Genomic DNA, 144,179 nt, shown 5'->3' with positions numbered 1-144,179 from the left:
AGATGCCAAACAATGCTTAGAATGCGACCATTAGCAGGTGATTAAATCTTTACAGATCCAGTAAAGATTTAATCACCTGCTAATGGTCGCATTCCAAGCATTGTTTGGCATCTTTGAATTTGTCTATATATGTGTTTCTGGAACATACCTCTTCATTCACCTGAGGAAGGAGCAGCGCTCCGAAAGCTACTGACATCGAAACAAACCTGTTGGACTTTAACCTGGTGTTATAAGACTTCTTACTGTTCCCAAATAATATGAAGCCTCCTTGTTTTTTTTTACCAAAACGTTATGCCACCTGCTTGTCTATATTGAAATGCATTTTGCCACTTACATATCCAAGTTCGAGTTTATTAATGTTGCATGATCACATTTCTCAAGAGGCTGAATGGTGTACTCCTGTTCCTATGTTCCTAGCTATTGATTGACCCACTCAATTTGATGTCATCTTCAAATTTGAAAATTGTTGAGCAGGGTTCTCCTGTGGCTGATGTAAAAATCGCGAAACACGATTCGGCTGAGAATCGGTCCCGGCGCCAAAATCACGGCGGGCGCTGATTTGACGCCAAATCGAAATTCTCCGTCACCTCGACAGTGGCGTCAATGCGTTGCGGAACACATGTACAGTAGACACCATTTTCATGTCATTAGCGGGCCTTGGCCCCTGGTTCTGCAAGTGACATTGGCCATATGGTGCCCCCACCCTCGTACCCCACACTCCGCCATAACCCCTCCCAAACTTGGTGCCGCCACCCACTGGTGGGGCATCAGGCGGCCCACCCAGGATAATGCCCACTGTAGCCCCGATGGGGGTACCGGATGGGGGCCACGGAGCGCATCACTGGCATGAGAAGTGCCAGCTGACAGTACCCCTGGCAGCAGGGATGGGCGCCAGGGCCAGAGGCCCTCATGATGCCAGGCACTGATGGGGCCAGTGGTGCGGGGATGGTGGGGGGGAACAAGCGGGGGCGGAGGCCGCAGTGCCAACCGGGACCATCGTGTAGCCCGTTGGATCTGGTTGGGCATGGGGATATGCACCACGCTAACATGTTGGCCTTTCACCCCCTGCAGACAATGGATATTGGAATTAACCAGCAATGGTGGCGTTCCTGCTAGTCGGCGCATCCCTGGGGGATGTCCTGTGGCTGCACGATCTGGTGCTGCCCGAGGAGTAGAGGAGGAGGAGGAAGCTGCAGCTGCAGAATGTGCAGCAATGAGTGTGCTGCAGAGGACAGGAGGCAGCTGCCCAGGATGGAGAACAGGCTGCCCAACAGGCCGAGGATGAGGAAGTGCCAAGGAGGCGCCGCATGAGACCTCGTGTGTACCGGCAGTGCCTGTCAGTCGAGGACCTGTCAGACCAGGTATGGCGTGGAAGACTCTGGCTGATCAGCTAGACAGTGTGACATATCTGCCAGATCATGGCACGGCTGGCGCCGCGTGGTTATGGGGAAGGACACCTGCTCCCGTTGGCCGTAAAGCTGACGGTCGGCTTGAACCTATACGTCAGGGGGTCCTTCCAGGCGCCAAGCGGTAACCTGTCTACAGGATCTCACAGACCTCGGCGCACAGGCGCATCCACGCCATCACGGAGGCTCTATGTGCTCAGGCGGGTCAATATATCCATTTCAATGTGGATCAAGCCCACCAGGATGCCCGGGTAGCGGGGTTCACCACCATTGACGGGATGAGGTCCAGGGGGTGATCAACGGGATGCATGGCCTCCTACGAGCAACTGCAGATGACAGGCTGCTCTTCACCAACCGAAAGGGCTTCCACTCGATGAACATGTAGCTGATATGTGACCAGCAGCTGCAAGTCATGCAGGTCTGCTCCCGATACCCGGGAAGTGCGCACAACGCCTTCATCCTGGCACAATCAACAAGTTCAAGAAGCCCCCACAACTGGGGGGTCAGACTGCGGGCGACAGGGATTAAGCACTGTGGTCGTGGCTGATGTCACCTATCCGGAGGTCACAGACCCACTACAATGGTTTAGCACAGGGCTAAATCGCTGGCTTTGAAAGCAGACCAAGGCAGGCCAGCAGCACGGTTCAATTCCCGTAACAACCTCCCCGAACAGACACCGAACTGTGGCGACTAGGAGCTTTTCACAGGAACTTCATTTGAAGCCTACTTGTGACAATAAGCGATTTTCATTTCATTTCATTTTTTTTTTCAATGACGCCCATGCAGCGGCCAGGAGCATGATCGCGCGGTGCTTCAGCCTCCTGAAGATGCGGTTCAGGTCCCTGGACCGCTCTGAGGTGCCCTCCAGTATGATCCTGAGAGGGTCACCTGGATTGTGGCGGCCTGCTGCGTCCTCCACAACATCGCGCAGCAGAGGGGCGATGTGCTGGATGAGGAGGAGGAATGCCAGGTCTCCTCTAATGAGGAGGATGTGGGGGAAGGTGAGGATGGGCAGGACACGGAGCCCTCACCTGCAAACCCCTCCATGATACATACCTGCTGCACTACGGGATGGGGGTCCTGGGTTTGCAGGAACACTGGGTCTGGTCTATGGGATGGAAAATTATGGCAACTTGCTCTGCGAATAGCTCTGGTGCTCCACATCGTTTGACAACATCTCACTCCTGCCCACGGTAGCACTTTCCACTGGCTCCGCTGTTTTGCACTGGCTCCGCTGTTTTTATGCCTACCTCGCTGCCTCCTCCTCGCCCTCCGTCACCGAGGAACAGAAATGGAGCCTCCTCCACGCCCGGGTGAGCCACAGAATCTCCACGCAGATCGAGGAAGCGACCACGTACGCAGATGCGGTTGCGATCCTGAAAAGGTAATACGTGAGGCCGGTGAACGAAGTGTTTGCACGGCATCTCCTCACCACTCGCCGCCAACGCCCCTGGAATCGCTGGAGGAGCACCTACGCGACCTGAAAGTACTCGCGCGAAGCTGCAACTACAAGGCCATCACGGCCTCACAGCACATGGAACTCACCATCCGGGAAACCTATGTGGCTGGAGTCTGGTCCAACTACGTCAGACAGCGCCTGCTCGAGAAGGGCACCCTCAACCTAGCAGAGACGGTAAAACTATCCACCTCCCTAGAAGTAGCGTTCCAGAGCCTCAATGCTTTCCCTCCGACCACGTGACCCCCTCGTGGACACCCGATCAGAGGGTGTCCCAGGCCTGTGCCACGCGGCTGCCCGCCCAACCCAGGGGGCTGCCCTGCTATTTCTGCGGCCAGCACCAGCACCCCAGGCAGTGTTGCCCGGCTCGGAATGCGACCTGTAGCGACTGCGGCAAGTAAGGACATTTTGCCAAAGTTTGCCTGGCCAGATCCAAAACCTCTAAATCACAGGCCCGACCTTCAGACACACAGGCCCGCAGACCCCGCAGCGTGGCTGTGTGCCTGCCGGCTCCACCGCCTCCGGACACGTCATCTGCCTCGTGTTGTCCGTGGGGCTACCATCTTTGACTCAACCTAAGACATGCAACTCACGGGGGCCGCCTTCTTGGCCGCCGTCTCCCACATGGCCCTCCATGTGGGACTCATGGGGGCCGCCATCTAGGCTGCCATCTTCATCGCCGCCCGATATGTGCGACCGACGGGGGCCGCCATCTTGGTCGCCATCTTCATCGCTGCCCGACACGTGTGACCGACGGGGGCAGCCATCTTGGGACCACCTCCGACCACCTGGTCACTCTTGACCAGTCATGCCCCAAGTACCTCCGGAACTCGATGATGACCGTCCGGGTCAATGGGCACAAAATGCCCTGTCTGTTTGACTCCGGGAGCACGGAGAGCGGCGTACACCCAGAAACGGTAAGGCGCTGTTGTCTCCGAAGTTCACCCACATTCCAAACAATCTGCATTCAGTGCAGATCCGGGGGTACTGTGTCGCGAACCTCACGATACAGGACGCCAAGTGCGCCAATTTTAAACTATATATTCTCCCCGATTTCTGCGCTCCACTCCTGTTGGGACTGGACTTCCAGTGCAACCTTAGGAGCCTGACTCTGAAGTTCGGCGAGCCCCTACCCCCCTCACCATATGTAGCCTCGCGACCCTAAAGGTCGACCATCCCTCGCTCTTCGCAAATCTCACCGCCGACTGTAGACTCGTCGCCACCCGGAGCAGGTGGTACAGTATTCAGGACAGGACTTTTATCAAGTCCGAGGTCCAGCGGCTCTTGAGGGAAGGGATCATCGAGGCCAGTAATAGCCCCTGGATAGCCCAGGTGGTGGTCGTCAGGACTGGGGAGAAGAACCGGATGGTTGTAGACTACAGCCAAACCATAAACCGGTACACGCATCTCGATGCGTACCCCTTCCCCGGATAGCGGACATGGTGAATCAGATTGCACACTACCCGGTGTTCTCCACGGTAGGTCTGAAGTCCGCATACCGTCAGCTCCCAATCCACCTGGAGGATCGCCACTACACTGCCTTTGAGGCAGACGGCCGCCTCTTCCACTTCCTCGGGGTCCCCTTCGGCGTCTTCCAAAGAACCGAATGGTGGACCAGTACGGGCTGCGGGCCACATTTCCGTACTTGGACAACATCACCATCTGCGGCCATGACCAGCAGGACCATGACGCCAACCTCCAGAAGTTTCTCCAAACCGCCCAAGCCCTCAACCTCACTTATAACAAGGAGAAATGCATTTTCCGTACAACCAGACTAGCCACCCTCGGCTACGTCGTGGAAAATGGAGTCCCAGGACCCGACCCCGACTGCATGCGCCCCCTCCTGCAACTCCCCCTCCCCCACTGCCCGCAAGCCCTGAAATGATGCCTCGGGTTCTTTTCCTATTATGCCCGGTGGGTCTCCAACTATGCGGACAAAGCCCGCCGACTGATCAAAGCCACAATCTTCCCACTGACGGCTGAGGCCCGCCAGGCCTTCAGCCGCTTCAAGGCAGATATTGCCAAAACCACGATGCATGCGGTGGACGAGTCTACCCCCTTCCAGGTGGAGAGCAACGCGTCAGAGGTCGCCCTCGCCGCTACCCTTAACCAGGCGGGCAGGCCTTTTTCTCCTGTACCCTCAACGCCTCCGAGATTCGACACTACTCAGTCGAAAAAGAAGCCCAAGCCATCGTGGAATTTGTACGGCATTGGAGGCACTAGCTCGCTGGTAGGAGGTTTACCCTCGTCACCAACCAACGGTCGGTAGCCTTCATGTTCGACAACTCACAGTGGGCAAGATCAAGTACGATAAAAACTTGAGGTGGAGGATCAAAATCTCCGCCTATAATTATGATATCGTGTATCGTCCTGGGAAGCTCAATGAGCCCCCAGATGCTCTGTCCCACGGAACGTGCGCCAGCGTGCAAGATGACCGACTCCGAGCCATCCACAACGACCTCTGCAACCCGGGGGTCACCCGGCTTCTCCACTACATCAAGGCCCGCAACCTGCCCTACTCCACCGAGAAGATCAGGGCCATGACCAGGGACTGCCAAATCTGTGCGGCGTGTAAGCCGCACTTCTATCGACCGGATAAGGCCCACCTGGTAAAGGCATCCCGGCCCTTCGAGCGCCTCAGCATCGACTTCAAAGGGCCCCTCCCCTCTACCAACCGCAATGCACATTTTCTCAATGTCGTTGACGAGTACTCCCGCTTCCCCTTTGCAATCCCTTGCCCTAATATGACCGCAGCCACTGTCATTAAGGCCCTGCATAGTATCTTCACCCTGTTCGGTTTCCCCACTTACGCCCACAGTGACAGGGGCTCCACGTTTATGAGCGCCGAACTGCGTCAGTACCTGCTCGGTAAGGGCATTGCCTCGAGCAGGACTACCAGTTACAACCCCCGGGGAAACGGACAAATGGAGAGTATATGGAAGGCCGTTCTCCTGGTCCTTTAAATCAACTGCGTACCATCCAGAATCGCGTACCATCCAGAGTACGGTATAGGAGTCACCCAGTTTTCCGCTGGCAGGAGGTCCTCCCCGACGCACTCCACTCCATTAGGTCACTCCTTTGCACAGCCACGAACGAGACCCCTCATAACCGTCTATTTGTTTTCCCTCGGAGATCCACCTCCGGTGTCTCACTTCCGACCTGGCTAACGACACCGGGGCCTTTACTCCTCCGAAAACACGTGAGGAGCCATAAGTCTGACCCCCTGGTCGAGAGGGTCCAGCTCCTTCACGCCAACCACCAGTATGCCTACGTGGCGCACCCCGACGGCCAACTAGATACAGTCTCCCTCTGGGACCTGGCACCCGCAGGATCCCCTACAACCATCATCTACCCCCTCAACCTCCACCGAACAGCCCCTGCATGGCCTGCCCCCCCCCCCCCCCTCCTACACCCCTTCTCCCCATTGCCGACCTGCAGGGATGAAGCTCCAGAAGACACGCTCCCGGAGTCAACACCCGTGCCCGCATCAACGAGTTCAACACCCATGCCCGCAGCATCGAGTTCAACACCCGTGCCCGCAGCAAAACCAGAGCTCAGGCGATCACAGCACACGATCAAGGCGTCGGACAGACTCAACCTGTGAGCCACTTCACCCCCGCTGGACTTCAATTTTGTAACAGGGGGTGAGTGTGGTGAATATTTTACAGCAACCATTCACCACTGTATTGCATTATACTATGTTGCTGCCCTTGTGGGCTCCACCTACGGACCATTGTATCACATCACACCACACTGTATCATGTTGGTGCTCTTGTGGGTTCCGCCACTGGCTCCGCACCCTTGGGTGAGGTATATAGATCTGCTGCCCTACAGGTGGCTCTCAGTGCAGAGCAGTAACAGGCATGCACAGTTCTAGCTGATTAAAACCACTGTTCACTTCAATTCTCCGTCTCGTGTGAATCGTCGCATGTTCTATGTTTAGACCAGTGTTTTTCAAACTTTTTTTCCAGTCGATCCATTTTTACAAAATGGCCACCTCTCGCAACCTTCGCCACGTTCACAATAGAATCTCCATAGTTACTTTGTCAAACATCACATTAATTGTTCTGTATTATCATTTCTGTATTATGTTATGGGAGAGGTGTTTTCAGAACCCCAAAATGTATCATGGAGTTCACCCAACTCCCATCTTTAATGGATTGTTGCTTTTGAAGCACACGGCTTGTTCCCCAGGTCTAGTATTACAATTATGGACATGTGGTTTTTAAAGCAAAACAATGTTTATTCCATTAATTCAAAGTAACCTTTTCAATAAACATTGGATCTCATAACACCCCTTACTTCAAAGATAACCCCAAAAATAATACAGCACTACCCAATCCAGCAAACTGTTCCTTTACAAATCTGAAAGACTTAACAAATCCTTCAAACAGAAGCACATTAGATTTATATTCAATACTGAGACCTTTTTACAATTCCGATTTCACCAAAGGATTAAGAGATAGTCCTTCATGGCAGAGATCACCAGCAATGCAGCTCACAGCCACACCCAAGCTTTCTTCAAACTGGCTTTCTCCTTTCAAGCAGCTCACAGCAAAACAGCCAGGCACTTTTCAGCTGCTCTCTCTCAAAACTGAAACTAAAACTTCAAAAAGCAGAAGTGAGCTCAGCTCCCCCCCTGTGACATCACTTCAGTAATATGATCAACTTCATTTCTTAAAGGTACATTTCTTAAACATCCAATTCTTAAAGGCACTCTCACGTGACAATTATTAAATGTAAAAAACGGTAAATGAAAATGTATTTTCTATTTTTTGTTGTTATTTGGAGATCTAAATAACTTGTCATAAAAATCTCTGCACAGATCAGTGTGCGAGTCTTTTGATCGCAGACTCCTGAGGTGTTTGAAGGGGAAATGATAACATTCTTGGAAACACACCTGGATTTGGGGCTGATGGGGAAGGAAGGAGACTCACCATTGATCGTGAACATAGAACATAGAAAATACAGCACAGAACAGGCCCTTCGGCCCACGATGTTGTACCGAACCTTTGTCCTAGATTAATCATAGATTATCATTGAACTTACAGTGCAGAAGGAGGCCATTCGGCCCTTTGAGTCTGCACCGGCTCTTGGAAAGAGCACCATACCCAAACTCAACACCTCCACCCAACACCAAGGGCAATTTGGACATTAAGGGCAATTTATCATTGGCCAATTCACCTAACCCGCACATCTTTGGACTGTGGGAGGAAACCGGAGCACCCGGAGGAAACCCACGCAGACACGGGGAGGACGTGCAGACTCCGCACAGACAATGACCCAAGCCGGAATCGAACCTGGGACCATGGAGCTGTGAAGCAATTGCGCTATCCACAATGCTACCGTGCTGCCCTTAAGAACAAATAAATCTACACTATATCATTTTACCGTCATCCATGTACCTATCCAATAGCTGCTTGAAGGTCCCTAATGTTTCCGACTCAACTACTTACACAGGCAGTGCATTCCATGCCCCCACTACTCTCTGGGTAAAGAACCTACCTCTGATATCCCTCCTATATCTTCCACCTTTCACCTTAAATTTATGTCCCCTTGTAATGGTGTGTTCCACCCGGGGAAAAAGTCTCTGACTGTCTACTCTATCTATTCCCCTGATCATCTTATAAACCTCTATCAAGTCGCCCCTCATCCTTCTCCGCTCTAATGAGAAAAGGCCTAGCACCCTCAACCTTTCCTCGTAAGACCTACTCTCCATTCCAGGCAACATCCTGGTAAATCTTCTTTGCACCTTTTCCAGAGCTTCCACATCCTTCCTAAAATGAGGCGACCAGAACTGTACACAGTACTCCAAATGTGGCCTTACCAAAGTTTTGTACAGCTGCATCATCACCTCACAGCTCTTAAATTCAATCCCTCTGAAGTAAATCTCACTGAGAGAGCGGCTGATCTCAGGAAGCGAGCGGGGAGCAGCTCCCCATTTTAAATAGACATTAAACAGCTTAGATTAAACATACAACATAACTTTAAACATAGATCTGATTGACAAGGTCACTTTAAACATAGATCTGATTGACAAGGTTAAGGGTAACTGGCCCTCAACAGACATCAACACTGGCGCAGAAATTGAACCAACATTAACAATGTTAATGATAACAGAAATTCAAGATTAATTGACAATGGTAACAGCGGCAGGCATTAAACATGCATCCGATTCAGAACTTTAACCCTGAGGTCGGTCTCTTTGTGTGATCCCTGACTCTGTGCTTCCTATGAGCTGTATTTGAACAGATGCATTTCCCCCCTGACGGATGAATGGAGTTCCCAAACCCACACCCGTCGCCCCAGAGCCGAGTTCAGAATGGGGCAAACACAAATCAGCTTTGTGAAAATTGAAAGGTGGGGAGAACCCCATAGGAGACACAGGAACTATCTGCTAGAGCCAGATCCTGTATAAGGGAGCACGCCGGCTACAAGCTTCTGACTGGGGTACTTGTGGAAAGATTGTCTAGTCAGCAGTCACTTTGTTTTGGGTGGGAGATACAGGCCTGGAAAAAAAGAGCGCAAAGCACTGCTGGAAACAAATTTTGTGCAGAAGGAGTATCTGCAGGAAATAAAATCAAAGATAATTGATTTTTTTTCTTTTAAACTCTTCAGTTGTAGGTGCAGGTATGACTACCCTGGCTGATCAACTGCTGCAGAAAAGGGAGTGACTGCTGGAGGCTGTGTCGGTGGCGGTGACTATAATAGGGAGGCAGAAAATCCGTGGCACCGGCCTCTACATCAGCGTCATGTGGTCATACACTGTACTGCAGCCAGAATTCACCCAGGGAGAAAATGGTCAAAATGGTCAGGGATCATTTTTGGAGACCTTTTGGCGGCTCATTTCACATTATCCCGCGACCTACCCGCTGGTCGCGATCCACACTTTGAAAAAGACTGCGTAAGACTGAGGCAGGTCTATCAAGTTGAGAAATTTCCTGACTCCAGCTACCTGCGTGGATACTGAAAACCCAGCCTGACATTTAGGTCAATGACCCTTCAGCAGGACAGGAAAAGTTTAGAGATGTGATATGTTTTGAGCACGGTGTGGCTTGAGGCCAATTGCAAGGTCTGTGAAAGTTTGAATAGCAGAAATTTTACGGGGTGGAAGGAACAAGTGAAGGTGCTGCAGTCGGAAAGCTGAAGCATGCAAAGAAAAGGAAACAAAATGAAGTCAACATTTTAGATGTTTCCCATTTCTTTCCTCCAACATCATAATTTGTCAATTTGTTGCTCATTTTACCAAGTTCTATTCTTAGTTACCACTACCAGCATCACCCCGCCCCCTCCACACTGACCAAAATCAACTTTTTTCCAGTCTAATGCTGCGCTGCCAGCTAAAGATTAATCAGGCTGTCCTGAAGATCACTGATGTGATGCCACTATTGAGTTCCCCTTGTATTGTAGCATGTTTAACTTTCACCTCAAGGCAAATTTAAGTGTTGGACAAGGGGTGACTTGCAGTAATGGGAGAAGACTGCCTACTGAATGCATCTAGTACAGCAACTAGTACTGCAAAGCAAAACATCTGGGCATACATCATCCTTTTTATCATTTGTGTATCGTTGGTGCTAATTAAACAACTTTTAATGGAAGGATTAGTTTGGTAGGATAACAATTCCGTGGGATAAATGTTAAAGTATCAATAACAAAGTAAGAGTTATACTAGTTGAGAAAGCTGGTTAAGTCAGGAAAATTTAAGCAAATGATAGAATCATAGAATTTACAGAAGGAGGCCATTCGGTCCATCGAGTCTGCACCGGCTCTTGGAAAGAGCACTCTACCCAAGCCCACACCTCCACCCTGTCCCCTTAACCCAGTAACCCCACCCAACACTAAGGGCAATTTTGGACACTGACGGGCAATTTATCATGACAAATCCACCTAACCTGCATATCTTGAACTGTGGGAGGAAACCGGAGCACCCGGAGGAAACCCACGCACACATGGGGAGAACGCGCAGACTCCGCACAGCCAGGGACCTAAGCCGAGAATCGAACCTGGGACCCTGCAGCTATGAAGCAATTGTGCTAACCACTATGCTATCGTGCTGCCCTTGTAACTAGGTCAAGTTATTTCTCCTTGTACAGTGTTGTATTTTCGTTTTGCTATCAAGCAGCCCATACGCGGCAATAATCTACTCACGGATGCTTGGTTTCAGTTCTGTCAGATCAACTCAGCTCACCGTATTACAGCCTTGATCCAAACATGGACTAAACAACTCAATTCTTGAAGTGAGGTGAGAGTGTCTGCCCTTGGCGTCAAGGCAGCATTTGGCTTGACTGTGGTATCAAGCACCAGTCGCAAAATTGAAATCAATGGGCATCAAAGCTCTCCACCAGTTGGAGTCATATTGAGGAAAGGAAGATGGTTTGATTGTCTCAGCCCCAAGACATCACTGAAGGAGCACCTCAGGGTAGAACTCGCATGCAATAATCCTTAGCTACTTCATCAATGACCTTTCCTCCAGTTCCATTTCTTCAGATATTGAAGCAGTCCAAGCTTCCATGTAACAAAACCAAGATGACATTCAGGCTCTGACATAAGTGGCCTGGGAACATTTGTACCACATAAGTGCTTGGTTATAAATACTTTCAAAGAGAGAGAACTTAACCATTTCCCCTTGACATTTAATGAGGTAATCATTGCTGAGTATTGCGCCAGTAACATTCTAGGGAGCCCCACAGATCAAAAGCCTAACTAGACGAGCCAAATAAATACTGTAGCCAAAAGAACAAATCAGAGGTGCAGTAAACCACTCTCCTCCTGACTCCTCAAAGACTTTCTACTGTGACATTATGTGAAATGTTCAGAATACAAAGGGTTAATGTCACATCATAATTAACCATGAGATGGAGCTCGATGCAGAACTATATAAAGCACTGACTTACAGGCTTCTGCGAGAAGGCTGGAGAAGGCTAGAGAGCAGCAGTGAGAGAGTGTAGAGTACACTTATAGATAGAGTGCAGAGACTGGTCTTAGTAGAATATAGATTACTAGATTGTTGTTTACAATAGGAGTAAGTGGTCAAGTAACAAGTAGTGTAAATAAACGTTAGCTACGTCAATGAACTTAGCTTCTGTGGTTTTTGTGAACACTATTTAAAAAGTAAAAATGGTTAAACTAATTAAACATAATTAATTACTTAATCATAATTTAGAGGGGTATCTAAACCAGAGATCGGAGAGTACTGTATTTAGCATTTATATTTATAATAGAAGTCTAGTGCTAGGAAACAAATAGTTAACAGTAACTTTTTAAAATTTATTTTTTAATTTAATTTACTAATTAATTAACACAATGTCAATTAGAGGGGTGCAGTGCTCTGACTGTGAGATGCGGCAGGTCCGGGAGGCTTCCAGCATCCGGGATGGCTACATCTGCAGAAAGTGCACTCAACTGGAGCTCCTCACAGACCGCATGGTTCGGTTGGAGCAGCAGTTGGATGCACTTAGGAGCATGTAGGTAGCGAAAAGCGTCATAGATAGCAGTTATATAAATGTGGTCACGCCCAAGGTGCAGGCAGAGAAATGGGTGACCACCAGAAGGGGCAGGCAGTCAGTGCAGGAATCCCCTGTGGTTGTCCCCCTCTCGAACAGGTACACCGCTTTGGATACTGTTGGGGGGAATAGCCTATCAGGGGAAAACAGCAGCAGCCACAGCAGTGGCACCACGGCTGGCTCTGAGGTTCAGCAGGGAGGGTCAAAGTGTAGAAGAGCAATAGTCTTAGGGGACTCTATAGTCAGGGGCACAGATAGGGCTTCTGTGGACGTGAAACAAATTCCAGAATGATATGTTGCCTCCCTGGTGCCAGGGTCCAGGATGTCTCTGAATGGGTAGTGGGCATCCTGAAGGGGGAGGGCAAACAGGCCGAGGTTGTGGTACATATTGGTACTAACGACATAGGCAGGAAGGGGCATGAGGTCCTGCAGCAGGAGTTCAGGGAGCTAGGCAGAAAGTTAAAAGACAGGACCTCAAGGGTTGTAATCTCAGGATTACTCCCTATGCCACGTGCCAGTGAGGCAAGAAATAAGCAGATAGAGCAGCTAAACACGTGGCTAAACAGCTGGTGTAGGAGGGAGGGTTTCAGTTATCAGGATCACTGGGAGCTCTTCTGGGGCAGGTGTGACCTGTATAAGAAGGACGGGTTGCATCTAAACTGCAGAGGCATAAATATCCTGGCCGCGAGGTTTGCTAGTGTGACACAGGAGGGTTTAAACTAGTATGGCAGGGGGGTGGGTACCAGAGCAATAGGTTAGAAGGTGAAAAAATTGAGGAAGAACTCGGAAATAGGGCCACTATGACTCTGAGGATGAGCAGACAGGGAGATGTTGCTGAAAATAGCGGGACTGGTGGCCTGAAGTACATATGTTTTAATGCAAGAAGTTAAACAGGTAAGGCAGGTAAACTTGGAGCTTGGATTAGTACTTGGAACTATGATGTTGTTGCCATTACAGAGACCTGGTTGAGGGAAGGGCAGGATGGGTAGCTAAACATTCCAGGATTTAGATGTTTCAGGCGGAATAGAGGGGGATGTAAAAGGGGTGGAGGAGTTTCACTACTCGTTAGGGAGAATATCACAGCTGTTCTGCGGGAGGACACCTCAGAGGGCAGCGAGGCTATATGGGTAGAGATCAGGAATATGAAGGGGTGCAGTCACAATGTTGGGGGTTTCCTACAGGCCTCTCAACAGTCAGTGGGAGATAGAGGAGCAGATACGTAGACAGATTTTGGAAAGGAGTAAAAGCAACAGGGTTGGGAGACTTTGAGTGGGATTCTTCGGAAACCAGCGGGGTGGGCAGCCCTGGCATGAGTGAGTGGCGTGAACCACTCCGGCGTCGGGCCGCCCCGAAGGTGCAGAATCCTCCACGCCTTCAGGGGCTAGGGCGGCGCCAGAGTGGTTTGCGCTGCGCCGGTGCGGAAGGGGCTTGGTGCCATGGCAATCGCCGCTGAAGGGCCTCCACCGGCCAGCGTGAGTTGGTGCATGCGCGGGAGTGCCAGTGTGTGCTGGCGACATCCCAGCGCATGCGCAGGGGGGGTTTATCTCCGCGCCGGCCATCGCAGACCGCTACACCGGCTGGCATGGAGGAATAGAGTGCACCCACGGCACAGGCCCGCCCGTGGATCGGTGGGCTCCGATCGCGGGCCAGGCCACCAAGGGAGCACCCCCTGAGGACCCCGGAGGCCTCCCGTGGAGCCAGGTCCTGCCGGTAAGTACCTGTCATTACATACGCCGGCAGGACCCACCGGAAATGGGCGCCCACTCGGCCTATCGCAGGCCGGAGAATCGCCGGCAGGGCTGCTGCTAGCAGCTGTCGACCAGCGTGGCACGATTCCCGCCCCTATCAAATCCCCGGCGCCAGAGAATTCGGCAGCTGGCAGGGGCGGGATTCACGCCCCCCGCCCCCCCCGCCGATTCTCCAACCCGGCGGGGTTCGGAGAATCCCGCCCTTTAACTTCCACAATATTGACTGGGACACACTTAGAGTTCCGCACTTGGACGGGGCAGTTTGTAACGAGCAACCAGGAGAGCTTCTTAAAGTAATATAGTAGATAGTCCAACTAGGGAAGGGGCTGTACTGGACCTGGTATTGGGGAATGAGCCCGACCAGGTGGTAGAAGCTTCAGTCGGGGAACATTTCGCGAACAGTGACTTCAATTTAGTAAGTTTTAAAGAGCTGTTGGACAAGGATAAGAGTGGTCCGAGGGTAAATGTGTTAAATTGGGGGAAGGCGGGCACTGAAGAACATAGATTGGGGGCGGATGTTTGAGAGTAAATCAACATCTGACATGTGGGAGGCTTTCAAATGATAGTTGAAAGGAATTCAGGACCGGCATGTTCCTGTGAGGAAGAAGGATAAATATGGCAAATTTCGTGATCCTTGAATAACGAGGGATATTGTAGTCCTCGTCAAAAAGAAAAGGGAGGCATTTGTCAGAGCTAGAAGGCTGGAAACAGACGAAGCCTGTGTGGAATATAAGGAAAGTAGAAAGGAACTCAAGCAAGGAGTCAGGACGGCTAAAAGGAGCCACGAAAAGTCATTGGCAAATAGGGTTAAGGAAAATCCCAAGGCTTTTTACACGTACATAAAATGCAAAAGGGTAGCCAAGGAAAGGGTTGGCCCACTGAAGGACAGGGGAGGGATCTATGTGTGGAGCTAGAGGAAATGGACGAGGTACTAAATGAATACTTTGCATCAGTATTCACCAAAGAGAAGGAATTGGTGGATTTTGAGTCTGGAGAAGGGTGTGTAGATCACCTGGGTCATATTGAGATCCAAAAAGACGAGGTGTTGGGCATCCTGAAAAATATTAAGGTGGGGGCCTGATGGGATCTATTCCAGAATACTGAAGGAGGCAAGAGAGAAAATTGCTGAGACCTTGACAGAACTCTTTGGATCCTCACTGTCTTCAGGTGATGTCCCGGAGGACTGGAAAATAGCCAATGTTGTTCCTTTGTTTCAAAAGGGTAGCAAGGATAATCCAGGGAACTACAGGCCGGTAAGCCTTACGTCAGTGATAGGGAAATTACTGGAGAGAATTCTTCGAGACAGGATCTACTCCCATTTGGAAGCAAGGGGTTGTATTAGCGAGGGGCAGCACGGTTTTGTGAAGGGGAGGTTGTGTCTCACTATCTTGATAGAGTTTTTCGAGCAGGTCACAAAGATGATTGATGCAGGTAGGGCAGTGGATATTGTCTATGTGGACTTCAGTAAGGCCTTTGACAAGGTCCCTCATGGCAGACTGGTACAAAAGGTGAAGTCACATGGGATCAGAGGTGAGCTGGCAAGATGGATACAGAACTGGCTAGGTCATAGAAGGCAGAGAGTAGCAATGGAAGGGTGCTTTTCTGATTGGAGGGCTGAGACTAGTGGTGTTCCGCAGGGATCAGTGCTGGGACCTTTGCTGTTCATAGTATATATAAATGATTTGGAGGAAAATGTAACTGGTCTGATTAGTAAGTTTGTGGATGACACAAAGGTTGGTGGAATACAGCAGGATTTCGGTCATTTGGAGACTTGGGCGGTGAGATGGCAGATGGAGTTTAATCCGGACAAATGTGAGGGAATGCATTTTGGAAGGTCTTGTACAGGTAGGAATATACAGTGAATGGTAGAACCCTCAAGAGTATTGTCAGTCAGAGAGATCTTGGTGTACAGGTCAATGAAAGGGGCAACACAGGTGGAGAAGGTAGTCAAGAAGGCATGCGGCATGCTTGCCTTCATTGGTCGGGGCATTGAGTATACAAATTGGCAAGTCATGTTGCAGCTATATAGAAACTTAGTTAGGCCACACTTGGAGTATAGTGTTCAATTCTGGTCGCCACACTACCAGAAGGATGTGGAGGCTTTAGAGAGGGTGCAGAAGAGATTTACCAGGATGTTGCCTGGTATGGAGGGCAGTAGCTATGAGGAGAGTTTGAATAAACTTGGTTTGTACTCACTGGAATGAAGGAGGTTGAGGGGCGACCTGATAGAGGTTTACAAAATTATGAGGGGCATAGACAGAGTGAATAGTCAGAGACCTTTTCCCAGGGTAGAGGGGTCACTTACTAGGGGGCATAGGTTTAAGGTGCGAGGGGCAAGGTTTAGAGGAGATGTATGAGGCACGTTTTTTACACAGAGGGTAGTGGGTGCCTGGAATCCGCTGCCGGAGGAGGCAGTGGAAGCAGGGATGATAGTGATGTTTAAGGGGCATCTTGACAAATACATGAATAGGATGGGAATAGAGGGATACGGACCCCGGAGATGCAGAAGATTTTAGTTTAGACGGGCAGCATGGTCGGCGTAGGCTTGGAGGGCCGAAGGGCCTGTTCCTGTGCTGTACTTTTCTTTGTTCTTTGTTCCACAACATCCAACCTGATAACAGAATCACAAAGAACACCACATCTACTACCTACAATGCACATGCAAAGACTATCTTCAGGACACCATGGCTGGGATTCTCCGACCCCCCCTCTCCCCCGCCAGGTTGGAGAATCCCCGGGGGGAGGCGCGAATCCCGCCCCGCCGCCCTGAGGCCGGCTGCCGTATTCTCCGGCGACGTTTTTCGGGGGGCGGTGGGATTCCCCGATGGGCCGAGCGGCCGTCCATTTTTGGCCAGTCCCACCAGTGTGAATTACTCACCTCACGCACGGCGGAACCTGGCAGGTGAGTATGCGTGGGCGGTCCTCGGGGGCGTGCGGGGGGATCCGACCCCAGGGGGGCCCTCACGGTCGTCTGATCTGCAATCGGGGCCCACCAATCTGCAGGAGGGCTTGTTCCGTGGGGGCATTTCTTTCTTCCACCCCGGGCCCCTGTAGGGCTCCGCCATATTGTCCGGGGGCTGACGCGGAGAAGAGTAACACCGCGCACGTGCAAACATATGCTGGCCAGTCTGCGCATGGGGGGAATCACGCTGGCCGTTCCACGCATGCGCGAACTCGCGCTGGTCCTTCGGTGCCAGCTGGAGTGGCACCAATCCCTCCGGCATCCACCTAGCCCCCTGGAAAGGTGAGAATTCCTCATTTTGGGAGGTCGTTGACGCCGGAGTCGTTGGCGCCGGTTTTCCCGCCGGCATGGGGACTTAGTCACCAGAAGGGAGAATCCCGGCCCATGTTTCAACTTGCCAGGATGAATGCGGCTCCAACAACAGTAAAGAAGGTTGACACCATCCAGAACAAAGCACCCTGCTGGATTGACACCCAATGTAACTTTAGCCGTTTACTTCTTCCACCATTGGTGTACTGTGGTGCAGTGTCTAACACAAGTCGTATCAAATTGACAAGGCTTCTTTGACAACAGCCTAAATTGCACCACTCACAAGAACTAGGGCAGCAGACCAATGGGAGCACCACTATCTGCAAATTCCCCTCAAGTCACACATCACTCTGACTTGGGAATATACTGCCTGCTGTTCCTTCATTAACACGGGATCAAAGATCTGGAAAACCTGAAACGGTGAGGGTTTCACACCGATTTTCCGGTCGTAAAAGACCCCACATGCTCCGCTGCCACCGGCACTTAGCCGCTGAAACGGAGAATCCAGCCCAAGGTCTCCGTGGCCCTGTACGTTTACGCCTCAGGTTCAGTCCAGGGATTGAGTGGGGACTTATCCTAGCCGGCAGTCCACAAGTGGATCCGTGAAATCATGGCTGCCCCGTTTGCCTGGGAAACTGACTATACAAACTTTGATGCGGCGATGCCGGCATTGGACTGGGGTGAGCACAGTAAGACGTCTTACAACACCAGGTTAAAGTCCAACAGGTTTGTTTCAAATCACTAGCTTTCGGAGCACTGCTCCTTCCTCAGGTGAATTCATCTGAGGAAGGAGCAGTGCTCTGAAAGCTAGTGATTTGAAACAAACCTGTTGGACTTTAACCTGGTCTGGCAAGACTTCTTACTATACAAACTTTGACTTGGACCAAGCCCGTCAAGATGCTCGGACAGCAGGATTCTCTGCATCGCCAGGATGCCCCAGGTCCAGGGGGTAATAGATGGCTCACATGTTGCCTTGCATGCAGCGGACAGTCTGGGAGTGCCCTTCATTAACAAGAAGGTGTGCCGCTCCCGGAACGTACAACTCGTGTGCGACCACCAGCGCTGGATCATGCATGTGAGTACTTCCCCGGGAGTGTGCATGACACTCAGAGATCCCCGGCAGCTTTGAGGGACACCCCAGGATGGTCAGTTGGCTCTGAGGGGATAAGGGGTACCTGCTGAGGCCCTCGCTAATGACGCCAGTACCGAGGCCAGTGACCGATGCGGAGCCCCGATATAACGAGACCCATGTAGCCACCTGAGCTGTCATTGGGTGGTGCATTGGATTGCTCAAAATGCAGTTCTGATACCTCGACCGCTCTGGTGGTGCCCTGCGGTACACCCCCCGGAGGGTGGCCCGCTTTGTCATGTCTGCTGTGCCCTCCACAACCTAGCAGAGCAGCGGGGCGACGTTCTGGAGGTGAAGGAGGAGGAACATGCGGCCTTATCAGGGGAGGAGGACGAGGAGGATCCAGACCAGGAGGGGCGGGAGGATGAGCCCGGGGAGGACCCGCAGGAATAGTCGGAGGATGGAGGGCAGTTGCCGGCTGTGAGGGTCCGGCATTCAGGAGAGCCAGGGAGACCCTCATTATCACCTCCTTCTCATAGGATATGGCTTTGTCCATCATCTCACCCCCTTCTACACCCCACCTGGCCCCCTGCCCCTCTCCTGGTCGGCCTCTTCCACCTCCGCCACCTCCCCTCACCATTCCCCGCCCCTCAATTTCCCTGATCCTCTCTCCGAGGGTCTGTGTTACATCACTCCAGGGTGATGGGCCTGCGTAGGCGCTGTCAGGGGTCAATATATAAAGCAGGAGGGTGATGATATCCCACTTTGAGATGAGCTCTTGTGCTCCTCAACCTATGCCATAGCCTGACTTCTGTCTTTCTGCTGACAGCACGCACACACCCATCACCTGCACCTGCTATGCCTTGGGCAGGGGGGGCCAGATCTGGGACCACCGTGCCTGGGTGGTTAGGCCATGGGGAGGGCAACCAGGGGAGGGGGGTGCAGGCTAGCCGCAGTGCGGAATAACTTTGTATTTCTCAGGTGTAACGTGTTTTAGTGGTGTATAATCGTGGCCCTAATGGTCCTTTGCTACTGATGGTGCTGCACCCTCTCCCCACTGCCCCCTTAGTGATCCTCAATCTTCTTAGCTTTCCGTGCTCTGCCACTGCATCTAGTTGTGTCCCCGGGATGCATTTCAGAGGTGGAGGCAGCCTGCTGCATACCACGCCCTGTGACCTTTGATGCCCGTGTGGTCGTCCTCTGGAGTGTCTGGGGCCAGAGGGCCCCGGCTAACTTGCCAGTGGCACATGTCTCACCATGCCGCCCTGTTCCACCCGCTGACCCCAAGATTCACTGTTGTCAGGAGGGGTGGACTCGGGCGAGCTGGGATCCCTGTCGTCTCCATGTAGGACGGCTCCAGGTCGGCCTCCAGCGCTTCCTCCTCCCGTTCGGTGGGATGGAGGGGCAGCTGGATTGAGCTTCAGAGGCCCCTGTGTCATCCGGCTCTGCCAGCCCTGGTGGCTTCCCATTGTCTACACCATGGTGTCGATGCCCTCAGTGATGCCCCTCTGTGACTGGGCCGCGCCAATGTCCACCTGTGTCTGAGATGCGGTCTTCAGTGACTGGGACAAGTCTGGAGCACCTCGGTAATGCCCATATGAAACTGGGACATATTCCGCTGTGCCCCGGCAAGATCCACCTGAGACTGGGGCGTGCTGTGCAGCTCCTGGACTGCTGTTCTCCTGGGTGTTCTTGCTTCCACCTGATGTGCATCAGCAACTGTGTGGTGCTCACCAGATTGTGCCCCATAAGCCTGTCCACTACTTTCGCCCACCAAAGAGTGTGTCCCTGAGCTTGTGGAGGGTGGGGTTGACAGCTGTGATGTCTCGATGTTGGCATCCTCTGAGCTCTCCTCTGAGGTGTTCATTTGGATGGCACCACCCCACCCCGGATGTGCTGGCACCATCGGCAGAGGATCCTGTGGGAGAATGGACAGGTGTTCAGTGGGAGGGAAGGATCATTACTTCTGGCATGAACAACACACCTGTGGGGCCAGTGGACACTCAGTTCTGCCGCGCAGGCCAAGCCCGACGTTGGTGAGCGATCTGTCCTTGGCTACCGCCATGAACTCCGGGGCTCGTTTCACATAGCGAGTGAGGACTCTGCTCTCCGGCAGCCCGCCACCCATCTGGGCCCTTTACCATCTATTAAGGGCCAACTTCTCCTGCGGGGACAAAGCAAGGGCATTGTGAGCCGCACGCATTATGCAATGTGGGCAGTGGCTCTGGCGGAAGTCAGGCGTGGGCCCCGCCACTGGGCATGGGTGGGGTGCACAAGGGTGTGATGGGACACAGGCGCAGTAATGTGTTGGGGGGGTGATTCAATGGCAACTGCAGGGCCATTGGGATGGGGCAGATGTCGGGGGATGGCCGGGGGGTAAAGCGGGACTGGTGCAAGGGGGCCAATGCCAACTCACCTTTGCGGCCCGGTGGAAGTCGCTTAGCCTCTTCTGGCACTGGGTGGCTGTCCTCCTGGTTACACTCCCTGCGCTGACAGCCGCTGCCACTGCCTCCCTGGCTGCCCTGTGGCTGACACTCCGACCGCCTCACTGGAACAGGGTATCCCACCTGGACTCCATCCCGTCCAACAGTCGGGTCAGGTCGGCATCTCCGAATCGAGGGACTGGTCTGTGTGGTGGCATGGCTGCGAGCTGTCTGGGTTTTACTGTGTGGGATCGGTTTAAGAGCTTCTCCCCCTTGTTAGCGGGGAGCTGCCGGTCGCGGTCCCGGCAAATTAGCTGGCGGGACAGTCAGTTTTGACATGAAGCCTGTGGGGATTAACGTTGGATACCGGTGACGGCCTCGCGAGTCGGCCGTCGGGAAACACCTGGCAGTTCCCGCTCACAGCCACACTTAGAAACCTTTTGTTAGATCGAGCTTGTAAAATGAAGTTGTTGCACTGAACAGTACAGACTTACATTGAGGTATATGAAAAAGATTGTTGATGGACAATACAATTTTAAAATTCAGTATGAGTTATATGGCTTTGGTTAATTAAATTCTTTCCCTCACACCTCCAACTGCCAGATAATAGGCTTAATTGGTGTTTAAAACGTTTACTGCTGTGCTAACATACTTGTAAACTGGCATCACGACAACGAAGCAGCAATTTAGCTGTGATTGCTTCTTGCTGCACAGCATAAAAATTCGCAACAGTCTGATAATAACTCCTGGAGATACTTCTACCCATTCACAGCTTCTGCCTCAAACCTCCATTAATGTCAGTAAAATTAAAATTAATTCAGATACAGCACTACTTCGAAAAACTGGTTCTGGGGAATGAAACATATCAAAAGCAAACAAAAGATAACCTTTACAGGGTTCACCATGTAGCTGTACTTATGGCAGTGTTTCATGTGGTAAATATTACTTTTTCCATAAAATTAAAATATCTGAACATCTGACATAGTTAGAAATACATAACTTTGCTTTTGTGGAGACTAACAAACTCATTCCTAAAGCACTCTGAGGTGAAGAATTTTGAAGTGTTGTCAACAACACTATGGGCGGCGTTCTCCCCCCAAAATTACTAAGGACATGATTCTTCGGAAAGATTTCTAAGTGTTGTAGTGAGCGGGAACTGCCGTGAGCTTCCCGCCGCTCGGCCCAGCGAGGTCGGCAAGGCTATTCAACATTATTTGATCCACTGAATAAGACCCCACCTATGCTCACCAAACCCCCCACCCCCCCACTCCCCCTCCCCCCACCATGCTAAAAAGGTCGAGTAGCACTTACGCAGCACTTGCTCAGCCAACCCATCAGCTCGCATCAATGGCGATGAGGAGACTGTCCCCAAGATTCGGCGATGTGGACCTGAGGAGCCTCCCAGGCCCAGTGGAGGCGAGGGGGGTGTCCATGTTCCCTGAGGGCCTCGGAGGGTGAGCCACAGGGCAGCCAGTGCTGTCTGGGATGAGGTGATGGTGGCTGTAAGCTCCAGGAGTGTGACCAGGAGGACCAGCATGCGTGAGTTAACACCAACGCAACCGGTCCCCGAGACCTTTCAATCCCACTCGAGCATCCGCCCCCACATCCACCCGCTGCAACTCTCCATGCGGCCCCCTTTTTCCTTCAACCCTCCCCACCTATTCCTTCACACATCCCTCCCACCACTTGTGAACCACGTGTGTGGCTAATGATGCCCTCTCTGTGTCGCCTCAGGAAAAACTCTCCCACAATCGCTGGGAGAGGGCCCAGACTGGCCAAGGGATGCCGCATTCAAGAATCCTCACCTTTTTCAAGTAGCGGGCCATGGAGGTGACTGGGGTGGCCAGGGACAGGGTGGTCACCCACGTGGAGGTTGCTGGAAGCCGCAGAGGTGAGGATCCACTGAGCTCCACACGGAGGACCTGTCAAATATGAGTTGTTATGGCCATATTGATTGAATCATCCCACCCACTGACCACATGTCCATTCTTCTGCAGGTCCTCCATTATGCCGGATGCTGGCCCATCCCGGGGATGGAACCCTCAACATCGGGAGAGTGGGGAAACTGTAAAACACATTAAACACCCTTGACCACAAACATTATGACGCCTCTGTCACTTTCTTCCGCAATACGAGCCGACCTCTGAATGCTTGAACCATCTCTTCAGGCATTCCCTCTCCCCTCCCCGGGCACACAGCGTGCAGGAGATGGGTGTGAGCGAGCACTCAGCAGACAGGCAGGGTCAGACCCTGTCACAGATTAAGGAGCACCAGTGCTCAGCTCCCTGTGGGTTACCATCACCCTCCTGCCCTCCACAGTGACCCGCTGATGTTGCCTACACAGTCTCAGCATCCTGGAGTGATGTTACACAGACTCTGGGAGGGTGGGAGTTGGGGTTGGGGGTTGGGTAAGGTAGCAATGATGGACGAGGCCACGTCCTATGTGAATCGGGCAAGTATGAAGGCCTCACTGGCCCTCCAGGCTTCCTGTACCCTCACCACTGCCACCTTTCCTGTAGCCTCTGGCTGGTCCTCCGGTTTCTTCCTGGGCTCGTCCACCAGCCCTGCTGCCTCATCATCTTCGACCTCGTCCTCCTCTTCAGAGGTGGCCACATGTTCCTCATCACCAACCGCCATCTCATCGCCCCGCTGCTGTGAGAGTTTGTGGCTGGCACAGCAGACCACCACAAAGCGGGTGACCCTCCGGACAGTGTACTGGAGTGCACCACCAGAGCAGTCGAGGCATCAGAACTGCATCTTGAGGAGTCCGAGGCACCGCTCAAACACAGCCTGAGTGGCCACATGGGCCTCGTTGTACCGGGTCTCCGCTTCGGGCTCCGACTTCCATACTGGCGTCATCAGCCAGGTCCTCAGCGGGTACCCCTTATCCCCAAGAGACAACTGACCATCCTGGGCTGGTCCTCGATGAGGCAGTCGCACTTGAGCTGTATGTGCTGGGAGTGAAACCCGTTTCTATTAACATAGGGCACTCACTGATGGCCCGGCGAGCACAGGGCAATATGCGTGCCATCCACTACCCCCTGGACCTGAGGCACCCCAGTGATGGCAGAGAAACCTGCTGCCCAGGTATCGAGTTGGGCTTGGTCCATGTAAAAGATGATATAGTTCTCCACCCGGGAAAACAAGGCATCCGTGACCTGTTGGATTCACCTCAGGGCTGTGGCTTGCGAGATGCAGGAAAGGGTACACATGATCCAGAGGTTGGCATGGTGGTGCTGAGAGTGGTTGCCCCCTGGTTGCCCCCCAGGACAGCCCCCAACCTTCCATGGCATCCAATCCCTGCAGAGGGTCTCCCACCTCTAGCCGATGGTCCATCACCTCCCACCGAGCACTGGGGCGGTAAAGATGAATACTCACCTCATCGGCTCCCCACAGAAGCCCTTCCGCCAGGTTCACATCATTAAAACGGAGTACTAATTGATGCCAGCTGGGGAGGCCACTGAATGACGGGAGGCTGTTGGATATGGGGTGGCACTCATTAATTGTATGGAAATGGGGCTTAAGTGGTTTCTCGCCAATTCCGATTTCGCCTACGGCAGCGAGCCGGTTGCATCGCAAACTGTTGACAACATGGGATCCCAGAGGCATCGCAACAGATCCCACTCTCACCGACATTGACTGGCATTTAAGGGAGGCATTGTCAAACTCGGGGGCGCGACCCGTGGGTGGGTCGCAGGCGGGTGTCGGGAGGGTCGTGGCGCCATCCGTCGCAGCGCTCCAGATGGCGCAAATCTGCGTGCAACAGCCGCAGCAGCCGGCTGTTAATAACGGCGGCTGCAAGCGGCCTTCAAAATGGCTGGGAACGTTTTAAAAAATGCGGCCGCACTGCGCATGCGTGCCAGATCATCGGCACGCAGGCACATGCACGCCGATGGTCGGGCACGCATGCGCAGTGCGGCCGCTTTCCTTTTAAATGGTTGCAGCTTTTTGTTTTACAATTTCGGGGGGGTTTTATTCATTTATTTTATTCATTTAATTCCGGTCGGTGGAGGGGAGGGCCCTTTGAAATCCACGCTGAGGCGTTCAAAGGGGCGGGAAGCCTTCACCAGGCGCGCACGGTCCGGCCGGTAGAAGTGCGGTTTGCACTCCGCACAGACCTGGCAGTCCCTGGTGACTGTCCTTACTTCCTCGACGGAGTAGGGCAGATTGCGAGCTTTGAGCAGACGGTACAATCGAGTGACCCCCAGGTGACAAAGGCTGTCGTGTAGGGCCCGGAGTTGGTCCACTTGTGCGCTGGCACATGTACCTCGGGAGAGGGCGTCTGGGGGCTCGTTGAGTTTACCGGGGCGATACAAGGTCTCGTAATTGTAGGTGGAGAGCTCGATTCTCCACCGCAAGACTTTATCATTTTTGATCTTGCCCCGCGGTGTGTTATCGAACATGAAGGCTACCGACCGTTGGTCCGTAAGGAGAGTGAATCTCTTACCGGCCAGGTAATGCCTCCAATGCCGCACAGCTTCAACGATACCTTTGGCCTCCTTTTCGACGGATGAGTGTCGAAGTTCTGAGGCATGAAGGGTGCGGGAAAAGAATGCCACGGGTCTGCCTGCCTGGTTTAGAGTGGCGGCAAGGGCGACGTCTGAAGCATCGCTTTCTCTTGGAAAGGCAGTGTCTCATCCACTGCGCGCATCCCGGCCTTGGCGATGTCTGCTCTGATGCGGGCGAAAGCATGTTGTGCCTCGGCCTCAAGGGGGAATTGGGTGGACTGAATGAGTGGGCGGGCCTTGTCCGCATAAGTTGGGACCCACTGAGCGTAGTAGGAAAAGAACCCCAGGCAGCGTTTGAGAGTCTAGGGGCAGTGGGGGAGGGGAAGTTCCATGAGGGGGCGCATGCGGTCGGGGACGGGCCCGAGAAGTCCGTTTTGGACTATATAGCCGAGAATGGCTAACTGGGTCGTGCTGAACACACACTTCTCTTTGTTGTAGGTGAGGTTGAGAAGAGTGGCAGTGCAGAGGATTTATCGAGGTTGGCATCGTGGTCCTGCTGGTCATGGCCGCAGATGGTGACATTATCTAAGTACGGAAAGGTGGCCCGCAAACCGTACTGATCGACCATTCGGTCCATCTCTCTTTGGAAGACCGAGACCCCATTTGTGACACCGAAAAGGACCCTAAGGAAGTGGTAGAGGCGACCGTCCGCCTCGAAGGCCGTGTATGGCCGGTCCGACTTCCGGATGGGGAGCTGGTGGTAGGCGGATTTCAGGTCAATTGTTGAGAAGAATCGGTATTGCGCAATCTGACTGACCATATCAGATATGCGTGGGAGGGGGTGCGCGTCGAGCTGCGTGTACCGATTGATGGTCTGGCTGTAGTCCACGACCATCCTGTGTTTCTCCCCAGTTTTAACCACTATCACTTGGGCTCTCCAGGGGCTGTTGCTGGCCTCGATAATACCCTCCTTAAGCAGCCGCTGGACTTCGGACCTGATGAACGTCTTGTCCTGGGTGCTGTACCTTCTGCTCTTAGTGGCAACGGGCTTGCAATCCGCAGTTAGATTGGCAAAAAGGAAGGGGGGATCGACCTTGAGGGTCGCGAGGCCGCAAATGGTAAGGGGGTGTAAGGGCCCACCAAATTTGAGGGTGAGGCTCTGGAGGTTGCGCTGGAAGTCCAGGCCCAACAGGAGTGCAGCGCAGAGATTAGGAAGGACATAGATGCGGAAGTTCCTGAATTCTATGTCCTGGACAGTGAGGGTGACTGTACAAAAGCCTCGGATCGGGACGGAGTGGGATCCAGAGGTTAGGGAGGTCCTTTGATTGGCAGGGTGGACCGCGAGGGAGCAGCGCCTTACCGTATCTGGGTGAACGAAGCTTTCGGTGCTCCCAGAGTCCAGCAGGCACGAGGTCGCGTGGCCGTTGATTTTAACCGTCGTCGATGCGGTGGCCAGGTTGTGCGGGCGAGATTGGTCCAGTGTCATCGAAGCGAGCTGCGGGTAGCCATCGGATGCTCCGGGTGCCGAGCGTGTGCGGTTCCGATGTCGGGATGGCTGGAGACCCTGTGGGGGACAAGATGGCGGCCATGGCGACCATGGCGGCGCCCATGGTGCGCACATTGCGGGGTCGGGACAAAATGGCAGTATCCCATGGGGCGCACGTGGCCGAAGGGGGACAAGATGGGGGCGCCATTGGTCGCACATGGACACGGGAGGACAAGATGGTGGCTCCCATTGTGCATCTGGTGTGGGGGAGGGGGCGATAGCGGGCACGATCGCAGCGACTGCGCGGGCCTGGCACACAGCCGCGAAGTGGCCCTTTTTACTGCAGGCTTTACAAACTGCAACGCGGGCGGGCAGTGTTGGTGGGGGTGCTTCTGCTGACCGCAGAAGTAGCAGCGGGGACCCCTGGGGTGCGCAGATCGGCATGCGGCACAGGCCTATTGGGAAGGCAGGGCCCCGGCTGAGGAGGTCGTCGGCGGGGTCCAGGTGGGGCAGGAAGGAGTAGAAGGGTGGGCAGCGCGGTGGAAGGAGTACGATTGTACGTTACGGGATGCGACCATCATGGAGAGCACCAAAGTTTTCATCTCCGCCAGTTCGAGCGTGGCCCCTTCCAGGAATCGTTCTCGGATGCGGTCCAACGCAATCCCTGTCACGAAGGCATCGCACATGAGGAGATATGCGTGTTCGGCGGCCGTAACGGCCTGATAGTCACAGTCCCGGACGAGTGGAATTAGGGCCCGCCAGAAGTCTTCGATGGACTCACCAGGTAGTTGCGAGCGGGTGGCGAGTACATGCCTGGCGAAGGGCGTGTTCGCCTTCTGCGCGTAGTGTTCCTTAAGGAGTTTCATTGCTTTTGTGTAATTCGTGGCGTCTTGGGAACGCTGGAGCTCAGTCTGGAATACAGGACATTTATCTTCTGAGCCTCCGTTGGTTCGGGGTCCGCAGCATTGATGTAGGCCTCAAAACATGCTAGCCAGTGAGTAAAGACTTTTCTGGCGTCGGGCGAGTGCAGATCCAGCTGCAGGCGATCAGGCTTAATTCTGATATCTATTCTGTGGAAAATCTGACTATAATAAATTGATGCACGATCAATTGCACAAAGACTAAAGTTGGGTACAACTGTGGCTTTATTACAGTCAGATGCGTGGCCTCCTGCTGCAGCTGGCGAAACGGCAGGGCACTGGAGGTCATGCATATTTATACAGTTCTCCGTGGGCGGAGCCAGCCGGCAGGAGCTACTGGCGAACCTGTAGTGCAGGTCCTACCTTACATCTCCTATTACAGTGATTCACCACAACCCCACTCTCACCAACATTGACTGGCATTTAAGGGAGGCATTGTCAAACTCGGGGGCGCGACCCGTGGGTGGGTCGCCGGCCGGGCGTCGCGAGGGTTGTGGCGCCATCCGTCGCAGCGCTCCAGTTTGCGCAAATCTGCGCGCAACAGCCGCAGCAGCAGCCTGTTAATAACGTCGGCTGCAAGCGGCCTTCAAAATGGCTGGGAACATGTTAATAAAAATGCGGCCGCACTGCACATGCGTGCCAGATCATCGGCACGCAGGCACATGCACGCCGATGATCGGGCACGCATGCGCAGTGCGGCCGCTTTCCTTTTATATTTTTGTTTTACAATTTCGGGGGCATTTTATTCATTTATTTTATTCATTTAATTTTTATTTTTTTCATTTATTTTATTCATTTTATTTATTTTTTTGTTTACAAGTTCGAGGGGGTTTTATTTGATAAAATTTTACAGGGAAAAAATGCAGAACTTTGGACAGATGGAGACTCCATACTTTCCAACACCAGAAGGCTTCACCTTCATCCAACAGGTTCCATTGGAGCAGCGTGTACGAGGGCCAAAGGGACCCAAAACCATTTCCTCCATTTTTGTCAGCAGCAAACAAGGTAAGAGAAAATGGTGGGCCGCGCAGATCGGCCGGCGTGGGTCGCGCAGGTCGGCTGGGTTGGGTCCCGAAGGTTGGCCGGTTGGTAAAAATGGGTCCCCAGAAAAAAAGTTTTATGATTTTAGGGGAAGCTGGATACACACACACGAGGGAGAAAGAAATAGATTCTTATGCTAATAGAATTCGCTGATGAGGGAGAGGAGAATATTTGTTCAGATCATAAAGACCAGCACAAATCAGTTGGACCATATAACTTGTTTCCTATGTTGTGCATGCTCTGTAATTCAATGTAATTCTACTTAATGTTGCACCAAAGGTTACTGGTTTCCAGCCTTCTGTGCATATCTTTACACTGCAGTTTTCGAATCGTGAGCATTCAGTTTTAATACTACATTTTTATTAGCTTCTCACCAGAAAGTTTTCCTCGAGAAAGCTAACATTAATGGACATTTATGACTTGTTTTTGGAGAGCCTCTGACATGAGAAATGGTCAAATAGTTTTCAGTCAACAAGTTCAATTTGTATACAGTAAGACCAATAATGTAATCATATCAAAACGCTAAAAAAACACTTGGATTCCTAGATTATTTCCCTTTGGCCATTATGCGTAAGGTTCATTATATTAAAATATGCTTGTATAAATTCTACATTCAAATATACGACTGTAACAGGAAATATAGCAGTGTAGATGTTCCCTTGAAAATCTAAATGACTTACCGCAAACCATGGGCGTCATTTTCCGACCCCCCGCCGGGTCGGAGAATGGCCGTTGGCCGCCGTGAATCCCGCCCCTGCCCCCGCCGAAGTCTCCGAAGGGAGAAAAGTCGGCGGGGCGTTAATGGCGCCCCTGCCGCGGAGAATGTCACGGGTCTGCGCAAGGCAGCCGATTTTCGGCCTGCCAATATTCTCCCTCCCGGATGGGCCGAAGTCCCGTCGACGTGAACGGTCATCCGCGGTGAATCAAACCTCCTTTTCATCGGCGTGACCCGGTGCGGAAATGACATCTCCGGGTGGCGCATGCGCGGGAGCGTTTCCCGCGCATGCGCAGTGGATGGAGTCTCTTCCGCCTCCGCCATGGTGGAGACCGTGGTGGAGGCGGAAGGGAAAGAGTGCCCCCACGGCACAGGCCCGCCCGTGGATCGGTGGGCCCCGATCGCGGGCCAGGCCATCGTGGGGGCACCCCCCGGGGCCAGATCACCCCGCGCCCCCCCCAGGACCCCGGAGCCCGCCCGCGCCGCCTTGTCCCGCCGGTAAGGTAGGTGGTTTAATTTACGCCGGCGGGACAGGCATTTTAGCGGCGGGACTTCGGCCAGAGAATCGTGCGGGGGGGCCCGCCAACCGGCGCGGAGCAATTCCCGCCCCCGCCGAATCTCCGGTGCCGGAGACTTCGGCAACCGGCGGGGGCGGGATTCACGGCAGCCCCCGGCAATTCTCCGACCCAGCGGGGGGTTGGAGAATTTCGCCCGGGATGTGGGTTTCGCTGGCTGGGTCAGTATTTATTGTCCATCCCTAATTGCCCTTGAGAAGGTGGTGGCGAACTGCCCCAGTCCGTGTGGCGTAGCTACACCCACTCTGCTATTCAGGAGGGTGTTCCAGGATTTTGCACCAGGGACAGTGAAGGAACGGCGACATATTTCCAAGTCAGGATGGTGAGTGACTTGGAGGGGAACCTCCAGGTGGTGGGGTTCCCAGGTATCTGCTGATCTTGTCCTTCTAGATGGTAGCGGTCGTGGGTTTGGAAGGCGCAGTTTCTGTTGAGATGTCGGAAATGCAGTAGCTAATTTGCAGCAAGCTCCCACAAATATGGAGTTCTGTCAAATTTATTTTTTTGGTGATGCTGGCCAAGGGAAAAATGGGACAACTTGCAAGCACCTTCTTCAAAAGAGCCGGGTGGAACATTTGCATTTACCTGAGAGGGTAGACTGACTATAGATTTAACAGCTTGCAATGTTGTGTGATCAAAAAGAATCTCACAGCTGAACAAGGAAAACAAGAAAATCTATTTTTATCCCTTGACTTCAAAAGATTGGTTATGTTTTTACCGAGGTATGTTTGAATTGTCTGCCTGATTCTGTCTGTGGTGAGCTTGTGCAATTTAATTATGGTTTGAATATTTTCATCAACCTACCTGCATTTAAACTGCAAACTAAGACTGCAGGATGTCCCAATGTGCTTCACAGACAATAGTGTTTAGTCACAGATGTAATGTAGTAAATGTGGCGGTCAATTTGTGTACAGCAAGCTCCCCCAAACTGCAATGTGATATTGCCCAAATCATATTTTATTTTGTGATATTTATTGGCTAGGACGTTGGGGAGAACTCCTCAGCTCTTCTTTGAAATCGTGCCACACTGTCTTTTAAATTCACCCCAGAGGGTGGACAGGGGGGGGCTTCTGCCGGAGCAAGGGGGAGAAGTGGGGGGTGGCCAGGAGGTGAGCTGTGGGGTCAGGGTGGACGGGTGTGCAACACCATTACCATTTTCTGACATGAAACTCCATGAAACGGATTCTTCACGGCGTCAGCACTTCGACGTAGAAATGGATAATCCAGCCCAACATCTTTGTAATGTGCCACTCCTTCAATGGTGTACAGCAGTGTTGATGATTGTGACTTCAGTCTGAGCGGGGCTCAGGGCTGAGGAGTAAATGTCATTCTTGGCTCAGGACACATACGACACAGGAAATAGGAGCAGGAGAAGAGCACATGATCGGCTCCACCACAGAATATGATCATGGCTGACCTTGAGCATCAACGGCACTTTTCCACTTGCTCCCCATACCCCTTGGTCGCTGAGAGAGCAAACATCTGTCTATCTCCGCATTAAAAACATTTAATAATGGCGCATCCACAGCCCTCTGGAGTAGAGGATTTCAAAGATTCACAACGCTTAGAGTGAAGAAAGTTCAATCCTAAATGGTCAGCTTCTTATAATGAAACTATGCCCTTTTATTCTCGATTCGAGGAAACAATGGCCGTTCGCTGGCGGCGGCATTGTTTGGTCCCCACCGGCAACGCACCCCCGCCCACGGGTTTCCCGGCGGCATGGGGTGGCTTCAATGGGTAATCCCAGTGACAGTAGCAGGAAGAGAGACTCCCATCACCAGCAAGAGGCAGATCGCCAGCGGGAGGTACTAAGCATTCGGCTGGGAGGTTGTAGAATCCTGCCGATGACCTCAGTATCTACCCTTTAAGAATTGTGTATGTTTCAATGAGATTACCACTCATTCTTCTAAATGCCAGAGAATAGAGACCCACTTTACTCAGCTTCTCCTCATAGAACAACCCCCCCCCGCCCCAGGACCCAGGTGAATCTTCGCTCTACTGCCTCCAATGCAAGTATATCCTTCTTTAAATATGGAGACCAAAACTGCACCCATTACTTCAAATGTGGTCTCATCAAAACCTGATAATAATAATCTTTATTATTGTCACAAGTAGGCTTACATTAACACTGCAATGAAGTTACTGTGAAAGTCCCCTAGTCGTCACACTCCGGCGCCTGTTCGGGTACTGAGGGAGAATTTAGAAAGTCCAATTCGCCTAAAAAGCATGTCTTTCGGAACTTGTGGGAGGAAACTGGAGCACCCAGAGGAAACCTACCCAGACACGGGGAGAACGTGCTGGCTCCGCACAGACAGTGAACCAAGCCGGGAATCGAACCCGGGTCCCTGGCGCTGTGAAGCAACAGTGCTAACCACTGTGCTACCGTGCTATACAATTGTAGCAAGGCTTCTTTATTCGTATACGTCCTTGAAATCAAGGTCAACATGCCATTTGCTTTCCTAGTTGTTGCTGAACCTGCATGCTAGCTTTCTGTGTTCCACAAGTCCACCCAAGCCCCTCTGGACGCCAACATTTACACGTTTCATGCCTTTTAAAAAGTATTCTGCTTTTCTACCCTTACGGCCAAAATGAACAATCTTACCATTCCCCACATTATAATCCATCTGCCACCTTGTTTATACTTAACCTGCTTATATCTCCTCGCATTTCTTTTGTGTCCACCTAGCTTTGTATTGTCAGCAAACTTAGATCCATTACTCACTGTCTTAGCTGAGGGCCCTACACTTGTCCTAGTGGCATTCCACTAGCCACAGCCTGCTAACTTGAAAGTTCTCCATTTATCCCTATCCTCTGTTTTCTGTTAACCAATCTATCCATGCTAATATAGTACCCCCGACTCATGAGCCCTCGTCTTGTGCATTAAACATTTGTGTGGCACCTTATCAAACGTCTTTTGGAAATCTAAGTATACTACATCCACTGTTCCCCTCTATTTACCCTACTGGTTGCATCCTCAAAAAATTCTAATACATTTGCCAAACAGGAGCTCCCTTTCATAAAAGCATATTGACTTCTTCTTATCATGTTATAGTTCCTAAGTGCACTGTTAAGATTTCCTTAATAATAGATTCCAACACGTTCCCAATGCCTGATATGCTATCTGGCCTATGGTTCCCTGTTTTCTCTATTCCTCCTTTACTGAACAGCAGTGTTATATTTGCTAGCTTCCAATTTACTGAGAGCATTCCAGAATGTAGGGAATTTTGGGATATCTCAGCCAACATATCCGCTACCTCTGCAGCTATGTTTTAGAACCCGAGAATGTAGGCCATTAAGTCTTGGAATTTGTCATCTTTTAGTCCCTTGAGTTTCTCTAGGACCTTTTGTCTTCTGATAATATTTATTTAATTTCTTCACCCTTTTTGGTCCCTAGATTACCCTGAATTTCTAGAATGAAACCTGTATCTTCCACTGTGAAGCCAGACACAAAATATTTCTCAATATATCTGCCATTTCCTCATTCCCCATGACAATTTCTCCCATCACTGCTTCTACGAGGCCAATGTTTACTTTAGTTACTCTCTTCCTTTTTGTATATTTACAAATACCCATATATCACAAGCTAGTTTAGTTTCATATTCTATTTTGCCTTTCTCTCAGCTTTTTGGTGGCCCTTCACTAGTCTCTAATTCAGTCCCAATCCTCAGACCTATTACTATTCCTTGTAACATCATAAGCCTTTTCTTTTCATCTAATACTCTCCTCAACCTCCTCAGTGAACCACGGAAGGATCTTTCTTACTCTAAGGTTTTGTTTTTCACTATAATATATTGTTTTCGGAACATTTTGAATTGTTACTTCAAATGTTTCACCCTGTTTATTTAGCACCATACCTGTTTGTCTATTTACCCAACCAGCATTCGCCAGTTTTCCATTCATACTTATGTTATTGGTTCTGTTTAAGTTGAAGATTCTCGTTTGTGACTTGAGTATGTTGTTTTCAAACTTAGTGAGGAATTCAGTTGTATTATGATCACTTTTTCCGAGTGGATCTTTGCTATGGCATTACCAATTAACCCTATACAACCTTGTGGTATAACTACTTAAGTTATACATTTAATGCAACATATATAATCCCTCCAATACTGGTTTAAATCCCTGCTCCTGTTTAGAGGGGTAAAATCTTCAAAACCAACTAATCACCTCCCTGCTTCGTTAATTAATCTCTGAACATTCACCAGCTCCTGGCGGCTGAAGAGAAAGATAGGAAAAGTATCACCACCTTTCTCCTCATCGCTGCATCTCCACTTGTTTCAAATTCCCCCGGCAGCACTTGTTCCTCATCAGCACCACACTCCCTGATCCCTCGCTAGCTTTGAGACATACCAGCCCAGGCAGTGTGAGTGAAAACTGGAGCAGAGGGCTCCACCAGGCATGAATGTCTGAAATGTGACCCTTAACTTAACCATCTCGCGCATGAGGTGTGGGGGGAAAAGCTTTCCCTGCTGCACGGCTAGAATGCCAACACAGAGCATATGCACTCAGTCAAAGAACAGCTGTTTCTCAATTCGAATGGGCGCGTGTAACTGCAATAACTTCTAATCCTTGTGAAAACAGCATGCAAGGAAGATTCTCGCAATGGAAAAGAGAAACAAACTTTTTAAGCAGCGTTAAAGAGTTATGCTGAGTACCTCATCGAAAACGGGTGGAGTGGTAGAAACAGGAGTGGGGTGAGAGTTGGGGGGGGGGGGGGAGGGGGAGAGCTGGTCTTGCCAAACTGTGAGCTTGAAACAAAATTAAACACTGTTCCTGGCTAATTCTGTCTGCACAAAGGAAATGATGCAATGTCCTGGGAGCTCGGCAAACAGCTTCAGGAGCTGAGCTCGGTTGATTGACGAGTACGATGAGGTAGTGAGCAGGGTTGGGAATTGAATTCAAAAGTGAAGGGCAGAGTTGGGGGTTGGGGGGTGTCCATGCTGGGGTGGAGGTTGGGGAGGGGGTCCGTGCCGGGGTGGAGGTTGGGGGTTGGGGGGGGTCCGTGCTGGGGTGGAGGTTGGGGAGGGGGTCCGTGCCGGGGTGGAGGTTGGGGAGGGGGTCCATGCTGGGGTGGAGGTTGGGGGTTGGGGGGGGTCCGTGTTGGGGTGGAGGTTGGGGAGGGGGTCCGTGCCGAGGAGGGTGATGGGAGGGCAAATGAGTTGGTCCACCTGGCCAGGTGCCAGCCTCCAACAGTTGGACCCATGCGGTCCATGCCACCTGGCTGGGGAGAGGAGGGGATATGGGCAATGATGACATGTCGTCGTTCCCCTCCCCCCCCCACCAGGCCGTCATGTTTTCAGATCATCCAGCGATGTTGGCCGCCGTGGTGGCAGCCGCTCATGTCTATGTTGCCCTGGATGAGGAGGAGGAGGAGGAGGAGGAGGAGCGTGCCAGAGAGGCGGCGCAGGCTGCCGCAGAGGGGCAGGCGGCAGCCGCCCAGGCTGGAGGGACACCTGACCGACAGGACGAGGAGGGGGAGGAGGACGTCGCGGCCCCACGGCAACGGAGGCACCCGAGGGCGCCCCGTGTGTACCGGCCCCGGCAGTCATACCAGGACCTCACGGACCGGGAATGCAGGAGGAGACTCCGGATGAGCCGGGAAACCGTGGCACACATCTGCCACCTGCTGGCACACCTGTCACCGCGTGGCACTGGCGGGGACACCCGCTCCCCGTGTCCGTCAAGGTTACGGTGGCCCTGAACTTTTATGCAACGGGGTCATTCCAGGCACCGAGTGGGGACCTGTCCGGCATATCGCAGACATCGGTGCATCGGTGCATCCGGGCAGTGACAGATGCCCTATATGCCATGGCGCACCGCTACATCCGCTTCCCCGTGGACCGGGCCAGCCAAGATGCCCGGGCCGTGGGCTTCTCTGCCGTGGCCGGGTTCCCCATGGTCCAGGGCGCGATCGATGGGATGCACGTCGCCATGCGGCCACCTGAAGATAACAGGGCCGTGTTCACTAATAGGAAGGGGACCTATTCGATGAACGTACAGGTGGTCTGCGACCACCGAATGATGGTCCTGCACGTCTGCGCCCGTCACCCAGGCAGTGTACACGACTCATTCGTGTTGTCGCGGTCATCCATCCCCGGCATGTACGAGGGACGCCATCCCCGGCTGAGGGGCTGGTTGCTGGGCGACAGGGGCTACCCATTGCGATCGTGGCTGATGACGCCTATACGGAGGCCACGCAATGAGGCGGAGAACCGCTACAATGATGCCCATGTAGCGACAAGGGGAGTGATCGAGAGGTGCTTTGACGTGCTGAAGATGCGTTTCAGGTGCCTGGACCTCTCTGGGGGCACCCTCCAGTATCGGTCAGATAGGGTCGGCCGCATCATTGTGGTGTGCTGCGTCCTGCACAACATAGCCCAGCAGAGGGGCGATGTGCCGCAGGCAGAGGAGGGCGGAGTGGAGGAGCAGCAGGAAGAGGCACAGTCCTCCCCAGATGAGGGGGATGGGGGCAATGGTCAGGGCAGACGGGGTAGACACAGGCGGGTGGCTGTCCACCGTTACCGGCTGGCCCAGCGGGCACGGGACAGACTGATAGCCGCCCGCTTCACTGACTAGATGGGCGTGGGAATCGGGTAGTATGGCCACAGACCGCACACCATGGCAACAGCCGACCACCCACACCCCACACCCATCCACCCACCCAGCACCCTCACCCCACTCCCCAACCCCACCCACCCCACCCGCATGCACACCACCCCCCCCCCCATTGCCGATCCACCGGCGGCACAACGGGCCGGGCTCACACAGTTGCGGGTGGACGCGTGTCTATCGCAGGCCATGGAGGATGATGAAAACCCGCCCTGCGATGAGCTCCTGGCTCTACATCGTTGGACTATGTCTGACCCATGGCCACAGTACCACCATCCACCCGGACCATCCCTGCATGCGGCTGTGACACTGCAGCGCACGGTCCTGTCCTCTGCCCGGGGGGATGTTGATGGCGGCCCAGGGGGAAGGGGGCAGACTCACCTGGGGCTGAGGTAAGACCACCCCTCACACACACACTTGCGCTCAACGTACATGACACGCCCGCACACTTTGGACAGAGCACAAAGGCAGCTTCGGTAGGTGTAACATTGACTTTAATAACCAAAGGAGTTCATGCACGTGCCCTAGCCCCTAAAACTCATCTGTGCCCTGCACCCGTGCGAACTTACTCAGTGTCTAATTGTTTGGCCTTACGGGCCCTTTGACTACGTCTACGTGGTTCCCCAGACGGTACAGCAGAACTGGAGGTGGACTCCTATGATTCCTGCCCTCTGACACTGGATCCCTTTGGCGGCCGTTTCCTGGGGCGACCTGGCCTAGATGGGCCAGGCTGCGGCCCGGGCGACTGGGATGGCGAGCTGCCAGCCTGTCCTGCCCGTTGCCCACCCAATGCACCTGGGACGGAAAGGGGGGAGTCCGAGGTGTCGCGGTGTACCGGGACCTCCCCTACAGAGGGAGCCGGTACGGACCACACCACCTCCTCCTCCCTCGGGGTGCCCGATGGCCCCCAGGCCTCTACATGGGTGGGGGATGCGAACGGACTGGCCATCCGACGTCCCCCCGACATCTGGCGCTGCCAGTCCTGGAGGCCCGTGCTGGTATCGACAGGGGTCTGCAGGTTTGCAGCCATGGAGCCCAGGGTGTTGGCCAACCCTGTCTGTGACAGTGCGACGCCGGCTCGCACATGGCCACTGGCGCCGATGCCCTCAGCGATGGCCTGCTGTGACTGGGCCATGGCCTGCAGAGACTGGGCCATGGCCTGCTGAGACTGGGCCATGGCCTGCAGAGACTGGGCTATGGCTTTGAGCGCCTCTGCCATCTGGCGCTGGCACTGGCTCATGGCCTCCTGTGAGAGGGCAGCCATTTCCTGGGCCACAGACGCCGCCTGCACGGAAGGCCCCAGGCCTCGCAAACCGTTCCCCATGTCTGACACCGTCGCAACCATTACCTCCACCGCGGACGCCACCCGTGCAGTGTCAGCCTGGGTGGCACGCATGACCGGGACCACTCCCAGCTCCTGGACGCGGGTGGACTCCTCCACCTGCGACCGCAGCCGCCGCAAGCCGCCCGTCACCCTCTTCGCTCGTCTCCGGGTCGGTGGTTGCATCGGATCTATGTGTGGGTGTGGTAACTGCAGGAACCCGGGATCCATCTGGGCGGCAGATGTTCGCTTGGCCTGGGCTGCCCTCCGACCGCCCGGTCCCTCTGCTGCTCCTACCTCCACCTGCTGTACCGGGACGGCTGTGTTGTGCGCACCAGTGAGTGTACCAGACGCCTCATCACTAAAGTGCCCAACCGTGGTGAGTGTTTCTGCGATGGTGGAGGGTGTTGGTGACAGCAGTGGCGTTGTGTCGTGCTCTTCGTCCCACTCTGACTCCATGGCACTTTGGGGTGGGGGTTCGTTTCCACCCATCCACTCTGAGTCACTGTCCGGTATTTTGTCTTCCCGGGTAGGGGTGTCCTGGGTAGTGCTGTCCCGGGTAGGGGTGTCCTGGGTAGTGCTGTCCCGGGTAGGGGTGTCCTGGGTAGTGGTGTCCTGGGTAGTGGTGTCCTGGGTAGTGGTGTCCTGGGTAGTGGATTCCTGGCTTGGATGTGACGGGGGCCTGTGGCTGCCCCCCTCATCGCTGGGTGGTCGCTCCCGCACGTGACAGGGGTGTCGTCTCCCTGTTGCTCCAGGTCTCTCCGTCTCCCGTGGTGTGCGAGGGGCATCCTGCGGGCGTCGCATGCTGGAGGGTCCGGGTCTCTCCGTCTCCCGTGGTCTCCGAGGGGCATCCTGCGGGCGTCGCATGCTGGAGGGTCCGGGTCTCTCCGTCTCCCATGGTGTGCGAGGGGCATCCTGCGGGCGTCGCATGCTGGAGGGTCCGGGTCTCTCCGTCTCCCGTGGTCTCCGAGGGGCATCCTGCGAGCGTCGCATGCTGGAGGGTGCGGGTCTCTCCGTCTCCCGTGGTGTGCGAGGGGCATCCTGCGGGCGTCGCATGCTGGAGGGTCCGGGTCTCTCCGTCTCCCGTGGTCTCCGAGGGGCATCCTGCGGGCGTCGCATGCTGGAGGGTGCGGGTCTCTCCGTCTCCTGTGGTCTCCGAGGGGCATCCTGCGGGCGGTGTGCTTCTTCGGGGATGGTTGCCTGGACGTTTGGTCCTGCGATACACAATGAAGCATGCATGGTTAGACATCAGGCAGTGATCAGGTGATACGGGGAGGGGGATATAGGGGAGGGGGATATGGGGACGGGCTGTCGGTGGCTCACTTGCTGGTGGGCCCCCGACCTCTGCATCAGCAACCTCCCGGTCCTCAGGTCCGCCAGCCAGTTCCAGGGCCCTTTCCTCGTGTACGGTCAGTGGCCTCTCATCAGCGGGCCCTCCTCCTCCAGTCCTCACATGCTCCCTATTGTTGTGTGCGCGCTTCTCCTGTGGGGGGGGGGGGGGTGGTGGCAGGGGTAAAAGGCAACAATGTTAGGCAGGTATATGAATGCATGCCATCGGTTGTGCGTGCATTGCAGAGGTTAAGGTTAGGGCTGGATTCACTTGGCGATATGGGGGATATGGGGGAGGGGGGATATGGGGGAGGGGGGATATGGGGGAGGGGGGGATATGGGGGATATGGGGGAGGTGGGATATGGGGGAGGGGGGATATGGGGGAGGGGGATATGGGGGAGGGGGGATCTGGGGAGGGGGGATATGGGGGAGGGGGATATGGGGGAGGGGGGGATGTGGGGGAGGGGGGTATGGGGAGGGGGGATATGGGGAGGGGGGATATGGGGGAGGGGGATATGGGGGAGGGGGATATGGGGTGGGATATGGGGGAGGGGGGATATGGGGGAGGGGGGATATGGGGGAGGGGGATATGGGGGAGGGGGATATGGGGGATATGGGGGAGGGGGATATGGGGAGGGGGGATATGGGGGAGGGGGGATATGGGGAGGGGGATATGGGGGAGGGGGGATATGGGGAGGTGGGATATGGGGAGGGGGGATATGGGGGAGGGGGGTATGGGGGATATGGGGACGGGGGATATGGGGGAAGGGGGAAATGGGGAGGGGGATATGGGGAGGGGGGATATGGGGGATATGGGGGGATATGGGGGAGGGGGGATATGTGGGATATGGGGGAGGGGGGATATGGGGGATATGGGTAGGGGGGATATGGGGAATATGGGGGAGGGGGGATATGGGGTAGGGGGGGTATGGGGGAGGGGGTATATGGGGGAGGGGGGATATGGGGGATATGGGGGAGGGGGGATATGGGGGAGGGGGGATATGGGGGAGGGGGGATATGGGGGATATGGGGGAGGGGAGATATGGGGGAGGGGGGATATGGGGGAGGGGGGATATGGGGGATATGGGGGAGGGGGGATATGGGGGAGGGGGGATATGGGGGCGGGGGGATATGGGGGAGTGGGGGATATGGGGGAGGGGGGATATGGTGGAGGGGGGATATGGGGGATATGGGGGAGGGGGGGATATGGGGGAGGGGGGATATGGGGGATATGGGGGAGGGGGGATATGGGGGATATGGGGGAGGGGGGATATGGGGGAGGGGGGATATGGGGAGGGGGAATATGGGGGTGGGGGGATATGGGGGAGGGGGGATATGGGGAGGGGGGATATGGGGGATTAGGGGGAGGGGGGATATGGGGAGGGGGGCTATGGGGAGGGTGGGATATGGGGAGGGGGATATGGGGGAGGGGGATATGGGGGATATGGGGAGGGGGGATATGGGGGAGGGGGGATATGGGGAGGGGGGATATGGGGGAGGGGGATATGGGGGAGGGGGATATGGGGGAGGGGGGATATGGGGAGGGGGGATATGGGGGAGGGGGGATATGGGGGAGGGGGGATATGGGGGAGGGGGGATATGGGGGATATGGGGGAGGGAGGGATATGGGGGAGGGGGGATATGGGGGAGGGGGGATATGCGGGAGCGGGATATGGGGGATATGGGGGAGGGGGGATATGGGGGAGGGGGGATATGGGGAGCAGGGGATATGGGGGAGGGGGGATATGGGGAGGGGGGATATGGGGGAGGGGGGATATGGGGAGGGGGGATATGGGGGAGGGGGATATGGGGGAGGGGGGATATGGGGAGGGGGGATATGGGGGATAGGAGGGAGGGGGGATATGGGGGATATGGGGGATATGGGGGAGGGGGGGGATATGGGGAGGGGGGAAATGGGGGAGGCTCACCCTGCCTGCTCTGACGAGGTCGTTCACCTTCTTGTGGCACTGGGTGCCTGTACGTGGTGTCAGGGCCACAGCGGTAACGGCCTCTGCCACTTCCCTCCACAGACGGCGGCTGTGGCGTGGGGCAACTCTGCGGCCGTGCCCGGGATACAGGGCGTCCCTCCTCTGCTCCACCGCGTCCAGGAGCGCCTCCACATCGCGTGACCGAACCTCGGGGCTGAGCGACGGCCAGCCATCCAGTCGGGTGTTGCGGTCGGGTGTTCCGGTCAGGTGGGGGGGAGCTGCGTGGCCTTATGAGCCGTCACGCCGTGCAGCGCGTATGACGCTGCACGGCGTGAACCACTTCGCAAGCGTGGATCCCGTTACGTCGCTGCTAGCCCATTTCAGGCCGGAGACTATCGTCCCATTTTTATGACGCGACGCAAGTGGGATTTGCGCCGTTTTTTGCGCCGATCGGCGGACTTTCCGCCGATAACGGAGAATTTCGCCCCATATTTCGCCAGGGCCTGGATCTTATCTGGAACTGTACAAGTTCCAGAGAATAACAGATCAAAACACAGTTCAGAAATAGTTTATCAATTTTGCCTGGAGATCTGGAATAAGCTCGAGAACACAATGGATAACTAAGGCACAGTCTCTTGGGGAGGCAGAGTTTGTTAAAGCAGGTTATGTGACAACCATGCCTCAGTAAGTGCACTCTTGCCCCGAGTTCAGAAAGTTACGGGTTCAACTCTCACTCCAGGGGCGGGATTCTCCGACCCCCCGCCGGGTCGGAGAATCGGCGGGGGCTGGCGTGAATCCCGCCCCCGCCGGTTGCCGAATTCTCCGGCATCGGATATTCGGTGGGGGTGGGAATCGCACCGCGCCGGTTGGCGGGCCACCCCCGCGATTCTCCTGCCCGCGATGGGCCAAAGTCCTGTTGCTGGAATGCCTGTCCCGCTGGCGAGAATCAAACCACACCTCTTACCGGCGGGACAAAGCGACGTGGGTGGGCTCCGGGGTCCTGGTGGGGGACGCGGGGCGATCTGGCCCCGGCCGCTCACGGCATCCCCGCGCATGCGCAGTGGAGGGGGTCTCTTCTGCCTCCGCCACGGTGGAGACCGTGGCGGAGGAGGAAGGGAAAGAGTGCCCCCACAGCACAGGCCCGCCCGCGGATCGGTGGGCCCCGATCGCGGGCCAGGCCACTGTGGGGGCACCCCCCGGGGCCAGTTCGCCCCGCGCCCCCCCCAGGACCCCGGAGCCCGCCCACACCGCCTTGTCCCGCCGTTCAAAAGGTGGTTTAATCCACGCCGGCGGGACTGGCAATTTATCGGCGGGACTTTGGCCCATCCGGGCCGGAGAATCCAGCGGGGGGGGCCCGCCAACCGGCGCGGCCCAATTCCCGCCCCCGCTGAATATCCGGTACCGGAGACTTCGGCAACCTGCGGGGGCGGGATTCAAGGCAGCCCCCGGCGATTCTCCAACCTGGCGGGGGGCTGGAGAATGACGCCCGTGACTGGAGTTTCCCCCCACAAGTCCCAACAGACGTGCTTGTTAGGTGAATTGGACATTCTGAATTCTCCCTTAGTGTACCTGAACAGGCGCCGTAGTGTGGCGACTAGTGTATTTTCACTGTAACCTCATTGCAGTGTTAATGTAAGCCTACTTATGACACTAATAAAGATGATTATTATTAGATGTGTGTCAGGATCCTGTGGAGGTGATGCATGGGCCTTCATGGGAATTTCCTGGGAAATTTCAACTTCTGAAAGACAATTTCCTCTGCTCCCTGGACTCTCTGTGAATGTCATTGACTCTTGAGCTAGAGTAGAGATTTTGGACATTTCCATGGGAATTCTTGAATGGTTACTGAAGAAATATTAGACAGAAAAAACTGATCTAAGTCCTGGATGAGTACACAATTAACACCCTCCCCCCATCATGCAATCCCCTCCAACCTCCATCCCTGCCAATGTCCAACCATCAAATGACCTAAATTGTCTCCCCACCAACCCGGCCTCCCAACCACCCTATCTTCATCCATGATTTTACCTGACCCTGTCCCATCTACCCACCTCAACCAGCTGCCACTCTACTCCACTTAACTCACCAATCTAGTGCCTTAAAAAGGGGCTATGTCCCATTCTACCTCCCGTTCTACAGCAATGCAATAGAGCTCTCAGAGGGACATTGTGCTCCACATTTTTGGTAGAGCTACCAGAGCTTGGGAAGACCCAGCAAGAAATGCAGAGCTGTGTTGAGACAGAGGGGAAAGTCCAGCAGGGCAGCAATGCGATGACTGGCGCTCCTTGGAAGATCCAGGCCATAATCCTAGTTGACATTCCAGTGGAATACTTGTGGAGGTGGTGTGTTTTGGATGCTAAATGGAGACCCCGTCTGCCCGGACAAGTAAGCATACAGGACCCCATGGAAACAATCATAGATTATCATAGATTATCATAGAATTTACAGTGCAGAAGGAGGCCATTCGGCCCATCGAGTCTGCACTGGCTCTTGGAAAGAGCACCCTTACCAAGGTCAACACCGCCACCCTATCCCCATAACCCAGTAACCCCACCCAACACTAAGGGCAATTTTGGACACTAAGGGCAATTTAGCATGGCCAATCCACCTAACCTGCACATCTTTGGACTGTGGGAGGAAACCGGAGCACCCGGAGGAAACCCACGCACACACGGGGAGGACGTGCAGACTCCGCACAGACAGTGACCCAAGCTGGAATCGAACCTGGGACCCTGGAGCTGTGAAGCAATTGTGCTATCCACAAGACTACCGTGCTGCCCCTCGAATAACTCCACCTCGAATGTATATGGCACTTTTAACAGAAAAAGATCTGAAGGTGCTTCACAGAATTGCTCTTGAATAAGATGTGACACAAAAGAGCTATTTCAATGAAGTTGCTGCCAGTGCCAAAGCCAATTTTTATCCCTCAACCATTATCAAACAGATTACATGGGCGTTATCACATTACTGTTTGTGAGAACTTTGGGTTTGAAAATTGGTCGCCACATTTTCTGCACCGAAAGGTGGGAACAATTCTCCTGCTGTGTCATGCCTGGTGCACATCCCACTATTCCGGGGGAATAGCAGGAGCGCCCCTAAATGGGGTTCGTACCCGGCACTGAACAAACCATGATGCTCCTGGTCTCTGGAAACTGTTGCAATCTGCTTCCTGTCTTGGCAGGGTGTGAACCAGATTAGCACAATTAAATAGGCATTTAAATCCAGGATTCCCTTTAAAAATGGCGCCCTGATCTCTGTGGGGCCAGGCTTGATGACAGTTTCGGGTCCCACACATCACTTTTTCAATGGGTTTCGCCCTGGCTCCAAAAAATGACTAAATGTGGGGGAATTGCGCTGGAACAGCCGAAGTGATTCACACTGGTTTGACCGCCCAAAATTACACGAGGGGTGTGATTCTCCGGCCTGTGACTGGCGAATAGTGGAGAGGCAAAAAACATGAACTGCGCCAGGCGCCAAACAGTTTGCGATCCAACCGGCCCTGTCCCGTAGGCGAAATCGGGATCTCACTGTGCGTGGCGAGAAACCAATTATCACCACTTAAGTCCTATTTCCATACACACCTTATCCAACGGCCTCCTGTGATTCATCGGCCTCCCCAACAAATGGTCATGCTGACACTGATTAGTACTCCTTCTTCAAATCGTGAACCTGGCGGAAGGGCTTCTGAGGGGTGCCAAGGAGGTGAGTAGCCAACTTTGCTCAGAGACAGAGAGCCCGGAGTTGCTGGCTTGCCACCCCAGTGCTCGGCGAGGGGTGGGGGATCATTGGCTGGGTGGGGAGAACACAGGCTGGGGGTGGGACACCCTCCACAGTGATGGGCCACCATGGAAGGGTGGGGGGGGGGGAGAGGTGCTGGGGGAGAGCAACCGCCCACGGCACCACCATGTCAACCTCTGCATCGTGTGTATCCATCCCAAGGGCAACCCATGTCCCTGCCTGTCTGCTTCACCAACCACCCATAAACCCCACCAACTCCCAAGGCCGTTGGCCATGCAGCTGAAGGCTACCACCAATAGGGAATTGGCAATTGTGGTTAAGTGAGCACTTTCCATTACCAAGTGGATTACCGTTGCTAGGCGAGTCATGTAGCATGTGAGAGTCATTGCCTAGCAGCCCAATCACACCTTGATGCCTGGTCACTGTGCTTGAACACTGCGGGAGGCAACATCACACACACATCAGCCTACATCCGGATACCCAGCGGATGGGACACAGATCCAGGAACTTGTCCACAGCTGGAGGGAGGGTGTGTGCCACGGGGATTCTGGAGATGCCTGGAGAGATGGGCCAAGGTTTCGGAGGTTGGCCCGCATTGCGGAAGAAGGTGGCAGAGGCATCGTACTGGTTGTGCGCAAAGGTGTTTATTCTAATTGACAATTCCCCACCCTCCCAATGGTGCCGCTCCCTCCCCCACCCCCACCCCAAGCCCCTTCCCCCCCCTTCCTACCGCCCCCCCCCCCCCTCCCCACTCCCCCCTCCCCCGGTGCTATTAGTGATCCTCGATGTGCTTTGCACTCCTAGCTCTACTATTATGTCCAAGTCTGTTCCAGGATGCACATCAGAGGTGGAGGTAGCCAGCTGCTTACCTCGTCCCATGGCTTTTGATGCCCCTGGTGGGCATCCTCTGGGGGCTCAAAGGCCGGTGGCTCCTAGCTCACAGCCGTGCCACCCTGCCCCGTCTGCTGGCTGTGAGGCGGGCAACCATCAGAGGGGTGGAACTCGGAGGAGTTGGTGACCATTGTCGCCACTCCATGGGGCGTGTCAGGGTTGGCACTCAGCACTCCCTCCTCCTGCTCGGTGCCCATAGGGCCCTAGGGTTCACCTTGGGACAGAGGGGCAACAGGTTCAAGCCCCAGCTGCCCATGGATCATCTGGTTCTGCCATCTCAAGTGGCTCCGATGGTTGCACCATCATGTCGACACCTTCAGCGATGCTCCTCAGTGACTGGGATAAGCTCCGTAGTGCCTCGAACTTCCCATCTAAAACGGGACATGTCCCGCAGAACCTCACCAAGGTTAGCCCAGTACTGGGTCACATCCGCCAGCGAGGGGGACATTCTGTCGAGACTCTCAGCCATGGCCGTTACCGACTGCGCGACATTATCGACACCTTCACTAATGGTGCTGATGTCATGCACAAGGCTGTCCACTGCGGTCGTCACCTCGGCAATGTTGGCCTTGGTGCCACGCATTGCCGACGTGATCCCCTCTGCCCGTTGCCTCTGGGGCTCCTCCAAGCAGCTGTGGATTTGTTGGAGTGTCGCTGACATCTCCCTCTGAATGTCCTGGCCGCACCCTATCACCTTCATCAGCTCCAGGTTGACCTCTTCCAAAGGCTCATCATCAGGTTGGGACCCAGCTGGTCCTGGGACCCATCAGACCTCCGACTGCTGTCTCGCCTGGGGGTTCCTGCCTCCACCAGATGTACATCAGCAGCAGTGTGGTGCTCACCAGATTGTGCCCCAGAAGCCTGACCACTAACATTTCCCTCCGAGGTGCGTATCTGCACTGATGGAGGGTGGGGATGACAGCTGTGATGCCACAACTATTATGATGACATCCTCGGAACTTCCTCCGAGGTGGTCTCCTGGAGGGCTGGAGAGGGTGCCGTACTGGATGGAGGACCTGCGGGGGAATAGACATGTGGTCAGTGGGAGAGATGGGTCAGTCAGAAAGGGAATAACAACTCACATTTGGCAGGTCCTTTGGGTGAGGCCCGGTAGTTCCTCACCTCTGCGGCCAGCCTCTGCGTTGGTGACTGCTCTGTCTTCAGCCACACTGATCACCTCCAAGGCCCACTCCTCGAAGGCAGTGAGGATCCTGATGTCTGGCACACCACAGCCAGCCTGGACCTTCTCCCGGCGATTGTGGCAGATCTTTTCCTGAGGAGACAGAGAGGGCATCGTTAGCCACACGTGTGATGCACAGTGGTGGTGGGGGGCGGGGGGGGGTGAAGGAAGAATTGGGGGTTAAAGGGGGTGGAGGGGGTGGAGAAAGGTTTGGGGGGATTGAAGGGGAGGGCGTAGATGCTGCTGTGGGGGGGGGGGAATTGGTCTCAGGGGGGTGGGGGGTGTTGGGGCGGGTCATTGGTGTCTACTCTCTCATGCAGCCCAGTGTAGGTCGTTGACCTTCTTCCTTCACTGGAGGCCAGCCCTTCTGTTCAGACTCCCCGAGCTCACTGCCACTACCACCTCATCCCTGGCATCACTGCCTGCCCTATGGCTTACCCTCCTGTACCATTGGGGCAACAAGATATCTCTCCTGGCCTCCACAGCAGCTAGCAGCCTCCCCAGGTTAGCGTATCTGAATCTTGGGGCTAGTCTCCTCGGTGCCATTGTTGCGAGCTGGCTGGGGTTGGCTGAGTAAGTGCGGCTTAAGTGCTGCTCGACCTTGGTGGGGGGGCTGGTGAGCGTGGTGCCGACAAATCGGTTGGCGAGCCTTTATTTGTGGCGGGACGTCCGTGAGGCCTTGTTCAGTGGACCAACTAACGTTGAACAGCGTTGTCAGGAAACTTGCAGCAATTCCCGCTCACTACCACACTTAGAGATCTTTCCGGAGAATCGTGGCCAATATTTAAACTTTTACATCAGCTCTAACACTAATAGATTACATGCAGTTTCTTAACACCCAAGTTCCCATTAAACACTTAACATGAACATGCAGCTCTCGTTCCACTTACACAAAGAGGCAAAGGCAATACTTGCATTTACAAAACACTTTTCTCTGTTAGGTATATTTGTTCAGAACCTTTTTACAAAGTCTGCCTTGGTGGCAACTTTCATGACCACTCAGTCGATTTCCACAGCATTCTCCCTGTAACTGTTCAGATCAGCATTCTTTCCCTCTCTTTGTCTCAACTTCGCCCACCCCCTTGAACAAAGGTTCTTCCCAGATATGGCCAGACTTGAATCCATTATCGTTCCCGTGACTGTCTGATTTCCCATTTTGTTTCTACAAAAGAACAGAGTTATGCCATTCATAAGCACTAACCTTCTATTGACAGAAAAATAGGTCATCAGACCTTGTGATGGGACAATGATGGTCAGACAAGGTTGCCCGGAATGACAATGGATCTTGAATGGACCATCCTGGCTGAACTGGAGCATCCTGTGTATTCCCACTAACGAGGTTAAGTCTGAATGGGACAAGATAACTCAGGCTGTGGACGTATACCTCTAACTCTGCGGCCAGCAGTCTTTTCCCTCAGTCTGTTTAACCTAAATTGGCTGCTACATCTTGGACCCCATTTCTGGACCCAAGTTCCCAATATCTCCCTATCATGACAGGAGAACATTAGGAAACAACGAGAAAAATAAGAAAATGAGTTTCATGTGCCTTAATGATTTACTCCACAGAAACATACCAAGGTTAAAAAGGTTAAATTATGGAGGCCAGTTGCATAGACTTGTCTTGCACTTCCTTCAGTAGAGAGGTGAGCTAATTGAGGAATTGAAGATTACTACAAAAAATTATAAAGTAGATAGAAATTATTCCCTCTTTTTTATTAATCTTTCAAGGGGTGTGGGCTTCGCTGGTTAGGCCAGCAGTCATTGCCTATTCCTAATTGTCCTTGAGAAGATGGTGATGAGCTGCCTTTTTGAACCACTGAAACCATGGTGTAGGTACACCCACAGTGCTGTTAGGGTGCTTGTGATGGGAGAGTCCAGACCAAGGGAAATTAGAGCTGGGCTGTTCTGGGCTGATGACTCTTCAACACACAAAGGACAGTGTGTTATGATCCCAGTCTCTGTTATTACTAGACAAGTCACATCGGAAAATGAAACCTGGCTTGATAAATCCTAATTTTGTTATTTTTCGGAACCGTGGAAGAAAGTTACAGAACAAACTCTCAGGAGTCTGCAGAGGAACGTTGAAACAAAGACTAAAATGTTCATTGAAATAAGAAAGGTGAACTATATTACACCCTGGCAGAAGGCCCGCAGCCAGCGACACAACTGTCAGCACACTTTGTGATGTTGGACACTTTACGTCCCCCCCTTTCGTCCCCTCAGCAGCCATTGTCCTGTTCCACGATTTTTAAACGCACAAGTTGGCTTCGGCGTCGGGAATTCGCCCCAGTGGAGACGATTTGGCGTGAAACTGACGCCCGCCACGATTTCGGCGTCAGAACGTATTCTCTACCCATTCACATTTCCCAATTCCGGCATCAGCTGATGGAGAATCCCACCCTTATCTTTTATTTCAACCCATATGCATTTTATTTCTACCTCCTATGCCTCTATTTCATAATGCTTGGGCGGGATTCTCCGAACCGAAATCCGTTCGGCTCGCGGGCAGAGAATGGGCAATGACGCCGGAAACCGCCGCAAATCGTGTGTGCGGTCTACGTGGCGTGGGTAGGGGGCCATTAACAGAGACCCCTCCCCCTCAATTCACCAAAGAAAATTGGCAAGGTTCCCGACGGCGTGGTTCCAGCCACGTTTTGCCTGTCGGGAATGGTCAGCGACGGCTGTGGACTCAGTGTGGGGTGGGGGGATCATTGGGTGGGGGGTGGGGGGGTGGGGGGGGGGGGGCTCAGGGACGGCCAGGCTAGTGATCGGGGGCCACCGATCCGCGGGCGCGCGCAATCTCTGGGGGGCCGATTTTGTCAGGGCTGCTCCGCGTTGTGAGTCCACCACGTCGCGCAGGGCGGCCGCCGAAGGCCGCCACCGTGCTCATGCGCAGACTCCGGACCGGAAGTGCAAGGCCCCGTATCAGCAGGCAGAGCTGCGTGGAGTACTCCGTGGCCCTGTTAGCCCCCTTCTTGAAGAAAGTCCAGAGTGAAGCACCCGTGTTTTTGATGCTGGAGTGGGGACATAGTCACATTATTGGAGAATCCCACCCCAGGTGTCTAATTAGTACAGCTTCCCCATCCCCTTCTTATTTCTTTCCTTTGATCATTTTATAATCTATAATATGTACTTGCCCGTTCTGTTCTTTATGTAGATTATCATAGAATTTACAGCGCAGAAGGAGGCCATTCAGCCCATCGAGTCTGCACCGGCTCTTGGAAAGAGCACCCTACCCAAGGTCAACACCTCCACCCTATCCCCATAACCCAGTAACCCCACCCAACACTAAGGGCAATTTTGGACACTAAGGGCAATTTATCATGGCCAATCCATCTAACCTGCACATCTTTGGACTGTGGGAGGAAACCGGAGCACCAGGAGGAAACCCACGCACACACAGGGAGGATGTGCAGACTCCGCACAGACAGAGACCCAAGCCGGAATCGAACCTGGGACCCTGGAGCTATGAAGCAATTGTGCTATCCACAATGCTACCGTGCTGCCCCAGTGGACCGGTTTTGATTATTCCAACTGCCTCTGACTCTTCACTATGGATGGTTACCTCCAATTCTCCTGTTTTATTTGGTATTATAAAACTGGTATTATAAAGCCAGTTTAATTTGTCTTTTGCAGCTCTTTTATTTTAATTTTAACAGTCCTTTTATACTTCTGTTTTATAACTCCGCTCATCCCCTGGGTGATTATGTTACATCTCAGTGCAGCCAGTTTAATTTGTTCTTTTATGGTACGTTAAATAGTCTTCTACTTCATAACTGCATTTGTCCTGGGTGATTGCGTTGATTTGTTCCTTACTTGGTCTAACATGATACACATCTGTCATTTCTTTTGTATTCAGGCTTACAAAGAAAAGCCAAACTCTCCGATTTACACTATTTTCACCAGCAGCCCCCATGTTATCAGTGAGATAAACTATTGACAGCTATATAGATAACATTCTCATGAGGTACATTAGAGGCGCCGGCATAAGCTATGAAATAATTCCAGGGCAGACTCTGGAATTGAATCTGTTTGAGACTTCAGTGAATTTGGCCCATGTTCCACTCTGGCATCAGCCTGGTATTTAAAAGGCAGTCTTTTGCACGTCACATTAAAATTGAGGTTAGCGTGACATCTCCTTTCCCATGTCTTTGCCATCTGACCAATGAGTTTATAAGATCACTGTATGGTTTCCATTTCTTCATTTTTTTTACAGCTGTCAGCGTTGATTCCATTGAGTAAGTGAGCACAGGGGGCAGCACAGTGGCACAGTGAGTAGCACTGCTACCTAGGGCGCCGAGGTCCCAGGTTCAATCCCGGCTCTGGGTCACTGTCCGTGTGGAGTTTGCACATTCTCGCCGTGTTTGCGAGGGTTTCGCCCCCACAACTCAAAGATGTGCAGGGTAGGTGGATTGGCCACGCTAAATTGCCCCTTGGAAAAAATGAATTGGGTAGTCTAAATTTATTTTTTTAAAAGAGTAAGTGAGCACAAAGATAACTGGTGCAAATCTGCAAAGCCTAACTTCAACACGCTACAAAAAGATGGAAAAAATATAAAGACCACGTGGATGCTTTAGTGTGTAGGTTAACTTATGCAGGATAATTTAAATTAGTACAAGGCGAAGGAGCTAACACCTTTGAATGCTATCCCAGAATAGGAGAACCAAACTACCTATAGCCTTTAAAATATCTCTCTTCTCAAATAATTTCTGTAACTGGCAGCGTGAAATCATTTGGATCACATAGAATTTATAGAACAAAAACAGGTCAATCTTTTTGTTCTTCATCTCTCTGGTACTTAACTAACTTTCCCTTTACTGTATAGATACTGTTCAATTGAACCAATGTTCACTGTAAGTTGTCCACGACGCAGTGGTGTAATAACCCAGATATTACTGCACAGGGTGTTTCCAAGTTGTCCCTTTTTAGATGCCTTGAATGCATTGCGGGGCAAAAAATGTAAAGATGCTGCACATCCAAATGAATAGGTTGCACATTATATAAAGACCTGAGAGGGGATGTAAATCTCAACCACTCTACGTGATAGCAAGTAATTTGGAGTTTGGGGGGGGTTGTTGACAGTGGCATAGTTGTTATAGAGGGACAGTCTTAAACCTTTTAAAGCAAAGAAAGAGACCCTTTGGCCCATCGTTTCTGCACCAGCCATCAAGCACCTATCTACTCTCATCAGGGGCGGAATTCTCCCCCCCCCCCCCCCCACGCCAGGTGGGAGAATCGCCAGAGCGCCGCGCAAGTCCCGCCACGCCGCCCCGGCACCCGCACGCGATTCTCCCACCACCCCCCCCCCCCAAACCGGCGCGGCGAGAATCACGGCTGGCCGCTCTGAGAATTGCCGCTCACCGTTTGTAACGGGCAAGCGGCGATTCTCCGACCCGGATGGGCCGAGCGGCCTGCCCAACATGACAGGTTCCAACCGGCGCTGTCCACACCTGATCGCTGCCGGCGGGAACAGCGCGGGAACGCTGGGGGGTGGCCTGTGGGGGGGGGGGAGGGGAGTTCTTGCACCGGGGGGGACGACACAAAAGGGGTTTGGCCCGCGATCGGTGCCCACTGATCAGCGGGCCGGCCTGTCTGAAGGAGGACCTCCTTTCACCCGCCGCCCCGCAAGATCCATCCGACATCATCTTGTGGGGCGGCTGCGGGGAGGACGGCAACCGCGCATGTGCGGGTTGGCGCCAGTCAACCTGCGCATGCGCGGATGACGTCATTTATGCGGCGCCGGCCGTGTCATTTACGCGGCGCCGCTTTTACGCGGCGGCAAGGCCCGGCGCGCGTAAATGACGCGGCGCTGCTCCTACCCCCCTGGGGACGGGAGAATAGGGGGCTGGGAGCGAGCTCCGACACCGGAGTGTAACACTCTGGTTTTCACTCCGGTGCCGGGACTTAGTCTCCCGATGGGAGAATTGTGCCCCCCATTTTCCAGCACTTGGCCCACAATGGGCAGGATTTACACTGCAACGTCTCGATAATCACGTTAGATCTTGCAAGGTGTTGTGAGCTGGGTAGTTACTGGGAGCAGGGTCTCTCAGCTTCTATCAGCCACGCTGCACTGCGGCGACCTGCTTTTCGGGTGCAGTGTGGCTGTTAAATCGCATCCTTAATCAGGAATCTGTATATTGATGTGGCTCCTCATGCATCAGCCCATAGTCTTGGACACTATAATTTTTCTTATTTTTTCATTCAGTCTAACATAGGGTTGTATTGAACTAGACGTAAGCCAAACTCTCCGATTTAAAATGTGAATAACCTTCAAATATCACGCTTCTATTGCAAAATAAATAGGCATTTTTATTTATACAGATAGACATTGATGCTTAAACGTTACACTGTTGTCATGACCACAACCTCAAAGTTGTACGTGACCTAAGAATTTGTGTGTGCGGATGTGTAGCCCCCTTTTAAGTTGAGTAATTCAATTTAAAAATAACCATAAGCAAAGCTTTATTTTCAACAAAAGATAGGTTCATTAATTCCAAAACTACTACTGTTAGTTACTGGAGTCCATGCAGTAAGGCTACTAAGTAAATTCAAACAAAGATGAAATACAGACAAGGATAAAAGATACCGATAAAGATTAAATTCAGTTCAGTCCTTTAAGATGTCAGTTCAGGGCCATATATTGCAGTTAATGTGGAATGAAGGGTTAAAGTTGAAGAGCAGCTGTGGTGGTTTCTGTAGTTGATTAATCAGTGTTTGCCTTTTCAATGGACTCAGCAGGTCCAAGGTTTAGGGAGAGAAAAGTTTCTTGTTCTTCACTAGTTCTGCAGTTTTGACACTTCAAGATTGTTTAGATTCTTTTTCAGCAGAACAAAGGTTGATTTCTGGATACCTTTCTTTTGTTTTTCCTTGGGCAAGAACCTTCCCTGATGATGTTTTGAGATTTTGTCCCAGGGTGCATTGGGGGACCTGCACAAAATGTCTTTTGCAGCCTGTTTTCATCAGAACCAAAGTAAAATGGCTGCTGTGTTAATTTTAAGTGAGCCATTTTCTCTTGGCAAAGAAGTTGAGGTCTTTTGCAGTATCTTCCTCTCTCCTGTTCTTTCAAAATCTAAGGAATCTTCACACCTTTAGAAGATTCAGTGAACAGCCCTGATGGAGTCTTGCATTTCAATGACTATGTAGTCATCTCTGGAGGTGAGCATCCAACAAGGTCTGAACAAACACACAGAGGTACCAGGATGTGCATCCATATCTCCAGTTTGAAAAGGACTTTTAAACACAATTGAAAAACTTGAAAGCAAAAATGTTCATTGAAAACAGTTCTTCTTAAAAATCTTAATTTCATAATGACACATTTCTGACAGTGTTAGAGATTTTGGCCGAAAAATCAGATGCCATATTTCTCTGCCTCGAAGTGAATGCTGAAGCATCCAATGTGGCTCACAGAGTGGGTATGTCACAGCTTTTAAGGCCTTTACTTATTCAAATATGAGGCCTATTTGTCAGTTTGATAGCTCCCTCTGACATATTGGCTCACCCTGAGTACAGCCAGTGTTGGAAAACCAGTTTTACATTCAGGCTAACATATGCTCCTTAAGAGGACTGCTTGGTAGTAACCAACATGGGAAATGTTTGTTTGAGTGTTACCTGTTTGTCCCTCAGTGGGCGCAAGCTGAATATGATATCCAAAAAGCTGTGCGGAATCATAGAATTTACAGTGCAGAAGGAGGCCATTCGGCCCATCGAGTCTGCACCAGCCCTTAGAAAGAGCACCCTACTTAAGCCCACGCCTCCACCCTATCCCCGTAACCCCATAACCCCACCTAACCTTTCTGAACACTAAGGGCAATTTATCATGGCCAATGCACCAAACCTGCACATCTTTGGACTGTGGGAGGAAACCGGAGCACCCAGAGGAAACCCACACAGACACGGGGAGAAAGTTCAAACTCCACACAGTCACCCGAGGCCGGAATTGAACCCAGGTCCCAGGAGCGGTGAGGCAGCAGTGCTAACTATTGAGCCACCGGCAGGACCAGTTACACTGGTTTTACACCAACACCTATGCCAGAGATTTGTAAATTGGGATATATCAGAGATTCCCATGCAGTGCCCACTAAAGGTGTCTCTACCAGAGAGTGCTGCACCGCTGTTGGACATTCTGAAATATATAAATCGCACTGACCAAATTCTAAGCCAGGGGAGTTTACAGAATAGAGTGAGGTCATTCGGCCTCTTGCGCCTCTGCCAAATGTGAAAGATTTCCCCGCCCTTAGCCATTACCTTTCAAAAAAGGTTTTCCACATATTTATTAATTTCCCCCCCTTGAAATCCGGTGTATTTTTCTGCTTCCATGCAGTTTCTACATCCTAGAACATTCGCGTAAAAAACTTAGCCTAACCTTTGATAATCTTACATTTATCCCATTTATTGACTCATTGACCAGTGAAAATAGCTTCATCCTTACTTTATCTTATCTAAAGCCTGCATTATTTTGAATTTCGCCAGCCTCTCTTGATGATTAAAGCCTTTCATCCATGATATCATACTCGTAAAAAGATTAGACTATGAAGAAAAACACAATGCTGAGAAGACACTCCATGGTGACCATGCCTTAGTCAGAATGAAAGACTAATGAATATGAATACTCCAGTATAAACCACTTATCCACACCAAGACATTCATCAGAAAAGCTTTCATTAAATGGGTATAAATGTATTTTTCTTCAAGAAAGTAAGAGTACAATAACATCACTGCAAGCTCAGTTCAGTGCAATTGTAAGTGTTTTTGAACTAGGTGAAACTAATGAAAATAACAAGCATAATTTCCTCACAATCTCGCTTTTTCCTTTGGCCCCTCAAGTAACATTTAAAACAGATCAACTGGTCATTATGGTGTGTGTATGTGTGTGTGTGTGGGTGGGGGTAGCTATTTGTGTTTTCTACATTATAACATTGACCATGGGTTTTGTGGCTGAGGGGAGGGGGAGTGCAGGGGCATTTAATCAGATGGAAGAGTGGTGGGTGGGGACCCAACCTCTTCCCGCCTTCAACCTGATTAAGTCGATGGGCAAGTGGCATGCATGATGTGTAAATCCTGGCTTGCTGGCTTCTGGGAGGGTGAGGGAGGGATGGTGGGCCTTTGTTGAATGTGGTTCTGTGGTTCACCAAGGGACTCCTTTTAATACGGCATGAGGAGTCCACAGCAAGTTGTAGTGAAGACATTTATTGAACAACAATATGATCTACAGAGGCCCTACGCCTCACAGGGTCCTCTCTCCTTTCTGGGCAGCTCCACACTGGCCCATCTTTTATACCAGTACTGATAAGCTACCCTGCCCCTAGATGGAGAGCTCGCAATTCCAATGAGCACGGGGATACAATCATCCCCAGCTGGATGTGTTCCGTGCAGGTTATTACACCCTGCATCAGGAAGGGAGAAGGATAGTGAGAGGCACACCCACTGCCCTTGCTGCCAACTCCCCTACATGTGTGATAGCTCCATCCCCCCTTCCCTCCCACCTGTCCACTTTGTGAATGCTCTTCTGCCATTAATTGTCTGTGGCCAACGTCCTTGGGCCATGGGTGGGTGATGTTCTGGCAGCAACCATCACCTCTCCTGTGGTGCTGCCATTCAAAAGAGCTGCCGGCCTCTCTCAGCAGATGGGACCTCCATCCCCAAGGTCCTGATCCTGGGGAAAGGCCTGCCTGGTGGCTTGTCAAGTGCCTGAGTGGTATTTAATACCGGCAGGTCTTCCTGGAAAGAGTCAATAACCGGTTCTCGCCGCTTTCGCAGACAACAGGCGAGACCACCATCGCCAACCCAATATCCCGTCCTATACTTCTAAAGTACTTCATTTGCCTTGGGTGTCGTGAAAAGCACTGCAATATGCAAATAACCAATTTGGTTAGCATTTTGGATTTTGGGACAATTCAGTTGAAAATACTTCTGCTTAATCTTCATATTGCTTCATAAATTGCATGTCAGATCATTGCACGAAACGTCATGTCAAATTCTCTTAAATCTTGTGACCATACAGATAATTTTATAAGTTGGCACTCCCTGAGCTGGATTCTCCGGTTGCCGACACCAAAATCGTGTTCGGCAAATGGCCAAAGAATCCAAGCAGGTGAGCAGCCATCTTTGCCCCCGGCCAATGAGCCCGCGGGCAGTGGGGTTGCTGCCCTAGTGCTCGGAGGCGGGAGGAGCGCCCCGGGGGCCGGTTTCTGTCGGGGTAGCCTACCATCGGTGTTGGGGGAAAGGTGGGTGTCACAGCACCCGCGGGTCTACAATGCCACCTCCTGGATGGTGTTCCCCAGCCCCTGCTTGTCTGCCCCACCGGCCACCCAAAACTCCCACTGACCGCGGAGCTCTCTGGCTGGAGGCTAATTGAGAATTGACAATCATATTTAAGTGAGCACTTCACAGTTCCCAAGTGGACTCCCGTGGGTAGGCATCCCATGTAGAATGTGGGAGTTATTGCGTAGCATCCCAATCAGACCGTGATGCCTGGACACTCTGCCAATATTTATAAATATTTCCCACTTTCTAAGTCCTTTAGCTTTGAAAAAGGGCCATCTGGACTTGAAGCGTTAGCTCTTTTCTCTCCCTACAGATGCTGCCAGAACTGCTGAATTTCACTCATCCCCATTTTCCTATCTTCTCCAATAACCTCTGATATCCTTATTAATTAAGAACCTAACTACCTCTGTCTTAAAGACACTCAGTGATTTAGCCTCCACAGCCTTCTGTGGCAAGGAGTTCCACAGATTCACCACACTCTGGCTGAAGAAATTCCTCCTCGTCTCTGTTTTAAAGGAGTGTTCCTCTTCAGTCTGAGGCTGTGGCCTCGGCTTCTAGTTGTTCCTACAAGTGGAAACATCCTCTCCAGGTCCACTCTATCTAGGCCTCTCAGTATCCTGCAAGTTTCAATAAGATACCCCCTCATCCTTCTAAACTCCAACAAGTACAAACCCAGAGTCCTCAACCGCTCCTCATATGACAAGCTATTCATTCCAGGGATCATTCTTGTGAACTGCCTCTGGACCCTTGCCAAGGTTAGCACACCCTTCCTTAGATACGGGGCCCCAAACTGCTCCAATACTCCAAACGGGGTCTGACGAAAGCCTTACACAGCCTCAGAAGTACCTCCCTTGTCTTGTATTCTGGCCCTCTTGACATGAAGCTAACATTGGAAGGATGGATCTCCGAATCAAACCGGAGAGCCTTCAACTCAGCCCCCACGCGGAGAACTCGGCTGCAATATTTAAACACTGGCTGGCGTGCTTTAAAGGCTACCTCGAGTCGACCGGAGGCACGCCCTCAGAAGGACAGAAAATGCATCTCCTGCGCTCAAGGGTCAGCCCTGGGATCTACACCCTTATCGAGGAGGCGGAGAACTATGATGCCGCGATCGAACTGTTAGAAGGACATTATATCCGCCCTGTAAATCAGGTCTACGCACGTCACCTGCTTGCTACGAGATGGCAAAGCCCCGGGGAATCGTTGGAAGATTTCTACCGGGCGCTACTGGTGCTGGGCCGAAACTGTGGCTGCCCGCAAGTTTCGGGGAGCGAGCACACGGAACTTTTAATCAGGGTTGCTTTGGTAGCAGGTATGAGCTCCTCAGATATCCGCCGAAGACTCCTAGAAAGGGACACCCTGGGACTTAGAGAGGCACGGGCCCTGGCAGGGTCCATGGACGTTGCCTACAAAAACGCGCAGTCCAATGCGCCCGACCGCGCGGCGGCCCCCTGGACTGCGTGGCACCCCGCAGCGGCAGCCCCACAGACCTACCCCCTGACCCCGCAGGCCTGCGCTACAAGACGGCCTGCTAACGCCGCCGTGCCCCGTTGTTTCTTCTGCGGGCAAGCAAATCATCCCTGCCCGCACTGCCCGGCGCACACCGCCACCTGCAAAGGGTGCGGCAAGAAGGGCCACTTTGTGGGGGTCAGCCAGGCCCGCGTCATGGCCGCAGTCTCCAACGACTCCGGACCACCGCGGCAACCCCCTCTTCAGGCCCCGACCGGCCAGCGCTCACCGCCACCCCCCTATCCTAGGGCCACGTGCGACCCACGGGCGCGGCCATCTTGCCCCCCGGGTACCACGCTGGACGGGTGGGCGCCGCCATTTTGTCCATCGCCACCGCCATCTTGTTCATCCCCAGACACCATGTGCGACCCATGGGTGACGCCATCTTGGATGGGGCCCCAGGCCCCCAGCACGGCCGACTACATGCTGCCCGATCAGAACTCGCAACTGCTTCATCTGGCCTCGGTGACATTGGACCAAAGTCGACCCCGGACACTCGCAACAGATACAGTGACGGTCTTCATCAATGGCCACGAGACGTCTTGCCTGATTGACTCTGGGAGCACGGAAAGCTTTGTTCACCCCGACACGGTAAGGCGCTGTTCACTTGTAACCCACCCGGTAAACCAAAGGATCTCCCTGGCCTCCGGGTCACACTCGGTGGAAATAAAGGGGTTCTGCCTAGCGAACCTCACTGTCCAAGGCAGGAAATTCGACAATTTACGCCTGTATGTCCTGCTGCACCTCTGCGCGGCTACCCTCCTGGGGTTGGACTTCCAATGCCATTTGCAAAGCCTGACCTTTAAATTCGGCGACCCTATACCTCCCCTTACTGTCTGCGGCCTCGCGACCCTTAAGGTCGACCCGCCTTCCCTGTTTGCGAACCTCACCCCGGATTGCAAACCCGTCGCCACCAGGAGCAGGCGGTACAGTGCCCAGGACCGGACCTTCATCAGGTCAGAGGTCCAAAGGCTGCTGGGGGAAGGGGTCATCGAAGCGAGCAACGGTCCTTGGAGGGCTCAAGTAGTGGTGGTAAAGACCGGGGAGAAGCATAGGATGGTCATTGACTACAGCCAGACCATCAACAGGTTTACGCAGCTGGATGCATACCCTCTCCCCCGTATAGCCGACCTGGTAAACAGGATCGCACAATACAAGGTTTTCTCCACGGTGGATCTCAAGTCCGCCTACCACCAGCTACCCCTCCATAATAGTGACCACAAGCACACTGCCTTCGAAGCAGATGGGCGGCTCTATCAATTTTTAAGAGTTCCCTTTGGTGTCACTAAGAGGTCTCGGTCTTCCAATGAGAGATGGACCGAATGATTGACCGATACGGCTTACGCGCAAAGTTCCCGTATCTGGATAACGTCACCATCTGCGGCCATGACCAGCAGGACCACGACACCAACCTCCGCAAATTTCTCCAGACCGTGAAAATCCTTAACCTGACATACAATGAGGATAAATGCGTGTTTAGCACCGACCGTCCAGCCATTCTGGGCTACGTAGTGTGAAATGGAGTTATAGGCCCCGACCCTGAACGCATGGGCCCCCTTATGGAGATCCCCCTCCCTCACTGCCCCAAGGCCCTGAATCGCTGCCTCGGGTTTTTCAGCTATTACGCACAGTGGGTCCCCAACTACGCAGACAAAGCCCGACCCCTAATCCAGTCCACAACCTTCCCCCTGTCGACGGAGGCCTGCCAGGCCTTCAGCCGCATCAAAGCAGACATTGCTAAGGCCACGATGCACGCCGTTGACGAGTCCCTCCCCTTCCAGGTCGAGAGCGATGCGTCCGACGTAGCTCTGGTGGCCACCCTCAACCAAGCGGGCAGGCCCGTGGCTTTCTTCTCCCGTACCCTCCATGCTTCCGAAATTCACCATTATTCGGTCGAAAAAGAGGTACAAGCCATAGTAGAAGCTGTGAGACATTGGAGGCATTACCTGGCCGGCAGGAGATTCACTCTCCTCACGGACCAACGGTCGGTTGCCTTCATGTTCGATAATGCACAGCGGGGCAAGATCAAAAATGACAAGATCTTGCGGTGGAGGATAGAACTCTCCACCTTCAACTACGAGATCTTGTACCGTCCAGGGAAGCTAAACGAACCTCCTGATGCCCTGTCCCGCGGCACTTGTGCCACTGCACAAGTGGACCACCTCCGAGCCCTTCACCGGGGGTCACTCGCTTTTTCCATTTTGTCAAGACCCGCAACCTGCCCTACTCCATCGAGGAGGTCAGGTCAGTCACCAGGGCCTGCCAAATCTGCGCAGAGTGCAAACCGCACTTCTACCGGCCAGAGAGGGCGCACCTGATAAAGGCTTCCCATCCCTTCGAACGCCTCAGCATGGATTTCAAGGGCCCCCTCCCCTCCACCGACCGCAACACGTATTTCCTGAACGTGATTGACGAGTACTCCCGGTTCCCCTTCGCCATCCCCTGCCCAGACATGACCACAACCACCGTCATCAAGGCCCTCCAGGGTATCTTTACACTGTTCAGTTTCCCCGCGTACATACACAGTGATAGGGGGTCCTCCTTTATGAGCGACGAACTGCATCAATTCCTGCTCAGCAAGGGCAACGCCTCGATCAGGACGACCAGTTACAACCCCCGGCAAAACGGACAGGTGGAGAGGGAGAACGGAATGGTCTGGAAGACTATCCTACTGGCCCTACGGTCCAGGAATCTCCCAGTCTCCCGCAGGCAAGAAGTCCTCCCGATGGCCCCCCACACCATCCGGTCGCTGCTCTGTACAACCACAAATCAGACACTTCATGAACGTCTTCTTGTTTTCCCCAGGAAGGCCTCCTCCGGGACATCGCTCCCAACCTGGCTAGCGACACCCGGACCCGGACCCATCCTGCTTCGGAAGCACGTGCGGGCGCACAAGTCGGACCCGTTGGTAGAGAGGGTCCACCTGCTGCACGCTAACCCCCAGTACGCCAACGTGGCGTTCCCTGACGGCCGGCAAGATACAGTCTCGCTTCGAGACTTGGCCCCCGCCGGAACCCCACGCGCACCCGAACCATTAATTACCGTTCCCCCCCCCCCCACAGCAGTGGGAGGGGTCAGTACTCCCGCCGCTCCTGCCTAGAACCGCCCACCCACCAACGACCCCTACAGGCCCCCCCCCCCCCCCGTGTCAACCGTTTGCCCCAACAGCATCGCCTAGGGGTGACGAAGCTGCCAGGGAGGCCAAAACCACGCACCCGGAGTCACAACCACCGGGACCCCCACCAGAATCACCACCGAAGCCCAGACGCTCCAGAAGGACGACCAGGCCACCCGATCGGCTGATTGCTTCACTGTGACTTTAACCGTGAACGAACACTTTGTAAATATCCTCGACAGCATGGTACCTCCATACCTGATCATACCATGTTAAAGGCGACTGTTACCACTGGCCACCATGCCCGCTGGACTCTTTTTTAATAGGGGGTGAATGTGGTAGTACCAGGTATTGCGGTACCTAAGAGGCTGATGACCATTGGTTAGACCCAGGAGTCTACCATTGGCTGTATTACGTAGCTCCGCCCTGACAGGTGGAGTATAAGAGATGGTGCCATCCCAGCAGCCTTCACTTTCTGTACCGAAGCTGCTGGGGAACAAGTTCTAGTCGATTAAAGCCTTCAGTTATGGAATCACTTCGTCTTGAGTGTAATTGATTGCGCATCAGCAACACCGCCCCCTTTGCCCATCTGTCTGTCCTTTTGATAGGACACATACCCTTGGATATTTAGATCCCAGCCCTGATCTCCTTGCAGCCCCGTCTCTGTGATGCCCACAACATTGTACTGGCCAATTTCAATGTGCGCAACAAGCTCATTTGCCTTGCTTCGTATACTGCGCACATTTAGGTACAACACCCTCAGTCCTGCGTTGACACCCCCCCCCACCTTCTCATATTTATCCCCTTTTTTGCTCCACCTGGAGTTAAATTCCTGCCACCTTCTATACTCTCTGTTCTATTATGTGTTCTGGAAACTTTACTAACCTCTCCTGAGCCCTCGGTCCCTTTAACTCATTTAAAGTCCTTGTCCTAAACCTGCTCTTCTACCTTCTCCTTTAACTTGGATTTTCTAATTCTCCATATAACCTAACCCTCCCCTTCACTATTTAATTTAAAGACCTACCTACAGCCCTAGTTATGCGATTCACCAGGACTCTGGTCGCAGCAGGATTCAAATGAAAACTGACCAATCGGTCCCCTCTTCCCAGTACTGAAGTAAATATCCCATGAATTCAAACCCACTTCTCCCACACCAATCTTTGAGCCATATATTTACCTCCTTAACCTTATTGATCCTGTGCCAATTAGCATCCCAACTGGAGTCAACCAATAGATTTGATGAGCCTTGGAAATTATGCCATAGTTCTACATAAAATTGTCCCTTCACTCATTTCTTTGTATTCTTAAACAAATGTAGTTTATTACACATTACATAATTGTAAACGAGCCAGTTAAAGCAAAATATCTCTTTAATCAGTGCAAAGTAGCTGACGTGTGTTGGTCGCTTGCCATAGATGTTTTCCTTGGCCACTCCAAATCTGGCACACATAATATATGCAAACATAACATATTTCCAAAACATTTTTGTCCAAATTGTGCATTGTTTAAAGAAAAAATATTTATGTTCTGAATCAACATTAATTTACAGTATTTTGGGAATGCTGGACCATGTGGCCTGTTTCTGTTGTTGCTCTTTTTAGCCTTAGTTTTATTAGCTCTGATAATGTCACCTTTGCTCACGAGTCGCCAGGTATCTTTCTGATACTGCCACGTGGTTCAAGCTCGAATTATGATTAATAAGTCAGCACACCGCTTAGTAAGATTGAAACCAACGGTCATTTATTATGTACAGCAATCAATACTTACACAATAATCCTACTATCTATATCAAAACCTACCACTACTGGCCAATACTTAACTTTTGGGGATGGCCCACCAGGTCAGGGAAACGAATGGTTTATTGAATTGGATCTGGCCTGCGGGATTCAAAAGGCTGATACGGGTCGATGGCTAGGAATCTCTATCGGGTAGCGATCGCTACCAATTCGTCAGACTTACAGTTTCTGGTCGATATTCTTGCGAAGGTTGCGAGCAGGAGAAGAAGGGAGAGAGAGAGAGATCTGAACTTGGCCCCTCAATTTATAGGGCCCAGGGGCTTCCGCCTCTCGGGGTGGCCCTTGACCCTGAGTCCCAAGTGATTGGACTTGTTCCCAATCACTGGGTTCGATATGCTCCAATAATGGGGCGATTCCTCGATCGGGGGGTGGTCATTCACCTTTCTTTGTTTCGGCCACTGCTGGCGCCGAGAAGTCTGGCCCGGCATTCAATTGCTAATATGTTGCAATTGTTCCCGGGGATAACCGATTAAACTGAAAAGTCTGTGTTGATGTGCTGCTAATAGTCGCAGGTATCGATCTGGGCCGACTTCCCCAGAGCCGAATACGCTATTCTGTCGGCAGCTGTCCGCTTGTGTCCTGTTGGCTGCCTTTCCCATCAGCCTTTTCGGTTAGCCATTTTATATCGGGTTTTGGCCAAATTAATAGGGAATCAGCCATTTTAGGTAGCTACACTGTGCAGTCATGTCAGGTAATCAACCTGACCAAATATCACACGATTGAACCTCGAAGAATACATCTTCCAAAATGATCCAAACTTCAGGGAATAACTTCTCTAAAAGGACTAACTGAATTTGGTCTCAATCTGTAGAAGTTAGTGACAGAGGGATCCAGGGATTAATGTACATAACATTGAAGGAGACAGGATATATTAAGAGACTAGTTAGCATAACATATGGGATCTTGGACATTGTAAATAGAGAAACTAAAAAAGTATGCTGCACCTTGTTAAAGTGCAGTGTAGGCCACAACTAGAGAACTGCATCCAGGTGACTGGTTGTCACACATCAGGAAGGCCCGTAGGTCCTTGATAGGATGCAGAGGATGTCATGATATTCAGGTGAACATCACAGCACATAGATACACACATAATGATGGACAGATCAACGGACCAATCAACACACACAACACGACAGCCAATCACGGACAAGAGCATACACAGTACAAATCAGGGAACACGACACTTCCTGGGCACTCGAGCAGGAGAGAGCTCAGGGCACAGACCTCATTGCCAGCCACTCAGAGGTTCACCATGTGCTGAATACCAGAGTTTACTATGTTTATAGTTCAATGAAATAAAACGGTGTTGTACCATACGCAACCGTGTTGGTTTGTCTGTGTGTCAGGGTACCCAACACTTCATGATTCCAGGAGTGAATTGACACCTACCCACAAATCTGCCATCCTGCGCTACGGACACCGTCAACACACCGCAGCTGCTGCAAGTCGCTGGGAACCTTGGCGTAAATTGGAAGCTGTTCAAGCAGCGCTTCCGGCTCTTTCTGGAAGCCAACGAAAGAGGGAGCGCCTCGGACACCAGAAAGATCGCCATCTTCCTCACCACCGCAGGGCAGCACGCCATCCATATCTACAACTCCCTGGTGTTCGCGGAAGGCGAGGACAAATCCAAATACGAGACGGTCCTTCTCAAGCTCGAGCAACACTTCAACGTCGAGGTCAACGAGAGCTTCGAGAGATATGTCTACCAGCAGCGCCTGCAAGGTAAGGATGAGCCCTTTCAGTCATTCCTTACCCATCTCCGCATCCTCGCGCAGTCCTGCGGTTACGACACCACCTCAGGCTCCATGATTCGGGACCAGATCGTTTTTGGGGTAAACTCGGGCACCCTACGCCAGCAGCTTTTAAAAATAAAAGGCCTCACCTTAGCCTCCGCAATCGAAGCCTGTGTCCTGCACGAAAATGTGACTAGCTGCTATGCACAATTTCAGGCGACCGAATCGGCACGGCGGGGGTCCTACGTGGCCAGATCGGCGAGCCAGGTGCCGCACGAGGCCGAACGGGTCCAGGTGATCGAGTTCCTCCTGGCCCGCGGCCCAGACGACGTCGGCCATTTTGTGCACTTTTCGAGGTCTCCCGCGCTTGTGCGCGACAAAACCTACGGCAACACTGACGGACGTGATGCGCAGGCGCGCCCGACGCAAGACCGAACTGCGCATGCGCAGTGGCGCAACGAATATCATGACGTCACGATGTGTGGCAACTGTGGAGATTCACATTTAAAGCGGCAATGTCCCGCAAGAACCTGACAATGCCTACGCTGTGGCAAGGTGGGCTACTACGCTGCTTACTGTCGAGCTGCTCAACCTGTCAATCTTCCACAACTCCGACAACCTCGCAGGGACGTACGGACCATTCAGCCTCCCTATTACGAATCTTGCCCAGACGACATCCAGACCGGTGACACAGATGACCGAGATGCGTTCTGTGTTGCAGTCATTGATGGGAACCGAGTTAACACGATCAATCCGGGTGATGAATGGTGTGCCACCCTGACGGTCAACCCAAATTCGTCGCCCACCTACTAGACTGGACTTATGAGACTGTTTATACATTGAACTCATGTAACCACTTTGTTAATCTGTTTATGTTCTTATCGTTCCAGGAATTCGCTTTATCGTTCACCGTTTCCCCGTTCTTTGTTCATGGTACAACCTCGTTGTTATGTCATACCTGACATCGCCCCTTGTATATAGTTAAACCCCATGTACATGCTGTAAATATTGCACACACACACATTTAGCTACACTCAGTACACATCTCTATTGTGTACATAATTGGCACACAATCCTGTAAAAAAGGGGGGATGTCATGATATTCAGGTGAACATCACAGCACATACATACACACATAATGATGGACAGATCAACGGACCAATCAACTCACACAACATGACAGCCAATCACGGACAAGAGCATACACAGTTAAAGGCAGGGAACACAACACTTCTTGGGCACTCGAGCAGGAGAGAGCTCAGGGCACAGACCTCATTGCCAGCCACTCAGAGGTTCACCATGCGCTGAATACCAGAGTTTACTATGTTTATAGTTCAATGAAATAAAACTGTGTTGTACCATATGCAACCGTGTTGGTTCGTCTGTGTGTCAGAGTACTCAACACTTCAGAGGAGATTTAGGGTTCAAGGGATGAGGACTTTAGTTACAAGCTTAGGTTGGGGAGCTGGGGGTTCTCTCCTTGGAACAAAAAGAGGTTGAGGGGAGATTTTTGTTCCTGCAATTGTTTTCCTGTTTTGTAGTTGGCATCCATAATTCGTGCACATTTCCAAAATGTAATCAATGTGGTGGTTCCTATATTCTGAACAAACTGATCTGTACTCCTGTAAATGGGCAGCACAGTAGCATTGTGGATAGCACAATTGCTTCACAGCTCCAGGGTCCCAGGTTCGATTCCCGGCTTGGGTCACTGTCTGTGCGGAATCTGCACATTCTCCCCGTGTGTAAGTGGGTTTCCTCCGGGTGCTCCGGTTTCCTCCCACAGTCCAAAGATGTGCGAGTTAGGTGGATTGGCCATGATAAATTGCCCATAGTGTCCAAAATTGCACTTAGTGTGGGGTGGGGTTACTGGGTTATGGGGATTAGGGTTGAGGTGTGGACCTAGGGTAGGGTGCTCTTTCTAAGAGCCGGTGCAGACTCGATGGGCCGAATGGCCTACTTCTGCACTGTAAATTCTATGAAAAAAAAAATGGAGACATGTCTAATGTGGGTTTTCGTCCCACTCCAGACGCTTGTTTCTCAATCTTGGCTCAGGACACCGATGCCCGGATAATTTCCAGGTCCCAACCCGCACTACGTCTGTGTTGTTTACGCAACACTACGATAAAATGTTGATTCCCTAATTGGGCCAGAGGTGAGCTCCGGCCCAATTAGCACTGGCTGCTGCCAGGAGACAAGAACTGACTCTGAAATGTAATATCCAGAGGCAGACGGCAGTCATGTCTGGGCTTTCCAGTGACCTTCAGAATAAGGCAAGCCAGAGGCAGAAGCCAATGAACATCATGGTGCAGACAAGTGGTCAAATAGTCAATCAAAAGGTTCTTTGATTGGGCTGATGTTGAATTCTGAGATTGTAATATGAACAGAGAACATTAGACTTTGTTTTATAAACAAAGTTATGTATTACTAAGACTACACTAATGAATTACTAAAATGCCTAAGATGAACACAGTTGGAAATAATAGTCTAACATTAACTTACACTAAGATACTACAGAGCTACTCTAATATGCGACTGCTATCAACTCCTTACTAAACCTTGTCCTGGAACACATGATTCAACAATAATCGGTTGCCCTCCCAAGCAAGTTCTCAAACTCTTCAAGGAGCTGAGCAATCCCTTAATTGATAAAACCAAACCCCTGAGCATCTAGACAGACAATCTAGGGCAGCACTGAGGGAGTCTGGGCAATACTGTTGGTGCCATATGAAACCAAGGCCCCGTCCATCCTCACATGCAGGTGCACATTTAGTAGTCATAGAAGCGTTCGGAAAGGAAAGTCAAAACAAAGGATTTATTACCAAAGTAAAGCATATGCAAATCCTAGTCAGGACAACTCATACCTGGGCCGGCTTTTAATGTCCTGAGCTAACTATCCCGTTAATGGGCCAGCGTTATGCAGGTTGAGGCCTGCAGTGTGGTCCAATAGCTGAACAAAGATCTTTCCAGTCATATCTCCATGGACCACTTGGTCTACTTCTTCAGACCCCTCTTGAAGGTCCGCATGGCCAGCCTGTTCGAGGAAGGGTGATACGGGGCCGTGCGGATGTGCACACCCAATTTGCCTTCGAAAATCACTCAAATTCTTCACTTGTCAAGGGGGTGCCATTATCAGTAACCAGCACCTTCAGAATGAGGTGGGTGCTAAAGGAGAGCCAGAGCTTCTCAATTGTCGCCTTCAATGTGGTGGAAGACATCCAATGGACTTCCAGTTACTTGGAATGGGCGCCAATCACGAGGAGAGGCCCAGCGGAATTGGTGTATAGGAGCACCCAAGGTTGGCCTGGCCCATTCTGGATGTAGAGAGGCAGCAGGCGGGAATTTCTGCTGTTCCTGGCATGTGGTGCATTGTTGGGCCAGCCATTCTATCTCACCGTCCAGGTCTGGTCACCACACAACTTCAGGCTAGCATCTTCATTTTCGACACCCCTGGGTGTGCATTGTGCAGATCTCGAAGGATTTGCCCTGGTGTGGGACCATGATACAAGCCCCCATCTTCTACACTGAGCTCCAGCATTTTGGCTTAAAAGGCCTGTAGTTCTTCGGACAGCTTCCCTTGCCGGCACCCGTGCAAGACAATGGAACGTTCTTTTGCATCTTTTTGCGTCCAGTCGTATATCTGAGCGGCGGTGATCAGCAAGGTGTCCATAAATTAAGTATTGAAACAACTTCGCCGGCTCTCAGTGGAGACTGGTGTGGGAGGGGGCGGGTCGGCAGTGGGAGCCTGATCAACACGTATACGTTCGCAATTTGAATGCCTGGATGATGCTCGAAGGTGTACTCATATGCTGCTCGCAACAGGGCCATTTGCTGATTCCGGGTGGACGCTATTGGCAGGATTGCCTTGTCCTTTTTAAAAAGCCCTACCAATGGGTTGTGGTCCATCACGATGGTGAATCTACATGGGGGCCTGGCCCTCTCGAACTTGCAATATTACCACGAGGCAAGCACGGGGGAAAGAGTGAGCGGATGGGTGAAAGACCCAGAAACGGAATGGGCAGTATGGAGGAGTCCTCCTGCACAGGAACGACCCTCCGGGCCCTCGCCAAGACAGTGCTCCCATCCCCACCAGCAAAACACTCAACAAGCCCAGTGGTGGTAAACCCTGAGAACTTGGAACCAGATGAGGCAACATTTCGATCTGACCAAAGTGTCCATCATGGCCCCCCTGCGGCAACCATAGATTTGCACCAGCAATGCTCAACACCACTTTTAATAGGTGGAGATAGGACCGGGGGGGGGGGGGAGGGGGGGTGGGGGGGGGGACACTGACTCTTAGGGACTTTTATATGGTTATATGGGAGACAGACGAGGGACCATGGAGGAGCTGACGGAGAGACTGGAACTACCAAACGGAACAAACTCTGACATCTGCAGGTCAGAAACTTTCTCCACAAGGAGACGGCTACATACCCATGAACCCCCTGAAGGACAATGCTCAAGGAGTCACTGGATGTGGACAGCCTGGGGAAGGGAAATTTGTGGGGACCTGTACAGTCGACTCTTCGCAAGGACGAGCTCCCCACTGGACAAGACATGGGAAAAATGGGAGGAAGAGCTAGGGACTTAAATAAGGTGGGGACTCTGGAGCGAAGCACTGTGCAGGACCAACTCCACTTCCCCATGTGCAAAGCTAAGCCTCATGCCGCTGAAAATGGTGCACAGAGCACACCTGACCAGAACCCGAATGTTCTTCCCGCAGCTGAAGGACAAATGTGAACGGTGCCAGAGAGGCCAGCCAACCACACCCACGTGTTCTGGGCATGCCCCAGACTTGTCGGGTTTTGGACAGCCTTCTTTGAGGCAAAGTCCAAGGTTGTGAGGTGAGGGTGGAGCCGTGCCCGAGAGTGGCAGTCTTCGGGGTATTGGACCAGCCAGAACGGCTCTTGGGAAAGAGGGCCGACGCTTTTGTCTTTGCTTCTCCAATTACCCGCCGGAGAATCCTGCCTGGCTGATGATCAGCAGCACTACCCACAGCCACAGACTGGCTGGCAGACATGTCAGATTTTCTCCACCTGGAGAAGATCAGGCTCACCATCCAAGGGTCAGAGGGTGGCTTCCACAAAGCTTGGAGCCCATTTGGCAAATTGTTCCAGGACCTGTTTGAAGCCAACATCCAATAGAATGAGTGGAGGGGGGGGGGGGGGGGGGGGGGGTGGAGGACGCACGGAAGCCAACGGGACCACAGGGAGCAGACAGGAAAGAGAGGGGGGAAGAGGGGGTGGCTATGGGAAAAAGTAGGGGGAGGCTGGAAAAGAACCGGCACAGAGGCCAGGGAGCCTAGAACAAGACCACAAGAAAAAGAACCCCCAAGGGAATGCCGAAAATAGGACAGAGAGAAGGGGGAAGAAAAGTGGGGAGGCCAAACAACAAAACGGGAGGAGCGGGGGGCACTGCTCACAGGTAAGTAGCAGATAACTGCTTATTGTACAGTGAAGTGCCCAGAAGGACCCTGAAACAATGAATGTAAGGGTGGGGAGAGGGGGGATCCAATGGGAGGGGAGATCAGTACAGTCTCATGTATTTGTAGAGGCCCCTATTGTTATTAATAGTTACGTAATGGCTGGAATCAGAATCTAGCTCCAGCTGGAGATAGGTGCGGCTCAGGTCGAGCTTGGAAAAGGAATGACCTCCGGCTAACTTCGCGTATAGGTCTCCAACCTCGCCCCGGTGTTCCGCACACTCAACCGTTGAACTCCAGTCCTGATTCTCTCGAAGGTCTGCCTCCCAATTACCGAAACGGCAGCCCCGTGTCCAGCTCCATCTCTAGCGGGTGACCGTTCACTCGGGTGGTAATCCTAATGGGGGAAACTTGTGGCGTGGCAGTGCAATTTAATTGTATACATTCCTCGCCATCAAGTTGTTCTAAAAAGAAGCTATGGGGCTCTGGGCTGGCATCTCCCTCCAGTAGGGCGACAGGTTTGCTGGCTAACCCACGATTTCCCCTATCCCTGTGATTCCACTGGTCACAAGTGCTGCACCACAGTGGATTGTCCTCCATCGCTTCCAGGGAGGCGTCCCACCTGGCTATAACGGCACTTGGTCAATGGATCTGGTCCCGGCGATGTCCGGGCCTGGGCGGCTTCCCGAGGTTCCAAGTCATAGATGCTGTGCATCAGAATGGGGGGCATCCTACACTGTTTACCTCCATCCCTGACATCACCTGGAGTGCCTGTACTCCCTTCTCCGCACTTTCCCATGAGAGGGAGATCTCAACAGCCTTTTTTAAATCCAGCAACGGCTCAGCCAGCAATTTCTTTTGGGTCAGCATATTATTTACTCCGCATACAAGGCGGTCCCATAGCATCTCGGTAGGGATGGGCCACAGTTGTGAAACTTTGCCAATTTGCGCAACCATGCCAAAAACTCAGTAACGGACTCCCCTGGATTCCTCTCGGCCGTATCGAATCGGTACCTCTGTATGGTAACTAATGACTTCGGGTTGTAGTGGTTTACCACGGGCACCACTAGGTCTTCGAAAGTCTTGGAGTGTGGGGCCACAGGGTACGTCAGACTCTTTATAATGCTGAAAATAGGGGCCCCACAGGTGGTCAAAAGAATTACCGTCTGGCGATCCTCCCTGATGATAGCGTTCGCCTTTAAAAAATAGTGAATATGCTCCGCGTTCTGGGTCCAGTTCTCTACACCAGCATCGAATGTATTGAGTCTGCCAAAGAGCAGCAAACCTTATTCTTTCATGAAGAGAGGTAGCTGAGCTCCAACTGGTTAACAGCGTCGACTGTAGTTCCACTTTCTCCTTGTCACTAATTTAGTCGTCACAGAGGAGTCTGGAAAGGGGAGTCAAAACAAATGGTTTATTATCAACAGAAAGTATGAACAAGTAACTGTCCCAGTCCCAGCCGGGACAGCTCAACTCCTATGTGGGCCTGCTTTTAATGCCCTGAGTTAACTATCCTGCTGATGGACCTCCGCCCCTCAGCGGGAGAGCTTGTACTCCACGAGTCTCACGGGGAGATTAATCGGGTCGTCCCCAAGGGGCATGTGGTGGTTATAACAGTACACATTCAACAAAAAGCAGGAAAGATCTCCCCAGGGTCTAAGCCAACACTGATCAGTTGGCTAGACAGCTGGCTCATGATGCAAAGTAAGGCCAGCTGCGCAAGTTCAATTCCCGTACTGGCTGAGGCTATTCATGAACGCCCGTCTTCTTAACCTTGCCCCTTGCCTGCGGTGTAATGATCCTCAGGTTAAATCATTGTTTGACAAAGTCCCGCATAAGAGATTATTGTGCAAAATTAAAGCGCATGGGATTGGGGGAAATGTATTGAGATGGATAGAAAACTGGTTGGCAGAGAGGAAACAAAGAGTAGGGATTAATGGGTCCTTTTCAAATTGGCAGGCAGTAACCAGTGGGGTGCCACGGGATCGGTGCTGGGACCCCAGCTATTCACAATATATATTAATAATTTGGATGAGGGAACAAAATGTAACATCTCAAAGTTTGCAGAAGATACCAAGTTAGGTGGGGGGGGGGGGGGGGGCGGGGGGGAATTGTGACAAGGATGCAGGGATCCTACAGCAAGATCTGGATAGGTTGGGCAAATGGGCAAGTCAATGGCAGATGCAGTATAATTTGGATAAGTGTGAGGTTATTCACTTTGGAAGCAAAAACAGGAAGGCAGATTACCACCTGAATGGTTGTAAATTGGGAGAGGGGAGTGTGCAGCGGGACCTGGGTGTCCTTGTGCACCATTTTCTGAAGGTAAGCATGCAGGTGCAGCAGGCAGTAAAGAAGGCTAATGGTATGTTGGCCTTCATTGCACGAAGTTTCGAATACAGAAGCAGGGATGTGTTGCTGCAATTGTACAGGGCCTTGGTGAGGCCACACTTTGAGTACTGTGTGCAGTTTTGGTCTCCTTCTCTGAGGAAGGATGTTCTTGCTCTCGAGGGAGTGCAGCCAAGGTTTACCTGACTGATTCGAGGGATGGAGGAACTGTCATATGAGGAGAGACTTGGTTGGAATTGTTCTCGCTGGAGTTCAGAAGAATGAGGGGGGATCCTCATAGAGACTTATAAAATTCTTACAGGACTAGACAGGGTAGATGCAGGGAAGATGTTACCAACGATGGGTGTGTCCAGAACCAGGGGTCACAGTCTGAGGATTCAGGAGACACTTCTTTACACAAAGGGTGGTGAGCCTGTGGAATTCATTACCACAGGAAGTAGTTGATGCTGAAACTTTGAATATATTCAAGAGGCGGCTAGATATAGCGCTTGGGGAGAATGGGATCAAAGGCTATGGGGAGAAAGCAGGATTAGGCTATTGAGTTGGATGATCAGCCATGATCGTGATGAATGGTGGAGCAGGCTCGAAGGGCGAAAAGGCCTCCTCCTGCTCCTATCATCTATGTATGTATCACCAGTCAACTTTCTCCCTCAAAGGGGAAATCAGCCTATGGTCATCTGGAATTATGGCGACTTTATCTTTTACTCAAACAACAGTGCTAAAACAAATGAGTTGATCATTTACCTTATTGTTGTTTGTGGGATCTTGCTGTGTTGGTTGCCCCCTCATCATATATTGCAAGTGTCATTACATTTTGAAAGTAAATAATTGGCTGTAAAATGCTTTGGTATGTTCTGAACTCATGAGAAATGCTGCATAAAAAGTTATTTCTCTAATGAGTTGTACACAAATATTGCCCCAAAATAGTATCATAATTCTCTGCACTCTTACCTTCAAGTGAGCATAAAATTTTAAGCATGGGGACAGGATGAGGAGCAGTGTGAATGAGAAGCATTGATCTCTGCATTTGACTGTCTGATTTGCTCTCCTCTCAGACGAAGCTCTGTGCCAAGAGCCCTAATTTGCAACACTTATCCTCTAGTCTGCACCTTTCCCCACGTGTCCCCTAAAGAATCTTATTTGAGATGCTTTCTGTCATGGCCTGTTGTATAAACAATCCTGGTGGTGCCCAGAACTTCACTGGATCTGTTTTTAGCCTCTGCGATTGTATTTGGAGTGGCATGGTGGCACAGTGGTTAGCACTGATGCCTCACAGCGCCGGGAACTTGGGTTTGCTTCCAGCCTTGGGTGACTGTGTGCAGTTTGCACATTCTCCCCTTGTATGCGTGGGTTTCCTCCAGGTGCTCCGGTTTCCCCCTACAGTCCTAAGATGTGCAGGTGAGGTGATTTGGCCATGCTAAATTGTCCCTAAATGTCCAAAGGTTATGGGGGTTGCGAGGATAGGGCGGAGGTTTTGGGCGAGGTAGATTGCTCTTTCGGAGGGTCAGTGCAGGCTCAATGGGCCGAATGGCCTCCTTCTGCATTGCAGTGATTCTATGGATTATATGATTCTATGGATTCTATGATTCTATGGATTCTGAAAACATAGAAAAATAGAAAATAGAAGCAGGATGCCATTTGGTCCTTTGAGACTGCTCTGCAATTCATTATAATCATGAACACTAAGGTCTCACTGAGTATCCACTTCCCTGATCATCAAGTTCGATACACTGATCCTGCCTTCTCCGCTTGTCCCTTGATCCCTTTAGCCCCAAGAGCTATATCTAATTCCTTCTTGAAATTACACAACGTTTTGTGCTCAACTACTTTGTTAGTGAATTACACAAATTCACCACTCTCTGGGTGAAGACATTTCTCCTCACCTCAATCCTGATAGGTTTACCCCTTCTCCTCAAACTATGACTCCTAGTTCTGGACTGCCCCACCATTGGGAACATTCTTTCTGAATCTACCCTGTCTAATCCTGTTAGAATTTTATCATGTTTTGATGAGATCCCCTCTCACTCTTCTAAACTCCAATTAATATAACCCTAACCGATTTAGTCTGTCCTCATATGACAGTCCCAGCATCCCAAGAATCAGCCTGGTTAACCTTTGCTGCATTCCCTCCACAGCAGGAACATCGGGCGGGATTGTCCGACCCGCCTGGGGGGCGGCGTACATCCCGCCCAGCCGCCCCGCGATATTCTCGGGCCCCCCAAAAATCCCATCGATGTGAAACGCGCCGCGCGCCTTGGTGAATGTTGAAGACCGGAGCGACGCAACGGGCCCCGGGGCCGCCGCAATTCTCCGGCCCGGATGGGCAGGAGTCCCGCCGGCGTAAATCAAACCAGTCGTGCTAGTTGATGCCGGCCAGCGCGGAGGTAGGGGTCGGCGTGGGGCGGCCGCCGGAGAAGTGACGGCACGGCCGCAGGTGGTGGTGGGGGGGGGCCGTAGGAGCCGTTGGAGTGTGCGTGCCCGGGGGAGAGGCTGAGGGTGGGAGCGGCTGGGGAGGAGGGGCTGGGGGGCAGGGGCTGGGGGGGAGGGGCTAGGGGGAGGTGCTGGGGGAGGAGGGGCTGGGGGAGGGGTTGGGGGGAGGGGTTGGGTTGGGGAGGGTGCGTGATGTTGAGGGTGCGTGCCCGGGAGGAGACGGGGGAGGCCGGGGAGGACGAGTGATGGAGAGGTGCGTGCCGGGGAGGGTGCGTGACGGGGAGGGTGCGTGCCGGGGAGGAGAGGGGGGGGGGGGGGGTTTGGGGAGAGTGCGTGCCGGGGAGGAGAGGGGGAGGGGTTTGGGGAGGATGAGTGCCGGGGAGAAGGGAGGCGGCCGGGGAGGGCGAGTGATGGAGAGGGTGTGTGCCGGTGAGGAGTGGGGGGGGGGTTGGGGAGGGCGAGTGATGGAGAGGGTGCGTGCCGGGGAGGAGAGGGGGGGGGGGATGGTTGGGGAGTGCGAGTGATGGAGAGGGTGCGTGCCGGGGAGGAGAGGGGGGGGAATGGTTGGGGAGTGCGAGTGATGGAGAGGGTGTGTGCCGGTGAGGAGTGGGGGGGGGTTGGGGAGGGCGAGTGATGGAGAGGGTGCGTGCCGGGGAGGAGAGGGGGGGGGGGGATGGCTGGGGAGTGCGAGTGATGGAGAGGGTGCGTGCCGGGGAGGAGAGGGGGGGGAATGGTTGGGGAGTGCGAGTGATGGAGAGGGTGCGTGCCGGTGAGGAGTGGGGGGGGGGTTGGGGAGGGCGGGTGATGGAGAGGGTACGTGCCGGGGAGAAGGGGGGGGGGGTTTGGGGAGGGTGCGTGCTGGGGAGGAGAGGGGGCGTTTGGGGACGGTGTGTGCCGGGGAGGGGGGGTGTCCGCCTGGCCATGTGCCAGCAGGCAACAGTCGCGACCATGCAGCCCATGGCACCTGGCTGCGGGGGGAGGTATGGGCAATGGTGACATGCCGTCTATCCCCCCCCCATCCCCACCCCCTGCAGGCCGTTATGTTTGGTCATCACCAAGCGATGTTGGCCGCCGTGGCGGGAGCCGCACTTCTACATGTTGCCCTGGGGGGGCTGGAGCAGGAGCGCGCCAGGGAGGCGGTGGAAGCTGCCACAGAGGAGCGTGCCGCAGGGAGGCAGGCGGCAGCCCAGGCTGGAGGGCCGCCCTCACAACAGGATCAGGAGGTGGTGGTGGTGCCACGGCGATGGAGACGCCCGATGAAGCCCCATGTGCCGGCCCCGCTCGTCATACCAGGATCTCACGGACCGGGCATGCAGGAGGAGACTCCGAATGAGCCGGGAAACCGTGGCACACATCTGCCACCTGATGGCACATCTGGCACCGCATGGCAGTGTGAGAGGACACCTTCTCCCCGTGGCCATCAAGGTTACGGTGGCCCTGAATTTCTATGCCACGGAGTCATTCCAGGCGCCGAGTGGGGACCTGTCCGGCATCTCGCAGGTATCAGTGCACCGGTGCACCAGTGCAGTGGCAGACGCCCTATATGCCATTGCGGACCGTGGCATCCAGTTCCCTGTGTACCGGGCCAGCCAGGATGCCCGGGCAGCGGGCTTCGCTGCCGTGGCCAGGATGCCCATGGTCCAGGGATCGATCGATGGGATGCACGTTGCCGTGCGGCCACCTGCGGATAACAGGGCCGTGTTCACGAATAGGATGGGGACCTATTCCATGAACGTGCAGGTGGTCTGTGACCACCGCATGAGGATCCTGCACGTCTGCGTCCGGTACCCGGGCAGTGTACATGACTCATTCGTATTGGCGCCATCTTTCATCCCCACCATGTTTGAGGGACACCCCCTCCGGCTGAGGGGCTGGTTGCTGGGCGACAGTGGTTGCCCGTTGCGATCGTGGCTGATGATGCCTATACGGAGGCCACAGACTTACCCGGAGAACCGCTTCAACGATGTCCATGCAGAGACCAGGGGTATGATCGAGAGGTGCTTTGGCGTGCTGAAGATGTGCTTCAGGTGCCTGGACCGCTCTGGGGGCGCCCTCCAGTACACGTCAGATAGGGTCGGCCGCATCATTGTGGTCGGCTGCGTCCTGCACAATATAGCCCAGCAGAGTGGCGATGTGCTGCAGGCAGAGGAGGGGGAGGGGGAGGAACAGCAAGATGGGCGGAGACCTCCCCAGATGAGGAGCATGGGGGCAATGGTCAGGACAGATGGGGGGGGACATGGACGGGAGGCTGCCCACCGTTAACGGCTGGACCAGCGGGCACGGGGCAGGCTGATAGCCGCCCGGTTCACGGACTAAGGGGGCATGGGAATCGCCGAGTATGAGCACAGACTGCACACCACAGCACCAGCCTATCACCCTCACCCCACCCACCCAACACCAACCACCCTCACCCCACCCACCCAACACCAACTACCCTCACCCCACCCACCCAACACCAACCACCCTCACCCCACCCACCCAACACCAACCACCTTCACCCCGCCCATCCAACACCAACCATCCTCACCCCAGCTGCATGCACACCACCCCTCCATTGCACATCCACCTGCGGCACAACGGTCCGGGCTCACACGCTCGCCGGTGGAAGCGTGTCTATTGCAGGCCATGGAGGATGATGACAACCCGCCCTGCGATGAGCTCTGGGCTCGACATCATTGGACAGTATCTGACCCATGTCCACAGTACCACCCTGAGGTGAGGAATTCTGAGGTGTCGTGGTGTTCCGGGACCTCCCCTACAGGGGGACCCGCAATGGGTCCCAGCACCTCCTCCTCCCTCGGGGTGCCCGATGGCCCCCGGGCCTCTACATGGGTCGGGGATGCGAACGGACTGAGCTCCCGACGCCCCACCGAAACCTGGCGCTGCCAGTCCTGGAGGCAACCCTGGTATCAACAAGGGTCTGCAAGTTTGCAGCCATGGAGCTCAGGGAGTTGGCCATCCCTATCTGTGTCTGGGCGACGCCGGCCAGCACCTGGGCAATGGCGCCGATGCCCTCAGCGATGGCCTGCAGAGACTGGCCAATTGCCTGCAGAGACTGGGCCACGGCGTTGAGCGCCTCTGCGATCTGCTGCTGGCTCTGGCTCATGGCTGCCTTTGAGAGAGCAGCTATGTCCTGGGCCACGGATGCCGCCTGCACGAAAAGCCCCACACCCTGCATACTGCGACCCATGTCTGACACCGTCGCACCCATTGCCTCCACCGCGGACGCCACCCACGCGGTGTCAGCCTGGGTGGCACGCATGACCGGCACCACTACCTGCTCCTGCACGCTGGTGGACCGTCCCTGGTCTGCAGCTGCCGCAAGCCGGCCGTCACACCCTTCGGTCATCCCTTGGTCCGTGCCTGCATCGGGGCTATGGGTGGGTGTGGTAACTCCAGGAACCCGGGACCCATCTGGGCGGCATATGTTTGCCTGCGCCGAGCTGCCCTCCGACCGCCCGGCCCCTGGGCTGCTCCTACCTCCACCTGCTGTACCGGGACGGCTGTGTTGTGCGCACCAGTTAGTGTCCCAGTTGCTTCATTGCTAAAGTGCCCAACTGAGGTGAGTGTCTCTGCAATGGTGGAGGGTGGAGGGTGTAGGAGATAGCAGGGGCGTAATGGCTTGCTCCTCATCCGACCCGAAGTCCGGGAATCCAGGGTCCCCTGGAGTGGTGATTCCTGTCCATCCGTCCCCTGTGTGTGGGTGTCGGGTGTGTCAGTGTCCTGGCCGTTAGCGTCCTGGGAGTCGGTGTCCTGTGTGTTAGGATCCTGTGTGTCAGTGTCCTGTGTGTTTGGGTCCTGTGTGTTAATGTCCTGTGTGTTAGGGTCCTGTGTGTTTGGGCCCTGTAGGTCAGTGTCCTGTGTGCCAGTGTCCTGTGTGTCGGTGTCCTGTGTGTTACGGTCCTGTGTGTTAGGGTCCTGTGTGTCAGTGTCCTGTGTGTCGGTGTCCTGTGTGTCAGTGTCCTGTGTGTCAGTGTCCTGTGTGTCAGCGTCCTGTGTGTCGGTGTCCTGTGTGTTACGGTCCTGTGTGTTAGAGTCCTGTGTGTCAGTGTCCTGTGTGTCGGTGTCCTGTGTGTCAGTGTCCTGTGTGTCAGCGTCCTGGGCGTCAGTGTCCTGTGTGTCAGTGTCCTGTGTGTCAGTGTCCTGTGTGTCAGTGTCGTGTGCGTCATTGTCCTGTGCATCAGTGTCCTGTGTGTCAGTGTCCTGTGTGTTAGGGTCCTGTGTGTCAGTGTCCTGTGTGTCATTGTCCTGTGCATCAGTGTCCTGTGTGTCAGTGTCCTGTGCGTCAGTGTCCTGTGTGTCAGTGTCCTGTGCGTCAGTGTCCTGTGTGTCAGTGTCCTGTGCGTCAGTGTCCTGTGTGTCAGTGTCCTGTGTGTCAGTGTCCGGTGCGTCAGTGTCCTGTGTGTCAGTGTCCTGTGCGTCAGTGTCCTGTATGTTAGGGTCCTGTGTGTCAGTGTCCTGTGTGTCATTGTCCTGTGCATCAGTGTCGTGTGTGTCAGTGTCCTGTGCGTCAGTGTCCTGTGCGTCAGTGTCCTGTGTGTCAGTGTCCTGTGCATCAGTGTCCTGTGTGTCAGTGTCCTGTGCGTCAGTGTCCTGTGCGTCAGTGACTTGTGTGTCAGTGTCCTGTGTGTCAGTGTCCTGTGTGTCAGGGTCCTGTGTGTTAGGGTCCTGTGTGCCAGTGTCCTGTGCGTCAGTGTCCTGTGCGTCAGTGACTTGTGTGTCAGTGTCCTGTGTGTCAGTGTCCTGTGTGTCAGTGTCCTGTGTGTCAGTGTCCTGTGCATCAGTGTCCTCTGCATCAGTGTCCTGTGTGTCAGTGTCCTGGGTGTCAGTGTCCTGTGCGTCAGTGTCCTGTGCGTCAGTGTCCTGTGTGTCAGTGTCCTGTGTGTCAGTGTCCTGGGCATCAGTGTCCTGTGTGTCAGTGTCCTGTGTGTCATTGTCCTGTGCATCAGTGTCCTGTGTGTCAGTGTCCTGTGCGTCAGTGTCCTGTGTGTTAGGGTCCAGTGTGTTAGGGTCCTGTGTGTCAGTGTCGTGTGCGTCATTGTCCTGTGCATCAGTGTCCTGTGTGTCAGTGTCCTGTGTGATAGTGTCCTGTGTGTCAGTGTCCCGTGCGTCAGTGTCCTGTGCGTCAGTGTCCTGTGTGTCAGTGTCCTGTGCGTCAGTGTCCTGTGCATCAGTGTCCTGTGCATCAGTGTCCTGTGCGTCAGTGTCCTGTGTGTCAGTGTCCTGGTCGTCAGTGTCCTGTGCATCAGTGTCCTGTGCGTCAGTGTCCTGTGTGTTAGGGTCCTGTGTGTCAGTGTCCTGGGCCTCGGTGTCCTGTGTGTCAGTGTCCTGTGCATCAGGGTCCTGTGTGTCAGTGTCCTGTGTGTCAGTGTCCTGTGTGTCAGTGTCCTGTGTGTTAGCGTCCTGTGTGTCAGTGTACTGGGCCTCGGTGTCCTGTGTGTCAGTGTCCTGTGTGTCAGGGTCCTGTGTGCCAGTGTCCTGTGTGTTAGCGTCCTGTGTGTCAGTGTCCTGGGCGTCAGTGTCCTGTGTGTCAGTGTCCTGTGTGTCAGTGTCCTGTATGTCAGTGTCCTGTGTGTCAGTGTCCTGTGTGTCAGTGTCCTGGGCGTCAGTGTCCTGGGCGTCAGTGTCCTGTGTGTCAGTGTCCTGTATGTCAGTGTCCTGTGTGTCAGTGTCCTGTGCGTCAGTGTCCTGTGTGTCAGTGTCCTGTGTGTCAGTGTCCTGTGCGTCAGTGTCCTGTGTGTCGGTGTCCTGTGCATCAGTGTCCTGTGCGTCAGTGTCCTGTGTGTCAGTGTCCTGTGCATCAGTGTCCTGTGCGTCAGTGTCCTGTGCGTCAGTGTCCTGGGTCGGCTGCGACGGGATCTTGTTCCTGTGGCTGCCCTCCTCGTCGCTGGGTGTGGCCCGCCAGCGTCGCCGCACTCGCACTAGATGTGGGTGGCGTCCACCTGATGCTCCGGGTCTGTCCCTGGCTCATGGCCACCCTGGGACATTCTGGGGGCATCGCATGCCTGATGGCCCGGGTCTGTCCCCCCCATCCCTGTATCACCCTTCCCCCCAAATCGCTCTTGCCCCATATCCCCCTCCCCGCAAATCCCCACTCCCCCATAACCCCATTCCCCCATATCCCACCTTCCCCTATATCCCCCCATATCCCCCCATATCCCTCCTTCCCCATATCCCCCTTCCCTCCTTTCCCCCATATCCCTCATATCCCCTTCCCCCATATCCCCCCTTCCCCCATATCCCCTTCCCCCAAATCTCTCTTCCCCCATACCCCTCTTTCCCATAACCCCCATATCCCCTTCCCTCATAGCCCCCTTATCCCCCATATCACCCCTACCCCCATATCCCCATTCTCCCCATATTCCCCCTTATCCCCTTTCCCCATATCCCCCCTTCCCCCCCAAATCCCCCCATATCCCGTCTTCACCCATATCCCCCTTCCCCCATATCTCCCCATATCCCTCTTCCCCATATCCACTTCCCAATATCCCCTTCCCCATATCCCCCTTCCCCATATCCCCCCTTACCCCATAGACCCTCATGCCCATATCCCCCTCCCCATACCCCCCTTTCCCCATATCCCCTTCCTCCATATTCCCTTCCCCATATCCCCTTCCCCATATCACCCCTTTCCCCATATCTCCCCTTCCCCCATATCTCCCTTCCCCAATATCCCCCCTTCCCCATATCACCCCTTCTTCTACATCTCCCCTTCCCCATATCCCCCTTCCCCCATATCCCCCCTTCCCCATATCCCCCCTTCCCCCATATCCCCCATATCGCCCTTTCCCCCATATCCCCCTTCCCCATATCCCGCCTTCACCCATATCCCCTTCCCCCATTTCCCCTTCCCCCATATCCCCCTTCTCCCATAACCCCTTCCCCATATCCGCCTTCCCCATAACCCCCTTCCCCATAAACCCCTTGCCCATATCCCCCTCCCCCATATCCCCCCTTCCCCCGTATCCCCTTCCTCCATATTCCCTTCCCCCGTATCCCCCTTCCCCCATATCACCCCTTTCCCCATATCTCCCCTTCCCCATATCCCCTTCCCCCATATCTCCCCTTCCCCCATATGCCCCTTCCCCCATATCCCCCGTTCCCCATAACCCCTTCCCCCATATCCCCCTTCTCCCATAACTCCTTCCCCCATATCCCCCTTCCCCCATATCCCCCCTTCCCCATAACCCCTTCCCCCATATCCCCCTTCTCCCATAACCCTTTCCCCCATATCCTCCTTCCCCCATAACCCCTTCCCCCATATCCCCCCAGAGGCCCCAATATGAAATGAAATGAAAAATGAAATGAAAGTCATTTATTGTCACAAGTAGGCTTCAAATGAAGTTACTGTGAAAAGCCCCTAGTCGCCACATACCGGCTCCTGTTCGGGGAGGCTGGTACGGGAATTGAACCGTGCTGCTGGCCTACCTTGGTCTGCTTTCAAAGCCAGCGATTTAGCCCTGTGCTATATATATCCCCCCTTTCCCCATATCCCCCCTTCCCCATACCCCCCTTCCCCCATATTCCCCTTCCCCCATATCCCCTCTTCCCCCATATCCCCCCTTCCCCATATCCCCCTTCCCCCATATCCCCATATCCTCCTTCCCCCATATCCCTCCATATCCCTCCATATACCCCTTACCCCATATCCCCATTCCCCCATATCCCCTTCCCCATACCCCCATTTACCCCTTCCCCATACCCCCATTTACCCCTTCCCCATAATCCCCTTCCCCCATATCCCACCTTGCCCCATATCACCCTTCCCCCATATCCCCCCATATCCCCCCAAGCTCAAGTAATGATTAATAATGCAGCACACCGCTTAATAAAAGTTAAATCAACGATCATTTATTATATACAGCAATAAATACTTATACAATAATCCTACTTCTAGACTACTACCTACCACTAAAGGCCAATACATAACTTTGGAAATGGCCCACCAGGTCAAGGAAACGAATGGTCTTTTGAATTGGTTCTGAGCCTGTGGGATTCAAAGCTTGCATAAGTCGATAGTCAGGAGGGCCTATCGGGCAGCGATCGCTGGAGTAAGACTTACTGTTTTCTTTGTCGAAGGGTCTCGAAGGTTGCGAGCAGGAAGAGAAGGGTTGAGTTGAACTTGGCCCCTATTCTTATAGTCCCCAGGGGCTTCCCGCCTCTCGGGGCGGACCCCGTACCTGGTTCCAAGTGATTGGACTTGGTCCCAATCACTTGGTTCGATATGCTCCAATAATGGGGCGATTTCTTGATCGGGGGGTTGTCGTCTACCTTCCTTTGTATCAGCCCCTACTGGTGCCGAAAGGTCTGGATGGGCTTTATGTTGCTAATGTGTAGCAATTGTTCCCGGGGATGGCTGATTACTATGCAGATGGCTGGGTTGTTGTGATGTTGATGGCTGCAGGTATCGGTCTGGGCTGATTTCCCCAGAGGCGAATACACTGTTTTACTGTAGCTGTCCGTTTGAGTCCTGTTGGCTGATTTTCCCATCAGCCTCTTCCGTTCGCCATTTTAGATCGGGGTTTGACCATTCTAATCGGGAATCAGCCATTTTAGGTGGCTACAGTATGCATTTGTAATCCTGAAGGTAGATGGATAGACATTGCAAAAGTACTCAATGAACGCACACCAAGATCATACGTGATCAGAGCAGAATCTGGAAAGACTTTTTGTAGAAACAGAAAAGGCCTCTTGAAACGCAACCAATCTGTTACATTCACAGAATCAGCTACCACAAGTCAACAATTCATATTTCCTACAAATTACTTTCCAAAAGCTATATTATCAAATGTCATTCAAATAACACTGTTGTAACATTAAGAAGGTCTATAAGATGTAGGAAACCTCCAAATAGATTAAATCTGTACATCTATAAATCTAACATTAGTTCTACCATTGTTGACATGCTGTATAATACTGTAAACAAGAAAATGTATAGCCAACATTTTTCTCAAAGAAAGGGGGATGTGACATTATACAAATGCACAGCATGTGAAGAGTTCTGTTATGTTAAGCCTAGCCACTAAAGGGAGCTAAGGGGCAGTACTATAAATTGCACTGGCTCTTAAACTTAGCGAAGGAGATTAGACTGGAAATGAAGAAGATAAGATTCATAGTGTATTGCAGAGTTAGTTAAGATATAATTGTTATAATTAGTAGATTGAGATAGTGTTAGTGAGTGTAGTTTAATTCTTACATGTATGTTTGCTATTCAGAATAAGTGTCGAACTCAAATTTAGTAGTGTTAATAAAAGTAGATTACTTCTTCAAAAGAGCTTTGTGTATCTTTGTGATCACTACTTCTTCCATCCTGGAAACCCCTCACAAAGATCACCACAATTTGGGGCAAATATCAGTTACTTAAGGGCCTAATTGGTGATGGGGAAGGAAGGCAGTCTATGAATCTTTATGCCACAGACTTAATCAAGAGTCAATGGGGAGGTTGCAGGGTCCCCAGCTGTCTGATTAAATATTGCGCCCCACCAAATGTGGCTCGAGGGAGAGCACAATATTGCATCCTGTGTGTGCATGCATCACAGACCTGTCCCTTGACAGAGACTTTTGAGCTCACACTACATGGAAATGAAATAAAAAAGGAGGTGATGGAAATACTCATCCGATCAGACAGCATCCATGTGTGACATTATGATAAATGTACAGAACTGGAAGGGTTAATGTTATGTCCAAATCAACCACTAGAGGGAGCTAGATGCAGAACTATATAAAGCATCAATGCTAAGCCTTCTGGGACAGTGTTGAGGAGAAGGCTAGAAGACAGACTGTAGTAAAGATAGTGTGAGTGAGATCAGATCATCGTTATTGTATTAGTGTAGTGATTAATAGTAGATGAATGTAGATTGTATGTTTATTATCAACTGTTTATTATATAGGAGTAGCTGTTGAATCCAATTAAGTAGTTTAAATAGAACTTCAGCTTTGTTTGATATAAAAGCTACTTGTGGTCTTTGTGAATACTATGCCAACCATCCTCAGATCAGAACCACAAAGAACACCACATGGTACCAGGAGTGTATTTCTAAAAATAATAAGCAATTAGATTAGACAGGATAGCTTTAAGAAAATTCAAGAAAACAATCATGACACCACACCAATCAAAAAATCTGCACAGACGACGGATCGTAAAATGGAAGGTCTGAAGAAACCGGACTACTTCAGAACAACTGATAAACTATGTCAAAATTGGACATTTTTCAAACAACAATTTAAATTTTTCCTATCTGCCTCCACGCTAGAAAATGCTTTCGATCAGAAAAAAAAGTGCTTCTTCTTAATTTGGTTGGAACACAAGCATTAGAGTTGTTTAAGTCATTTGAATTTGCTGAAGATGAGGATTAACAAAAGTATAACATGGTACGACAGACATTCGATGCTCACCGCAAAAAGCAAGTGAACGAGACTGATGAGCGCCACATGTTCAGAAAAAGGCTGCAACTGTAAGGGGTATCGGTAGATTCTTTTATTACTGCTTAAAAATTAAGAGCGCAGTCGTGTAACTTCTCCTCCGTTGCTGATTCAATGCTTCACGATCAAATTGTATTTGGGATCAATGACGAATGTTTGCGAGAAAAATGCAAAGGTGACCGATTTTGCTGCTGGACGAAGTGATTAATATGTGCAAAGCCAGCGAACAAGCATTCTCTGAATATGCAGAGTTCAGGACAAACGAAAAAGGCGCAAAGTCGGGAAACGTGGCCAACGCCATTAAGGCTGTGTCACAGCACCGAAAACTGCGTACAATGGCTGCCGGTCATTTTGAGAGTGACATCATGAGCGTGATGACGTGCACACACTGTGGCACTGTCCAGAGATTAAAAAAACTGTGCGGCAAAAGGCAAACAATGTTCCAATTGTTGCAAATATAATCACTTTGCAGCACAATGCCATTTCGCAACGGCTTTTACAGCAAATAAATTTTTTAAATCCTACAAGATTCAAAGTATACAGACTGAAGGAAAAGGAAAAAATATCTCAACTGATAATGATGATTCCTCCCAATATGCACTGAAAGATACTTTCATGGTCGATGCATTTACTAGGCTTAATGCCTGGAGTGTGATAACAAACCAATACATCAACTTTCCAAAATTGTTCGAGAGTGGACTGTACTACTTGATATTAATGGGTCTGAAATTCCATTTACAAAAGATACAAGAGCACAGGCAAATTTAATAACGATAAAGGATTTAAGACAAACATACAGCACACCCAAATAAAGAAATCAACCTGTCGATTGACTGACTATAATGGAAATACCATAGCCACGAGAGGTTCCTGCTGTCTCATTGTTCAGAATGGCGACATATTAATAATAATCTTTATTGTCACAAGTAGGCTTACATTAACACTGCAATGAAGTTACTGTGAAAAGCCGAGAATTCAGAATATCCAATTCACCTAACAGCACGTCTTTTGGGACTCTTGGGAGGAAAGCGGAGCACCGGAGGAAACCCACACAGACACAGGGAGAACGTGCAGACTACACACAGACAGTGACCCAAGCCAGAAATCGAACCTGAGACCCTGGAGCTGTTAAGCAACTGTGCTAGCCACTGTGCTAGCTTGCCACCATCAGTCTACCAATAGACTTTGAAATAATAGAAAATGACAAATCATCACTACATGGGGTGCATGCTTGTGAAAACAAAAAGACTACAACAACAAACACACAAAACCTTTAACAACGTTAAAAAAGGAGACTACGTTCGGATACAAAATCCTGATGGTGGATGGTCACATGTTGTTAAGGTAATATGACAAATTGCACAAAGATCATATTTGATACAAACTGAAAAAGGCACAATGTTTAGAAGAAATAGAAGAGCATTACTGAAGATAAAGAACTATGTTCCACTTATTATATTCTGAATATTATTGCTCCGAATACCATTTTCCAAAATATTGACTTTCCAAATCCTTCATTATCGACAACGAATCAAGACAACTTGGAAGACAACTTGAATACTTCGACAAGAATACTGAGAAGATCAACGAGAACAAGAAAACCACTGAATAGACTGAATTTGTAATGACATATTAATAACTATTCATCTGTAATCACTACTGTGATATGACATTTATTTTTGCAACTGAATGTAAAACAAGATAATGATACATGCTCGCTAATGTAATATTCAAAGAAATAATGTTACAAATAGAGTTTATAACCTTTTGTTCCAAAGAAAGGGGGGGGGGGTGACATTATGATAAATGCGCAGATCTATAAAAGTTAATGTTCTGTCCAAATCAACCACTAGAGGGAGCTAGATGCAGAACTATATAAAGCATCAATCCTAAATCTTCTGGGAGAGTGTTGAGGAGAAGCATTGAAGACAGACTGTAGGAAAGTTAGTGTGAGTGAGAGCAGATCATAGTTATTGTATTAGTGTAGAGATTAGTAGTAGATGAATGTAGATTGTATGTTTGTTATTAACTGTTTATTACATAGGAGTAAATGTCGAATCCAATTAAGCAGTTCAAATAAATCGTTAGCTTTGTTCAATATAAAAGTAGTTGTGGTCTTTGTGAACACTAGGCTAACCATCCTCGGAGCAGATTCACAAAGGACACCATACCGTGGAGGAAAAACAGTCAGGCCTTGATTTTCACTCCTGGGATGGGTGTGCAGAGACAGGAGAATTCCTTTAAAAAAGACCTTTTAAAATGGCCACCCGCGGATTGGATTTTCATTCTGGGGGAGTGGGCTGAATTGGAAGTCAGGGCCCCACTCCCTGCTCCCCACCTCCACCTCCCCCCTTCCACCCTGCCCCCAAAAGAAGTGGAGAGGCGGCCAGGTGCAGAGGCAGGCTGGGGAAAGAGGCCTCTGTGCCCTGACACTGTGTTGAATTATTTTTTTAATGGAAAAGAACTAAGAAAACCAGACTTCCATCTCTCACCCCCTCACACACTTCCCATCCCCTAGCCACACGGACCTATGCCACCGCATGCCACTCACCCACCCCCATGGCCCTCTACCCACCTCCAATGGTTCCTCGTATCTGCTGTGCCAATCAGGCCCCCATCTACTTCTCTTTGCCCTTATCCATTCCATGTCAACTCAACGAGTACCCTTTGATAGCCTGGAAGCTATTTTACAGTTCCTTGGGAGTTCTTTGGCAGCTTGACATTGCCAATGTTGTCATGCACTTTTTACACGCAATCATGTCTACTTTTAACAATCCTGGAGCATGCCTTGCCTCCTGCAAAGGTGTCCCAGAGCCAGATCTGAAAGAATTTCTTACCTCTCCAAAGGCTGTCGATGGAGAGAGGTTTGGTCATGAAGAATGCACTGATTATTTTGCTACACACAGCACAAAGAAGATAGATAATCGTAAAGTCATTGAAGGTGAAGGCCAGCACTCATAATGATCTTTTATTGGTTAGTATTGTGCTGCCTCAAAGATTGTGTTCCTCCTTGTCCCAACTCATTGGGTTTATACAGAACAACAACCTGACCTGTTGAGCATGATTTTGCAGCTTCATTGTGCCCGAATTGGTGTCGGAACGAGGCTGTTGAATTCTACGAGAGGCTTCTCGCGAGATTTGTGATGCTCGAAATGCCTACCGAGATTTTGTTAAGTTTCGAGAGGCGTCGCGATCTGGATCTCACCCTCACTGGGCTTGAGCCAGATCTACATATTTAAATGATCCATTTGTATCATTTAGAAATGCATTTGTGGGATTCTCCTGATGCCCGGAACCTAACGGCTGTGCCTGGGAGACCTTGCCCGCCCACTGTTTATTACTGGTTTTCACAAATATGGACCAATCACAATGGCACCTGGGGGGATCACCCTGGCCATCAGAGACCCCGGATGTTCTGGGAAAGGGCAGTGTGGCAAAGAGCTCAGGGGCGCTGGGCTTTCCATCCAGTGCTCGGTGGGGGGGACACTTGGCTGGGGGTGGGGGATTCTCTGCATGAGTTGGCTGCCATCGGAGGGTGTGGGGGAGGCGCTCGGGGTCAACAGGGGGAACAACCGCATGAAATATCATCATGCCAACCCCTTGATTGTGTGTATCTGTCCTTGCCCGTCTGCCCCAATGACCACCATAACCCCCATCAACTGTCGAGGCCTCTGGCCGTGCGGCTGAAGGCTATTGCTTCAATAGAGAATTGGCAATCGTGGTTGAGTGAGCACTTCACACAACCCAAGTGGATTCCATGCGTGGGCGGGCCATGTAGCATGTGGGGGTTATTGCCTTGCATCCCTATCACACCTTGATGCCTGGACACTGTATCTGAATACTGCGGGAGGCAACATCACACTCACAGCAGTCAACATCCGAACACCAGGGGAAGGGACACAGCTCTGGGGACATGTCCAGGACCGGAGGGTTCGTGAGTGCTATGGGGAGGGGCGATGCCTGGAGAGATGCACCAAGGGTTCGGAGGTCGCCCCGCATTGCAGAAGAAAGCGATGGAGGCGTCATACTGGTTGTGCACAAGGGTGTTTATTGTGTTTTAGAATTCCCCACTCTCCCGATGGAGCCACCCCCTAATTACCCTCCACCCCCTAACCCCTCCCCCAGTGCCATCAGTGATCCTCGATGGGCTTGGCCTTCCTAGCTCTACCGCTAAGTCTAGGTGTGTCCCCAGGATGCACATCAGAGGTGGAGGCAGCCAGATGCTTACTTCATCCCATGGCCTGCGATGCCTCTGGTTGGCGTCCTTTGGGGGCTCTGAGGCTGCAAGGGCCCCCAGTGCACTTGTCGGCAGCACATGCACAGCCTTGCCACTCTGTTCCAGGTGCTGACTGTGAGATACAGCCTCTTCAGACGGGTGGACCTTGGGGGAGCTGGTGGCCACTCCATGGTACGGGTTCGGGTTGCCACACAGCACCCCCTCCTCCCGGTCGCTGCTCATGGGGCCCTGGGGTTCACCTTGCGTCGGAGGGGCAGCTAGCTTGAGCCCCGGCTGCCCCGGCATTATCTGTCTCTGCCAGACCTGGTGGCACCCCACAGTCTGCACCATCCTGTAGATGCCCACAGCGATGCTCCTCAGTGACTGGGACATGCTCTGCAGTGCTTCAGCAATGCTACTTGCGACTGGGACAAGCTCCGCAGTGCCTTGACCATGCCCATTTGAGACTGGGACTATCCTACAGAACTTCATCAAGGTCTGGTACAGGATAACATGTCCCAGCAAGGCGGGCATTCTGCCGAGACCCTCATCCATGGTCGTCACCAACTGCACAACACCTTAACACATTCATTAATGGTGCCGACGTCGGGCACCAGGCTCGCCAGTGTGGTTGCCACCCGAGCAGTGTTGACCCCGATGCCATGCATTGCCAGCGGCATCCCCTGCCCCCATAGCCTCTGGGACTCCTTCAAGTAGCTATGGATCTGCTGGAGTATCGCTGACATTGCCCTCTGAATGTCCTGGCCGCTCCCTATCGTCTCCATCAGCTCCGGGTAACCCACTTCCAGAGGCTGGGACCCAGCTGGGTCCTGGGATCTAGCAGACCCCCAACTGCTGTCTCCCCTGGGGGTTCCTGCCTCCACCTGATGTGCTTCTGGTGTTGTGTGGTGCTCACCAGATTGTGCCCCAGAAGCCAGTCCACTAACATTTCCCACCGAGGTGCATTTATCTGTGCTGATGGAGAGTCTGGATGACAGCTGTGACGCCTCGATCGTGCCTTTCTCAGAGCTCCCCTCTGAAGTGGTCTCATGGGAGGCTGGAGTGGGTGCCACCCGGGATGAGCCCGCGCCGTCGGCAGGAGGACCTGCGGGAGAATGGGCATGTGGTCAGCGGGAGGGATGGGTCAGTTAGTAAGGCAATGACAACTCATGTTTCACAGGTCCTCCGGGTGGAACCTGGTGGTTCCTCACCTCTGCGGCGTCCGCCAGCCTCCGCGTGGGTGACCACCTTGTCCTGGGCTATCCCAGTCACCTCCAGGCCTGTTCCTCGAAGGAAGTGAGGATTCTTAAGTCCGGCACCCCACCAGTCTGGGCCCTCTCCCGGCGATTGTGGGAGCGCTTTTTCAGAGGATACATAGAGAAAGCATTATTAGCCCCACGCGTGGTTCACAGTGGTGGTTGTGGTTGGGGGGGGGGGGGGATGTGAAGGAAGGGTTGGGGAGGTTGAACGGAGAGGGGGTGAAGGGAGGTTTGGGGGTTTGAAGGAAGAGGGGGTGGAGGAAGGGTTGGGGGTCGCATGGGGATTTGGGGCGTGGATGCTTGCTTGGGGGCAGAAAGGTCTCGGGGTGGGGGGTGTTGTTGGTGTCTACTCACTTATTCTGCTCAGTGTAGATCGTTGACCTTCTTATGGCACTGGAGGCCAGTCATCCTGGTCATACTCCCGGTGCTCACAGCCGCCGTCACGTCATCCATGGCAGCACTGGCTCACCCTCTGGGGCCCTCGGGGGAACAGGACATCTCTCCTGGCCTCCACTGTGTCTAGGAGCCTTCCCAGATCTGCATCACGAATCTTGGGGCCTGTCTCCTTGGTGTCATTGTTGTGAGCTGGCTGGGGTTGGTTGAATAAGTGCTGCCAAAGTGCTGTTCAACCTTGTTAGTGGGGAGCTGGCCAGAGCAGTGCTGGCAAAATGGCTGGCAATCCTTCATTTGCGATGAGAAGCCTGTGGGGCCTCGTCAAGTGGACCAATTAATGTTGAATAGCATTGCCGGCCTTGCTGAGCCGAGCACTAGGAAATCTTTCTGGAGAATCACGTCCATAGATTAATTTCTGTTGAATTACGCCGGTTTTTGTTTGTCGACATTTACCATTTTTGTTGTGTAGCTTTGTCGGACCCAATGAGGTTTTTGGTTTTGATGCAGTTGTAAACACTGTTGGGCAGAAATTCTGCGAACAGACTTGGTGACACTTCAGTTCCTGCATCGGCAGCAGATTTTTCACTGAACACTCAGCCTTTTATAAACAACCTTGCATCTCACTTTTCAGCACCACGTTAATCTGATTGATGCTTCAGAGATTTCTGCACCCAGTTAATTAGCTTTGGCTCGAAATCTCCAGCAGTCGAGCAGAATTTCCTGGGATCTTTTGTGACTAAAGCGATGTATGTCATCAACATTGGCCACCTTGCTTTCATCCTTGTGCTCCCATTCGCCTTTCGCATTTCTCACATGCCTTCGAGATGCTCACTGTTCTGTTCAGAATTCTCTGAACTTCAATTCTGAAATGCTCGGCTGCTGTATGGCCAACCTTTGACACTTGAATTCCTTCAAACTGTGCAAAACCTCCACATGCTGAAACGATGAGGAGGTACCCATCTGATGTTAACAAAAGAGGTCTTGGCTTCCGGTTGCGGCTATGCAGAGCTAAGCCGCACATTCGGCTGCTCCCGCTAAAACTGACTTTTGTGCTCTCTTGAAGAGCCCCAACGGCAATATTTTCGACAACTTCCAGTGTGGGAAGGTGAGCAAGGTCCCCCCTCCATAGTATATGGATTGGACCAGGAGTGGAGCGGTCAAAAAAACATTTTTTGAGCAGCGAAAAGTGCGAGGGAGGAAAAACAAGATGGCGGCGGGCAGAGATCAAGCGGCATGGGGGCAGGAGCAGCAGGAGTTTCTCAGGAGCTGCTTTGAGGACCTGAAGAAAGAGGTGCTGGCGCCAATGCTGACGGCGATCGAGGGGTTAGTGGAGACCCAGAAGGCCCAAGGGGCGGCGATCCAGGAGGTGCGGGAAAAAAACGCGGAGAACGAGGATGAGATCTTGGGCCTGGCCGCACGAGGCGTTACACAAGAGATGGGCAGAAAGATTCGAGGACCTGGAGAACAGGTCGAGGAGGAAGAATCTTTGGATTCTGGGTCTCCTTGAAGGAGTGGAGGGGGACGATGCTGGAGCATATGTGAGCACGATGCTCAATTCGCTGAATAGAGCGGGGGCCTTTCCGAGTCCCCTAGAAGGGGCTCATCGGGTCCTGGCGAGGAGACCCAAGGCCAATGAGCCGCCAAGGGCGGTAGTGGTGAGGCTTCACCGTCTCGTGGATAGAGAGTGTGTTTTGAGATGGGCCAAGAAAAAGCGGAGCAGCAGGTGGGAGAATACGGAGATCCGAATCTATCAGGACTGGACTGCGGAGGTGGCAAATAAGAGAGCTGGTTTTAATTGGGCCAAGGCGGTGCTCCATCGGAAGGGGGTGAGGTTCGGAATGCTGCAGCCAGCGCGATTGTGGGTCACATTTCAGGATCGACACCACTACTTCGAAACGCCTGAGGAGGCTTGGAGCTTTATACAAACTGAAAAATTGGACTCAAACTGAGGGTCTGTGGTTGTGGGGGGGATGTCGGTTGTATACAGGATTTTAACTATGCGTAGGGAATGTTCCATGGGTTGGGTGATGGATGGGGATGGGGGAAGAGATCTGATGGGGAGACTGTGAGAGAATGTGGGCGCCGGTGCTGGAGGGAGGGGAGGCCCGTGGATGGTGGAATTGGGATAAGGAGCTGCGCCAGAGGGGGCGGGGCCGGCTTCGGAAAGCGCGGGCTTTTTCCCACGTTAGGGAAGGACGGAGGGGGGGGGGGGCGTGGAGGAGCGCACACTGACTACTGGGGAGGAGGGGAAGGGGGGATTCCCACATGGCGGGGGTCAACGGGATGGCAAGGGAGGCCGCGGTCAGCAGGAGTCAGCTGACTTACTGGAGTGTTATGGGGGGAGCAAAAGAGCTAGACATGGATCTAGCGAGGGGAGGGGGGAAGGGGGGGATATAGGGTTGCTGCTGCATTGGCCGAGGGGGAACTGGAAACAGAAGAGTTGGTCGGGACGGGGGTCCCCCGTCTGGGGGACTGGAGGGTGTGGGAGGCGCGGGCACAGGACTGGCCTAGAAAAGGAGATGGCTAGTCGGCAGGGGGGGGCGGTGAGAAGCCCCCCAATCCGGCTGATAACTTGGAATGTTAGGGGCCTGAATGGGCCGGTTAAGAGGGCCCGAGTGTTCGCGCATTTAAAGGGACTGAAGGCAGACGTGGTCATGCTTCAGGAGACACATTTGAAGGTGGCAGACCAGGTCAGGTTACGAAAGGGATGGGTAGGACAGGTATTCCATTCGGGGCTGGATGCAAAGAACAGCGTGGTGGCAATACCGGCGGGGAAGCGGGAGTCATTTGAGGCCAAGAATATTGTAGTGGACAATGGAGGTCGATACGTGATGGTGAGCGGTAGACTGCAGGGGGCGTGGGTGGTATTGGTAAACGTATACGCCCCGAACTGGGATGATGCTGGATTTATGAAGCGCATGTTGGGGCGGATTCCGGATCTGGAGGCAGGAAGCTTGATAATGGAGGGGGGGGGAGGGGGGGATTTCAACACGGTGTGGACCCAGAATTAGATCGCTCCAGATCTAGGACGGGGGAGAGGCCGGCTGCAGCCTAGGTGCTTAGGGGGTTTATGGACCAGATGGGGGGAGTAGATCTGTGGAGATTTGCTCGGCCCATGGCCAGGAAATGTTCTTTTTTTTCTCACGTACACAGAGCCTACTCCCGGAGAGATTTTTTTGTTTTGAGTAGGGCGTTGATCCCGAAAGTGGAGGGAACAGAGTACTCGGCCATAGCCATCTCAGACCACGCCCCGCACTGGGTGGAGCTGGAGTTAGGAGAGGAGAGGGACCAACGCCCGCTGTGGGCTCTGGATGTGGGATTACTGGCGGATGAGGAGGTGTGCAGGAGGGTGCGAGGGTGCATTGAAAGGTATTTGGAAGCCAACGACAATGGGGAGGTGCAGGTGGGGGTAGTATGTGGAGGCACTGAAGGCAGTGGTTAGGGGAGAGTTAATCTCCATCAAGGCTCACAGGGAGAAGAGAGAGGGCAGGGAAAGGGAAAGGTTAGTGGGGGAGATCCTAAGGGTAGACAGGAGATATGCAGAGGCCCCCGAGGAGGGACTACTTTGGGAGCGGCGAAGTCTCCAGACGGAATACGACCTGTTGACCAGAGGGAAGGCAGAGGCACAGTGGAGGAAAGCACAGGGGGCGACGTACGAGCATGGGGAGAAGGCGAGCCGGATGCTGGCACATCAGCTCCGTAAGAGGATGGCAGCGAGGGAGATAGGTGGAGTCAAGGATAGCAGGGGAACTACAGTGCGGAGTGCGGTGAAAGTAAATGAGGCATTTAAGGACTTTTATGAGGAGCTGTACAGATCTCAGCCCCCAGCGGGGGAAGAGGGGATGCGACGATTTCTAGATCAACTGAGGTTCCCGAGGGTGGAGGAGCAGGAGGTGGCTGGTTTGGGGGCGCCAATTGGGTTGGGGGAGCTGGTTAAAGGACTGGGGAGCATGCAGGCGGGGAAGGCCCCAGGGCCAGATGGGTTCCCGGTTGAGTTTTACAGGAAGTATGCGGACCTGTTAGCCCCGTTGCTAGTGAGGACTTTCAATGAGGCAAGGGAGGGGGGACCCTACCCCCGACAATGTCCGGGGCGCTGATTTCTCTGATCCTGAAGCGGGACAAGGACCCACTTCAATGTGGGTCGTATAGGCCGATTTCGCTCCTCAATGTGGATGCTAAGTTGCTGGCAAAAGTGCTCGCTACGAGAATTGAGAACTGTGTCCCGGGGGTGATGCATGAGGACCAGACGGGATTTGTAACGGGCAGGCAGCTAAACACCAATGTGCGGAGGCTCCTAAACGTGATTATGATGCCATCGGTGGAGGGAGAGGCGGAGATAGTGGCAGCTATGGACGCGGAGAAGGCCTTTGACCGGGTGGAGTGGGAGTATCTCTGGGAAGTGTTGCGGAGGTTTGGGATTGGGGAGGGGTTATTTGGGCGGCTGGGGGAGGTTTTTTTTTCCAGGGGTATTTGTAAAAAGCATACGGGAGGGTTAATATGTGCGGGAGAAACCCATTGTATAAGTTCTGTATTATGTTTGATTGATATGTTTATATTTTGCTCTGTTCTTTTCTCTTTTTCTTTTCTGTTACGGGGAGGGGGGGGTTTAATTGGTTGAAAATTTTTGTTGGAAAAGCTTTGAATAAACATATTGGAAAAAAAAGAGGTCTTCTCACTGTTGTAATTATACCGCCGTGCCCCTGGGCTTTGTCTGCCTCACCAATGTTCTCTCACATGGTTATTGGAATTAACAGTTTGCAGTCACAACTCCTTGCATGCATGCTGCAAATCTGTTTATAGTCTGAAATGTGGGCTTGCACTGATTTCTGCCCCATTTCCATTTCATGATGTTTTACGCCCAGATTACCAAAGTGTAAAATGTACCCTGACATCTCGAAGCTTTCTCCCTTAGTTCCTTCATGCAACATAGAATTGCTGCAGTTACTGTCACATGCCCGATAGCAATGTAAAGTAAAGCATATCAATGGATATTCCAGCTTTGCTGGGGTGACCAGTTTTGCTTGTTTACAGTTGACATACTTTGACACTGAAGACAGCATTCCTACAGTAATACATTCCTACAGCTGTGGCTCTTCACTCTGGAAAAGAATAGGCTGGGAGATAACTGGGCAGGAATCTTCAATGTTATACAGAGTTTGATGGGGCAGATGTAGAGGTGTTTTAACTTGTGGGAGAAGGCAGAACTGGGTGTAAAGATGCCCTTTCACCTACTTCATTAGAACACAAAAGGTGTTTATTAATAAGAAAACAGCATCCTCATACCTGTAGCTAGCTCCCAAAATTGCTTTCCCTAGCAGAATGCTGCCCATTGGGATGATTCCACACTTGAACATAGAACATAGAACATACAGTGCAGAAGGAGGCCATTCAGCCCATCGAGCCTGCACTGACCCACTTAAGCTCTCACTTTCACCCTATCCCCATAACCCAATTACCCCTCCTAACCTTTTTGGTCACTAAGGGCAATTTATCATGGCCAATCCACCTAACCTGCACATCTTTGGACTTGAGTCCCGATTGTTCACACAGGCCATTTGACCCTTACTCTGCTGTGTTGCCCTTAAAGGGACAATCGCCACATCCTTCCCCTTTAAGTCTTTTATATAATTTCAATAGCTAATTCACTCAGTCGAAATATTAACTTTAATATAAACATTATGTATATGAGATGGACAATTGTAAATCGGGTCTGTGAGGGGGTTTTCTACTTCTTGTAGAGCAACGTAATTCTGTTGACTGAGATGCTTCCATGAGATCCACGTTAACAGGAACTGCAATAACGGGTTCCTCTTCTGATTGATCACCATTTGTTTCCAAGGCTCAACCTTGTTCTGAGATGACATCTCATTAGTAGTTCTGCTGGTGGAACTCCCATTGTTGCATGTGGAGTGATACGATAGCTAAGGAGGAATCATGCAATTTTGCCCTCCAAGGTTCCTTCCAACGGTTTCTTTAGGCCAGACTTGAAAGTCTGGATGGCCCTCTTGGCTGCTCCATTCGATGTTGGGTGTTAAGGCACAGTTCTAATGTGTTCATTACCATTGAGAGCGATGAAGTTTTAAATATCAGCACTTGTGCATACGTTTCATTGTCTGATACAATGACTTCAGGAACTCCTTGAGTTGAAAAGCATTGGCGTAATCTTTAGATGGTAGCATCTGATGAAGGTGACTTCACCTCAAAAATGCCCATCATTTAGAGTGTGCATCAATCATGCAAAAAACTTTGTGCTCAGAAATGGACCAACATAACTGATATGGATTTGTACCCATGGCTGACTATGCCATTCCCAAGCATGCAGTGGGGCTGCAGCAGGCAACCTTTGTTGCAGTTGGCACTGTTTACAGTGCTGGACTAGCTTCTCAGTATTAATATCAATACCCGGCCACCACACATAATTCCTGACAAGCATCTTCATCTTAGAGATACCAGGACGAGCACTGTGTAATTCAGTTAGGAGCAGCTCTCTGCCTGGTACAGGAATGATGACTCTTGTTCCCCAGAATATGATGCCATCCTGACAACTCAATTGATTAATGCGGGTAAAAAATGGTTTCATTTCCTTGGAAACTGGTTCATTTACCCATACAATAAGTATTTTGTCTCTCACTTTGGACAGAAGTGGGTCACGATTGGTCCAATTCCTGATCTGCTACGCAATAGCCGGGATTCTCCAAAAACATGGCTAAGTGTTGGTGCCGGCGTAAACACCGGAGTATTTCACGCCGGCGTCAATAGGCTCCTTGACCCAGCAATTCCGTGACCCACAGGGGGCCAGCACGGTGCCAGGGTGCTCCACGCTGCTTCAGCTGCCGTACGCGGCCCTGCACTGCTGGCCGTGGGTCCGCGCATGCGCGTGGCAACCGCTTCCACGCTGGCACCGCGCAACATGGCGGAGCCACACAGTGGACCGACGCGGAAGAAGGTAGGCCCTCCCAGATCGCACGCGCTAGCCGATCGGTGGCCCCCGATTGCAGGCCTGGCCGTCGTGGAGACCCCCCTGGAGACTGATACACCCCACCAGGTTGGCCACCGCAGCCGCGACCCCGAGCTCCCGCTGGATGGAACCATATGTGAACCACGCCGGCGGGAAATCGGCCGGTTGAACCGCATGGGTGCAACTGGCGGCAGTTCACTGGAGAATCGCGTCCCGGTGTCAGACCCAATCGCAGGTCTGAGGCCTCATTCTCCACCCCCGCGCTGAGCACCATTTCGGCGCGGGGCTCGGAGAATCCCGGCCAATGTATCTAAAGTATTTAATGCCATGATGATTTCTTGTGGTCCTGGAGTATGCTTGAAAATATATCCATAGACAAATGGAATTAATACCCATTATTGAATTCTTGCTGAGATCATCGGCATAACCTTGTCCTCTTTTAAGAGACCCAAGAGTGGTTTGTGGTCAGAAACGATAGTGAAGTGCCTACAATATAAGTGTGGTAGTATGCATTAGGGGTCATGTGGGACTGTGAAGCCATGATGTCATTGGCTGACAGATCCCGGGTCCTGGTTGGCTGTTGATCTCTAGCTCCGCCCTGAAGGCGGAGTATAAGAACCAGGAATTCTCCCCGCAGCTCCAGTCTGTTGCTGAACTGCGGGGAACGAGTCACGCTTAATAAAGCCTCATCGACTTCACCTCTATTCGTCTCTCGGGAGTCTTTGTGCGCTACAATTTATTAAGCGTGCTTAAAGGACTATGGAGCTCATGTCGTCCCGGAATGCCTGAGGATCAGCCCCCACGCAGTGAACTCAGCAGCAGTTTTTAAACACTGGCAGACTTGTTTCGAAGCCTACCTCCGAGCGGCCCCCGGCCGGGTCACAGAAGACCAGAAACTACAGGTCCTGCACTCGAGGGTAAGCCCGGAAATTTACCCTCTCATAGAAGACGCAGAGGATTTCCAGACGGCGTTCGCAGCACTAAAGAGCATCTATGTTCTCCCAGTGAACCAGATCTACGCACGCTACCAACTCGCAACGAGACGGCAAAGTCCCGGAGAATCGCTAGACGAATTCCACGCCGCGCTGCTAATTTTGGGACGGGCCTGCAGCTGCCCGCCGGTAAACGCGATTAAACACACGGACATGTTAATTCGCGATGCGTTTGTGGCTGGTATGAACTCTCCCCAAATCCGCCAAAGACTTTTAGAAAAAGAGTCGCTAGGACTCTCAGAGGCACGGGCCCTTGCAGCCTCACTAGATGTGGCCGCGCGAAGTGCCCGCATCTACGGCCCTGACCACGCGGCAGCCCCTTGGGCTCCGTGGACCCCCGTCGCGACAAACCCCCCCCCCCCCCCCCGCAGGCTTGCACGGTTCAGACGCCAAGTCGTCCCGGGGGAGCCCGCTGCTATTTCTGCGGCCAGGCAAAACATCCCCGGCAGTGCTGCCTGGCCCGCGCAGCGATTTGCAAGAGCTGCGGGAAAAAGGGCCATTTCGCGGCTGTGTGCCGGTCCCGGGGGGTCGCCGCTGTCCCCGGAGAAGAAGGAGTCCTGCGCGTTCCAAACGCTCCCCAACCCCCCCAGCGCCCCATGTGCGACCCGCAGGCGCCGCCATTTTGGGTCCCGGCCACCATGAGGGGAGGAGGGGCGCCGCCATCTTGGGACCCCCCAGCCCTGCGCGACGCATGGGGGTGGCCATTTTGTCCACCCCCGCTGCCATCTTGTGACCCCCCAGCCATGTGCGATGCATGGGGCGGCCATTTTGTTCACCCCCGCCGCCATCTTGGACGGCAACAATGGACCCCAGCATCGACGGCTCCACGGGGTTCGTGGAAGACGCTGAAGCACTACGACTACGTCTGGCCTCAATGACGCTGGACCAAGCACGGCCCCGGACGCTCCAGACGACGACAACAATGGTGCTGATCAACTGACACGAGACACCATGCCTGGTCGACTCCGGGAGCACAGAAAGCTTCATTCACCCCGACACGGTAAGACGCTGTTTTTTGACCATCCGTCCCAGTGCGCAAAAGATTTCCCTAGCTGCAGGATCCCACTCCGTACAGATCAAAGGCTTCTGCATAGTGACCCTAACGGTGCAAGGGAGGGAGTTTAAAAACTACAGGCTCTACGTCCTTCCCCAACTCTGCGCGCCCACATTACTGGGATTAGACTTCCAATGCAATCTGCAGAGCCTAACTTTCCAATTCGGCGGCCCAATACCACCACTCACTATCTGCGGCCTCGCACCCCTCAAGGTTGAGCCCCCATCCTTGTTTGCAAACCTCACCCCGGATTGCAAACCCGTCGCCACTAGGAGCAGACGGTACAGCACCCAGGACCGGACATTTATTCGGTCCGAAGTCCAGCGGCTACTGAAGGAAGGCATAATCCAGGCCAGCAATAGGCCCTGGAGAGCACAGGTGGTAGTAGTAAAGACAGGGGAGAAGCAAAGGATAGTCATAGACTATAGCCAGACCATCAACAGGTACACACAGCTAGATGCGTACCCTCTCCCCCGCGTATCCGACATGGTCAATCGGATTGCCCAATATAAGGTCTTCTCCACCGTGGACTTCAAGTCCGCCTACCATCAGCTCCCCATCCGCCCAAGTGACCGCAAGTACACAGCCTTCGAGGCAGACGGGCGATTATACCACTTCCTAAGGGTCCCATATGGCGTCACAAACGGGGTCTCGGTCTTCCAATGGACCGAATGGTTGATCAACACGGGTTGCAGGCCACGTTCCCGTATCTCGACAACGTAACCATCTGCGGCCACGATCAGCAGGACCACGACGCCAACCTCCAAAAATTCCTCCAGACCGCTAAAGCCTTGAACCTCACATACAACGAGGACAAGTGCGTTTTTAGCACAAACCGGCTAGCCATCTTGGGATATGTAGTGCGCAATGGGATAATAGGCCCCGACCCCGAACGTATGCGCCCCCTCATGGAATTTCCCCTTCCTCACTGCTCAAAAGCCTTAAAACGCTGCCTGGGGTTCTTTTCATATTACGCCCAGTGGGTCCCCCAGTACGCAGACAAGGCCCGCCCCCTAATACAGACCACGACCTTCCCTCTGTCGACAGAGGCTTGCCAGGCCTTCAGCCGCATCAAAGCGGATATCGCAAAGGCCACGATGCGCGCCATCGATGAGTCCCTCCCCTTCCAGGTCGAGAGCGACGCCTCCGATGTAGCTCTACCGGCCACCCTTAACCAAGCGGGCAGACCCGTGGCCTTTTTCTCCCGAACCCTCCACGCCTCAGAAATCCGCCACTCCTCAGTGGAAAAGGAAGCCCAAGCCATAGTGGAAGCTGTGCGACATTGGAGGCATTACCTGGCCGGCAGGAGATTCACTCTCCTCACTAACCAACGGTCGGTAGCTTTCATGTTCGATAATGCACAGCGGAGCAAAATTAAAAACGACACGATCTTAAGGTGGAGGATCGAGCTCTCCACCTTCAACTATGAGATCTTGTACCGTCCCGGAAAGCTGAACGAGCCGTCAGATGCCCTATCCCGCGGCACATGTGCCAACGCACAAATTAACCGTCTCCAAACCCTCCACGAGGACCTCTGCCACCCGGGGGTCACTCGGTTCTACCATTTTATAAAGTCCCGCAACCTCCCCTACTCCGTGGAGGAGGTCCGTACAGTCACAAGGAACGGCCACATCTGCGCAGAGTGCAAACCGCATTTTTTCAGGCCGGATAGTGCGCACCTTATCAAGGCTTCCCGTCCCTTTGAACGCCTCAGTCTGGATTTCAAAGGGCCCCTCCCCTCCACCGACCGCAATACATACTTCCTGAACGTGGTGGACGAGTACTCCCGTTTCCCCTTCGCCATCCCCTGCCCTGACATGACAGCGGCCACAGTCATTAAAGCCCTCAGCACCATATTCACACTGTTCGGTTGCCCCGCATACGTCCATAGCGACAGGGGGTCCTCCTTCATGAGTGACGAGCTGCGCCAGTTCCTGCTCAGCAAGGGTATAGCCTCGAGCAGGCCGACCAGCTACAACCCCCGGGGGAACGGGCAAGTAGAGAGGGAGAACGGCACGGTCTGGAAGACCGTCCTACTGGCCCTACGGTCCAGGGATCTCCCAGTCTCATGGTGGCAGGAGGTCCTCCCGGACATCCTCCACTCCATCCGGTCGCTACTGTGTACCACCACTAACCAAACGCCTCATGAGCGCCTCCTTGTCTTCCCCAGGAAGTCCTCCTCTGGAACGTCGCTGCTGACCTGGCTGGCGGCCCCAGGACCCATCTTGCTCCGGAAACATGTGCGGGCGCACAAGTCGGACCCGTTGGTCGAGAGGGTTCACCTCCTCCACGCGAACCCGCAGTACGCCTACGTGGAGTGCCCCGACGGCCGACAGGACACGGTCTCCCTGCGAGATCTGGCGCCCGCCGGCAACACACACACCCCCTCGACACCAATCACCCCCTCCCTGCCACCAGCGCACCCCGCGACAGCCCCCTTCCCGGGAGGATCGGTCCTCCTCCCAGGTCCGACCAGAAGTGAAGCTGAAGCAGAAACCGTAAAGCTCCCGGAGGCGACAACACTGGAACAAGCACCACCACCACCGGGGCTGAGGCGATCGACAAGGACGACCAGACCGCCCGCCCGACTCGTGGCATCGGTGTAACACTAGAATGTTGTGGACTTTAACGAGAATGTTTTTTTTCCTTTTCCCTCTTACGAATACTGTAAATAGTTCAAAACAAAAAACCCTGTACATAGCCCAGTGTAGAGCACTGTAATGACATGCAAAAGTTTTTTTCCTCCCAGGACCAGCCTTGTAAACCCCTACCACCATGCGAAGCACCACCCCGCAGGGTTCATTTTTAACAAGGGGTGAATGTGGTAGTATGCATTAGGGGTCATGTGGGACTGTGAAGCCGCGATGTCATTGGCTGACAGATCCCAGGTCCTGGTTGGCTGTTGATCTCTAGCTCCGCCCTGAAAGCGGAGTATAAGAACCAGGAATTCTCCCCGCTGCTCCAGTCTGTTGCTGAACTGCGGGGAACGAGTCACGCTTAATAAAGCCTCATCGACTTCACCTCTATTCGTCTCTCGGGAGTCTTTGTGCGCTACAATAAGTACTGGTGGAGTTTCCTGATGCCAAAGATAATTGACAGTCCTTCCTTCTCGATTTGTGAGTAGCCTTTTTTGGCCTCTGAGTCTTGCCACAAACCCTATCGACCTTTCTGAGCCATCGTTTATCTCATGGGACAACATTGCACCAGCACCATGTGGCGAGGCATCACAGGTTAATATCAGTTCTTTAGAAGTATACGAACAGGTTTGAGGAATGCAGCAATTGCTTTACTCTGTTAAAAGCTTCTTCTTCAGAAGCCTTCCAACACCAATAACTGTGTTTCTTTAATGGAATATGCAAGGGGGCCAATACCATTGACAGGTTTGGTAACAATCGTCCACTGTAGTTTACCACCCCCAAAAAGATTTGCGTTCAGTTGTCTTTGTGGGGACAGGCACCTCCTTTATCACCCTGACCTTCTCTTCCACAGGTTGTAATCCTCATGCATCTACATGGTACTCCAGGTCGGTCACCTCAGTGTCCCTGAAAGGGACAATCACCACACTGGGGAGACCATGAATACGGTCAGCATTAAAATCAGTAAATACTTTCAGGAGGAATTTCCTCACTCAGAGAGAGCTTAGAATGTGGAACTCGATGTGCAGTGGTTGAGGCGATTAGCATGGTTGTATTTAAGGGGAAACTTAATTGTCCACACCTGGGACGAAGAAATAGAAAATATGTTGATGGGGTTAGATAAAGTATGATGGGAGAAGGCATGAAGCGAGCCCAATTGGGCTAACTTACCTAATTCTTCAGCCAGAGATGCCGAGTAGATGATCTACCTCGGCTTCCTAAGGAGGTCCCCAATATCACAGATGTCAGTCTTCAGCCAATTCGATTCATTCCTTGTGATATCAAGGTACTGGATACTGCAAAGGCTATGGGCCCTGACAATATTCCAGCATTAGCACTGATGACTTGTGCCCCAGAACTTGCCACGTCCCCTAGCCAAGTTGTTCCAGCACAGCTGCAACATTTGTATCGACCCAGCAAAGTGGAAAATTGCTCAGGTGTGTCCTGTACACAAGAACAGGACAAATCCATCCTGGCCAATTACCACCTCATCAGCCTCCTCTGATCATCAGAAAACTGATGGCAGGGGTCCTTAACAGTGCTATCAAGTGGCACTCACTCAGCAATAATATGCTTGTGGACACTCAGTTTTGACACTCAGCTCCTGATGTCAGTACTGCCTTAGTTTAGACATGGACAAAAGAGCTGAATGCCAGAGGTGAGGTGAGAGTGACTGCCCTTGACATCAAGGCATTATTTGACCAGATTTGGCATCAAGGAGCCCTAGCAAAACTGGAGTCATACCTGGCACAAAGGAAGATGGTTGTGGTGGTTGGAGGTCAATCATCTCAGCTCCAGTAAATCACTGCAGGAGTTCCTCAAGGTAGTGTCCTAGGCTCAACCACCTTCAGCTACAGTTGCTTCATCAATGACTTTCCTTCCATCATAAGGTCAGAAGTGGGGATGTTTGCGGATGACGGCACAATGTTCAGCTTCCTTTACAACTCCTCAGATACTGAAGCAGTTCATGTCCAAATCCAGCAAGACCTGTGCAATATCCAGGTTTGGGTTGACAAGTGGCAAGTAACATTCACACCGCACATTAACTCCAACAGATACTGTGGCCACCGGAGAAGGTCAAAGGCTAGGAATCCTGTGGTGAGTAACTCACCTCCTGACCTCCCAAAGCCTGTCCACCATCTACAAGACACAGGTTAGGAGTGTGATGGCATACTCTTCAATTGCCTCAATGACTGCAGCTCCAACAACACTCAAGAAGCTTGACATGGGAGGCAAGGTAGCACAGTGGTTAGCACTGTTGCTTCACAGCGCCAGGGTCCCGGGTTCGATCCCCGCTTGGGTCACTGTCTGTGCAGAGTCTGCACGTTCTCTCCGTATCTGCGTGGGTTTCCTCCGGGTGCTCCGGCTTCCTCCCACAAGTCCCAAAAGACGTGCTTGTTAGGTGAATTGGACATTCTGAATTCTCTCTGTGTACCCAAACAGGCGCCGGAATGTGGCAATTGGGGAATTTTCACAGTAACTTCATTGCAGTGTTAATGTATTTTTAAAAAAATTTAGTGCATCCAATTATTTTTTTCCAATTAAGGTGCAATTTGGTATGGCCAATCCACCTCCTTTCACATCATTTTTGGTTGTGGCCGTGAGACCCACACAGACACGGGAGAATGTGCAAACTTCACACGGAATGTGACCCAGGATCGGAATCAAACCCGGGTCCTCGGTGCCGTGAGGCAGCAGTGCTAACCACTGTTCCACCCTGCCGCTTTCGCAGTGTTAATGTAAGCCTACTTGTGACAATAATAAAGGTTATTGTTATTACCATCCAGAACAAAGCAGCCCACTTGATTGCTACCCCTTCCACAGACTTTCAATCCCTCCATCACGAATAGTGTCAGCCGTGTGTACCACCTACAAGATGCACTGCAGGAGCATTGCACGGGGCAGCACGGTAGCATTGTGGATAGCACAATTACTTCACAGCTCCAGGGTCCCAGGTTCGATTCCGGCTTGGGTCACTGTCTGTGCGGAGTCTGCACATCCTCCCCGTGTGTGCGTGGGTTTCCTCCGGGTGCTCCGGTTTCCTCCCACAGTCCAAAGATGTGCAGGTTAGGAGGATTGGCCATGATAAATTGCCCTTAGTGTCCAAAATTGCCCTTAGTGTTGAGTGGGGTTACTGGGTTATGGGAATAGGGTGGAGGTGTTGACCTTGGGTAGGGTGCTCTTTCCAAGAGCCGGTGCAGACTTGACGGGGCGAATGGCCTCCTTCTGCACTGTAAGTTCCATGATAAACTCATCGAGTCCCTGAGACAACATCTTTGAAACCCACAAACACTACTATCTGGAAGGACAAGAGCAGTAGATACCTGGGAACCCCACCGCCTGGAGGTTCCCCTCCAAATCACTGACCATCCTGACTTCAGAATATATCGTCGTTCCTTCACTGTCACTGGGTCAAAATCGTGGAACTTCCTGTCTTATAGCGCTGTGGGATTGCAGCGGTTCAAGAAGGCAGCTCACCACCACCTTCTGAAGGACAACAGGGAAGGGCAAAAAATGCTGGCGATGTCCACATCCCGTGAATGAATATAAACAACATTTCCATTTTGTAAATGTTGGGCGTGATCTACCAGCCACATTGTGCCTGAATTGGGTGGTGACGTGGCGGGTAGATGCCAGAAGTGGCCTCCCCCGAGCTTCCTGGGCCATTGCACCGTGCAAAATCTAACCAGATCTCGTGAGACATCCTGATCATTGCGGGCGGGTTGCAGTCTAACAGAGTGAATTTGGTTTAGAATTTGCCTTACCTTTGTCTTCGCCGGATAGAAAGGCCTCCCGGCATCTACCAACCTTGCCGAGGAGACCCCAGTCGGGCACCATTCAGTACTGGTTCCCAGAAATGGGAACCGGGTGGTCAAACTCCAGGCATGGTGGCATCCTGGTGCTGCTGGTCCCATCCGGGCATCTTGGCACTGCCAGCCTGGCACCCTGGCAGTGCCATCTGGGAATCCTGGCAGTGCCACCCAGGTGCCAGTCTGGCACTTACAGAGTGCCCAAGGCCACTGCTAGTCTTACATGGGCACTTTCAGGGTGTCAGGCTGGCAGAATCAAGGTGCCACGCTGGTATTGTGGTCGCACCGGGGATTGGGCCCGGGAATGTCCTGACCGCATGCAGTGGGGTGCGGGGGCACGAGGACCGCCTGACAGATGAGTTGGGGTGTTGGGGGGATTCGGGGGTTGCATCAGGGAGGTCGTGAGATCGGGGCGCCATTTAAAAATGGGGCGTCCCAATCCCTTCCTGCACTGAGGACTCCGCTTGTCGGAGCTCCTCTGTGCAGCAAATGCGGCTAAGTGCGGCCTTGGTGGGGCGTTCCCCGTCGGGGCACCTAAACAAGACATGTGCTGTTAGATAGCGGGGTTGTTCCCAGTGCTACAAGCGTCAGGAATGATCAGACTAATCCTGCCCAGCACAACATTCTGTTTAATTTTGGTTTGATCGCACCCTTTATGTAATAAAGAAGCATCAAGAATACCCAAGTTAATGTTATGTAAGAAAATGTTTTAAAAATACAATGATATAATTGCTTTTTCTCAACCTAATATTTTTCCATTAAGTCCACTCCATTTATTACTTTGTGTGAATTTTATGTGTGTGACTATGTCACATTTTGTTCTTTCTTTAACAAAAAATATGATCGGTTTTAGATTTCACTGTTTTTCCTTGCTTGTTTCCAACATCAGATTTGGAGGAGAGAGTGAGGTTTTAAAATATGAATCATTATTTGCTAAAACTTGCGACTAAGTTATGTTCAATTCAAAGAGCAGCCTTGGAAAATAGATGTGATTTATCACAGCGGTGATCGGATCAAACCCAGAGAATGTTCCTGAATGAATAAACACGGAGACAGCCTCAATCGCCGAACAATTCAGACTAAATGCATTCACCGAATGCAGTGGGTTAAATGAGATCCTCTTTATAAAAATAGGCAGTGATGTGTCGAGTAAGAACAGAAAACGTGGAAAGAAATTTAGCAGGTCAGACAGCAACTGTGGAGAGAGAAACGCACATAAGCCCAATAGCAGTGGATGATGGGATGTTTGCTGCTATTGAGGGGTGCAAGGGAATGGCAACTGTGCGCTCATTTTGGTTCCTATTCATTCATGGGCCAGCATTTATTGCCCATCCCTAACTGAATGGCTTGCTTGGCCATTTGAGAGGGCATTTAAAAAAAAAACAGTCAACCATAATGCTGTGGATCTGGGGCGAAATTCTCCGTTATCGGCGGAAAGTCCGCCGATCGGCGCAAAAAACGGCGCAAATCCGACTTGCATCACGTCGGAAAAATGGGTCGATAGTCTCCGGCCCGAAATGGGCTAGCAGCGACGTAAAGGGATCCGCGCTTGCGCAGTGGTTCACGCCGTGCAGCGTCATACGCGCCGCACGGCGTGACGGCACATAAGGCCGCGCTGCTCCCCCCCACCCGACCGGGACACCCGACCGCAACACCCGACTGGATGGCGGCCGCCGCTCAGCCCCGAGGTTCGAGTCACGCGATGTGGAGGCGCTCCTGGACGCGGTGGAGCAGAGGAGGGACGCCCGGTATCCCGGGCATGGCTGCAGAGTTGCCCCACGCCACAGCCGGCGTCTGTGGAGGGAAGTGGCAGAGGCTGTCACCGCTGTGGCCCTGACACCACGGACAGGCACCCAGTGCCACAAGAAGGTGAACGACCTCGTCAGAGCAGGCAGGGTGAGCCTCCCCATATCCCCCCTCCCCCATATCCCCCCTCCCCCATATCCCCCCTCCCCCATATCCCCCCTCCCCATATCCCCCTCCCCCATATCCCCCCTCCCCCATATCCCCCTCCCCATATCCCCCCCTCCCCATATTCCCCCCTCCCCCATATCCCCCCTCCCCCATATCCCCCCTCCCCCATATCCCCCCTCCCCCATATCCCCCCCTCCCCCATATCCCCAAGTGAATCCAGCCCTAACCTTAACCTCTGCAATGCACGCGCAACCGATGGCGTGCATTCATATACCTGCCTAACAGTGTTGCCTTTTACCCCTGCCACCACCCCCCCCCACAGGAGAAGCGCGCACACAACAATAGGGAGCATGTGAGGACTGGAGGAGGCCCTGCTGATGAGAGGCCACTGACCGAACACCAGGAAAGGGCCCTGGAACTGGCTGGTGGACCTGAGGACTGGGAGGTTGCTGATGCAGAGGTCGGGGGCATAGTAGCAAATGAGCCACCGACAGCCCGTCCCCATATCCCCCCTCCCCTATATCCCCCTCCCCCGTATCACCTGATCACTGCCTGATGTCTAACCATGAATGCTTGTAGAAGCCAAGTATTTCAAATACAACTAGTATAGGTAAAAGATAGCTGTTTAAGCATAAATGTTGAGCCCCAGTTTTTAATACCCATTTATACAGCATAATTCACTTTTACTGAAGTCCATTGTTCTGGCAAATGCATATTTTCAAGAAACAGTGTGACATTAAAAAAAGCACAGTTGCAAGATAATTGGACACTGTCTTGTGCTAATTGTCAAGGACAGGGACTGGATACACAGCAACATTGTTCACAATGCAGATAACAGCTAGGTCAGAAAAGCTGATGTTGCACATTGAAGATGGACGGCTTGCCATCAAATCAAATGTGTTTGAGTCTAATCCAAACCAATTAGGATTATATTGGGGTGTAATTAGATGACTTAAGACAGATATGAAAGTGTATAACTAAAAAGTTTTTCCCCGCCATTTTAGTTTTTAGTTTTTAAGTTTTGTCTTTCTGTTAGTTTAGTCAGTTTTGTCCTTTATAGTCTCCATTTTAGGTTAGGTTTGTGTATCGCAGGACCAAACGTCCAGGCACCCATCCCCGCAGATGCAGACCGCCCGCAGGATGCCCCTCGGAGGCCACGGGAGACGGAGAGACCCGGACCCTCCGGCATGCGACGCCCGCAGGATGCCCCTCGGAGACCACGGGAGACGGAGAGACCCGCACCCTCCAGCATGCGACGCCCGCAGGATGCCCCTCGCACACCACGGGAGACGGAGAGACCTGGAGCAACAGGGAGACGACACCCCCGTCACGTGCGGGAGCGACCACTCAGCGATGAGGGGGGCAGCCACAGGCCCCCGTCACATCCGAGCCAGGACACCACTACCCAGGACACCACTACCCAGGACACCCCTACTCGGGACACCACTACCCAGGACACCACGACCCAGGACACCACTATCCGGGACACCACTACCCGGGACACCACTACCCGGGACACCACTACCCGGGACACCACTACCCGGGACAGCACTACCCGGGACAGCACTACCCAGGACACCCCTACCTGGGAAGACGAAATACCGGACAGTGACTCAGAGTGGATGGGTGGAGACGAACCCCCACCCCAAAGTGCCATGGACTCAGAGTGGGACGAAGAGCACGACACAACGCCACTGCTGTCACCAACACCCTCCACCATCGCAGAAACACTCACCTCGGTTGGGCACTTTAGTGATGAGGCGTCTGGTACACTCACTGGTGCGCACAACACAGCCATCCCGGTACAGCAGGTGGAGGCAGGAGCAGCAGAGGGGCCGGGCGGTCAGAGGGCAGCCCAGCCCAAGCGAACATCTGCCGCCCAGATGGATCCCGGGTTCCTGGAGTTACCACACCCACACATAGATCCGATGCAACCACCGACCCGGAGACAAGCGAAGAGGGTGACGGGCGGCTTGCGGCGGCTGCGGTTGCAGGTGGAGGAGTCCACCCGCGTCCAGGAGCTGGAAGTGGTGCCGGTCATGCGTGCCACCCAGGCCGACACCGCACGGGTGGCATCCGCGGTGGAGGCAATGGGTGCAACGGTGTAAGACATGGGGAACGGTTTGCGAGGCCTGGGGCTTTCCGTGCAGGCGGCGTCTGTGGCCCAGGAAATGGCTGCCCTCCCACAGGAGGCCATGAGCCAGTGCCAGCGCCAGATGGCAGAGGCGCTCAACGCTATAGCCCAGTCTCAGCAGGCCATGGCCCAGTCTCTGCAGGCCATGGCCCAGTCTCAGCAGGCCATGGCCCAGTCTCTGCAGGCCATCGCTGAGGGCATCGGCGCCAGTGGCCATGTGCGAGCCGGCGTCGCACTGTCACAGACAGGGTTTGCCAACCCCCTGGGCTCCATGGCTGCAAACCTGCAGACCCCTGTCGATACCAGCACGGGCCTCCAGGACTGGCAGCGCCAGATGTCGGGGGGGCGTCGGATGGCCAGTCCGTTCGCATCCCCCACCCATGTAGAGGCCTGGGGGCCATCGGGCACCCCGAGGGAGGAGGAGGTGGTGTGGTCCGTCCCGGCTCCCTCTGTAGGGGATGTCCCGGTACACCGCGACACCTCGGACTCCCCCCCTTCCGTCCCAGGTGCATCGGGTGGGCAACGGGCAGGACAGGCTGGCAGCTCGCCATCCCAGTCGCCCGGGCCGCAGCCTGGCCCATCTAGGCCAGGACGCCCCAGGAAACAGCCGCCAAAGGGATCCAGTGTCAGAGGGCAGGAATCACAGGAGTCCACCTCCAGTTCTACTGTACCGTCTGGGGAACCACGTAGATGTAGTCAAAGGGCCCGTAAGGCCAAACAATTAGACACTGAGTAAGTTGGCACGGTTGCAGGGCACAGATGAGTTTTAGGGGCTAGGGCACGTGCATGAACTCCTTTGGTTATTAAAGTCAATGTTACACCTACAGAAGCTGCCTTTGTGCTCTGCCAAAGTGTGCGGGGGTGTCATGTATGTTGAGCGCAAGTGTGTGTGTGAGGGGTGGTCTTACTTCAGCCCCAGGTGAGTCTGCCCCCTTCCCCCTGGGCCGCCATCAACATCCCCCGGGCAGAGGACGGGACCGTGCGCTGCAGTGTCACAGCCGCATGCAGGGATGGTCCGGGTGGATGGTGGTACTGTGGCCATGGGTCAGACATAGTCCAACGATGTAGAGCCAGGAGCTCACCGCAGGGCGGGTTGTCATCATCCTCCATGGCCTGCGATAGACACGCGTCCACCCGCAACTGTGTGAGCCCGGCCCGTTGTGCCGCAGGTGGATCGGCAATGGGGGGGGGGGTGCATGCGGGTGGGGTGGGTGGGGTTGGGGAGGGGGGTGAGGGTGCTGGGTGGGTGGATGGGTGGGGGGGGGGTGGGTGGTCGGCTGTTGCCATGGTGTGCGGTCTGTGGCCATACTACCCGATTCCCACGCCCATCTAGTCAGTGAAGCGGGCGTCTATCAGTCTGTCCCGTGCCCGCTGGGCCAGCCGGTAACGGTGGACAGCCACCCGCCTGTGTCTACCCCGTCTGCCCTGACCATTACCTCCATCCCCCTCATCTGGGGAGGACTGCGCCTCTTCCTGCTGCTCCTCCACTCCGCCCTCCTCTGCCTGCGGCACATCGCCCCTCTGTTGGGCTATATTGTGCAGGACGCAGCACACCACAATGATGCGGCCGACCCTATCTGACCGATACTGGAGGGCGCCCCCAGAGAGGTCCAGGCACCTGAAACGCATCTTCAGCACGCCAAAGCACCTCTCTATCACTCCCCTTGTCGCTACATGGGCATCATTGTAACGGTTCTCCGCCTCATTGCGTGGCCTCCGTATAGGCGTCATCAGCCACGATCGCAATGGGTAGCCCCTGTCGCCCAGCAACCAGCCCCTCAGCCGGGGATGGCGTCCCTCGTACATGCCGGGGATGGATGACCGCGACAACACGAATGAGTCATGTACACTGCCTGAGTGATGGGCGCAGACATGCAGGATCATCATGCGGTGGTCGCAGACCACCTGTACGTTCATCGAATAGGTCCCCTTCCTATTAGTGAACACGGCCCTGTTATCTGCAGGTGGCCGCACGGCGACGTGCATCCCATCGATCGCGCCCTGGACCATGGGGAACCCGGCCACGGCAGAGAAGCCCACAGCCCGGGCATCTTGGCTGGCCCGGTCCATGGGGAAGCGATGTAGCGGTGCGCCATGGCATATAGGGCATCTGTCACTGCCCGGATGCACCGGTGCACTGATGTCTGCGATATGCCGGACAGGTCCCCACTCGGTGCCTGGAATGACCCCGTTGCATAAAAGTTCAGGGCCACAGTAACCTTGACGGACACGGGGAGAGGGTGTCCCCCGCCAGTGCCACGCGGTGACAGGTGTGCCAGCAGGTGGCAGATGTGTGCCACGGTTTCCCGGCTCATCCGGAGTCTCCTCTTGCATTCCCGGTCCGTGAAGTCCTGGTATGACTGCCTGGGCCAGTACACATGGGGCGCCCTCGGGTGCCTACGAAGCCGTGGGGCCGCGACGTCCTCCTCCCCCTCCTCGTCCTGTCGGTCGGGTGTCCCTCCAGCCTGGGCGGCTGCCGCCTGCCCCTCTGCAGCAGCCTGCGCCGCCTCTCTGGCACGCTCCTCCTCCTCCTCATCCAGGGCAACATAGACATGAGCGGCTGCCGCCACGGCGGCCAACATCGCTGGATGATCTGAAAAAATGACGGCCTGGTGGGGGGAGGGGAACGACGACATGTCATCATTGCCCATATCCCCTCCTCCCCCCAGCCAGGTGGCATGGACCGCATGGGTCCAACTGTTGGAGGCTGGCACCTGGCCAGGTGGACTAACTCACTTGCCATCCCATCCCCCTCCCCAGCAGGGACCCCCCCCCCCAACCTCCACCCCGGCACGGACACCCCCCCCAACCTCCACCCCGGCACGGACACCCACATCCCCCTCCCCGGCACGGACCCCCCCCCCCCCAACCTCCACCCCGGCACGGACACCCCCATCCCCCTCCCAGGCACGGACCCCCCCCTCAACCTCCACCTCGGCACGGACCCCCCCCAACCTCCACCCCGGCACGGACACCCCCATCCCCCTCCCCGGCACGGACCCCCCCCCAACCTCCACCCCGGGACGGACACCCCCATCCCCCTCCCCGGCACGGACCCCCCCCAACCTCCACCCCTGCACGGACACCCCCATCCCCCTCCCCGGCACGGACCTCCCCCCAACCTCCACCCCGGCACGGACACCCCCATCCCCCTCCCCGGCACGGACCACCCCCCCCAACCTCCACCCCGGCACGGACACCCCCCCTCATCCCCCTCCCCGGCACGGACCCCCCCCCCCAACCTCCACCCCGGCACGGACACACCCCCCATCCCCCTCCCCGGCACGGACCCCCCCCCCAACCTCCACCCCGGCACGGAACCCCCCCCCAACCTCCACCCCAGCACGGACACACCCCCCATCCCTCTCCCCGGCACGGACCCCCCCCCCCCCAACCTCCACCCCGGCACGGACACCCCCCCCAATCCCCTCCCCGGCACGGACCCCCCCCCCCAACCTCCACCCCGGCACGGATGCCCCCATCCCCCTCCCCGGCACCTCGCGCATTCAGACTGCGGCCACGCCATTGCCTGCCCAGAGCCAACCCCCCAGGCCGTCACTCACCTCCACGCTGGTCGGCGTGAACCTGGAGCACAGGGTCACGCCGATGAAAAGGAGGTTTAATTTACGTCGACGTGAACGGTCATCACGTCGACGGGACTTCGGCCCATCCGGAAGGGAGAATATCGGCAGGCCGAAAATCAGCTGCCTTGCGCAGACCCGTGACATTCTCCGCGGCAGCGGCGCCATTAACGCCCCGCCGACTTTTCTCCCTTTCATGGACTTCGGCAACCGGCGGGGGCGGGATTCACGGCAGCCAACGGCCATTCCCCGACCCTCTGGGGCGTCGGAGAATGACGCCCCTGGAGTCTCATGTAGGCCAGACCAGGTCGGGATGGCACATTTCCTTCTCGAAAGGATATTAGTGAACCAGATCGTTTTCTACAACAACACTCAATGGTTACATGGTCATCATTAGACTTTTAATTCCAAATTTTTATTGAATTCAAATTTCACCATTTTCCATGGTGGGATTTAAATCCAAGTTCCCAGAGCATTGCCCCGGGTCTCCATTCCAGTGGCAATACCACAACACCACTGCCACCCCTTGTGCTGTTTAAGCCAGCTTCCAATGTCAGTATGTTGTTATGCAGCTTCTGACGATGGTCCTGTCAATCGATTCCTTAAAGCAGTGACGCTCAGGGGAGGTGTGCTGGCACAGTGGTTTTGTCGCTGGACTAGTAATCCAGAAACCCAGGATAATGATCTGGGGATCCGGATTCTAATCCCACCATGGTGGCAGATAATTGAACTTAAACTCAATTTTTAAAAAAAATTGAAATTAAAAGTCTAATGAAGACCATGAAACCATTGTCGATTGTTGTGAAAACCTACCTGGTTCACTAATGCCCTTTAGGGAAGGAAATCTGCCACCCTTACCTGGTCTGGCCTACATGTGACTTCAGACCCACAGAAATGTGATTGATTCTTAACTGCCCCCTCAAGGGCGATTAGGGGTGGGTAATAAATGCTGGCACAGCGGGCGACACCCACGTCCCATGAACAAATTTTAAAAACCTCTTTGTTCACCATTTTGGACTGATTGACCACAAGTTACACTCAGTTGAATGTACTTCTAATATTAGCAGGTGCCAGGAATAGAATTTCATAGAATTTACAGTGCAGAAGGAGGCCAGTCGGCCCATCAAGTCTGCACCGGCTCTTGGAAAGAGCACCCTACCCAAGGTAAACACCTCCACCCTATCCCCATAACCCAGTAACCCCACCCAACACTAAGGGCGATTTTGGACACTAAGGGCAATTTATCATGGCCAATCCACCTAACCTGCACATCTTTGGACTGTGGGAGGAAACCGGAGCACCCGGAGGAAACCCACGCACACACGGGGAGGATGTGCAGACTCCGCACAGACAGTGACCCAAGCCGGAATTGAACCTGACACCCTGGAGCTGTGAAGCAATTGTGTTATCCACAATGCTACCGTGCTGCCCGTAAATAGATCCCCCTATGAGGAAAGCAGTGACAGTATCAATGCTGATGAAGTTGATGGTCCTGTTGCGTCTCTCTTTTTGCACATCTACTTAATTATATATTTTAGCTGCAATTTTGTGACACAAATATCAACAAAGTCCTTTGATTTTGTGTTGCAAACATTCTGCAAACTAGATTGTATTCGTCTTTTACTTTGTAAATATATCCTGGAAATCACTTTTGTGGTGTCATAAGGTTTATATGTCCTAGATTTCCTGGATCCTTTCCCTTCATGTTTGAATGATTGGGCAGAGAATCTTCTTCTGAACCCTCTGAACAAGAGAGAGAGACTTGTGTGGCATCAATGTGAATGTTCTAACTTTTTCATGTCCTAATGAAAGGTCAGTGACCTGAAAGATTGGGTGAAATGTAATGGCTGGCAAGGGGCCCGATATTTGCCATCAAGTCTGTTTACTTGGTCTCAAAGAAGTAGGGAGGGGGAGTGTTGGGGGGAGGGGTGGTGGAGGAGGGGAAAGGGGGGTGTGGGGAGGGAGAGGAGGAGGGGAGGGTGTGCTGCTGGTTGAATAGCGGTGGAGGCGGGATGAAGTCCTTAAGTGCGTATTAACTCTGTTCTCCCCCCTCACAGATGCTGCCAGACCAGCGGGTTATTTCCAATATTTTCTGCTTTTATTTCAGATTTGTTGTATCTGTCGCATTTTGATTTTGCAGAAGATACTTGTGGTATTAGGGTATTGACTGAGCATTGGCCGGTGTCGGCAGAGGTTAATTTCTAACATCTTCATTAAAAAGGCACAGGGTTTTTTAATTTACAAAATCCAATTTCTATACTGTTTTATTGAATTAAAGACACATTACCATCAACCTTTGTGTTTGGTTCATCCTGTCAATCAATTCATGTATTGAAAAAACAGGATTCTATGACCTTTGTGTTTAATGATCTCGATTTAATTCTATTTCTGGGAGACCCTTGAGCTGATTCTTGAATATATGACATCAACGCACGATTATTATGTTGGTTAAATTAATTTTTTGGCATACACCTTTATATAAATGATGAATTTTCACAAGGCCTGCATCACAACAGAAAATGCTGAGACACGTTAGCCATTACCGTTTTATACTTATTCCAGGAACACTCCATTCGGGGCCTGCATACAGCTTTCAATTTTTAATTACATTTTTATTCTGCCATAGATTAATCTACTTCCCAACACCCAATATCACTGCTTGTCTGCACAAACCTCAACCCCCGAACTGCAACCACCCTCTCCCTAGGCCTGCTACCGAATGCCTCACAGCTATGTAGGGCATTCATCTTATATGTAAGATTGTGGGTGATCCAATTTTTTCATAGAATTTACAGTGCAGAAGGAGGCCATTCGGCCCATCGAGTCTGCACCGGCTCTTGGAAAGAGCACCCTACCCAAAGTCAACACCTCAAAGTCAGGATGGTCAGTGATTTGGAGGGGAACCTCCAGGCGGTGGGGTTCCCAGGTATCTACTGCTCTTGTCCTTACAGATAGTAGTGTTTGTGGGTTTCAAAGATGTTGTCTCAGGGACTCGATGAGTTTATCATGGAACTTACAGTGCAGAAGGAGGCCATTCGCCCCGTCAAGTCTGCACCGGCTCTTGGAAAGAGCACCCTACCCAAAGTCAACACCTCCACCCTACCCCCATAACCCAGTAACCCCACCCAACACTAAGGGCAATTTTGGACACTAAGGGCAATTTATCATGGCCAATCCACCTAACCTGCACATCTTTGGACTGTGGGAGGAAACCGGAGCACCCGGAGGAAACCCACGCACACACGGGGAGGATGTGCAGACTCCGCACAGACAGTGACCCAAGCCGGAATCGAACCTGGGACCCTGGAGCTGTGAAGCAATTGTGCTATCCACAAGGCTACCAATGTAAATTGATAGTTATGTTTAAAACAGATGAGTTATGTGGTGGCTTGAAGCAATGCTGTGAAGACTTCCATATGACAGACAAGGGTTTATTGATGCCATGCCCCTGGTCAGGGGCACAGACACCGCATCCCACCCCCACACACCCGATCCCACCCCCACTGGCTGACCATCACCCCGCCTGCAATCCCCTCTGTGGTACACACATGCCTCACTATGGGGTGAGGGCCCTGAGTTGGCAGTAACAACGAGTCAGGTCCATGGGATGGGTGATGATGACAACCCGCTCTGCGATGAGCCCTGGTGCTCCACATCGTTTGACAACATCTGACTCCTGCCCATGGGAGCACTTTCCACTGTCTGCCTTGGTGATCACTGCATACGAGCTGGCCATTCCATCACACAGTCTCATTGAATCCTTGGGGTGGTGGAGGTTGGGATGGTGGGTGGGACACGGGAATAGTGAGTGCTGGCTGAACTGCAGTCCCTGAACCAAGCCCATCCACAACGTCCGCCCATTCCCGCACCCCCTCTGCAGCCATACCAGTCCAGCCCACTCCTCAGACACTTCTGACAGAGCACTTAGGCAGGTTGTATCATTGTGCACAGGTGTTTAATGTGAAAACATATACATTGGTTTGTGCCCTAGATCCTTAAACTGTGCCCTGAACCCATGCCAACTTAACTGGTGTCTAATTTTCTGGCCTTACAGGCACTAACACTATGCCTAGGTGGATCCCCAAATGGTTCACCAGGAGTGGAGTTGGCCTGCTGTGATTCCCGTCCTGCGACCTAGTAGTCGTTTGCAGGCTTCTTATGAGGCGACCGGGTCTGGATGGGCCTGGCTGCTGCTTGGGTGTCCCAAGTAGCATGGTGCTGCCTTGTGCTGCCCGCTGCTCATCAGATATACCAGGGACAGGAAGGAGGGAAGGGAGAGTCTGAGGTGCTGCAGTGTTCTGTCACCTTCCCTGCAGGAGTGACCGGCAATGGCTCCATCACCTCCTCCTCCCTCAGAGTACCCAATGGCCCTCGGGCTACTTCATGGGATGGCGGTGCGAATGGAGATGGCCCCTGAGGCTCCCCCGCCACTGGCACTGCCAGACCTGGAGGCCCACTGCCGTCTTGACCAGGGACTGCAGTCTCGTGGCCATGAAACAGAGGAAGTGGACCACTTCCATCTGGGACTGCACCACATCATGCTGTGACTGTGACATCACCTTCTGGGTCTGTGCTACATCAGCCAGTGACTGGGCCACCTCCCTGTGTGTCTGCACCACGGCGGCCAGAATCTGGGCAATGCCGCCGATGTTCTCAGCCATGGCCTGCTGTTACTGGATCATGCTCAGGAGTGCCGCTGCAATGTCCAGATGGCTCTGGCACACGGCTGCCTGTGACAGGGCAGCAATGTCCTAGACCTCGGCTAGCAACTTGCACAGATTGCCCCAGGTCTTGGACATGGTGATCCAGAGCCGAAACCCTCACTCCCACCAAGGCCTTCACCGTAAACGCCACTCGTGCGGTGTTGACATTGGTGGCACACATTGTCGGCACCAACTCCTGTTCCTGCACCTGCAGGCGCTGGATGCTCGCCGACAACTCTTCGTGTAGTCCCTAGGTCTGTGACTGCATTTCCATGATCGATGGGACTGTCCGTTCCAGAAGCCCGTCTGGACAGCAGCTACTGCTAGGTGAATTGGACATTCTGAATTCTCCCTCTGTGCACCTGAACAGGCTCTGGAATGTGGCGATAGGGCTTTTCACAGTAACTTCATTGCAGTGTTAATCTAAGCCTACTTGTGACAATAATGTGTATTATTATTATTTCCTTCCCTAACAGAAATTGGGTTACCTTGGACTTTGAGGACTAGATCACCAGGTCTTAATAATAATCTCTGCACAGACAGTGACCCAAGCCAGGAATTGAACCTTGGCACTATGAGGCAACTGTACTAACCACTGTGCTACCTTGCCACCTGGTCTGGCCTTGGCCATTAGTTCTATAGGATGGGCATAATCATGTCAGGGTTTGATATATGACATGATATTCTGGTTTATCTGCACTTACACTATATATTCAGAAAAAACTCCAACAAGAGAAGCATGTCACACTTACAAAGGCCAAGGACATCATGTAGTGTTCAGACAGCAAAGACACAGACAAAGGACAGTGCAGATAATAGACTGCATGTATTGAGAAAGAAAGGAAGATAATAACTTTTATAGACCTTCTTTCCTGATGTTAGGACATCCCAAAGTGCTTGAAACCAATTAAATGCTTTTGAAGGGAAGACCAGTGTTATACAAAGAACAAAGAACAAAGAAAAGTATAGCACAGGAACAGGCCCTTCGGCCCTCCAAGCCCGTGCTGACCATGCTGCCCGTCTAAACTAAAATCTTCTACACTTCCTGGGTCCGTATCCCTCTATTCCCACCTAATGTAAGAAATGGAGCAACCAATTAGCAAATAGCAAGCCAGTACCTATTGCTGAACCCAAATCATAAAATTAGATTTATTTGGTCACTATTACATAGCTATTTGTGGGACCCTCCTCTGTGTACATTGTTCCCACAAGCAGCAATGCAATAGTGACCAGATAAAACTATTTCAGTGAAAATGTTTAAGCAATATGTGTTGGCCAGGACATGAACGGGAAAATCCGCTGCTCTTTGATGTATGTCACAAAATCTTTGGCACTCACCTGACAGACAGAAGGGGGAGGTCTCGATTTATCAGGTCATCTGAAAATCAACCCAACACCCCCTCAATAATACACTGGGGCCTTTTATGCTCATGTATCTGGAGCAGGAGTTGAACCCACAACCTTCTGACTCAGAGGTAAGATTGCTAACGTTGAGTCACAGCTAACATACAAGAAGTCACATCACATTCATTCCCAGCCAAAAAATAGCAAGCAAGTAGAAAGATTGTCCAAGACCAAGTTAGACTGTCAATATTATAGAACAGTTTCTGGCAATAAGCAGTATGTAGGAAAAATTGCAACCGATTGAACCTCATTTTGTTGTGTGTAGCATGCATAATGTTCTGCCTGAAGCAGTGGAAAATGATAGCTACACAAAGATTTAGCTTTCTAATTGAAAGAAGATGAGCTGAATGAGATACCTGTTTCTCCCACTAACAACAGACAAGGTAAAATGAGACATGGGAGACTTAATATATATCTGATCCATGACAATGTGAAATCAACGAGCGTTGAATCTTTAAGTGATGAAACTGTGATCATTAACACACTACAGCAGTGTTTTTCAAAGTTTTTTCCAGGGACCCACTTTACCAAAATTCAACCTTTACAACCCACGCTGGCCGATCTTTGCAACCCACGCTGGCCGACCTTTACAGCCCACGCCGGCCGACCTTTACAGCCCATGCTGGCCGACCTTTACAGCCCACGCTGGCCGACCTTTACAGCCCACGCTGGCCGACCTTTACAACCCACGCTGGCCGACCTTTACAACCCACGCAGGCCGACCTTTACAGACCACGCTGGCCGACCTTTACAGCCCACGCTGGCCGACCTTTACAGCCCACGCTGGCCGACCTTTACAGCCCACGCTGGCCGACCTTTACAACCCACGCTGGCCGACCTTTACAGCCCACGCTGGCCGACCTTTACAGCCCACGCTGGCCGACCTTTACAGACCACGCTGGCCGACCTTTACAGACCACGCTGGCCGACCTTTACAGACCACGCTGGCCGACCTTTACAGACCACGCTGGCCGACCTTTACAGCCCACGCTGGCCGATCTTTGCAACCCACGCTGGCCGACCTTTACAGCCCACGCTGGCCGATCTTTGCAACCCACGCTGGCCGACCTTTACAACCCACGCTGGCCGACCTTTACAGCCCACGCTGGCCGACCTTTACAACCCACGCTGGCCGACCTTTACAACCCACGCTGGCCGATCTTTGCAACCCACGCTGGCCGACCTTTACAACCCACGCTGGCCGACCTTTACAGCCCACGCTGGCCGACCTTTACAACCCACGCTGGCCGACCTTTACAACCCACGCAGGCCGACCTTTACAGACCACGCTGGCCGACCTTTACAGCCCACGCTGGCCGATCTTTGCAACCCACGCTGGCCGACCTTTACAACCCACGCTGGCCGACCTTTACAGACCACGCTGGCCGACCTTTACAGCCCACGCTGGCCGACCTTTACAACCCACGCAGGCCGACCTTTACAGACCACGCTGGCCGACCTTTACAGCCCACGCTGGCCGACCTTTACAACCCACGCTGGCCGACCTTTACAGCCCACGCTGGCCGATCTTTGCAACCCACGCTGGCCGACCTTTACAACCCACGCTGGCCGACCTTTACAGACCACGCTGGCCGACCTTTACAACCCACGCTGGCCAACCTTTACAACTCACGCTGGCCGATCTTTGCAACCCACGCTGGCCGACCTTTACAACCCACGCTGGCCGACCTTTACAGCCCACGCTGGCCGACCTTTACAACCCACGCTGGCCGACCTTTACAACCCACGCAGGCCGACCTTTACAGACCACGCTGGCCGACCTTTACAGCCCACGCTGGCCGATCTTTGCAACCCACGCTGGCCGACCTTTACAACCCACGCTGGCCGACCTTTACAGCCCACGCTGGCCGACCTTTACAACCCACGCAGGCCGACCTTTACAGACCACGCTGGCCGACCTTTACAGCCCACGCTGGCCGACCTTTACAACCCACGCTGGCCGACCTTTACAGCCCACGCTGGCCGACCTTTACAACCCACGCTGGCCGACCTTTACAACCCACGCTGGCCGACCTTTACAGCCCACGCTGGCCGATCTTTGCAACCCACGCTGGCCAACCTTTACAACTCACGCTGGCCGATCTTTGCAACCCACGCTGGCCGACCTTTACAACCCACGCTGGCCAACCTTTACAACCCACGCTGGCCAACCTTTACAACCCACGCTGGCCGATCTTTGCAACCCACGCTGGCCGACCTTTACAACTCACGCTGGCCGACCTTTACAACTCACGCTGGCCGACCTTTACAACCCACGCTGGCCAACCTTTACAGCCCACGCTGGCCGACCTTTACAACCCACGCTGGCCGACCTTTACAACCCACGCTGGCCAACCTTTACAGCCCATGCTGGCCGACCTTTACAACCCACGCTGGCCGACCTTTACAACCCACGCTGGCCGACCTTTACAACCCACGCTGGCCGACCTTTACAACCCACGCTGGCCGACCTTTACAACCCACGCTGGCCGACCTTTACAACCCACGCTGGCCGACCTTTACAACCCACGCCGGCCGACCTTTACAACCCACGCTGGCCGACCTCTACAGCCCACGCTGGCCGACCTTTACAGCCCATGCTGGCCGACCTTTACAACCCACGCTGGCCGACCTTTACAACCCACGCTGGCCGACCTTTACAACCCACGCTGGCCGACCTTTACAACCCACGCTGGCCGACCTTTACAACCCACGCCGGCCGACCTTTACAACCCACGCTGGCCGACCTTTACAACCCACGCTGGCCGACCTTTACAGCCCATGCTGGCCGACCTCTACAACCCACGCTGGCCGACCTTTACAACCCACGCTGGCCGACCTTTACAACCCACGCTGGCCGACCTTTACAACCCACGCCGGCCGACCTTTACAGCCCACGCCGGCCGACCTTTACAGCCCACGCCGGCCGACCTTTACAGCCCACGCTGGCCGACCTTTACAGCCCACGCTGGCCGACCTTTACAGCCCACGCTGGCCGACCTTTACAGCCCACGCCGGCCGACCTTTACAGCTCACGCTGGCCGACCTTTACAGCCCACGCTGGCCGACCTTTACAGCCCACGCCGGCCGACCTTTACAACCCACGCTGGCCGACCTTTACAACCCACGCAGGCCGACCTTTACAGCCCACGCTGGCCGACCTTTACAGCCCACGCTGGCCGACCTTTACAGCCCACGCCGGCCGACCTTTACAGCTCACGCTGGCCGACCTTTACAACCCACGCCGGCCGACCTTTACAGCCCACGCTGGCCGACCTTTACAGCCCACGCCGGCCGACCTTTACAGCTCACGCTGGCCGACCTTTACAGCCCACGCCGGCCGACCTTTACAGCTCACGCTGGCCGACCTTTACAACCCACGCTGGCCGACCTTTACAACCCACGCTGGCCGACCTTTACAACCCACGCCGGCCGACCTTTGCAACTCACGCCGGCCGACCTTTCCCACCCATGCCGGCCGACCTTTACCCACGCTGGCCGACCTTTCCCACCCATGCCGGCCGACCTTTACCCATGCTGGCCGAACTTTGCAACCCACGGCAGCCGACCTTTGTGTCCCACGCCAGCCGACCTATGCGGCCCACGCTGGCCGACCTTTGTGTCCCACGCTGGCCGACCTTTGTGGGCCACGCCGGCCAACATTCGCAATCCATGCAGGTTGACATTCGCGACCCACTATTTTTGCTCTCCTTGATTGCGACAAGTGAGCCTGCTTGGCCCTCACGATCTCACTTGCTTTGTCATTCAATGTTACATTTCTGCAAAGGACTTCGGCTGATGATTTAAGTTCTTGCTACATCCTTTGAAAAAAATCAAGAGGTTTGTCCTCGAATTCGCCATGCTTAGTCTTCAAAAGTCTTTGAAGTTCTTCGGATTTTAAACTTTCATTTGCCGGTACTTCCCTGCATTTAACATACATACAAAGAACAAAGAACAAAGAAAAGTACAGCCCAGGAACAGGCCCTTCGGCCCTCCAAGCCTGTGCCGACCATGCTGCCTGACTAAACTACAATCTTCTACACTTCCTGGGTCCGTATCCCTCTATTCCCATCCTATTCATGTATTTGTCAAGATGCCCCTTAAATGTCACTATCGTCCCTGCTTCCACCACCTCCTCCGGCAGCGAGTTCCAGGCACCCACTACCCTCTGTGTAAAAAACTTGCCTCGTACATCTACTCTAAACCTTGCCCCTCTCACCTTAAACCTATGCCCCCTAGTAATTGACCCCTCTACCCTGAGGAAAAGCCTCTGACTATCCACTCTGTCTATGCCCCACATAATTTTGTAGACCTCTATCAGGTTGCCCCTCAACCTCCCTCGTTCCAGTGAGAACAAACCAAATTTATTCAACCGCTCCTCATAGCTAATGCCCTCCATACCAGGCAACACCCTGGTAAATCTCTTCTTCACCCTCTCTAAATCTCCACATCCTTCTGGTAGTGTGGTGACCAGAATTGAACACTATACTCCAAGTGTGGCCTAACTAAGATTGTATACAGCTGCAACATGACTTGCCAATTCTTATACTCAATGCCCCGGCCAATGAAGGCAAGCATCCGTATGCCTTCTTGACTACCTTCTCCACCTGTGTTGCCCCTTTCAGTGTCCTGTGGACCTGTACACCTAGATCTCTGACTTTCAATGCTCTTGAGGGTTCTACCATTCACTGTATATTCCCTCCCTGCATTAGACTTTCCAAAATGCATTACCTCACGTTTGTCCGGATTAAACTCCATCTGCCATCTCTCCGCCCAAGTCTCCAAACGATCTAAATCCTGTTGTATCCTCTGACAGTCCTCATCGCTATCCGCAATTCCACCAACCTTTGTGACGTCTGCAAACTTACTAATCAGACCAGTTACATTTTCCTCCAAATCATTTATATATACTACAAACAGCAAAGGTCCCAGCACTGATCCCTGCGGAACACCACTCGTCACAGCCCTCCAATTAGAAAAGCACCCTTCCATTGCTACTCTCTGCCTTCTATGACCTAGCCAGTCCTGTATCCACCTTGCCAGCTCACCCCTGATCCCATGTGACCTCACCTTTTGTACCAGTCTACCATGAGGGACCTTGTCAAAGGCCTTACTGAAGTCCATATCGACAACATCCACTGCCCTACCTGCATCAATCATCTTTGTGACCTCTTCGAAAAACTCTATCAAGTTAGTAAGACACAACCTCCCCTTCACAATACCATGCTGCCTCTCACTAATACGTCCATTTGCTTCCAAATGGGAGTAGATCCTGTCTCGAAGAATTCTCTCCAGTAACATGGGCTTTGCATCTTGATTTGCATTGGCACAATCAAGAAATCACTGAGAGGATCGCCCGCATCTTAACAGCCTGCACAACATCGTGCAGCAGATGCTGCCGTTCTAAGCCATGGCCCGCTGTGACTGGGCCATGTTCAGGAGCGCCACTGCAATATCCAGGTGGCTCTGGCACATGGCTACCTGTGAGAGAGCAGTTCTCTCCTGGGTCTCAGCCGCTACCTGCATAGATTGCCCCAGGCCTTGGACACACTGATCCATAGCCGAAACTCTCACTCCAAAGCATCCACCGCGGACGCCACCCGTGTGGTGTTGGCCTGGGTGGCATGCATGGTCGATATCACCTCTTGCTCCTGCACACGGTTTGACTCCTCCAACTGCACCTGCAGGTGCTAGATGCTCGCCGACAACCCCTCTCATAGTCCCTGGCTCTGTGACTGCATCGCCACTATAGATGAGACTGTCCATTTCAGAAGCCCGCAACCCGCCTGGACGGCAGCTAGTCCCTTGTGTTGGCCCATCCTCCGACCCTCCGCCCCCTCTGGAATATCTATCGCCACCTGCTGTACTGGCGCATGTGTGCGGTGCACACCAGATAGTATCCCAGGAGCCTCTTCACTTCCATGCCCAACCGAGGTGAGTGTCTCTGGGATGGTGGAGACAGCTGTGATGGGAAATTAGTGTCATCATCGGGCTCGAGCTCGGGGTGTCATGGGTCTCGGGTTGATGGCTCACATCCATGTTGGTGTCCTCGTCTTTGTTCAGCATCTGGGTCTCTGACTGTGGCTGGGCCAGGGGCAGGGACACCAGAAGGACCCGTTCCATAATGAGCAGGTCCTGCAAGACAGAAGACAAGGTGCATGATTTGACTGCGGACCAGGGGTAAGGGTGTGGTATGGGTGCAGGAGTGGTGTGAGGGTGGCATGGGAGTGAGCGTGGTGTGAGGTGGTGTGGGGTGAGAATGGTGTTGGAGGGGTGACACACGTGTCATGGGGAGACGCAACTTCCTCTCCCGACTCCAATCTCCACCACGGCGACTGCCCTTTCATCGGGCCTGCTGATCACTTCCAGGGCCCTCTGTTCTGCTGCAGTCAACAGTCGGTCCCATCCAGTCTATTCCTGCTCCCGGCAGCTACAGGTTGTTTCCTGGGTGGGGAATGCACAGTGTTAGACAGTCAGATGCATGCAGCCCAGGGGGTGGGTAGTTGGTGGCACCCAGCTACCAGGGCACCCAGCCATGGCGGCCGATATAAGTTCCGGCATGTGGTGCCATCCGGGTGGGAGCGTTGGAGTAATGTGTGTGTGTGTGGAATGGGGCTTAGTGCAAGGCGAACAGTTCTGCCTACTCACCCTGGCTGTCCTGAGGAGATTGTGCAGTGTTTTCTTGCACTGCTGGCCAGTCCGGATGGTGTTGCTGATGACGCTGACCACATCTGCCACCTGCGCCCAAGCATGGCAAATGGCAGCGGCTGGAAGTCTCCTTCCCAGGCCGGGAACAGGGTAGCCCACCTCTCCTCCATGGTGTCCAGCTTTGGCGTCCATAAAACGGTGTGCCATTCTCCTTGCTGCCAGTTGGTTGGCTGGGATGGTGTGTGTGGGGAGTGAAGTCTGTATATGCGGCTGCAGCTTGTCAGCTGCCAGAGTTTCAATCGCGAATCCGGCACCGTTTCTCATTAGAATCAATTGTGTTCCATGTGGCGCCGGTGCTAGCCCCTCAATGGTCGCTGAATCGGTCCAAGTGCGGCGTTAGTTTTGCTGTCGTAAAAATTCACGAATACTGTCCCGGCGTCAACACATAGGGCGCAAACTTCCCAAAAGGGAACAAATCCCCTAGCGAGCGTGTTTAGTTGCGTGTTTCCCAACAATTGCAGTGGCAAGAACCACATGACAATTCAACGCGGCTCGCTTTGAATAAGGAGCCTGAACGGGGAACGCACGGCCGAGGCCGTACATAGCCCCGTTTTTTACTATGCAGAGCTCCACTCACCAGAACTCCCCATTGTAACAGCGGTCTCTGAGACCCCCAAACTGATCCCCGACCCTCCCCCCAGTTCGAACACAACATGAGAGGGTTCCTCACAAGAATGCCAGCTTGGCACATTGGCACTGCCAACCTGGCACTGCCCAAGCTAGCTGGCAGTGCCACCTGGATGCCATCCTGGCACTGCCAATGTGCAATCCTGGCACTGACAAGGTGCCCAGGTGGCACCAGCAGTGCCAGAGCACCACCTGCCCAAAGGGCATGCAGCTGGGGGCCTCTGATCCCCTTGGAGACACCCACGAGTGGCGTTTTATCTGTTCCCCATTTGTTGGGACCAGTACCAAACGCCACTCACCCGAGGTCTCTGAGGCGAAGGGGTTGAATCACAAAGCCTCAGGTACCTCGGGAATCTACACATTAGAATAGGGCTTCCTGACTCGCTCTAATATGCAGATTTGCCAAAAGTGGTCTCATCCATTGTGGGCAGGGTTCACCTCGCAAAGTCTCACGAGATCTCGTTGAATTTTGCGAGGTGTTGAGATCTGGGTAGATCCCAGGAGCAGGGTCCCGGCTTTTAACGAGCTGCTTTTCCGGCGCAGCGTGGCCGTAGTGTAGCCAACTGGGATGGGACTTCCAACTAGGTACAGAGAAACTCACAAAGACTGGCAGGTAAAATGGACAAGCTAAGAATCAAGCAGGCTCAGAGCCTGAAATGCATATTTGTCAGCAAAAGTCCAGACGGTATCGAAACTCCGTGCCATTAGCATGTTAATCAGGCCGATTAGCATTTGATGGCCCATCTTCCCCAAAACAAAGGACTGGCACTCGAGCGACCGGGACAGTCCCAGACATTTTGGTGCCACTCCTTGGACAAGGGAAACGCAAACAACAGGGTCAGTGACCGCTTGGGACACGCCCAGCCATCCAGATCCCTGCCCACTTTTTGGCTAAGGAATCGAACGGAGTGATCAGGGATCACCCAATTAGTAGGCCCAAATCGAAGGACCACTCAAAAGAGTGTGAAAACCCCCCCTGAGTATAAGAAGAAGAGTTCGCCATATGTTTGCTCTCTCTTGGCGCCCTCTTGGCCTTGGTACCCCGGTCACGGCCATCGCCAATTGCAGCAACACCAGAAGTGAGTCTAAGTTCAACGCCCGCTATCAGACGGATGAGCCCAGCTGAGCAGCAGTTACTCCTTCGAACCCGAGAGATCCAGAATTGAACAGCGGCCACTGTTTTCTGACCTAAGCCGGGTGCCCGAAGTTAAGTACAGGTTGTCTTAGCTGATAGGTGTAGTTAACTAGTAGTGTTTATGTTGCATGACTAAGTGTGTGTAAATAAAGTACCCTTGACCTTGAACTAACTAACTGGTGTTTGGCTCTTTGATCGCCAGCCGGTTGAAACTTGTGGTGGTATCATTCGATACCTGGCGACTCTAAGCATTCGGACACAGATAGCATCGAAAGAAAGGCAAATTCACTGATTGCCCTAATTGGAACAGAGCCACAGAAAAGACCAAGTAGAAAAGGAATCAGCAACAGTAGGACGGAAAATTCCGTCGGACATCTTTAATACTTCTTAGAACTGGTTAAAGGTCCCTGCTCAAAATTTCTTGGCTCCATTTTCTGTCCACAAATACACCTGACCAGCTGAGTGGTTCTGCCATTTTGATTCAGATTTCCAGCATCTGAAACGTTTTGGACATAACGTCCTCAGATTGCGACCTCCAGTGCATTGCCACTCTGGATAGACTTATCCACGGGGAAATTCCAAAGCCACTATCTCGTCCAAGCTTCCTCACTTAGGCTGGGGGAGACAGGAGCAGCAAAGCGCACCCTCAGCTGCATCAGCGAGGTGCAACTTGGGGATAGGGAAGAAAGGAACACCCCCTTTTTATAGCATTAGCTGCTTAAAGGAAATGTTCAAAGGGACAATTTAAAAGGAGAAGGTAAATGGTTCAGACAATCAGGAGGGAGACCAGGAGGGAGACTGGGAGGGAGAGAGGGAGAGGTGGGACATGGGAGGGGTTTGGTCAGACAGGACCGGGAGGAGGGCGGGGGGGTGTATGGGAAGTCAGACCAACAGAGGAGGTTGGACCGGACGTGGGGTTGGGGGGGAATGGGGTTGGACTGTAAGGGGTGGGGAGTGATCAGGTATGAGGTGGGGGTGATGTGGGGGATCCACTGGGGCCTCATGTGTATGTGGGGTGCTCTGTGCAAGGCTTTTAATAGTTGTAGAGTTAAAAGTGATAATTTTCCTTCTAACTCTTTCGGAGTAACTATCAGGGTAAAACTGGCAGAATCATCTGACGTTAACAATTTAAATTGCTTCTGTCAATGGTTCCGAGCCCAATGCAATTGTCCAGAGGAAGTTAGCATTTCTGGATATTCAGCCAGGTAAACCCTTATGTGGGAACTTACGAGAGAGATTTCCCATCACCTACCCCCGAAATGGGGAACCAGAAAGTTATGGGCCTTTGTTTTTCATGCACTTCATTTGCTCGCTTGACGGTGAAATTTTTTCGTTGATTGCTCTAAATGGGAGGTGAGCAGAGAAGGGTGCCACTCACAGAAATGGCACATGGAAATATTTTGCAGTTTTTGTCTGCACTTTCAAAACAATTATAATTTTCAATTACATTGTCAATCTACTGCAGTATTGCCACACACCCGGGCAAAAAAATCAGTTGGTGTTAATGCCAACTCTTGGTAAAAGTGCATGATAGAAACTGGAGGTAATGTGACAAATAAATAGATGAAATAACACAATTGGAAGGGTTTAAAATGTAGTATTGCTTTACCTAATAAATGCCAAATGCTTTCTGCAGAAAAAAATCATCACCCACAGGTCAATGCAATTGAGAAGTCATGGATGAATATTGACTATAAGAACATAAGAACTAGGAGCAGGAGTAGGCCATCTGGCCGCTCGGGCCTGCTCCACCATTCAATTAGATCATGGCTGATCTTTTGTGGACTCAGCTCCACTTTCCAGCCCGAACACCATAACCCTTAATCCCTTTATTCTTCAAAAAACTATCTATCTTTATCTTTAAAACATTTAATGAAGGAGCCTCAACTGCTTCACTGGGCAAGGAATTCCATAGATTCACAACCCTTTGGGTGAAGAAGTTCCTCCTGAGCTCAGTCCTAAATTTACTTCCCCTTATTTTGAGGCTATGCCCCCTAGTTCTGCTTTCACCCGCCAGTGGAAACAACCTGCCCGCATCTATCCTACCTATTCCCTTCATAATTTTATATGTTTCTATCAGATCCTTCTAAATTCCAATGAGTACAGTCCCAGTCTACTCAACCTCTCTTCGTAATCTAACCCCCTCAACTCTGGGATTAACCTAGTGAATCTCCTCTGCACACCCTACAGTGCCAGTACGTCCTTTCTCAGGTAAGGAGACCAAAACTGAACACAATGTTTTGTTATGCTCTTGACGTAGCATAAGCTACTTCCTTGATGTGCACTCTGACAAAGGAAGGTTCAGACTTGGAGATAGCTTTAACACACTTACTACTGTTAACGATTCTCCTACTTGGATTCGACTCTACTGTTAATCCTTCTGTAGCTACTCAGACTGACGAACCAGTCTGCTACAATCCATGCAGTGGGTGTGATGTGTTTCAAATCAACCCTGTGTACACACTGAGTGTCTCCACTGAAAAGAGGAAGATCATGTGTGCTGTGTCCTTATATATGGGTTGGTGTAATGCCCCCTGTGGTAGTGTCACCTCTGTGTTAATCGTGAATGCCCATTGGCCGTGTCCTATCTTACTGACCTATTGGTTGAATGTCTGTGTGTCATGTCTTTGGTGTTCCCTCTAGTGTCTAGCTAGGTGTAGTGTATGTACATTAACCCTTTGTGTACTTACAGTGATGTATATCACCACATCCCCCCTTTTTCATGTTACATATTTTCTGTACAGTGTAAAAGAAAATTGAACAAACTAGGTAGATGAGTGATACTCTGTACAAGTTATGATAACAGTGATCATTAAACAATAAGTCCAAATCATATGTCCAATGCATGAGTCCAAAGTTCATTAATTATTATGGTCGAGTGTCTTTCTTGTTTGGTTGGTGAGTTGGTGATGTTGATGGTGGCATTGCATTGTAAACGCCATCAGTGTCCCTGTGCTGAAGGAACCAAGAAGTGGTCAAATCACTTCGTTGTCTGATTTGGACTCTTTTTTTTCTTTCGATGCTGGTGGTGGTAATTCTTGATGGCATCTGTCCTGAAAGCCAGGTTGCCTGTTGGTAGTGCAGCAAACGTGAATTGGTAAGATGCATTGTCCTGCCATGGTATGTCATTGTACTGAGCTAAGCAGTCACAGTGTCCCCCATTTGCAGAGTTGTACCATGTCGTACCAGTCGTAGTTCCATTGTTGTTGATTTTGTCGTACTTGTTGTCGACGTTGTTGCCTTTGGTACGCTTCTTGCTATTGTCTTTGATGTTGTTGTTGTGTTGATTGATTTTGTTGTTGTGTTTGCTGCGCTCAAGGACCACATTCTGGATAATACGAGTCCTTCACACAGTTACTCGTGTCAGCGTGCTTTGTGGCATCTGCTGTCTCCTTGAGCGTGCCGTCACTGAGTTCGCGGCGCTCCCCGTCTGGAGTCATGACCGGCTTACTTGAATCAGCTTTGGTTTGTCGATGCTCCCCATCTGGAGTCTGGTCTGTTTCACCCGAGTCAGTTTTGGCTTCTTGATGCTCCCCGTCCGGAGTCATTTCAGGTTCACTTGCATCTTCTGAGGTCTCTTGATGCTCCACAGCCGGAGTGAAAACGTTCAGGAATTCATTTGCTTGTGGAGAGGCTCGAGCAAGTGAGGTTTGAATTAATGTGGTGTCACCGGAGTCACTAGTAGTCTCACTGTGCTTGTCGAATGCCTCTGTACATTCTAGCTGAGGTCTGTCACGTTGCACATCTGGTATGGGAAGTGGGATGCGGTCGTCACTTGTCTCACATACAGTGGGTAGAGCCTCAGTGTCTTCTTGTCGCTCACTTGAGCTGGACAGACTGTCAGAGTCTTCTTCTGGTGGTTCAAATAAACTGGGCGGACTGTCATAGTTGCTTTGTTGTTCACGTGAGCGTGGTAGACTGTCATAGTCTTCTTGCTGTTCACTGGAGCGTGGTAGACTGTCATAGTCTGCTTGTTGTACACTTGAGCATGGCAGACTGTCATAGTCTTTCTGTTGATCACTTGAGCGTGGCAGACTTGCATCGTCTGCTGCTGGTTGCTCAGAGGAGGTTGCTAGACCCTCATGGTCTTGTTCAGGCAAGGATAGCGCTCTGGAGCCTTGCGTTCCTTCCATCATAGAGTCCGTCCACAAGCTCGCTGTGGAGGCTTGTGTCACTCCCTCTGTGGAGTCGTGCAGCGTTCCCTGTGTGGAATCGTGCATTGGTCTCACTGTGGAGACTGTCATCACTTCTTGTTCATGCAAGGACTGCGCTCTGCAGTCTTGCATTGCTTCTATCGTGGAGTCTGTCCATGAGCTCGCTGTGGAGGCTTGTGTCACTTGAGTCACTTCTTGTTCATGCAAGGACTGCGCTCTGCAGTCTTGCATTGCTTCTATCGTGGAGTCTGTCCATGAGCTCGCTGTGGAGGCTTGTGTCACTTGAGTCACATCTTGTTCATGCAAGGACTGCGCTGTGGAGTCTTGCATTGCTTCTGTTGTGGAGTCTGTCCACGAGCTCGCTGTGGAGGCTTGTGTCACTGGAGTCACTTCTTGTGTGGAGACGTGCAGTTGTCTCGCTGTGGAGTCTTTAATCACTCTCTGTGTGGAGTCGGGGACCCTTTGTGGTGCGTGGACCACTCTCTGTGTGGCAGCAGGCCGCTCTCTGTGGGCTTGTACCGCTCTCTGTCTCTTGGTGTCAGGCCGCAGCATAATCTTGCACTCACGAGTCGGGTTGTCATATGTGCTGGGCTGAAGATTGTCAAATCTGAAGAACACATCCGCATCTGTGTCGGATTCTTCACTGTAGAACACATCTCGTTGCGGTTCGGATTTGGTACTGGGGTCGCCATCTCCAATGATGAAATTATCGTCTGAGTCGTAGTCTTCTTGGACCAAATCATCACTTTTTGTGTCGGAGCTGGCATTGGGCTCGCGATGTCCAAAGAAGAATTCAAGGTCTGGGTCATAGTGTTCAAGGACTGTATCATCTCTTTGGGCGGTGCTAACTGCTTGTTGCAGGGTTCTGCGGAGGTTATTTTCAGCTACTGGTCGAAGTTCAGGCATGGCGCTGTCGTTCCAGGTGAAAGAATCTAGTTTTGAGGCTTTAAAAAATGTTTTTCTTGTTTTGGGACATTTCCCCTTTAAGTGGGCATGGTCCGGGGCCTCTGACGTCACGAAGCGTGTGATATAGTGCATAGGAAGCATTTGCACATGCGCAGCTCGCTGTTCCTTTACTTTGCACACATCTCTCAACTGCGCATGTGCGGTACCTTTTCCAAGATGCTCAAAATTGTCATTCGTTGCTCCGGGACCTTGGCCTCGTGGTGAGTATTGGCACCTCTCTTACCGTTTTCTGTTGGTTTGTTTGTGTTTTCCTCGCAGTATTGTTCGAACTTGTCCAGGACAATCTAGAATTCACTTTTGTTTTGCCCTTTGGAGAACTTGAATGCTTTGAAGATTTCTTCTGCTCTGGCACCCGCGATGGTGAGCAGAAGCTCTGTCTTTTCAGCATCGGCCACGTCTTGTAGGTCGCCTGCTACCAGGAAGATCTCAAACCTTTGCCTGAATGCCCGCCAGTTTGCACTGAGATTGCCGTGGCACCTGAGCCGCTGTGGAACCGGAATCTCGTTCATCTTGCCTGGGTGTTGTTGCTGGTTGTCACTGTTTGCTGAGTTGTAACTAGATAGATTTAAACAGTCACTCCTGGATACCATGTTTTGTTATGCTCTTGACGTAGCATAAGCTGCTTCCTTGATGTGCACTCTGACAAAGGAAGGCTCAAACTTGGAGATAGCTTTAACACATTTACTACTGTTAACGATTCTCCTACTTGGATTCGACTCTACTGTTAATCCTGATATAGCTACTCAGACTGACTAACCAGTCTGCTACAATCCGCGTGGTGGGTGTGATGTTCAATCAACCCTGTGTCTGTACTCACTGAGTGTCTCCACTGGAAAGAGGAAGATCATGGGCGGGATTCTCCGTAATCGGCACGATGTCCGCCGACCGGCGCCAAAAACGGCGCGAATCAGTCCGGCATCGCGCCGCCCCAGAGGTGCGCAATTCTCCACATCTTGAGGGGCCGGGCCCTTACCTTGAGGGGCTAGGCCCGTGCCGTACTGATTTCCGCCCCGCCAGCTGGCGGGAAAGGCCTTTGGTGCCCCGCCAGCTGGCGCGGAAATGACTTTGCCGGGCGGCGCATGCACGGAAGCGTCAGCGGCCGCTCACGGCATCCCCGGGCATGCGCAGTAGAGGGGGGTCTCTTCCTCCTCCGCCATAGTGGAGACCATGGCGAAGGCGGAAGGAAAAGAGTGCCCCCACGGCACAGGCCCGCCCGCGGATTGGTGGGCCCCGATCGCGGGCCAGGCCACCGGGCCAGATCGGCCCGCGCCCCCCCCAGGACCCCGCCCGCGCCGCCGTGTCCCGCCATCCCAAAGGTGGTTCAATCCACGCCGGCTGGCGTGGGTTGACAGCGGCGGGACTTCGGCCCATCGCGGACCGGAGAATCGCCGGGGGATTCCCGCCGACCGGCATGGCGCGATTCCCCCCCCCCGCCGAATAGCCCGTGGTCGGAGAATCGAGCCCCTTGTGTGCTGTGTCCTTATATATGGGTTGGTGTAATGCCCCCTGTGGTAGTGTCCCCTCTGTGTGTATCGTGAATGCCCATTGGTCGTGTCCTATCTTACTGACCTGTTGGTTGAATGTCTGTGTGTCATGTCTCTGGTGTGCCCTTTAGTGTCTAGCTAGGTGTAGTGTATGTACATTAACCCTTTGTGTACTTACAGTGATGTATATCACCACACACAATACACCAGGTGTAGCCTCACTAACACCTTATACAGTTGCAGCATAACCTCCCTAGTCTTAAACTCCATCCTTCTCGCAATGAAGGACAAAATACCATTCGCTTTCTTAATCACCTGTTGCACCTGTAAACCAACTTTTGCGACTCATGCACTAGGACACCCAGGTCCCTCTGCACAGCAGCAAGTTTTAATATTTTATCATTTAGATAATAATCCCTTTTGTTGTTATTCCTACCAAAATAGGTAACCTCATATTTGTCAACAGTGTATTCCATCTGCCAGACCCTAGCCCATTCACTTAAACTATCCAAATCCCTCTGCAGACTTCCAGTATCCTCTGCACTTTTTGCTTTACCACTCATCTTAGTGTCGTCTGCAAACTTGGACACATTGCCCTTGGTCCCCAACTCCAAATCATTGATATAAATTGTGGACAATTGTGGGCCCAACACTGATCCCTGAGGGACACCACTAGCTAAATTACAGTATACAAGATGACCCTATTTTTCCAGACTCAAAAATCATATTTCTGCATATACTCAGACTAAGTTGATCCCCATGACCCTTTCAACCACCATGTACTACATTCACATTTGTAGTCAACCTTTATTTCTTGTCCCACAACTGTTTTTTTATTTACCAATACCTTATAAGATGGGTGCAAGTGAATGAGCAGGTGATATAAGCCATGTTGCAAAGATGCATGGGAGTTTAAGCCATGCCCACTCTGAGTCAGGTACCAATGACATTTCAAAATGGTGACCACCCACACCCATGGTTCACTTTTATTCTTGGGAGTATAAGCTGACCCCATTTTTGGAGCGATTTTTCAAGGTTTCAAAGATCAAGTTGCATGCCAACATCTACAATATATGAGAATTGGGGAGTTTCTCATCATAACAGCCAAAAATTAGAATCAGGCATAACACTCATGGGTTACAGAGTTAGTATGGCCTGGGAAGAGACATTTCTGCCTATCAAATCCATGTTGGCTCTCTGTCGAGTGATCAAAAAATTCACATTCCTCTGCTCGATCCCCGTAGCCCTAGAAGTTTATTCCCTTGCAGTATCTATCGAATTTCCTTTGAAAATCAATGATTGTCTCCATTTCCATCACTTTCGAGGGGCAAAATTCTCCTATTCTGCAAATAAGTGCAGTGGAGGGTGGCTCTGACAGCACTTGTCCAGTCAACCAGGTTCTACACTTGGAACCTCATTAATTTTACACAGGTGAGTTGCCCTCTGACCCTCCTGGTGGGCCAACAGCTGATTCACCTGCCTGCCCTCAGCTTTTGGGATCGATGGTCCCCGTGCCATACTTAAATAGAAGTCCAGCACACTCGCATATCAATCTCTCCAGTACACCTGTCTTCACCAAACCATGCAGGATACTAATAATCCAGAAGGAAAAGGCCAGCAGCCTCAGTAAGTCTTTTCCTTGAGTTTTCGGTTTTCCTCATTTACTCAATCAATATTTTTTTTTTAAGTAATACTTATATTATCTATGGCATTTAGTTGTCATTAGTATTCATAATCAATTTTTGTAACTGCCCATTGCATAGGAAAAAATGCAACTAAAATTACTGGAGCCACTTACTGACTTGCAGCTAGCATGGATTATTAAATGCAGGTGGCCTTGGTGCAACAAACTTTGAAGTTGGGCTATGCAGTCCACAGCTTGCCATTAGTGTCTCCTCAGAGATAACAAGGCATGATTTTTTTCCCAAACTGCCAAAGGCTTCTTTTTTGGGGGTCACAGACAGACATAGAACAACCATTATGAGAGTCCATGTTCAGTTTTTTTTAAGTTAAGAGGTGGTACATCTAATTTTTTAAAATACAAATGGATAGTTGAGGTCTGAGTCTTGAAGTTGCACTACAATTCTTGTCGCTAATAAAAGGTTGGTTTGGTAATTTATTATTTTGGCTCACATTTATCCCTTTAGATGCACAGTTGTTGCCCCTCTATAGTCAAACATTAGTGGAGAGCACTGTCTGTTCCATAATGCTCTGTGATCTATTCTGCACTCATCCTTCGATTGAAATCCATTAGTGTGTAGGTCCTCCGGAAAGAAAACATGGAGCCAGCAGCACTCTATAATAACTGATCATTCAAAGGCAAAAGAACTGACTGACCTTTTGGAGGTCTGGCCCTTCATAATATTTTGAAATGCGTTCATGTATTTTTTGGCCCTTCACAAAAAGTCAAATGTTCACTTTGCATTCCATCAACATTATTTACCCCTGACCCCAAACAGGAAGCTTTGCTGCTCCTGAGGAAAATTGTGACAGAATATTTAGTGGCCTTCAAGTGATTTTGATCAATTGGTCTTCAGATGTACTGCAATCTAGCTTCTGAATGATATTTCCGTTGAGGAGTTATTTAATTCCTCTATTCCTGGGGCTGCATTTTCTATAGTTTAACTAGCAAATTCCGGCAGCGCGCAGCAATTAAAAATTCTCCAGCTGATTATTTATTATTTGTAATTTATAAGCAGAATGGTTAAGCTGAATCAAAATGTCACATATTCTCAATAGTTTTCATAAAAATCCAATTTCCGGTTGGTCATGCTCCAACTGTTCTCAGTACAAATTCTCTAGGTCTCGCATCAAATTGGTATCTTTCCATCTTCTCTCATTACATCCTTTTACTGTGGTGTTTTGGCTTGGTTAGAAGATTTTTTTCGATGAACTATGTGAAACTAAATAATTCAAGTGTTTCTGATGAACTGATTAACTATTTCATTATGCAGAGCATATGGGGAAATACTCCCATGGTCACCTTACCGTGCCTTGCCCCTTCCATACAGTGTACCAAATAACTTTTCTACAGTGTACCTTCACACATCCCTGTAGTGTACCTTAGTGTAACTTATCACCACCCTACGGTGTACCTTATCACCTCCCGATAGTGTAACTTATCACCTCCCTATGGTGTAACTTATCACCTCCCTATATTGTACCTTACCACCTGTACCTTATAAAGGACTAACAGCAAGCAACCTGAAGCAAGGACAGAGACAGAAATGGCCATTTTAAAAATTCAAAATGTAAAATAGGATCATTCTTGCACAATGCCAGCCTGCCTTTTAAAGTAGAAAAGATCTCAACAGCAGCTATGATAACTGTGGTGAAGGCATCTTCTGTCATTAGCTGAAGTGCACTTCAAACTATTAGCTATTTCAATGTCTAGATCTGTACAGAATTCACATTGTGGGAATACAGGTATACACTCCGGAAAAGCCATGAAGGAAGTCTCGATGTAAAACAAGAGCAAATTATTTTCTTTGCTTTTAGTTCCCTGCAGATGTTATGAACGCCATGATGTGGAGATGCCGGCGTTGGACTGGGGTGAGCACAGTAAGAAGTCTTACAACACCAGGTTAAAGTCCAACAGGTTTGTTTTGAATCACCTAGCTTTCGGAGCGCTGCTCCTTCCTCAGGTGAATGAAGAGGTCTGTTCCAGAAACATATATATAGACAAATTCAAAGATGCCAGACAATGCATGGAATGCGAGCATTAGCAGGTGATTAAATCTTTACAGATCCAGAGATGGGGTAACCCCAGGTTAAAGAGGTGTGAATTGTGTCAAGCCAGGACAGTTGGTAGGATTTTGCAGGCCAGATGGTGGGGGATGAATGTAATGTGACATGAATCCCAGGTCCTGGTTGAGGCCGCACTCATGTGTGCAGAACATGGCTATACGTTTCTGCTCGGCGATTCTGCGTTGTCGCGCGTCCTGAAGGCCGCCATGGAGAACGCTTACCCGGAGATCAGAGGCTGAATGCCCTTGACTGCTGAAGTGTTCCCCGACTGGAAGGGAACATTCCTGCCTGGTGATTGTCGCGCGATGTCCGTTCATTCATTGTTGCAGCGTCTGCATGGTCTCGCCAATGTACCACACTTCGGGACATCCTTTCCTGCAGCGTATGAGGTAGACAACGTCGGCCGAGTCGCACGAGTCTGTACTGGTGGGTGGTGTTCTCACGTGTAATGGTGGTATCCATGTCGATGATCTGGCACGTCTTGCAGAAATTGCCATGGTAGGGTTGTGTGGTGTCGTGGTCACTGTTCTGAAGGCTGGGTAGTTTGCTGCAAACATTGGTTTGTTTGAGGTTGCGCGGTTGTTTGAAGGCAAGTAGTGGGGGTATGGGGATGACCTTGGCAAGATGTTCATCTTCATCGATGACGTGTTGAAGGCTGTGAAGAAGATGTCGTAGTTTCTCCGCTCCAGGAAAGTACTGGACGACGAAGGGTATTCTGTCGGTTGTGTCCCGTTTTTGTCTTCTGAGGAGGTCGATGCGGTTTTTTGCTGTGCCGCTTTGGAACTGTCTATCGATGAGTCGAGCGCCATATCCCATTCGTATGAAGGCATCTTTCAACGTCTGTAGATGTCTGTTACGCTCCTCCTCATCGGAGCAGATCCTGTGTATATGGAGAGCTTGTCCATAGGGGATGGCTTCTTTAATGTGTTTAGGATGGAAGCTGGAGAAGTGGAGCATCATGAGGTTATCTGTGGGCTTGCGGTAAAGCGAAGTGCTGAGGTGACCGTCCTTGATGGAGATGAGTGTGTCCAAGAATGCAACTGATTTTGGAGAGTAGTCCATGGTGAGTCTGATGGTTTGATGGAACTTATTGATGTCATTGTGTAATCGTTTCAGTGATTCTTCGCCGTGGGTCCAAAGGAAAAAAATGTCATCCATGTATCTGGTGTATAACGTCGGTTGAAGGCCCTGTGCAGTGAGGAGGTCTTGTTCAGACTTGTGCATGAAGATGTTGGCGTATTGGGGTGCGAACTTGGTCCCCATGGCTGTTCCATGCGTCTGGATGAAGAAATTGTTGTCGAAGGTGAAGACGTTGTGATCCAGAATGAAGCGGATGAGTTGCAGAATTGCGTCTGGAGATTGGCAGTTGTCGGCGTTGAGTACTGAGGCTGTTACAGCAATGCTGTTGTCATGGGGGATGCTGGTGTAGAGTGCCGAGACGTCCATTGTGACGAGGAATGTTCCTGGTTCAACTGGTTACATTCATCCCTCACCATCTGGCCTGCAAAATCCTACCAACTGTCCTGGCTTGACACAATTCACACCTCTTTAACCTGGGGTTACCCCATCTCTGGATCTGTAAAGATTTAATCACCTGCTAATGCTCACATTCCAAGCATTGGCTGGCATCTTTGAATTTGTCTATATATATGTTTCTGGAACATACCTCTTCATTCACCTGAGGAAGGAGCAGCGCTCCGAAAGCTAGTGATTCGAAACAAACCTGGTGTTGTAAGACTTCTTACGATGTTATGAACAGCAGAGAAAAAAATGGCCTTGAAAGATCAAAACCCCAAACAGTAATTCATCTTTGCTTTCCATGACAGAAATGTTGTGCATTATCAGTCTTTTCCCATCTTATTGAGCAGCTTCTATGACAGCTCCACATTATTAAACATGCCTACGAATCTAAGTATAGTGATGTTTGAATTTTAGCGAACAATGTACCAAGTTTTGTTTCCATTCACTGTGGCAGGCACACTAGATGGCAGCTAACCAAGGTGCATGCAAAGAGACTAGAGTCAGTTCAAGGCCAAATCATCATTTTCAATATAGTCAGTTGAGTTGCCTATCCCAAACAGAACTTGGTGCAGTTCACTGGATTCAGGTAGGTGCAACATCAGGCACCCAAGAGGCTCCTAAGTCAGCAGCTGGCTAGGTCCTGAATTAAGTGCAGAAGGGAGTGGCCACAATCACAGGATGGAAGGTGGGAGGTTCACGGGAGACAAAATTCACATGGCAAAGGTAGGCATTGGTGAAACAAAAGAGCCCAAGGTTAGGGTGGTAATTTTAGCTCACCAGCTAGGTATGAAACAACCAATGTTTATTCACATGATACTATCCTACTGAGTCTTGCAGCTTTGTGGCTGCCAGTCAGCATCCAGAATCAATCTGAGGGAAAAGCCATTGCCAGGGCGAAACTCCAACCAGGTCCCCTAATTGGCATTTCCGGGTCATGTGACCCTATTGGTCAATCACCCCTTAAAGGGACAAGACACCACATCCCTCACCCTCTAAATCCTTTTATACAATGTTAACGGTTAAACCATACAGTCACCAATAAATTTAGCATTTAATCCATTCAACCAGTCCATCATAGATTCAGTCTCTCTGGTGGTTTCCGCTTTCTGGCAGAGCAGCGTAACTCCACCGATTTGGGTGCTCTGCTGTGATGCGTTCTGCAGAAACTGCTGCACCTGGTGTCTCCTCAGGGACTGGCAACTCAGCCTTATCTGTTTCTGTGATGGTGACAGGCTCTCCTGTCACAGGTTGACTCAGTATTTCACTTCTCGGACAACCAGCAACTTTTTCTGCGGGCAATGTGGCTTCAGGCTGTAGTACTGGCTGTTGGAATAACTCTCATCCATGTAAGTGGTCCACATGTTTCCTGACAATTCTATCTTGCACACCCACTTCATAAGACAGCTGTCCTGCCTTGGCTACAAGAACCCTAGGAATCAGCTTTGTCTGCTTCCGACATTTCTGACATACACTGGTTCATCTATTGCAAACGACCTTGTTGCTTTACCTGAATCTTCACTTTCTTCTGACTCCTCTGGCCTCTACCTTACCGGCAAATTTGGAAACACCAGACTTTGTCCGCTCCTAAGCTGCCGGCCCATCAACAATTCCACTGGCACCAGTCCTATCGTAGAATATGCCATTATCTGATATCCTAGAAGAAACCGAGACATTCTGGTTTACAGAGTCAAACCTGACTGCTTTTTAAGACCCATCCTGAGGTTTGGACTGCTCGTTCAGCCAGTCCATTGGAGGTTGGGTGATATGGCACAGTCTGGAGATGCTTTATACCATTCGTGGAGGTGAAATTCTGAGGTTTAGCACCGAGAAGGATATTCCATTATCCAACACGATTACTTCAGGTATCTTATGGAATGCAAAACACTGATGCAATTTCTCAACTGTGGTATACAATGTCACAGACTTCATTTTGAACACTTCCATCCACTTCGATTGGTCATCTATCAGGAGCAAAAACATTGTGCCCAAAAATGGCTCCACCCCCATTCCCAAGGGTGAAAGGCAGCTGCAGCAGGCAACTTCTGTTGCAAATGGCACTGATTTCACTGCTTCACTAACCTCTCAATGTCGGCATCTATGCCAGGTCACCAAACATAACTCCTGACAAGCATCTTTATTTTTGACAGACCCACATGGGCACTATGTAATTCAGCCAAGAGCAACTCCCTTCCTGGCACAGTGTGATGCCATCTTCACAACTTAATTCATCTTTCCGAATACAATATGACTTCATCTCTTCAGACACTGACCCGTTGGCCCATCCTGTTAATATTCTGTGCTTCACTTTGGACAAAAGTGGGTCTCTGCTGGTGCAATACTTGATTTGTTGCACTGAAACTGGCAATGTATCCGAGAAGTTCAGCGCTGTCACAATTTCTTGTGGTACTGGGGTGGATGCTACACTCTCAGACAATGGTAGGTGACTCAAGACATCTGCATTTTCTATCTGCGTTCAAGCCGATGTTATAATGTCTACTCGGATGCTGATGAGATTAATACCCAATGCTGACTCCTTGCCAATGCGATTGGCGGTGTAGCCACCTAAAATGGTATCCGGCAGAGGATGCTGGGAAATGTGGCCAGGTTTTGGAGCAAACAGGCTGCAGCCCACAAATAAACAAAAAGCTGTAGCCCAGACATTGCAAATAGCACAGGAAAAGGGCCGTCAAGAGGCCATC

The sequence above is a fragment of the Scyliorhinus torazame genome, chromosome 8 (genome assembly GCF_047496885.1).
Source record: "Scyliorhinus torazame isolate Kashiwa2021f chromosome 8, sScyTor2.1, whole genome shotgun sequence".
Classification (NCBI taxonomy): Eukaryota; Metazoa; Chordata; class Chondrichthyes; order Carcharhiniformes; family Scyliorhinidae; genus Scyliorhinus; species Scyliorhinus torazame.
This window is presented reverse-complemented; position numbering follows the sequence as displayed.